General features: G+C 39.4%; 1 protein-coding gene across 2 annotated transcripts; it reads right to left on the bottom strand.

Moving 5' to 3' along the window:
- Positions 1-33,140: 33,140 nt before the first annotated feature.
- LOC126298376 (TAR DNA-binding protein 43-like) lies at positions 33,141-130,074 on the bottom strand. Of its 2 annotated transcripts, none has more exons than XM_049989684.1 (4): positions 129,660-130,074; positions 120,112-120,239; positions 66,864-67,004; positions 33,141-41,260 (listed from the first exon to the last, which is right to left on the bottom strand). In XM_049989684.1, the coding sequence occupies exons 1-4, from the start codon at positions 129,895-129,897 to the stop codon at positions 40,307-40,309; spliced, it is 1,461 nt and encodes a 486-aa protein (XP_049845641.1). In that variant the 5' UTR covers positions 129,898-130,074; the 3' UTR covers positions 33,141-40,306. The 2 variants fall into 2 exon arrangements, with proteins under 2 accessions (XP_049845641.1, XP_049845640.1); XM_049989683.1 differs by having other exon boundaries at positions 120,112-120,281; positions 129,660-130,071.
- Between the last annotated feature and the right edge of the window lie 14,105 nt (positions 130,075-144,179).

The following is a 144,179-nucleotide window of genomic DNA, read 5'->3' as shown; positions in this document are numbered from 1 at the left end:
AATCATTTGCATATCACAGCATCTTCTTCCTGTCAGTTAAATTTCGCTTCTGTAGCACGTCATCTTCGTGGTGTATCAATTTTAATGGCCAGTAGTGTATATACGTAAAAACGTAAATTAGTATAAACTACGACATGTACATACTTTATTCAACATGTATACGTCACTACAAATTCTCACGTTTAGGATATGAAATGTTCGAAATGCCTGCCATGATTAGCGACGATTTGGCGCAGACGGCCCGCATCTCGTGGTCGTGCGGTAGCTTTCTCGCTTCCCCCGCCCGGGTTCCCGGGTTCGATTCCTGGCGGGGTCAGGGATTTTCTCTGCCTCGTGATGGCTGGGTGTTGTGTGATGTCCTTAGGTTAGTTAGGTTTAAGTAGTTCCAATATTTTTTTTTTTTTTTTTTTTTTTTTTTTTTTTTTTTTTTTTTTTTTTTTTGCAGAGGCGAATAGCAAGGCTCTGCATGACCTGTTGAAGTGTCGGAACATCTGTGCTGTCGATGACCTCCTGAACGGCTGTTTCCAGCTCAGCAACGGTTTTGGGGTTATTGCTGTACACCTTGTCTTAAATATAGACACACAAAAAGGAGTCGCAGGAGTTCAGATTCGGAGAATAAGGCGGCCAGTCGAGGCCCATTCCAGTAGCCTCTGGGTACCCCAGAGCCAGAATGCGGCCCCAAAGTGCTCCTCCAGCACATAAAACACTCGTCTGCTTCGATGGGGTCGTGCTCCGTCTTGCATGAACTACATCTGATCGAAATCAGGGTCACTTCGGTTAATGGGGATGAAATCATCTTCCAAAACCTTCATGTACTGTTTGGTAGTCGCTGTGCCATCAAGGAATATAGCACTGATTATACCGTGACTGGACATTGTACACTACACAGTACCTGTTGAGGATAAAGAGACTTCTCGATCGCCAAATGCTGATTCTCAGTCCCCCAAATGGGCCAATTTTGCTTATTGGCGAACCTATCCAAATGAAAGTGGGCTTCGTTGTTAAACCATGTCCATTCTAATTTCCAGTGTGCCACGCAGCCAACCATTCAGTTTGAACGTCCTAACACAAACTGTTCAGACGTTATGACGATTTTATTTCATTAGTTCAATCATTGTCATCCTGTACATGTGCTGGTAGTTTATATCCACCAACATTTACCTTCTCTATATCTGTGACTATATGATGTTCAGACAGGCATAGTACATCTATTCCACCCTCAGTCTCTGAATCTGCTAAACAAACAAAAATATACTTTTTTAAATCCTCTAATATTCTGATACAATATACTAACATTATTTTTCACTGTACTTTTGTAAGTATCTTGTGATATACAAACGTTATTTTTCACTGTGTCTTTATGAGAATCTTGTGATATTTTAACATCTTTAGTACTTGCCTGTCTGAGCTTCTCATTAAGCTTACTTTCATTCAATACTGGATCATTGGACGCTGATCTTAGCCTAAACAAGAGGTACTCCCATGCGCTTTAGTGCCCTCACTTAAAGATTTTGCTATCATCGCAGACAGTTTACCCTTCCTTTTCCTACTGAGATGTAGGGCATGAATTGTGAACTCCCACCTACCAAATAGTATCAACAGCAACCAAACTATTGCCTGACAAAGTAGCCACGTGAAGCAGCTGATGTAACTTCATATCGACCCTCCTGACGGAGTTGTTCAGTTGGGGACAATCAAATGGCATGAAAGTAGGAATCAAGCCCAAGATTTGTTGGTTCGTTGCAGGTGCTGTTTTTACCAGGTCACACTCAATATTGGAGCCCTGACCCCTGTCAGTCCTTTTTCCTGCTCCACCCACTATCACAACAGGATCCTGCTTTGTAAAACCCTTGCAAGATATCCTAAATCTTCTATCACAAGGTTAAGATATATACTGGGCTTGAGAAAACGTGTTACTTGGTACCTGTCACCTAATTCTTGCTGCAAGCTGTGGCCCACACCTCTTCCATGGCAACTACCTAACTGAAGTTTCTTCCTCCTTTCTAGTTTTTTCAAACAGTCAGTTTCTTGGTGAAAGACCGTTGAGTTTTAACTACACTTACAACTACTTGAGCCTCTTCTTTAGTTAACTGAAGTAACAGCCCAAACCTATTGTCTGTGCCAATGATGAAACTGTTAAATATTCTTCTCATTCTGTGCCCATGTTCCTTGCTAACACTTCCCACCTGTCTTCACCTTCTACCCTCTTATCCCCATCAGTTCCTGCCTAGCACTGTCCAATTCAGCCTTAAGGTCTCTAATTTCCCTTCCTGTTCAGCTGTTTCTCTATCCCTTGACAATACTTTGCAATACGATAGGAGGCATCTATTTACTTTCCCAATTCCCATGCCACTACATCCACCACAAATGTAACCATCTGTCACAACAGATGCATAGAACACCAGAACTAACTTTCCTACAGCAGCTTCACTTCATGGTTGTTTAGACAATGACAGTAACATGCCATTAACTACAGATCACAAGAGTTATGTGGAACACTAATATATTTATATACTGTTAACATAGTAACGTTATGCACTTAACATTAAAATTCAAAACTTCTATACCCGAAAAATTAGGACTAAGATCGCGTATGAGCGATATGAACTTTCCGCGTTTTGAAAAGAAATAAAAGATAGAACATAAAACCTTTAATTCCCCGTGTAGACACGACACTACTAAATACACTCCTGGAAATTGAAATAAGAACACCGTGAATTCATTGTCCCAGGAAGGGGAAACTTTATTGACACATTCCTGGGGTCACATACATCACATGATCACACTGACAGAACCACAGGCACATAGACACAGGCAACAGAGCATGCACAATGTCGGCACTAGTACAGTGAAGGAGTATCTGAACAACAGAGGTACGAGAAATACAAAGCGATGATAACGTTTTTATGCAAATTTCAGGAGGAGATCACAACGAGATTTTAGATTTTCTGCCTGGGAATCTGCAGCGATAAGGTCGGCAACAAAATTTTGTTAGCTAGTAAGTGGCGACTTATATACTCCTTTGAATTATTTATTCCTCATTTCAAAACAAAGCATTTCAATCATATCAAATTTCTAACTTTTAATAAGGAAAAATTGTAATTTATTATTTTTCACTGTAGGAAATACCTAAGATTGTAATTATTATCATATTTTGTTCCTATACAATATTACAATTTGTATCTGTTTGCAGTTATAAGTACTGTTCTCATGTATAATCAACACTCATTCCATATCCATGCAATTCTCACGCATACTGGATCAATGGAACACGAACAAATAAGCAAAAATTAAAGTGATTATTCATGAAACTGAGAAATACTTAAGGGAGATTCTTAGTCTTTACGTGAACGTTAATTTACTTTCAATGCGCCATTTGTATTTAATCATGAAATATGATATGTATATTCGACAAATTTGGGAATATCATAGGCGCCAGAACCAACTAAAACGGCAGTTGTGTTTTTCAGTTTCGTATTATCTGCATCATCAGTGTGCTTCACTTCTATTTTTAGTGGAATGTTGAGGAACTACACATACCCCATCACTTCTTTTGCTCGCAGTCGGATGGTTGGATCCTCAGTTGTTCTTTGAAGTCACCACAGCACGAATATTTGCCCACAGTTTTCATACACATATTCAAATAATCTTCAGAAGCTGTGCTCCACCCAACTTTTTTCTTTGTGTGTAATCATCTATAGAGTTAAGCGTACATCCTTTGGAGTGAACAGACAAAACTGCACATAAATCGCTTTACAGCATAAACTCAACACATGACACAATCAAAGACACAAAGGCCCAGCTGCCTGTCGTCGGCTAAAAAGCTCAAAGATTCCCAACGATGGCGGATAGCAATGCGCATTATGTACAGCCTGGAAATTATGCGCATGTCCGAAGTTGAACACAGCAAAAGGCATCGTGTGGACGCACCTTGATAACATGGTCTTTTTCCAAGAAACACGTTGAAAAAAGTGAAACCCTCACGTTTATGTTAAGACAGGGAGTTGAAAATTCCCATACCTTCATCAACAAACGACCTCCCCCCCCCCAACCACCCATGAACCATGGACCTCGACGTTGGTGGGGAGGCTTGCATACCTCAGCAATACAGATGGCCATACTGTAGGTGCAACCACAACGGAGGGGTGTCTGTTGAAAGGGTAGACAAACGTATGGTTCCTGCAGAGGAGCAGCAGCCTTTTCAGTACTGCAGGGGCAACAGCCTGGATGATTGACTGATCTGGCCTTGTAACACTACCCAAAACGGCCTTGCTGTGCTGGTACTGCGAACGGCTGAAAGCAAGGGGAAACTACAGACATAATTTTTCCCGGAGGCATGCAGCTTTACTGTATGGATGAATGATGATGGCGTTCTCTTGGGTAAAATATTCTGGAGATAAAATTGTCCCCCATCTCCGGGTGGGGACTACTCAAGAGGACGTCGTTATCAGGAGAAAGAAAACTGGTGTCCTATGGATCGGAGTGTGGAATGTCACATCCCTTAATCTGGCAGGTAGATTAGAAAATTTAAAAAGGGAAATGGATAAGTTAAAGTTAGGTATAGTGGGAATTAGTGAAGTTCGGTGGCAGGAGGAACACGACTTTTGCTCAGGTGAATACAGGGTTATAAATACAAAATCAAATAGGGGTAATGCAGGAGTTGGTTTAATAATGAATAAAAAAATAGGAGTGTGGGTAAGCTACTACAAACAGCTTAGTGAACTCATTATTGTGGCCAAGATAGATACAAAGCCCATGCCTACCACAGTAGTACAAGTTCATATGCCAACTAGCTCTGCAGATGACGAAGAAATTGAAGAAATTTATGATGAGATAAAAGAAATTATTCAGATAGTGAAGGGAGACGAAAATTTAATAGTCATGGGTGCCTGGAATTCGGTAGTAGGAAAAGGGAGAGAAGGAAACGTAGTTGGGGAATATGGATTGGGGCTAAGAAATGAAAGAGGAAGCCGCCTGGTAGAATTTTTTACAAAGCATAACTTAATCATAGCTAACACTTGGCTTAAGAATCATAAAAGAAGGTTGTATACATGGAAGAAGCCTAGAGATACTGACAGGTTTCAGATAGATTATATAATGGTATGACAGAGATTTAGGAACCAAGTTTTAAATTGTAAGACATTTCCAGAGGCAGATGTAGTCTCTGACCACAATCTATTGGTTATGAACTGTAGATTAAAAATAAAGAAATTGCAAAAAGGTGGGAATTTAAGGAGATGGGACCTGGATAAACTGTCAGAACCAGAGGTTGTAACGAGTTTCAGGGAGAGGATTAGGGAACGACTGACACGAATGGGGGAAATAAATACAGTAGAAGAAGGATGGGTAGCTTTGAGGGATGAAGTAGTGAAGGCAGCAGAGGATCAAGTAGGTAAAAAGACGAGGGCTAATAGTAATCCTTGGGTGACAGACGAAATATTGAATTTAATTGATGAAAGGAGAAAATATAAAAATGTAGTAAATGAAGCAGCCAACAAGGAATACAAACGTCTCAAAAATGAGATCGACAGGAAGTGCAAAATGGCTAAGCAGAGATGGCTAGCGGACAAATGTAAGGATGTAGAGGCTTATCTCACTAGAGGTAAGATAGATACTACCTACAGGAAAATTAAAGAGGCCTTTGGAGAAAAGAGAACCATTTGTTTGAATATCAAGAGCTCAGATAGAAACCCAGTTCTAACCAAAGAAGGGAAAGCAGGAAGGTGGAAGTAGTATATAGAGGGTCTTTACAAGGGCGAGGTACTTGAGGACAATATTATGGAAATGGAAGAGGATGTAGATGAAGATGAAATGGGAGATATGATACTCCATGAAGAGTTTGACAGAGCACTGAAAGACTGAATTCGAAACAAGGCCCTGGGAGTAGACAACATTCCATTAGAACTATTGACAGCCTTGGGAGAGCCTGACCTGAGAAAACTCTACCACCTGGTGAGCAAAATGTATGAGACAGGCGAAATACCCTCAGCCTTCAAGAAGAACATAATAATTCCAGTCCCAAAGAAAGGTGTTGACAGATGTGAAAATTACTGAACTATCAGTTTAATAAGTCATGGCTGCAACATACTAACGCAGATTCTTTACAGACGAATGGAAAAACTGGTAGTAGCCGACCTCGGAGAAAATCGATTTGGATTCCATAGAAATATTGGAACACATGAGGCAATACTGACACTTGACTTATCCTAGAAGCTAGATTAAGAAAAGGCAAACCTATGATTCTAGCACTTATAGACTTAGAGAAAGCTTTTGAAAATGTTAACTGGAAGACTCTCTTTCAAATTCTGACGGTAGCAGGGGTAAAATACAGGGAGCGAAAGGCTATTTAAATTTGTACAGAAACCGGATGGCTGTTACAAGAGTCGGGGGACATGGAAGGGAAGCAGTGGTTGGGAAGGGAGTGAGACAGGATTGTGGCCTCTCCCAGACGTTATTCAATCTGATTATTGAGCAAGCAGTAAAGGAAACAAAAGAAAAATCAGGAGTGGGTATTAAAATCCGTGGAAAAGAAATGAAAACTTTGAGGTTCGCAGATCACATTGTAATTCTGTCAGAGACAGCAAAGGACTTGGAAGAGCATTGAACGGAATGGACAGTGTCTTGAAATAGGATATAAGATGAACATCAACAAAAGCAAAACGATGATAATGGAATGTAGTCGAGTTAATTCGGGTGATGCAGGGAATTAGATAAGGAAATGAGACACTTAAGTAGTAAAGGAGCTTTGCTATTCGGGGAGCAAAATAACTTATGATGGTCGAAGTAGAGAGGATATAAAATGTAGACCGGCAATGGCAAGGAAAGCGTTTCAGAAGAAGAGAAATTTGTTAACATCGAATATAGATTTAAGTGTCAGGAAGTCGTTTCTGAGAGTATTTGTATGGAGTGTAGCTATGTATGAACATAAAACATGGACGATAAATAGTTCGGACAGGAAGAGAATAGAAGCTTTCGAAATGTGGTGCTACAGAAGAATGCTGAAGATTAGATGGGTAGATCACATAACTAATGAGGAGATATTCAATAGAATTGCAGAGCAGAGGAGTTTGTGGCAAAACTTGAGTAGTTGAAGGGGTCGGTTGGTAGGACATGTTCTGAGGCATCAAGGGATCACCAATTTAGTATTGGAGGGCAGCGTGGAGGGTAAAAATCGGAGAGGGAGACCAAGAGATGAATACACTAAGCAGATTCAGATGGATGTAGGCTGCAGTACGTACTGGGAGATGATGCAGCTTCCCAGGATAGAGTAGTGTGGAGAGCTACATCAAACCAGTCTCAGGACTGAAGACCACAACAACAACAACGACAACAACAACAGCAAACGATAACCCATTGGATAGTCCTTTGATTCATTGAAACACGGTATTTGGCGTCATCTAAAAATAAGTAACTTGTCGCAATTGATACATTACATAACTGAAATAGTTTACTTGTCTTCATGAAATCCTTCTTCAGGACGCTTACACAGCTTCGGTTGTGTCAAATATTCTTTCACTCAATGCTTGTCTGGGCATTGCTGTCCGTGTATTCTAAATATTTGTAACTTCTTCCTGTTGTCAGGTATCGCAACGGCGCAATCGGCCGTTGAAGTGATGAAATTACTCTCCTCATAGACACATTTTGCCCTATTAAATAAGGAGTGAAGATAGTCAATAGAAATTTGTGTGTCTCCGTGTTCATTCGCAAATAATTTCGCCAGCCGCCAGGTTCGCCATGAAATTTGTGTAGTAAATTAAGGAGCCATTGTCTATGGTGGGCCAGTAGTAGATTGAAACACTGAGTCTTCTGTATGTACGAGATTTGCTGCAATTTATTGTAAGACGCATCAAATCAAATCAAATCAAATCAAATTTTATTATCACGTAACATGCCTTATACAATCAAGGATTGCGACATAGGTGACTTGTCAGTTTTTATACTACATACAGACTAATAAACTTAATTTTAGGTTATAATACATGTGTTGCTATACAGGTATTTTACACATTTGTCATAATAAAGTATTTTACACATTTGTCATAATACATATTGTGGTGATCTATACAATTATTTTTACATGGTTATCATTCAAGAATTCTTCTACCGTATAGTAGCATTTATTTTTTAGATATGTTTCCAAGTCTCCTTCAGTATACTTTAGAGGTGGGTCACATTTCCCCTTCCAGATAGTATTTGTAAATTTCATGCCCATATAATGTGGAGTTTTTTCATATAGTGTTAGTCTATGGGTAGGTAACATGTAACTTGCTCTATGCCTGGTCTCATACTGATGCAAGAAGCAGTTGCCTTCAAAAAGTTGTGGGTTTCTTTTTGTGAATATGAGAAGCTCATATATATATAAGCTAGGTATGGACATTAGATCTAGTTTCTCAAATATAGGTTTGCAGTGTTGTCTCCTTTTTGCTCCTACCAAGGCTCGGATTATCTTTTTTTGTAGCCTAAAGGCTTTGAGCAGATTTGTTTTCTCAGACCCCCAAAAAATTATACTATACCTTATGACTGATACAAAATATGCATAATATACAGTTTTCTTTACAGCTAAATCAGTAATGCTATATAGGACATTCATGGCATATACGAGACTGTTCAGTCGACTTAGTATGCTGTCTACATGGTAACCCCACAGCATATTCTTATTCACTAGTACCCCAAGGAATTTGACACAGTTTGCAGTGTCCAATTTTTTGTCTTTGTATGTTATTTCATTTATACATTGAGCCGATTGTTTTGTGGTGAAATGAACAATTTCTGTTTTTGTAAGATTTAATTTCAAGCTGTTATTTTTGACCCATTTCTCCACTTCCCCAAGTGTTTGCTCAATACGATGGATTAAGTCTTTATCAGTTTTGCAGCATACTATTGCTGTTGAGTCATCTGTGTAGAGGATGGTATCGGACTGAACCTGGCATGGCATATCATTAATATAATACAAAAATAGTAGAGGCCCTAATATAGAACCTTGCGGTACGCCTAACTGAGTGTGTTTCCAGCCAGAGACTAATTTTTTGTTACTGTTGTTTACAAGTACTCTTTGTTTCCTGTTTGCCAAGTATGACGACATCCAATTAAGAGATTTTCCTTGAAAACCATAGTTTGTCAGTTTTTGGAGAAGCAGGTCATGATTTACCGTATCAAAAGCTTTGGTAAGATCACAGAAGATGCCCGATACACACAGTCTATCGTCAAGACATCTGCTAACTTTTGTGACCAGTTCGTTTTTTGCCCGAGTTGTGCTGCAGCCTTTCCTGAAACCATACTGATTGCGTAAAATAATGCTGTGGGATGAATTGTAATTTTGCATCTGATAACATGCTGCTCTTTCAAATATTTTTGAAAAAAATGGTAATAGTGAGATAGGCCTATAGTTTCCCATTTCATCTTGTTTGCCTTTTTTATGAATTGGCCTTACTTCTGCATATTTTAATCGGTCTGGGAAACATCCTTCATCAAAAGACTGGTTGATTAAGAGGGAGAGTGGATGCGCGATACTATGACAGGCTATTTTTATTATTTTAGTGGGGACCTCATCCCAACCCACAGAGTTTAAATTTTTTAGGGACATTATGATTTTTATAACATCAGAGCTGGAAACATGGGAAAATTTAAAACCCGTGCAATTTTGCTCTGCAGCACTACCCTTTGTACTTGGTGGTGGATAATCACTAGTTTTATTACAATTTATGAAGAAGTCATTGAAGGATTCACAAATGGTACTGGGATCTGTAACAGCTCTACCATTTATCATTAGTTTTGAGGGGCATTTTTTCTCCATTTCATTGCCGACCTCACTTCTTATAACAGACCAAACAGCTTTTGATTTGTTTTTAGCATTTGAGATATAGCTATTATTTGCAATACGCTTTGCTAATTTAACTACTTTGTCAAATATTTTTTTGTATGTGCTTACGTATTTAAGAAATTCAGGACTTCGATTTACTTTTGCCTCCATATGCAGTTTCCTCTTTGTAGCACTAGACACTTTTATTCCTTTTGTTATCCATGATCTATTTTTAAGAGTCCTAGTCTGTACTGTTATAACAGGGAAACATTCATTGAATACACTCATGAATTCAGTTAAAAAGTTATTGTAGTTTTCATTTGTGGAAGTGTCTTTGCTGACTGACCACACAGTGGAGTTTAGTTTTTTAATAAATTCCTCTACATTTCCTTCACTAAAGCTCCTACATCTTTTTGTTGGGCAGGCTGGGTTTAGTTTTGATAGTAATACAAATAGTGCTGAATGGTCTGAGACTCCTAGATCTAGAATAAATTTTTCTTTTACACTGTAATTATAACTGCTAACAACATTATCTATACAAGTTGAAGAGGTTGCTGTAATTCTTGTGCATTGATCAAAATTTAGATTTAGCCCATATGTAGCTACCAGGTTCTTTAAATGTAAAGAAAATTTGTCATCAGTTCTTACGTCAATGTTGAAATCAGCACATATAACTATTTTCTTATGCATTTTTCCTGTTTTTAATTTATATAACAATGTCTCAAATTTTTCTAGGAATACAGAACTTATGTGGTACCCAGGGGTGCGATATATACTGATGATTAGCATGTTATACTCTCTAAGTTCAATGCAACAACTCTCAAATGTATGTTCTTCATTTAAATAGCTAAAATTCTGTCTTATTTCATAGCCTATTGTGGAATGCACTAGTATGCAAGAGCCACCATACCCATTAGTCCTACAGAAGTAGGTAGCTAGTTTGTAACCTGTAAGTTTATTGAGGAGTTTGATATTTTCAGGTTCAAGCCAATGCTCATTTAGACATATTACCTTTACAGATTGTTTCATACTTTCTAACAAAATTTCTATATCATAAAGCTTGCTGATCATTCCTTCAGATAGACCTCTAATGTTCAAATGCATAATGAAATTACTACTGCAAACATTACCAGCTAAAGCATCTTTAAAACTAACTTTTTTACTACGTAATGGCACTTCCACATGCGTTTTCAGTACTTGCACTGAGTTTTTAATGTTGGGCCAAAGTCGGTTGGAATTGGCCCATTTCGCTAGTTTCCCTGCATGCTATCATTTAGGGCGATAACGTGTTTGTTTTCACAACTCCTTTCGCGCAATATTTCATCAACAGCTTTGTTTATATCTGATGCGAGTCTCATCTTACCAGATCGATTTAGGTGCTGTCCATGCTTTGTGAAGTAAGTTTTTTCATATATGCTGACGTCAAGTAGTCTTACGTTTTTGAATTTCGAACAGAAGTGTTTTAATTTTTGATTTGTTCGCCGAATTTCACTGTTTACACACGACCAGTCGGCCAGGTCAAATCTCATGGGTACATTAGTTACTATTACATTTGTAGTTGACAGCAGTTGCAGGATAACGAGCAGTTTTTTTATATATCCACTGGCTTCGTTACAGTAAACGTCGTTCGATCCCGCTATGAGAACAACACAGTCACTTTTACTGGAACTGGCACATTCTGTTTCTACATTTCTAATCACGTTTCCAAACTTAGCCCCTGGCTTAACGATGGCAGACACTTTCACGATCTCTTTAGCACTGTTTGAGACATAGTTTGAGACATTACGTGCATGGCTGTCTCCGAATATTTTTACCTTGGCTCCATGTTGCATTCCTTTTTGTGTGGTAGTAGTATTGTTCTTGGCAGATTTCGTCTTTGTTTCTAAGCGTCCACTTTCACCCAGGTCCTCTTCTACTACTAATACACTGTTTTCTTCTGAAACGTCTCTTCCTGGATTTTTAGACACCGCACCTTCCTTGTTTACACGCGAGTTACAAGTTTCAGAACACTTACTTTTGTTTACTTTTGAACGACGAGTATTATTATTCGTCAAAATGTTGTATTTGTGTTCCAATGCAGCACATTTCACTTGTAAAGCTTCAAGATCACTTTGTAACACTCTAATTATTGCATCTTTGTCTCTAATAATGTCAATATACTTTTTCTCATACGTTTCCGTTACACATGCATCACACAACCATGAGTGGTCCACTTTTATCAGTTTTATGTTCATTTTGCAACAGTTTTCGTGAAACCACCACTTACAGCATTTGCATTGGATACCTTTCCTTACTTTTTTGTTGCACAGCCTACAATTATTACCACCTTTCACTTCATTATCATCACTTTTGTCGGAGCAATTTACACCTACTAGTCCGATCGGCGCCATCATTGTGTGTGTCTCGGACTTTAGTTTTCATAGTTGTGGTACAACGATATGAGCTGCAACACGAAATGTTTTTTGCGCAAAATACGTAGCGGAACATCAAAAAACATATGGTCCAGTGTCCACCATCGCAGAAGTCTGGCAAGCAACAGACTTTGGTTTGACAAACACAAGCGTAAATGGTCAAACTTGTTTGTGAAATGGAGTGTCCATACGAATTTCTCTCCTCACGGTCATCGTTTGACAAAGACGTCAAAGCAGCACGCTGCCAAATAATTTGCCAAACATCCTAAATTTGATGGTTTCTGGAGTCTTAATATAACATGAGACCTTCACAAAATTTATGTAGCTCTTCCCTCTAATTTTACACCATCGGAAACGGGAAAGAGGCTGAAAATTCTACTGATGCAAACATCAACATTGTGATTTATCAAAATGGTAATGTTTCATACCAGAAAATTTAACACACAAGACTGAGCCACTCCCATAAGTGCAGAGTCCCCAGTGTCATCTACTTAAGGTAACGCATAGTTTTGGTAAAAATAACAATATTTTTATACTGAGTAACATTAAAACAATGGTGAAATGATTGATTCTTGGGCTGTTATTAAACATGGCCAGAAAGCGTTATATGTGAAAACAATGCACAAGGAAAAGATGAAATTAAGTATACAGATAGTTATTTCCTTAGTCGTCCAGGGTAGAATTTCTTCCTGGAGAAGGATAAATGCTATCCTCATCACTTTTTTTTTTGGAAAAATCTTTTGTATACTCAAGCCGAATCACATGGGTGATTTTTCAGGTGCAAAAATAACTTACAAGAAAGTTGTCCAATTACATGTGTGATCTGTAGGTACCGCCTATGTGACAGCACTACACTATGTCCATCTTATGTGCTGCCCACACAACACTTTTAATACATTGAAGCCATCCCAAGCCAAGATTTCGAATTTCACTGACTTTCTCAATTCAGTAAAACATCCACCCACTAACTGATACACAGATACCTACATATTCTGGTTGTCCTATCAATGCTCACATCAAGTACCCTACAACATGTTTCTGCTTTGGTTGACCACCACTTACAACACTCTGTCCACACACTTTCCTTTATTACCTCACACATGATCACTTCATTAAATTTACAAATTAAGTAACTGCACAAATCACACACACTAGTGGTAAGAATTGAGGATCTACAAAATACAGAATCACAGCCCCTTATCACAAAGCTCTTACCTAAGTAAGTGTCAGTATTGAAAACCCTGCACTGCATGCACTATGACACATTTGATAAAGCACACACAAGTACCATAAGTGCAGGGTAATCTGAGGGCATACTTGTGACCTATCAATAGGTCTGCAACTGTTGTCCATGTTTTACATTTCTGGTATGTTACTATCACTAAGAATGAATGACCACTGTCATAGAATTCGCCAGAAAATCTGTATTCTTTGGCTGAGAATAGTATGGAACACATACATCTGGAATTCACATATTTATCCCGTGTCACTTTCTTTGTGATATTAATACTTTTTCAACTCCATAGATGAGATGCAACTCTGAAGTGTGCTAACTCTTGCCACCCAAGAGAGCTTTATCAACAAGAGCCATCCTTTCTTGCTTCTGTAAAACAAATGGTGGTATAAGGAAATGTATAGAACAGCTATTGACTGGCTGCACTGTAAAGAGGTAAGCATGAGGAAGGAAGACTTTCCTTCCTCGTCCTTACCTCTTTACAGTCCAATCTGTCAATAGATGTTCTACACTTTTCCTTTACCTCCATTTGTTTTTCAGGTTTTTTTTTCTGCCAGACCTTATATTATACTGCAAATTGTGGTCTGTGATCTACTGAGATCACTTTCATTTAACTATTGATTATTGGCCCCTCGTTATCACCATTTCTGAATTTTAATCCTTCCTATTATCAAGCTGTTACTTCCAACTACTTTGTCTCATCTTCTTTCGATTTTCATTCAATTTTTCTTTTCATCTGATGTCAGCAGTATACTTCTCTTTACCTTTCCTTGATATAGAAATTATTTAAAATTTTGATGTTTAATAATTCAATGTTCTTCAGTTTTTATGCATACAGCTTAACTGTAGTTGTTACAGTACTGGTAACTTCAAAACAAATATTCCATTAGTCTCTCAATTTTCTTCAATATAGGTTTCTCCCTCTTGATGGTTGGAGAATGATGAAGTTCTGGCGTATTTTCAAAAAAAGAAATCCAATAGCAGCATATACAGTATTTAAAAAATGTAAACTATCTAAATGGTACATATGGCAATCAGTTGGTGTCAAGTGTTGGATGTGAAACAGAAACATTTTCATTGTTATTAATACCTACTAACCCCCCCCCCCCTTCCCCACGAACCCTGGACCTTGCCGTTGGTGAGGAGGCTTGCGTGCCTCAGTGATACAGATAGCCGTACCATAGGTGCAACCATAACGGAGGGGTGTCTGTTAAGAGGCCAGACAAACGTGTGGTTCCTGAAGAGGGGCAGCAGCCTTATCAGTAGTTGCAGGGTCAACAGTCTGGATGATTGACTGAATTGGCCTTGTAACACTAACAAAAACGGCCTTGCTGTGCTGGTACTGCGAACGGCTGAAAGAAAGGGGAAACTACAGAAATAATTTTTCCTGAGGCCATGCAGCTTTACTGTATGGTTAAATGATGATGGTGTCCTCTTGGGTAAAATATTCTGGAGGTAAAATAGTCCCCCATTCGGATCTCCGCATGGGGACTACTCAAGAGGACGTCGTTATCAGGAGGAAGAAAACTGGCGTTCTACGGATCAGAGGGTGGAATGTCAGATCCCTTAATCGGGCAGGTAAGTTAGAATATTTAAGAAGGGAAATGCATAGGTTATAGTTAGATATAATGGGAATTAGTGAAGTTCAGTGCCAGGAGGAACAAGACTTTTGGTCAGGTGAATACAGGGTTATAAATACAAAATCAAATAGGGGTAATGCAGAAGTAGGTTTAATAATGAATAAAAAAAATAGGAGTGTGGGTAAGCTACTACAAACAGCATTATTGTGGCCAAGATAGACACGAAGCCCACACCTACTACAGTAGTACAAGTTTATATGCCAACTAGCTCTGCAAATGACGAAGAAATTGATGAAATATATGATGAGATAAAAAAAAATTATTCAGGTAGTGAAGGGAGATGAAAATTTAATAGTCACGCATGACTGGAATTCGAATATAGGAAATGGCAGAGAAGGAAACGCAGTAGGTGAATATGGATTGGGGCTAAGAAATGAAAGAGGAAGCCGCCTGGTAGAATTTTTTACAAAGCATAACTTAATCATAGCTAACACTTGGCTTAAGAATCATAAAAGATGGTTGTGTACATGGAAGAAGCCTAGAGATACTGACAGGTTTCAGATAGATTATATAATGGTAAGACAGAGATTTAGGAACCAAGTTTTAAATTGTAAGACATTTACAGAGGCACATGTAGTCTCTGACCACAATCTATTGGTTATGAACTGTAGATTAAAAATAAAGAAACTGCAAAAAGGTGGGAATTTAAGGAGATGGGACCTGGATAAACTGTCAGAACCAGAGGTTGTAACGAGTTTCAGGGAGAGGATTAGGGAACGACTGACACGAATGGGGGAAATAAATACAGTAGAAGAAGGATGGGTAGCTTTGAGGTATGAAGTAGTGAAGGCAGCAGAGGATCAAGTAGGTAAAAAGACGAGTGCTAATAGTAATCCTTGGGTGACAGAAGAAATATTGAATTTAATTGATGAAAGGAGAAAATATAAAAATGCAGTAAATGAAGCAGGCAACAAGGAATACAAACGTCTCAAAAATGAGATCGACAGGAAGTGCAAAATGGCTAAGCAGAGATGGCTAGCGGACAAATGTAAGGATGTAGAGGCTTATCTCACTAGAGGTAAGATAGATACTACCTACAGGAAAATTAAAGAGGCCTTTGGAGAAAAGAGAACCACTTGTATGAATATCAAGATCTCAGACAGAAACCCAGTTCTAAGCAAAGAAGGGAAAGCAGAAAGGTGGAAGGAGCATACAGAGAGTCTATACAAGGGTGATGTACTTGAGGACAATATTATGGAAATGGAAGAGGATGTAGATGAAGATGAAATGGGAGATACGATACTGCGTGAAGAGTTTGACAGAGTACTGAAAGACTTGGGTCGAAACAAGGCCCTGGGAGTAGACAACATTCCATTAGAACTACTGACAGCCTTGGGAGAGCCAGTCCTGAGAAAACTCTACCATCTGGTGAGCAAGATGTATGAAACAGGTGAAATACCCTCAGACTTCGAGAAGAATATAATGATTCCAATCCCAAAGAAAACAGGTGTTGACAGATGTGAAAATTACTGAACTATCAGTTTAATAAGTCATGGCTGCAAAATACTAACGCAAATTCTTTACAGACGAATGGAAAAACTGGTAGAAGCCGACCTCAGGGAAGATCAATTTGGATTCCATAGAAATATTGGAACACGTGAGGTAATACTGAACCAGTGACTTATCGTAAAAGACAGATTAAGGAGAGGCAAACCTATGTTTCTAGCATTTGTAGACTTAGAGAAAGCTTTTGAAAATGTTGACTGGAAGACTCTCTTTCAAATTCTGAATAAGAGTCGAGGGACATGGAAGGGAAGCAGTGGTTGGGAAGAGAGTGAGACAGGATTGTAGCCTTTCCCAGATGTTATTCAATCTGTATATTGAGCAAGCAGTAAAGGAAACAAAAGACAAATTCGGAGTAGGTATTAAAATCCATGGAGAAGAAATAAAAACTTTGAGGTTCGCCAATGACATTGTAATTCTGTCAGATACAGCAAGGGACTTAGAAGAGCAGTTGAATGGAATGGACAGTGTCTTGAGAGGAGTATATAAGATGAACATCAACAAAAGCAAAATGATGATAATGGAATGTAGTCGAATTAAGTCGGGTGATGCTGAGGGAATTAGATTAGGAAATGAGACACTTAAAGTAGTAAAAGAGTTTTGCTATTTGGAGAGCAAAATAACTGATGATGGTTGAAGTAGAGAGGATATAAAATGTAGACTGGCAATGGCAAGGAAAGCGTTTCTGAAGAAGAGAAATTTGTTAACATCGAGTATAGATTTAAATGTCAGGAAGTCTTTTCTGAAAGTATTTGTATGGAGTGTAGCCATGTATGGCAGTGAAACATGGACGATAAATAGTTTGGACAAGAAGAGAATAGAAGCTTTCGAAATGTGGTGCTACAGAAGAATGCTGAAGATTAGATGGGTAGATCGCATTACTAATGAGGAAGTATTGAATAGGATTGGGGAGAAGAGAAGTTTGTGGCACAACTTGACCAGAAGAAGGGATCGGTTGGTAGGACATGTTCTGAGGCATCAAGGGATCACCAATTTAGTATTGGAGGGCAGTGTGGAGGGTAAAAATCATAGAGGGAGACCAAGAGATGAATACACTAAGCAGATTCAGAAGGATGTAGGTTGCAGTAGGTACTGGGAAATGAAGAGGCTTGCACAGGATAGAGTAGCATGGAGAGCTGCTTCAAACCAGCCTCAGGACTGAAGACGACCACAACAACAATAACAACAACAACAACAACAACAACAACACCTCCTAAGGCTCAAGTGTGAATCAGTACTTCACATCTGGAGAACCTTTGTCTTCTCATGAAACTCAGATACCAAACAAATACTTTGTATGCTTAGTAACAATCACAAAATCAGAGAATGTTTATTCTGTTCAACCAGTGACTGAAGATATCCCACAGAATCCATTACTGAAAATTCGATTGATGACTGTCTTTAAGATCTTACTTGAGTATATCTGTGTCAGAAAAGATTGAAATTCATGTGTACAATTTTTCAACTCCGAAACGGAAGGTTCACTATTTGAATTTACTTTAACAGAAGTTTGTTAAGTTCTACATCTACATGACTACTGAGCAATTCACATGTAAGTGCCTGGCAGAGGTTTCATTGAACCACTTCTGCACTATTTCTCTACTGTGCTACTCTCTAACAGTGCACAGGAATAATGAACACATAAATCTTTCTGTGTGGACTCTGATTTCTCTTATTTTATTACAATAATCATTTCTCTCTATGTAGGTGGGCGTCAACAAAATGTTTACACATTCGGAAGAGTATGTTAGAGAGTGAAATTTTGTTAAAAGATGTAACCCCAATTAAAAACACCTTTGCTTTAATGACTCCCACTCTAAACTTGCACATCATATCATCTGGGACACTCTCTCGCCTATTTCATTATAATACTAACTTTTTTCATGTTCCCCTTCAGTCCTGTAAGGTAAGGCTCCCATACTGCACAGCAATATTCTAGCAGAGGACAGACAAGTATTGTGTATGAAGTCTCTTTATTAGACCTGTTGCATCTTCTAAGTGTTCTGCCAATAAAATGGTCTTTGGTTATCTTCAACATTATCTATGTCATAGTTTAAATTTAATTGTTTGTAACTATAATTTCTAAGTAATTGGTTGAAATGACTGCCTTTAGATTTGTATGATCTATTGTGTAATCAGAATTTAACAGGTTCTTCTTAGTACTCATGTGGATGACCTAGCACTTATCACTTCTGAGAATAAAGAGCCAGTTGTGTTTCACAAGGCCAATATTTTCTAAATCCATGCCAACTGTGTGTCAACAGATCTTTTGCTTGAAGTAGATCGTAATGTACAAACGTAGTATACATTACACAATACTGTTGCAAATCGACATTAGTAATACGGGTCTGTAATTTGTCCTCCTTCCTTTCTCGAATATTGGAATGACCTGTGCATCTTTTCAGTCTTTAGGTAGGGATCTTTCATCGGGCAAGCAGTTGTATATGACTGAGAAGTATGGAGCTACTCTGAAACTAAACTAGGTGATATGCAATATGGACTGGAGGAACTTGCTTTATTAAGTGATATGAGCTGCTTCGCCACACTGAGGATATCTGCTTCTAATTTTATATCTCATGAAATTTTATATCTCATGAAATTTTATATCTCATGTTAGCAGAAGTTATTGATTTGAATTCCGGAATATTTACTTTGTCTTCATTGGTGGCACTGTTATTGGGAACATTACCATCACTGTTCAGCAATGACAGTATTGATTGTGTCTTGCCGCAGGTATACTTCACATACAAACAGAATCTCCTTGGATTTTCTGCCAGATTTCGAGACAGAGTTTCATTTTGGAAACCATTCAAAGCATCTTACAACAAAGTTCACACTAAATTTTGAGCTTCTGCAGAACTTCACCTAACTTTAGTGTTTTGTGTTCTTTTAAGTTTGGCATGCTTTACTTTATTACTTCTGCAACAGTGTTCTGACATGTTTTGTGTGCCACAGGATTGCAGTTACATCTCTTATTAATTTATTTGGTATAAATCTCTCCATTGCTGTTTATACTATTTAAGCCACATCTGGTCTACACTTTGATACACTTCAGAAGAAATGGAGGCTATCTCTTACGAAGACATTAAGGAATTTTTATTTGCTCTTTTAAATAGATGTATTTCACATTTATTTGTGGTGAGTTTGGTTGTCACTGTATTCAGTCTGGCCACAGCTACCTTGTGGTCACTAATCCATGTATCCACCATAATGCTCCCTGTTTGCTTGGGATTATTTATTGCTAAGATATCAAGTATGTTTTTGAAACAATTTACACTTTGATTGGACTCATGAACTGGCAGTTGGTCAACTTATTTTCAGAGAAAGCATTTAGTATGATTTTGGATGGTGTTTCATGCCTACCTCCAGCTTAAAACATATATTTTCACCAACATATCATGTTTAGACTGAAATACACTCCTGGAAATGAAAAAAAGAACACATTGACACCGGTGTGTCAGACCCACCATACTTGCTCCGGACACTGCGAGAGAGCTGTACAAGCAATGATCACACGCACGGCACAGCGGACACACCAGGAACCGCGGTGTTGGCCGTCGAATGGCGCTAGCTGCGCAGCATTTGTGCACCGCCACCGTCAGTGTCAGCCAGTTTGCCGTGGCATACGGAGCTCCATCGCAATCTTTAACACTGGTAGCATGCCGCGACAGCGTGGACGTGAACCGTATGTTGAGGGAGGGCGTATAGTGGGCATGCGGGAGGCCGGGTGGACGTAGCGCCGAACTGCTCAACACGTGGGGTGTGAGTTCTCCACAGTACATCGATGTTATCGCCAGTGGTCGGCGGAAGGTGCACGTGCCCGTCGACCTGGGACCGGACCGCAGCAACGCATCTCCTACACTGGCCGTACACCTCTGGTGATCGTCGAGGGGACACTGAATAGTACACGGTACATCCAAACCGTCATCGAACCCATCGTTCTACCATTCCTAGACCGGCAAGGGAACTTGCTGTTCCAACAGGACAATGCACGTCCGCATGTATCCCGTGCCACCCAACGTGCTCTAGAAGGTGTAAGTCAACTACCCTGGCCAGCAAGATCTCCGGATCTGTCCCCCATTGAGCATGTTTGGGACTGGATGAAGCGTCGTCTCACGCGGTCTGCACGTCCAGCACGAACGCTGGTCCAACTGAGGCGCCAGGTGGAAATGGCATGGCAAGCCGTTCCACAGGACTACATCCAGCATCTCTACGAATTTGTGCTTCAGTGCTTTCTATTAGCATCTGTAGTTCTGATTCTTTCCCAACACAGCTATGAAAATTTACTACTATAATAGCTATTGTTTCTAGATCAACCCTTGTTCTGTTTGACATACACCCTCTCAGCCTGAAACCCTTTTGGTTCTTTCCTGAAATCCTCTAACCTAAAAACCCACCCAGTCAACTCCACACAGCCCCCTCTACCAATATAGCCACCTCCTATGTGTATATTATAATACATTATAATACAAGTCAAGGAACATGCAGCCTACATGATCACAAAATCATTTGAGCCTCTGATTCAGACCCTCCATTCAACTCTGCAGCAAAGGTCCACAATCAGTCCTGTCAGTGGTGCTATAGATAGTGAGCTCTGCCATCCTCTCACAAGCAAGATTGGCCCTCTTCACCAGTTTAGTTAGTTACCCAACACAAGAGAGAATCTCCTCCAGTCCAAAGTGGCACACATCATTAGTGCTGAAGTTCAATTCTAGCGGGTCAAAACATCATTAATGGTGATGAAATGTATCAGTACCAATTTGACTTACAAACGAACACTTGTGCCTTTGGATTTTGCATAATGATGGGGTGGAGCACACCCTCTACTCCAAGTAGATGCACTGCCAAATTTGCACTTTAAGGTAGGACAATAACAGCAGACTAGTATCATGGAATATCTCTTTCTAAGCTTTCCAAAAAGAAATGTCGGATGGGCCAGTAAGGGACCTTGAACAATGACTACAACATTACTGATCACAGAAGAGCCAAAACAAGGGGTTTAATTTAGGGCCTGCCTTCTGCAAACTGAACTACATCCACTTCACAACTTACAAATGGACATGTCATTTTCTCTCCCTGAAAGTCACACAAATCTTATGTTGAGTTCCTAAATGGGGGTGAAACTGCTCATGAAGCCATCCTCAATAATGTAGGTCAATGAAAAAGTGTTTTCACTACTTTTTGTTAGGTAATAGCTTAATCAAACAGTTTTTTGGACACAGAATTCATAACTGACTTGTCTTTTACCTGTCACACACAGGAATTATGTGTCTCCGGGCTTACATTACTTCCTTTCCATCTTCTTAAAGGATCTAATACAGATTTTTCTATGATTAAAACACTCTTGTTTCTCACTGACAATACTCTAATTTTAAAGGAAAAATATCAAGGTGGCTATTCACAATACGAATTTCGAGGATCAAACACTGATAACACCTTGAACCTTTCCAGCATGTTGGCTAGAACATAAACGTAATGTGCTTGTTTTTGTCGCATAAGAATTTCCTAGAATGATATGCAGTCCTCTCTCACTGTCATCTTTTTATTAAAAGTGGAACTCAAATATAAATTTTTGAATGCCAGGTCTAACAAACATACACATACACTTACTCGCAACTTTGCCTCTGATAGATAAGGCAACTTCTCGCAGAGATACTTGAAAACTTTTTCAGCTTGGGTAAGTCTTTCACAAACTGTTTCGTTAGGTTCAACTTAAGGTGTGGAGGTAAGAATAGAATTTCTCTTGGATCCATGAGGTTCTCACGCAACAAGAAGAGCCAAAGTACTGAAGTAGTATATGAAACATAATTGATTATAAATCTTTAATACTGCATTATTAAAAATATTACATGTTAACTGTAGAGAAAAAGGTGGGTGACACAGATCTTTGTAATTGTATTTAGCACACTAAAAATCACAAGAATAAACTACTTTCTTTACAAAAGTTTCTCCATTGTTGACATGTTTCATCTAACCCCAGGACACATATCTTGGATCCTTCTTTAGGTGGTTGAGGAGAATGCGCAATGCACACATGCATGAAACTTTAAGGGTAGGTAGAAAGAGAGAGAGAAAGAGAAATTGGCATTCTTGCTTCTTCAATATTTTGAGACAAATGTGGTTACACGGTGTAAACTTAAAGAAAAAGCACAAATACAAACAGAGAATGTGGTCTTTGATATAAAAGCTTATTAAAAACAGTATGCAATAAAAATAAAGCCTACATTAACAAATGGGAAAGTGTGGCTGACTGATCCCTCACAGAAAACATGGATGACCCACCTACCTGACAACATATTAAGATCATCATCTTAATAATTTAGAGTGTGCCACACATATAAGAAAATCTTAAAATTCATATAACCTTTATCTGTTAAAATAGAGGGCAGATCCACAAATATCTCCTCTCTGCCCTCCTGTCTGACTAGAAAATAAGATCACTTAAAATGTACTGAAATCTGTAGGCAAAAATACTGCTAATTGGACATTCTCCCCACAGGAGCAGGAAGCCATGTGCAATTGGACCATCATATTCATAGACAAATAAGAGAGTCATACAATTTATGTGGTTGGAAAGAGGTACTCTGAATCCAAGGAGCAGACTTAAGTGGCTGCAGCATATTGTATGTAACTTCCTGCCACTATTCTTCCAATCAATGTATGACTGTGCCTCACAAGAAAGAGCACAGCACAATGAGTCAGAGTATATTCTCTATGTGCTGTCTTAATGACTGCATCTACCAATTAATTTCCTTGTGTTCAGGTAAACATCCAAATGACCTTTGTAGGCACAGAAGGGTGTCCTGGAAAATCTGCACTAATTTATGCTCGCATTGTGTAGATTGAAGGACACTGACATTTTAGGGGTATGAAAAATTTCTCAGCACGAACATTACATCTGCTCACATGTAACTCTACACCAAATACTGTGTATTCATTTAAGAAACAGATCTTAGACACTCAGGTACAACCACAGAGAAGCCAAGAGTATCCCACTGCTTAAACTCATTTATGAATGCTGTCATAAAATTAGACATCTCTCCTTCAGTACAGCTGCTGCTATAAGAGGCAAACTGCATTTTCTGTAAATTCCCCTGATAGCTTCTGATGAGTTCATGGAGCGACTGACTTGATCCACAACACTCATGATGATCTCCCCTCACACTGCTTTTAGTTAGTTGAGCCTTTACCCACAAACCTAAAAGCCTGCATGGTTTTTTGCATGTGGTTGACATTTAAACCTTCATAGGGATGTGAATGATTCCATGGTAGTGTGGAAATGTGAGCCCTGCAATATGTTCAAAGTACATAAGAGTTTTTAAAGATACGTGTTTCCAAACAGCTTTATCTCGAGGGCAGCTAGCAATGTAGTCCCAAAACACATTAGGATTATGTAAGAGTCCTCAAAGAGAAGGAAAGGACAGGAGAGTAGGGTCATAAGATTTGCGATAGACTCCTTGTCTTCACTTTCATTTGGAGGAAAGTATAGGGAACCTACAGTAGCTATAGCAGGTACACTATAAAGAGGGACTACTTTTAAGTGGGGAGGCGAAAAAGTAAGGTGACAGATTCCCCCAATGAAGGTCACATCTTTGTCTTTAGTTCTCTATCCACTGAGGCCATTTTTTTCAGTGTGGTCTACAACCACTTTGCTTAGGGATGACAATATCTTTAAAATTTCTCTTGCTTTTATCTCCATGCTAAGAGACTGCTGGAGAAATATTCAAAGAATTTCACAAGTGAAGATGTGGCTTTTTTCCATGGTCTGCTGAACCACAACTGCCAAACATTGACTCCCCATTACATGCCACAATTGCATTATTATTCGAAAGTTAAACGAAAAGTAATGCCTCCACCTTCGTTAATTGGGTTTGGATGGGAATATTTTAATAAATCAAATGCAGAATAATCCTTGGAATGTGATCTTTAATGACCAATATTCACTTTTCCACATAATCACCAACAAATTGGATACATTTCTGCCAACGATGAACAAGTTTTCTGAAGCCGTCACAGTAGTAGTCCACACAGTGTTTCTGCAACCACAGTCTCTCAGTTCTCTCAAAGTCTTCATCAGAAGCATGATGATGTCCCAGCAGATCGCCTTTCATTATCAGGAACAGGTGGAAGTCAGATGGCGCTAAATCTGGACTGTACAGACTATGTCGTACGGTGGTGAGATTCAGTCTACTATGGTGGCACGTGAAGTCATTGTCATGCTTCAGGACATGTGACCCACACGTTCTTGTGAAATGCCAATTGTGCTTGTAATTTATCTCTGGGTGATAAGACGATCGTCCTGAATCAATCTGTCAACATTTTGCTTGTGAAACTCTGTGGTTGCTGTCACAGGACGTCCAACTCTTTCTTTGTCACGCAGGTCAAATGTTCCTGCCTCAACATCTTCAAACTTACTCACCCAATGCACAGTGCTCACATCAACACAATCACCATAAACTGCTTTCATTCTCTGATGAGTCTCCTTTGAGGTGACACTTCTGCTGTCACGAATTCAATGACTGCATGTTGCTTAAATCGCATTGACCGACCATCTGCGCAGAGTTACATACTTCCCACTGTAACAACACAACCGTTCAATGCTAAGGCTTCCCGCCAACTGGAACTGTAGAGAAGAGGCTACAGAACAAGCCAGTACCTGCAGCATACCAAGGCTGCCAACTGTTGAAGAGTTACAAAGGTGGAGACATTACTTTTCAGTCAACCCTCATAACTCAGGCACCTAAAATAGTGCAAGCAGTTTAATGTATATGAACTTTTAGATGGAGTAAGTCTGCGTCTTACATGCGCAACCAAATTGCCAGCAGCGCCGAGACACCTGCGGTTCCTTGTAGGCCTTGAAAACTGGCATTTTAGCCACACAGTGCGTTGTGTTCCTGCCTACCCCTGTGGTTGGTTGTGGCAATTCAATCTTGCATCTACCTCAGGATGGGAGTAAGCAGTTTGCCACGAGGCTGCTCTGCATTTGTGCTTGTTGTACATTTGTTGACCTTGAGCATTCTTTACATCATTTTATGAGATCTGTTCTTTTGTGAGGAAAAATGAGTTTCAGTTCGTAACTTTACTGAAACAAAAGATTGCTCTGAATTTCATTTACCTTAAAGTAATGGTTCCCAACCTTTCTGACACCATTACTTCTGAGTGCAGTGAGATATTTGTTGGTGTTCCTCTCCCCACATCATCTACATTAGCACCTAAGTAAACTTTAGAATTAAAAAGAATGCTTATTTTTAAAATACTAAAAGATAGATTATGTTAGTTTTGTGGGCATTACAATAAACTAATGATACAATTTGGTATTGCTTATTTAAAATAACCTTTGAGTTTTCAGTCCATTGGGAGTGCTATCTAAAACTCCTTCTCACAGATGTAGTGTAACTCTCCACAATGAGGATAGACATTTGTTACAAAACCTGCTTCCTTTGAACCAATTCTCTCCCTAGTGAGAACTGTTTCACCCACACACTGCACAAACATTTGAAATCAACCATGTGTGTACCAATTTACTTCCGTAAATCGCTTGATTGCTGGACTCTTTACACCAAACTTGCAGAAATTTGAAGACTTCAGGCAGGTAATACTTTTTGCCTGACCACCACCACCAATAATAATAATAATAATTGTTTTTCAAGGATTAGGTCTTTTGGCCTGTTCCACCTCAGAATTGTTCACACCATCTCTTTAGTGACATCCAACATTTTTCTTCCCATTTGGGTTACACTGCACTGCAGTCTTTAGTTATTCTATCATTAGACATATGTTTGACTTTTTTTTTCAGTTATATTTGTAAAGGGTTCAACATTTAGTCCTTGTGTAATATTGGTATTTCTTTTATGGTCCATGAATATCCTGCTACAAAGCTGAGAAACTTTGCCTCTGATGATTTGATTCATCATAATTAATCAGATGTTGGAGTCAAACATTTGCTACCATGCAGTGGCAAAGGCAATGCTATTACTTTGCAGTATTTAATTAATGTTTCCTTCGACACGTTATATTTTAATGTATGTTGTATAGTTCCACAGAATGTGTGAATCTGGTCAATTTTAAGTTAATCATCTGACTTGGGAAATTTAAAACTGCAACCTAAATATTCAGATTCCCTTATATGTTCAATTATTTGTCCATCTATAACAATTCTAGCTCTTATGGCTTCCAATCCTTGAAATGGCTTCCAATCCTTGAAATAAGACCCACGAATACTACTACTGCTACTAATAATAATTAAAATAGTAATAGGAATATGCTAATAATAATCATAACACAATGTAGCGCCAACAGCAGTGTAGAAGATATCACATTGTCATTGTTCTGTTGTGCTATCAATTGTTTACCTTTTGCAGAGTGAATAATGAAGCAATTTTTGGTTGATTGCAGGAACTACCTACATCTTGAGGAAGGCAATTTTATCAGACATTTATCCATAAGTGATGTATGTGTCTCAATTTTGCTGTCACAGGTGCATGGTACAAAGCATGTGTGTAGTTGGGCTACGTCAGGAAGGTGTTCATACCTTCTTTTCACAAGATGCAGCTTACTCCAAAATGCATCATGCTTTAATACTAGCACACTTAGGGGGAGGGGAATCACAACACCAAGGTGGAGTTGTGTGACATAAACAAAAGTTGCTAGGCATGTTTCTACATCTGAAAGACGTCTATAAAAATTTCATGCCAGTTGTATATGAGTGGCACTACTAGTGCCACTATGATGATACAAATCAGGTTTGCTTTAAATACGTGCTATAACGGTCACGTGTGTTAGTTACCTTTAAAATTGGGTGTGGTGAGTTGATGTTAGTCAATAATGCCTTTAAGATGACAATGACGCTGTTTGACCGAGGTCATGTACGAGGGTCAGTCAAAAAGTAATGCCTCCTATTTTTTTTTCTACGTTTAATTGTCAGGAAATTTAAATGCAATTACATAGGTTGAAAACCACAACATTGAGGATCATTTTGTCATTTTTCAATGTAATCCCCGCCCATCTCTACAGTTGTGGTCCATCTTTGAACAAGGGCATGTATCCCAGCACGGTAAAAATCACAGCTCTGCTTCCTAAGTCATTGACGCACGGATGTTTTGACGGCCTCCTCATCTTCAAAATGAATCCCACGATGAGCTTCTTTTAGTGGCCCGAACAGATGGAAGTCTGATGGTGCCAGGTCAGGGCTGTATGGGGGATGAGGCAAAACTTCCCATCCAATTTTGACAATCTCGTCAGAGGTGTGACGACTGGTGTGTGGTCTTGCATTGTCATGCAAAAGAAGAACATCTGCCATTGATTTTGTTGGGCGAACTCGCTGAAGACGTGCTTTAAGTTTTTTGAGGGTTGTGACGTATTGAACAGAATTTATTGTGCATCCCTGCTCCAAAAAATCAACCAGAATCACACCCTCTGTATCCCAGAAAACTGTTGCCATAACTTTCCCTGCCGATCGCACAGTTTTGAATTTTTTCTTCCTCGGCGAGCTGTGTGACGCCACTCCATTGACTGCCTCTTTGATTCGGGTTTTTCAGAAACTCATCTCCCTCCAAACGGAAGCGCTGCAAGTGTTGGGAGGCTATTGTTTTCCTTGCCTCTTTATTCTGATCGGTTAACATTCTTGGAACCCACCGTGCACAAACTTTTGAGTACCCCAATTGTTTAATAATCGTGATCACACTGCCTTTACTAAGAGAAATAATGCGACACACTTCATCTGCAGTCACCCGACGGTCACCATGAATGATGTCATCAACTTGCTGAATGTTGTGTGGAGTCACTGCACTCACCGGCCTGCCGCTCCGCTTTTCGTCAGTCAACGGTGTTTGCGCTTCAGCTTCCTTACAACGACGAACCCATCATCTAACAGTGCTGACATCCACTGTCACAACACCATACACCTTCTTCAGTCTTTCATGAGTGCGTATGGGCGTTTCACCTTCTGCATTCAAGAATTCAATCACACAACGCTGTCTCAAACGAACATCGATGTCGGCCATCTTACAAACTTCTGCTGTGATGCCACCTGTTGACACAGAAAGTTACTACTGCAGTGGATTGCAGAAGAAGGTTTGAGGAATGGCGCCAAATTCAAATTTTTCACTTAACTTAATTTTTTTAAGTAGAAAAAAAATGGGAGGCATTACTTTTTGACCGACCCTCGTAATAGGGCTATGAGAAGCTGGATGTTCCTTCAACGATATTGCAGAAAGACTTGGCAGAAATGTAGCCACCGTGCAAGATTGCTGGCACCAGTGGTCACAAGGAAGTACGGTTGCAAGAAGATTGGGCAACAGACTTCAGTGACGTCAAATGAGAGCTCTTTGGAGGGCAGGGTGGAATTCTGTTGTGTTTTCTGATGACAGTTGGTTCTCCTTCGGTGCCAGTGATGGTTGTGTGTTGGTTAGGAGGAGGCCAGTTGAGATTGCAACCAACCTGTCTGCATGCTAGACACACCGGACCTACACTTGGAGTTATGATCTGGGGTACAATTTCATATGACAGCAGGAGCACTCTCATGGTTATCCCATGCACCCTAACTGAAAAATTATATGTCAGTGTGCTGATTCGACCTGTCATGCTGCTGTTCATGCACAGCAGCTCAGGAGGTGTTTTACTACAGGATAAAACCTGCCCACATATCACAGTAGTAACCTAACTTTCTCTACAGAGTGTAAATGTGTTGCCGTGGCCTGATCAAACACCAGATTAGTCTCAAATTGAGCACATATGAGATGACAACTCCAGCGTCATCCACAGCCAGCATTAACTGTTCCCGTATTGACCAACCACGTGCAATGGGCATGGAATTCCAATCCACAGGCATGGAATTCCAATCCACAAACTGACATCTGGCACCTATACAACACAATACATGCATGTTTGCAATCAACGTTCTGGTGGTTACACTGGTTATTAATCTACCAGCATTTCACATTTGCAATAGATTATCTCACACTTACATTAAAACATGATCTTGCAGTGTTAATCACTTTCATATGTTTCCTAGACAAATGTATGTCCAAAATTTCACTACTCTACATTAATTATTTTTTGCTGTTACGATATTTTTCCAGGCATGTATCTGAAAAAATGTTCTTATTGATAACTTATGTAACCAGTATTTCAGTCTTACATGAAGTAGCGATAATAATAATGGTCCATTAAAAATAAGTTAGTTTCGTGATCTAAACACAATCAAAATAATTTGTTTTTACACCTCAGGCAGTAATTGCAAACAAGTCTTTTCTAAAGTGATAACTATGCCTTAACATCATATTTTCCTGTGTTAGATGTGGACTCAGTTCAGCACAAAACTCACTAAAATAAGAACCATTACAGGGTACAAGAGAGATTATAAAAAGGTCTACCATTATTTCTTATCAACTGTGAACAAACTGTATATTTAACACATTTTTAGCATTGGATGAATCCAATGCTTTGTTGACATCTGAATTTTTTTCAGTAATAACCTCTTAAGAATCAATTCTGAAACTGGCGTGGCTCACAGAAGCAAACAGCTCTTGCCTCTGAGATTCAGCATGGAGCTAGTGAGGCTTACTGAATGCCACAACTGTGGGCGAGCATTACTACTGCTGCCACCCTCCCTCCCCCCCCCCCCCCCCCCCCCCCCCGGCCACCCCTTCCAAACACACACATACACACAAACAAATAGTCACATACACACAAACAAATAGTTCAAATGTCTCTGAGCACTATGCGACTTAACTTCTGAGGTCATCAGTTGCCTAGAACTTAGAACTAATTAAACCTAACCAACCTAAGGATATCACACACATCCATGCCCGAGGCAGGATTCGAACCTGTGACCGGAGCGGTTGCAAGGCTCCAGACTGTAGCGCCTAGAACCACACGGACACTCCGGCCGCCACCCCCCCTCTCCCCCCCCCCCCCCCCCCCCGCCTCACACACACATTTAAAGCCAAAATTTAAGAACACAGCACAGCATTTAATGTATTTAGTTTCAATTGTTATATACTATTACTGTTCTCTCAATTGACCGAAGTCTGTAGAAAACAATATGGAGTTTATATGAGTGATCCCTGATGCTAAACACTATTTATTACCCAAACTAGTTTTAATGAAGTTGTGACATTATCAGCAGCCGGAAGAAATATAAGGTAATAGATGAACATTTATCTACAACTTATGTACATTAATGTGTTAACCAATGAAATACTCTGTGATACTAATGTCCGCATGAGCTCAAACTCAACAGGCAATCATATGAACATCAAACACAGAATCCCAAAATGTTAACAAATGTAACTCCACTGTAGTAAATAACCCATGGGTCTGACCATCTTGCCACATGTTGTAAAAACTCACACAATGCTAATATACTTTATCCCTGTGCAAGGAAGTACCTACAAAGTAGTTACCAAAGAAACAAATCAGTTATTTAACACATTTTATTCTGCTGATTACACTTTACTAAACATTCCACTACAGATGTAAATGCATAATTTTAAAGTTAATTAAGGTCAACTGTAGATGTTGGTCACAATAAGAGCCTGTGCTGCAGATGGCATTCTCTATTATCACACTATGTAACTAGCTATAAGTGGCAGTCAAATTAAAACAAGACAAGTGGAAAAAAAGTTAGTAAACTGTTTATTATTTCAAAAGGGTGAAATGTTAACACATTTACCCCACTGTGAGACAAGATGGTCACTGCCTTCTTGTAAAAATCTTTGCAGTTGCCTACTGAACAATTACTGCATCCATGTTTGCCCTTCCCCACATGTTCCCAAGATTTTTTTTGAGTGCACTGTAGAAGTTTAACTGGGAAGCCTTATACATCCTCCATACAGGCCCAATCCCTCGCCATTTGATTTCCATATTTTGGAGCATTGAAGGAAGACTTTTTTGGCTGATGACTTGCTTCAAAGAGGTGTGATTTTGTGGACAATCCTGTTTCCACATGCAGGCTCAAAAATTTTTCCATGAAGAAATTGACCATCTTGTCTCACAGTGGGATAAATGTATCATCAGTTACAGCAATTACTTTTGAAATAATAAACAGTTTACTTACTTTTCCCCCATCTGTCCTGGTTTCATTTGACTGTTCCTTATACTTGTTGAAAGATGAGGGACGAAGGGGGGGTGGGGGGTGGCAAAGGGGTCAAAACCATTCCATTCAGTAGAAAACTACTAAGAACACTGAAACTGAAGTTTATTTTATTGCATATTTTTCTGTATTTTCAACATTTCTCATGATTAAAATCCCACTAATGGTAAAACATCAAAAATTAATTTGGTAAACAATTTCCATCAAGGCAGACACAGGCACATTGTGCAGTGCCCTCAATGGATATCTGGCAGCGAAAATGCTTTGTGTTTGCTTCAGTTTAAAAATCAGAATCAATCCATCTTGGACTATTTCACTTGCAACTGTATAAATGATTTCACATACTGAAGAACACTTGACCAGTTTTAAGAAGTCTATTTTGTTACCATTGAGCTATCCTTGCAGTCTCTTGAAAATTAGAAACCATATTTTATCATCACTCTGTGTAAATGCATATTTCTGCTACATACTGCTAGAATTTAGCAAAGTAAATCACAGTATTTTATAAACCATTAATGACATTTGCAAAAGTTCTCTTAAGTTGTAATATGCAATTCCTAGATTCTGAGTTAAATCTGGACCTCCCATGGAAGAATGCAGTATCTTTTCAGTGAACAGTCTTATCACCATAATTACAAGCACATAAAATTTGGGGAAAATCCTTTGTTTTTATTATTAAAACATGCATGCATTTAGTATGGCAGATACCACCAAAATCTTAAATTTTACCTCATGACTGTTGAGTAACAGTCCATTAACAAAAATGAACTTTTCATTTTATAGCTTATAAACACTTTCCATGAAAAAGAGTAGATTGAACATATAGTGTAAAATGAAAAAACTACTGTATATTAGAATTTGCATGGGCAAATTATTGCCTAAAAATTTACAAAAGACCAATAGGGAAAAGTTCCATTTAACACGTCAACTCCCACAAGGCCACTGGCAGCCAAGACAGAAACTTATGCCCGACACTGTGGCTTGGCCTGGATGTGAAACATCCATAACTATGAGGGTGTCAGTCAATGTGTTAAATGAAATTTAAGTACCTAGATGAGGGGGAAAGAAAAAGGACATGAATCACCAGGAATATTACTGGAAGGACTTTAAAATAATTAAATGACACACAAATATGATACGGGGAAGTCATCGGGGAAAAATAAATAATAGAAAAAGTAAAGGTGATCACTCAAAATATAGTTTAGGCATTGAGTGGTCAGCCACACAATGCCTCAACTTGCTGAATGGTTGTCCTCACTCCTTCCATTACTTGATATATCATAAATGATACCATTTCATTTATGTTTACAAGGTATTTGATGTTCCCATGTGCAGCAACACACTTGCCAATATTCTGGGTAGCATAATCACAGTTACACCTACTGTAAAATATAATAAATATGAAAGCCTTATAGCTCAGGTGTTAGCCAACTTTGTGCCATATGCATCCACACCATAATGAATTGATACTTTATTTATTAGACGACTGCCAAACACTATATTTCAATCTCAAATGCACAAAATTTGCATTAGTAAAGCTTCAAATATCATTTTCTGCACAAAGTACCAAAATGACAAGGACTAAGTAAAAATAAATTTAATTAAGTTTTTTTGATTATTATTGAACTGATAAAGTGTTCTTTAATGAATAAAGAAAATGTTCCAGTTCACAACAGCCTTTAAAATCACCAGCACAACACGTAACTGAAGATGGAAAGGATAGGGAAACAACAACACATCATGAAGTTTTCATATAATTGTCATTCTTTTGTCTGTATAAACACACAATTTAAACTCACACCAAAAAAACAAAAAACACTCAAGATTTGCCTCTCTTTATAGCTTACGTACACACATTGCCAACAATGACATTAATTTATTTGTACCATATTTGCTTCCACAATATTTTCTATTAATAGCAAACAAAATGAGAATCCTGATTCAGAACTTTCCCAGAAGAACATAATTCTAAAAAGTGTTTTCAAAGTAACACTTTAATCCACATTACACAGTATTTTGTAATGACATTTTCACAAACTTAAAGGTAATCTAAAATCTGGTGCTAAGGAAGCTTTTCTCAACAATTCAGTTTTAGTAAAAACAGTTTTATATAATCCAATAAGAAGAAAACAACAACTTCACCACAATAGTGACTCTTCCTCTTTTCACACTATGTCTTCACAGTGCAATGGCCTTTTAAATTACTTGTATTACATAAATATACCACAAATCTGGTCTTCATTTACACAACAATTTTCTCGGCTCTGAACAGCCATTGTTAACAGAACAAAATAACTGAGCTACTCTGAATGCACTGGGCAGAGCGTGCAAACTAGTTTACACAGCAATTGCTACCATTCACAGCCTCCTTTAAATACAAATTACAGTACAGGGGCATATAATGTGTGGAACACTCATCATCTCTTTACAAGGACACCAGTTATGTAATGGCACTTCCTGTCCCATAATTATTTTGAACTGACTTCTGTTATTAGATTCAGCAAATATTTCATAATTTTATCTTCTACTCCATCCATTTCTGTTCAGAAAACTATTTTGTCATTAACAGATCCTATAAACAGACTATTAAGAGTAGTCACTCACCAAATTTTACTCATTATAAGCTACTGGTTAGTGCTTCTGTCTGCTCAAATGCACAGCATTTCAGGATTATAACTTCATACAACAAAAATTGTACTGAACTACAACAAGCGTAGTTGGTACACTGTTGAATTTAGCATAATATACTACTTCTCAGGAAATTTACTGATGAAATATGCCAGTAGCAAGATTTACAGAACATGAAGATAGTTTTCACAGTTCACACATTCTGGCACAAAACATGAGGTTGTGATTGTGTGAACTGTGAGGGTTAACAGAGTCTGAAGCATTAGATAGAAAATATATTCCTCAAGGAACATTTACAAACAGCATTTTTTGAACTGCGTAACTGGGAAACAACATTAATTTACCTCCACCTCATAAAAAAAAAAAGAAATCAACTATTCCATTTCCACAAATAAGTGATATAAAATGGAATAATGAAATATAAATACAGTTGAGCATTAAGTACAGGACATTACCTTGAGAAATTCAGCAATCCTGAGAATAACATAAAATCACTTCCTGCTTTTGCCTACATTGACTGACTGAATTACACAGTAAGTGATCTTTTTACAACTTTTTCCCACTGTAGCTCATTTGTGAAGACATATAAAAGTAGAGCAAAAGGTTAAGTGCCAACCAAAATCCAAGACCCAACAATTGCATGAAACAACTGACATTTTCAACTACAAAAAATTATCCATTCAGTTAAAAGGCAGATAGCGACAGCCATATCTAATAAAGTTGCACAAAAAGGGGAAAAAAACTAGGACAACTATGTATCCATTGTAAAAATTTACTAGTTTTTCACATAATAATAGAAAGTATTAGGACTGACAGGTTTCATAATAAAAATGGTGGCCTTTTTTCCCTTTAAAGTGTTCCACAAGCAAATAATAAGAGTTGCACAGTATTATACACAACCTTCTTGCTCCATACCACACTTAAATTACATTCCTTTATAAATACTGTCCACACTGAATTGCTCTCACTTAACATTTTTTTGTAACATTCTGAAGAAAATATAAGATCCATGCACTTTCAAACCAGTAACTATATATATCCATGCCATCAAAAAGTATTTGTCATATAAAAGAAACAATCATACTGTTCTCAATATGATACAACACTTTAACACTCAATAATAATATAATATATAGATTGTTTAGGAGATAAATAATTATCTTTAATATACAAGTACTGGTAAGCACTACTTTTTACATTGTTATAATAAAACTTCTTCATCAAACACACTCAAAACGACAAACAAGCATTCGACATGCAGACGGGTTCAAGTCATCACTCACTCGCTCTCTTTGAAGGTAAGGTCAGACAGCTTCGGTACTCTAATGTAATAAACAAAAAGAATATCCAATAACAGTATATGCTATGAACTTAACAAAATAGCAACACTGAAGAAAACTAAGGTGTTAGATTCAGCCCTTCATTATGATATCCTCCAGTTCCCCTGTCTACTAAATTACTGATGTAAAACTTCAGAAACAGTAAAGTAGTGCCTGGTATACTTAACAAGAAAAACAACATCCAGTGTTTACAGTATGAGGCCCATAGCTAAATAATTTACATTTGACGGATGAGGTGGGTGAAAAATGACATTTCTTCTCTTCAAACCCTTTTTTGTACAGGAAAGGCTGAATCAAACTAATTTCTTACGACAGAAGTTAGGTACGGTACAGTACAACAGAGTAGGCAGCTCCATATAGTGATGCTTAACATTCACACATTTTATCACAGCTTTATCAAATTGTGAGCCCTGTGTCTCAGACGACAGTTAAATGGAAGAATTTTAAATGATACAACATAAATACAAGTCCCACCCTAACTCATTCCTCACACTGAAAATTCCCATTTTTATGAGTAGATGCATGGTAACATTTGCCACAGCTGACAATAGTGGTTTTAATTCAACTTTCAAGTATTATTTCACCATTCACTGGCACACACAATTAAACAGATTTCTGGATCAATTTTATACAAGTAATTGGTCCAATCACTTTCAACTTTAGTCTGTCAAAACATATAAATTAAAATTACTACACATAGATATCTTTCTTTGTTCCCTGAGAGATTTATTTTTCATTCATCCATCTTCTAAACAATCTACAGGAAACATATTCTCTTTTTCACATCCACCAATGAATGTGACATCTCTTTGAGAGATAATTTCTGTTTTAGTGAACATAAGATCTGAAATATTCTCATCACCAAACCGTTTACTCATATCCACCGTGGCGTAACTATGTAAGAAACATTACTAAAGTTGGTGTCATTCATTCTATAAAAAGAGTAACCGAGAACATCAAAATATTGCTAAAATACTGTGTTTCCCTTCTGAAATTATAAAATATTAAAAACTGTATCAAATGCACACTGCATATCTTAATCTATAGACAATATAACAGTTCTCTCCAGTCTAGTAAATTCTCATCATTTACCTTTGTATCACATTAATTTGCACACTGTTTTAGTTATTTCTGGATTACAAATAAACACATCAATTAGTTTAACAATATAGTCTCCTTGAGCACAAAAACATTTTGCACATATAGCGATGCCTTTAAAAATAGTTTCTGTCAGCACACAATACATCATCCATAAGATAACAGCAAAAGATCAGCTTATTTTGTCAAGTTTTCCATTCTGAAACCAGATTTTTTTTTAACAGAAGAAAATAAAATAAAAGGAAATTAAATTCCTTCCTCGAACAAAATCATTCTCACAGTAGAAATACTTCTATTAAGTTCAAATAATGTTACTGTAATAATACAAATAATAATATTATTAATAGTAATAACAAAACACTGATAACTAGGCTGCTCTGCAGTCTTATATTTCTTTAACTGTCAAAAAACATATCACATTGAACTGCAAGTGAGTGATTCCTTTCTTCCCTGAGGCATGTTTAGTTTACACAGTGAAAAACAAATGGGAGAAAAACTGGCTGCAGATTGAGAAAGATAGGCACATTAGGCTACGAAGTGCAAGTACAACATTCTCCTACAGAATAAAACACTTTTTTGTGCACATTCTTAGGCACATCACTAAATCTGTCAAAGATACCAATTGTTAACACTTTCCAACTTTATGTAACAAATGTAACTATACAAGTACAATAAGGCAGTAAAACATGAAAGAATTTTGCATCCTTTCCTAGCAATCTTACATTGAAAGACCATATTCAGTTTACTTATATACAATCTCTCTTAATACAAAATAACCACAGCAATTATCACCAGTCACTGCACAGCACATAAAGTAGTTTAGAGAGGGGGGGGGGAGGGGGGAGGAGAGAGAGGAGGAGGATTGGGGAATGGGAACCACAACTAGAGAAAAGTCATGTCCATAATAGTATTGTCCTTCCTGTAAATATACACAACCTAAATTGTCGATGAATTTTCTGAACACCTAATTAATATCATCTTTACAGCAACCGTTATTGCCACATTAGACTCATAACACACTTGAGTTCATTCCCAATACTACAATACTATGAGGGAGAGGTCAATTAGGCAGACTGGAATTAACAGACAGACAATATTAAATGACCACAATATATGATTAACTGACCTAAACAAATTTCAGTCAAGCTAGTCGCAGGACTTACAACATGGTCAGAAGGAATGAGGGAGAGGCTGAGAGTGCTGGAGATGGGAGACTGGGGAGAGAGAGAGAGAGAGAGAGAGAGAGAGAGAGAGAGAGAGAGAGAGAGAGAGAGAGAGAGAGAGAGAGAGAGAGAGAGAGAGAGAGAGAGAGGGGGGGGGGGGGGGGGGGGGGGGAAGGGTTCTTTGATCTATGGAACATATGCTTCCAGTGTCCAGAATATATCCCTCTTCATATACATCCCTCACTTGTACTACCTGTCCGATAGACAGGGTGGTCAGAAAATGTCTGAAACGCTTGTAGTGATGTTGTAGGCAAAGTTGTACTGAAACATAAATGTTAGGGAAAAAATGTGATACGTTGTGCCGTTTCCGAGATATTTAGCATTGAAGTCAGCCAATCAGATCGTCGCGCACGTAAATTCAAGTTTCAGGTAACGAGACGAAGCACTTGTTGGGTAACACCGTCCCTGGCAGGCTGCTTGAATGTGAGCGCGTGATGCCCCGATTGGCTAAATTCTACACTAAATAACTCTTAAACGGCGCAACTTATCACATTTTTTCTCTTAACATTTATGTCTCAGTACAATCTGCCCTACAACATCATGACAAGCGTTTCAGACATTTTCTGACCACCCTGTATATGTAATTAAAGAGAGAGATATTACATACAGAGGAGGTAATGTTTTTTTTCCTCAGTTCATATTTTCTTTTCCAACATTCAAACAAAACAGTGCAACAGTATTTTTCATACTATTTCTACATTCTTCTCTCAGTTTGATAATTTTGCCTTGCTAACACTTTACACCCCACCCCCTTGCCCGCAGCATATAACTGAGCCACATTATGTTGCCAATGACAGACCTTATCATTAATTCCATTGGCCCAGCACACTACATGGCCATTTGCTTTCAAATGTCATACAAGTGTGAAAACAAATAATGGCCTATAATTTTTATTTTGTGCTTTGATTTTAAAACATGGCAACCGTAGACATTTTTGAGAGACTGTAATAAAGAGAAAGAAGAAACCGTAAGGCTAATGAACTGAAGTCTTTAACAAGAAGTAAACTGTAATTAGTAATCATATAAAATATCTATCGCGATATTTTTATAATGCTGTCATTTAATTATAAAAAATATATGAAAAGAAAACTTAATTTCCTCAATTTCTCGAGCAAAATGATCCATTTCTTGTTGACAATATTAGGAATACGTTGAAATATATACACTATCAATGGAGGTTCAGAGTGAAAGTCAACTACAGTTTACAAAATATTAGTAATTTACATAAAACAGTCTGCAAAATAATTACTACAACTTGATATCAACACACTTCTTACATGATGTCATTTTTAATCCCTCTGCCTTCATTTCTGATGAAATATCACAAATGACTACATTGGCTACAAGTAATTCTAAAAGACCATACTATGTATTTTAGTGACCAGAATTCTGGAAACAAAGTAACTAAGTGAAATGAGAAATAATTAGCTTGTTGAGATTTCTGTTACTCACAATACATCTCATGGGAACTCATTTTATCGTCAGATGTACATAAAAAGTCAGATGCAGAATTATTGTGCACGTTTTAGAAATAAGTTTACCAAAGGAGAAACAAAAATCTGACACAACACTGAACTTAACAAAACAAGAAACCCTCTGTGAAGCATGTACATATATAAACTATTCAGCTCAATTCACGATTATCTGATGCCAGTACTGAGATGAAGTAATGCATGAACAAAAGTTATCAAAATTTTAACAATTAAAACAAGGACTAACCTGATATCCATTACAAAATGGTAAGGTTCTACAAACAGAAAGAACAAAACTTTTCTGAGCACAGAAAGTTAAAAATTTTATAATTCTGCCAACACACTATTTCATAAACCCGTGTTCACTTCATACTACAAAGTATTAACAATGTCACACTGTGCTATGAGCTCCCTATCTTTACTGATGATGATGACAGTACAAAAATTTAAGGGAGAGGGAGAATATTTTTGGGATTCTGGACACTGAATACAAACACAATCATCTTACTTCAATTGCGCTGGATAAAGGACTTTTCTTTCAGAGCTCTGAGATGCACATTTAAATGTTGTATTTCACAAATATAGGTTTTCCTATGTTCAGTATCTATCTTAGTAACCAGAAATAACTGGCACGACTTCAGATGAAAAACCTAGGAAGCACAAGTCTAAAATTTCGCGGCAATTACAGAAGCACCAATGACCAAAGTGGGCAAGCACTTTTCAGATTGACATGACTTACCTTAAGAATATAAAATGATTCACATCAGTTAAGAAAGCATTTTGTAAATAAAGAAAGCATTGTCCTTGTGTTGGAAAGTGTTAAGGACCTGACAGCACATTTTTCTCCACTTTGCTTTTACCTGCCTATTCATATTTCAGGTAGCCTTCCTTGTTGCCTCTTTGAGGCCACGACCCAGGGGCTGGACCAGGCTGCTGGGGGGTACTCGTACCAGGAGCACTGCCAGTTTGACTGGCGTCGGTTCCCCCAGTGGGAGTACCTTGGCTCATCCAACTGAGAAAACTACCTCCAGCTTGCGCTCCTGCAGCAGGGGGTGCAGCTCCTTGCTGAGGTGCTGGGCCCGGCCCTGGTCCACCTGGTGCTCCAGCAAATCCCGGAGCTCCAGGCTGACCGAATGCTGCCGGACCCGGGCCTCCCTCTGCAGCACCCCCTGGCCCAGGTCCTGGAGCCTGGCCACCTTGTAAATTGCCTATGAGACCCCAGCCCGCCTGATTGAGAGCTGCAGCCACCAGTGCAGGATTGACAGTTACGGCTCCAAGGTTCAGTGCACCCATGCCTAGTGGATTGGCAACATTTTGACCAGCCCCACCTGCAGCTGGGCCACCGGCCTGTCCTGTAATACCCAACGCTTGGAGATTGGGCATGTCTAGAGCCCTGCCTCCTGGTCCTGGGCCAGCCCGGTTCCATCCGCCACCACCTGCACCACCTCCTCCCGGACCGCCAGGATGGTGATAGTGGTGCGCAGCTCCTGCCGCTCCCCCGAAAGGGCCTGCCAAGTTCTTCGGCTCCCGAGATCCGAGGCCTCTGCCCCCATAAGAGCGACCGTTTGGATCCGTTTTCGGTGCCGCATTGCTCACGTGTACCGAGACTCCTTTGATTATGTGGTCTTCACCACACAAGTTCTGAGCCACTTCTGGATCCAAGAAGGTGACGAAAGCAAATGCACGAAATGGTTTTGGGATGAAGACGTCAGTTACTTCCCCAAATTTGGAGAAATACTCACGCAAGTCATCTGACTGCATATCTTCAGTGCACCGTCCAACAAACACTTTACACGGAACTTGCTGAACCTGTCCCTCCTGTAACAAAAAAAGAATAGACTATGAGCATTTCCTGAAAGTTTCTAGATTTGTGTGTCCTAAAAATTATTTCCTCTATAAGACAATAAACGGTATCACAAACTCTATTTCTCAACAAACACATTTACATACCATGGAGAAATACGGAAAGGCTGACGCAGAATAGGAGGCGAACAAAAGAAAGGAAGAATGAGGACTGGGGTCTAACATCTTGCAAACAAGGTCATTGGTAGACAGAGCACACACAAGCTTGCATTAGTGAAGAATGGAGAAGGAAATCAAATGTGCTTTTCAGAGGAAACATGCTAGCATTTGCCTCAAATGATTTAGGGAAACCTGAATCAAGGTGGCTGGATCAAGATTTGAAATGCCATCCTTCCAAATGAGAGTCCAGCGTGTTAATGAAAGCACCAACTCACTCAGTGGGAGAGAAGAAATAAGGTACTGTGTTTTAATTTGATGTTTTTCCATAAATTCACAACCACACCGTGTTGTACTACCAAATAAATTACAATATGCATGTATATAAGCATAAATGCCCACACAATCAAGATGATGCGGAATTGGTGTGGAGGTCAAGATCAAAAATAGAATCACTTTAAACATATACAAAAGCTACTTCACATGTCCGTTTCCAGTTCACTACCACAAGCAGAAAAATATTATGGTATGGCCAGCCATCCAATGTAAAATGCTGCCATCAGTGATTATGTTAGGTTGGGTTAAAATTTTAAGTGTGCTGATGAGTATAAGATCCCCAATGAGATCAACAGAAGTAAAATCCGAGAAGCTTCAAATAATATTCATAACAATGAAAGCCTACTGTTTGTCCTTTGAATAGTTCCTGAATCTTGGGCAATGCCTTGACAATTTGAAAGTAAGTGCAAGGTCGTTAAACAGAAAACTATCTGCATATTCATCTATGAACAAAAAAATCCAGATTCTTCACCCACAAATGTGCTTCACACCTTACAACAATCATCAACAACTTGAAACATTGACATCACTCATCATGGATCCATAACCTTCTGTGCAGCTGAAGCCAAACATATGTACTCATAAAAGAATTTGAGTGACTCTTCAGCAACAACAACAATGTTCCTCACACTACACAATTTGTTTTTATTTTTTAAATTTTTTTCTAATTAAAAAAACATAGGAGGGGAGAGTGCCGTCAGTGAAGAGTGTGTCGGCAATAGTTTTCGTCAACAACAGGTTTACAGAAAGCACTTTTCAATATTGGGGTGAAAGATTTCAATTAAATACCATGGGGAATGAAAATATGATGAATACAGCATGACTGAGATGGAAACTAAGAAGGTAAAACAAGGACCAGACATGAAGAAAAAATTCCTGTGAATTTACAGTGCAACAAGCACAGTCTTTTTTGGAATGGATATCAGGTACTTAATTTTCTTGCACTGACTGTATAATTATTGGCAGAATGAATGAGAGAATAGTTATATTGAAAAAAAAAATTTGTATCATTTTGACCACTAAAAGGTATTCATGTTTGCTCCTAAGAAAGATGTGGGAGACATATGTCACTTTCTAGGAAGGAAGCTTGAGAGAACAGTAACACCTCTCACATAACGTAAATAAACAAGATGCAAGTGCAGCAAAGGGAGCTGCTATTTCTTTCACTTTTAAAATTAGTTTAATAGTAACAATGGACATATATGGTGTGTTACTGAGCTAACTCCCAAGCAATGTTTTAGTCAGAAGTTAAACACACAATTTTATCTTTTCTGATTATGGAAGCAAAGATGTCAACCTGGACATATAGGATAAGGGTCAAAGAAGGGTAAAAGCAAATTCATACTGTTCATTTTATAAAACAGTATGTTATACACAAAAGATAATTATCACTTCCAATGGCTGTTCATATCAGAATAGGGAAAAGGATTTAAAGAGTGATCTGGCTAACTTGAAACTGAAGCTGGAGGTAATTAGTGTCAACCCAACACTAGAATGTCTTTTCAGCCATTAACATAGCTGTCTGTGTTTTTCAATGCTCATTATTTCCACTTTAGTATTTTAGTACTTGATCCTAAGATACATGAGTCATCAGTAATATGGAGGAAAATCCCATGTCCAGTTTCTGTTCTTTCCATCCAGTCCTTTCACTCAAGTTTGACGTACACAATATACTTATCTTACACAGGCATGTTGAATCCAGCACAATAAATCTCGTGTAACTCAGGTATTGGCCTATAAAATTTGACAACTCAACCTAATGAAGGATAGTTTTATGAATGAGGAGCATACAGTGTTGTTGTAGGAAATAGGATTTTGGCATCAAATGAAAGCAACTCTACCTTTTTACGTAACTTTTGCACACTGTTACACTGGGAGGGGGAGAGAAAAAAAGGGTACTGTGACATGTGAACTGTGAATGACCAACATACATGTCTACAGTCCTGGCACATGTCGAAATACCTACATGGCAGTACTGTACCATGTCACTAGAGCAGCCAAAACAAAATGATGTAGCTTACTGATATAGTGGAAACAACCTATACCACTTTGTTTTAGTTCCTCTAGCCACATGCCACAGAGCTGTTACATGGCGATTTCAATGTATTCCAGCACTACAAATATAATAATTAAAATTTTTTATGATTTTTGTACAACTATCATCATTGTTTTAGTGTTTGTTTCCATGTACAGCTGCATAGTATCTTTCATTCTCTGGGATTCAGCAAGAAGTCTTACAGGAAGCATGCAACCATAGTATATAATTGAAATAGTACTGCACAAATGCTGAAAATGTCACTTAGTAAAACATCATCAGCTGATGCTACATCTGACAGTCATGTATGTAACGTACAACTTCAGTTCATCTCTACATCTTGATGTACCTGCTATCTGATGACAAGATATCCCAAAATACATAATATTAAAGTCAAAAATGGAAAATGCAGGATGGACTGTAACAATATCATGAGAGGGAAAGTTACTACTCACCATATAGTGGAGATGCTGAGTCGCAGGCAGGCACAACAAAAAGACTATTACAATTATAGCTTTCGGCCATTAAGGCCTTCATCAACTGTTGCCTGAGACTGTAGTCATGTGTGTAAGTTGCGTTTGTGTGAGTGTGCATGCATGTGCGTATGTGTGTCTATTGTTGACGAAGGCCTTAATGGCTGAAAGCTATAATTGTGAGATTCTTTCTGTTGTGCCTATCTGCGACACAGCATCTCTGCTATATGGTTAGTAGCAACTTTCCTTCTCATAATATTGTTAATGTTAAAGCCATTCATTCACTACTTAATGACATTTTACTAAGTGACCTATTCAGCATTTGTGCAGTACTATCATTAAACTGACTTCTTTACACAGCTACAACCAATATCTGTCACACTGTCATTCTTTCTACTACAGATATCATTTCTACTACAGATATCACCATTTCCTTTTCTTTCTTTCTTTCTTTCTTTCTTTCTTTCTTTTATGACTTTCTCAGACATGTAAATTTCATCAGTTAAAGCATCACTCTTTTGTATGCAAATTGTGCAGGATCTGAGGACACTTTATTCATTTTGTCCTCATAATATAACCTTCAGAAGTTGTGTAACAGCAGGCTGATAGCAGCTGTAGAACTTGAGTAGTACAGTGACATTGTGGCACATGGATGCTTTAAGATGGACTGATTCACAGACTTTTTTTAAAAAAAAAGTATAATTGAACAATGAAATGCTTTAGTATAGTGCATCAATTTCATATGTTCAAGAGTGTAGAGATATAAGAACAAGTTCATTGCTGTGGTAGGACAGAACTTTTTTTAATTAAAATGCAGTAAAAAGGTTTTAATTAGTGTAACAAGACTGAGCATTTAGTAAACAATACATTACAGTAATTGTCTGCCACCATAACAAAACCACTGGAGATGGCAACAAGAAGAACACACTTTGAAATTATTTTCAAATGTGAAAACTAAGAAAGTGATGGAAGACCAAAGACAACAGCAATGAGAAATTTGTATTAGCATCTTGGCTAAATAAAATTTGCAGATGACAGTTTTTAGTACAGAACACATCAACCAATCAAGGCAGACAGTTGTACAAACAAAAAATGTGGAAGTAATTATTTGAGAGAGTCACTGATTAGTTTGAAATAACTATGAAATATATATGGGTCAATGCAAAGGCAAACTTTGTTCATGGTAGCAACCTTACAGTAATTTACTTGAAAATAATCATATTTGTTAATCATATGTCAGTGCTTTATATATTCAAATGAACCTTAGTAATCTATAGAGTATAAATGGACTTTTACTTGCCCAGTCTATAAAATCAGAAATCACTGACTTTGCAAAATGTAAAAAATTATTCTGGTGCGCTCTCCAATGACAGCTATTGCAGATAACTATTTGGTTCTAAATAAAACACAGAACTGCACATCACTATTCCAAAGTTGGAGATTCTTAGCCACAAATAACTGGCAATGTAATGATAACAGCCACACAGACAAGTCAATAATTAGTTTAGTACATAATCCTGTTCAAGAGAGAGAATTCTGATTTGTCAAGCTTCACAATCATCAGCTATAACGAAACCTCTACTGGTTTGTCATCATTAATCTTCAGAATGCATGTCTTATCAGTCCATCCAAGCAAAAACTGAGATGCTATATGTGTGAGCATCAATACCTGTAGTTTTAAATGAACATGGTTTCAGCACGTCATATGGCTTTTCCTGCACTTATACTACATCAACGAGATAGTAGCGACAATCGTGCACTGCCAGTTTAATAACTTTATGCTCATTTTGATTCATGAACTCAGTTATTTCATTAGAACAGATCAAGTGTTTTAAGGCACTGACAAGCAGCAATTCCACTCTGGTTTATGACAATTTGGGGGCATACCATCGCTCAATAAGCAGTGTGATAATATTGGATTTCCTGGTATGCATAGTACAGGCTTTGTTAGTTTTCAATAAGTTCATACTGGCATTCTACATTACAGTAACTGAATCTGGAGGTGGCATAGCAATAACTGTTTTGTGAATGTGTGTTTGAAAATACTGTGCATTATTTTACAATGACTACTTTAGATTTTCAGCATTGATGCCTTTAATGGAAGCTTACTCATGGAATCAGTGCAGTAGCTGCTGATTGTGCATCAATGATAATAAGATAAGCTCCTTTACCTACTATAATTTTCAGACTACCACTCCTGTCACTAATTTTCTATCACACTGATGTTTCATGATCCTTGCTTACATATATTTTCTGAATGTGACTAATGTACAGTGTTCCACTGTTTCCTGTCCCAGATCTCTTTTATTCTTCTTTGCAGACACAATATCACTTCTCTTTCTAAGTAATTTCCTGCCATCAGTCATTTAATTAAGCCAGCAGCCCATATCCTTTAATATTTATAAATTTTATATTGATATGCATTAAAATTCACAGCTCTATTCATATGCAAAACTAAGTTTTCTGTAGTTGGCTATTGCCTTTTAGAATACACACTGAATATGTAGCCTTGTGAATCTTATATTGAGACTTTGACATTTTAGAGCAGTATGGACAAGACTTAAGAACTTGTGTTGACCCTTTTTGTAGATTCCATTTGTTCACCACCATCAGTATCTGAATCATCCGAGGACAACACAGCAGCAAGTTCCTTGTGAACCTCATCTGGAACACTGAGTACAGTTTTTGGCATTGTAAAAAACCCACAGTTTGTGGGATTTTTTAATTCAGTTTCATTGTCTTTATTAAGAGCACATAAGTCCTTTTAATGACGCAAATTGTTAAAAAAAAGTGCAGCTGCGCTTTTCCAAGAACTCAATCTATGAATCAAGGCATCATGATAGAAGGGAATCATTGAATCTGTTTCAACGTCAGAAGCAGAGTGTGGTTTCAGCAGTCTTCGTTGTTCATACTGGAATTGGGACAGTGATGTAAGCCCTTCTTCAGAATTAACTCTGAATAACCATTTGTGTAAGATGGTAAGCCAAGTCCAGTAGCAGATGCATACAAATGTCACAAGCAAAATAATTTAATGAGACACCTTGAAGCTGTCTTGTAAGAAAACATTTCTGCTTTTAGCGCATACTTGACAACTAAGTTGGCAACAAATGGCTCTATGTGTCTGTGGATTACAAAGTTGCAAATTTCTTGGTTGTATGATTAAATGATGATGGCGTCCTCTTGGGTAAAATATTCCAGATATAAAATAGTCCCCCATTCGGATCTCCGGGCGAAGACTACTCAAGAGGACGTCGTTATCAGGAGAAAGAATACTGGCGTTCTACTAATCGGAGTGTGGAATGTCAGATCTCTTAATCTGGCAGGTAGGTTAGAAAATTTAAAAAGGGAAATGTATAGGTTAAAGTTAGATATAGTGGGAATTAGTGAAGTTCGGTGGCAGGAGGAACAAGATATTTGGTCAGGTGACTACGGGGTTATAAACACAAAATCAAATAGGGGTAATGCAGGAGTAGGTTTAATAATGAATAGGAAAATAGGAGTGCGGGTAAGCTACTATAAACAACATAGTAAACGCATTATTGTGGCCAAGATAGATACGAAGCCCACACCTACTACAGTAGTACAAGTTTATATGCCAACTAGCTCTGCAGATGACGAAGAAATTGAAGAAATGTATGATCAAATAAAAGAAATTATTCAGATAGTGAAGGGTGACGAAAATTTAATAGTCATGGGTGACTGGAATTTGGTAGTAGGAAAAGGGAGAGAAGGAAACGTAGTAGGTGAATATGGACTGGGGCAAAGAAATGAAAGAGGAAGCCGCCTGGTAGAATTTTGCACAGAGCACAACTTAATCATAGCTAACACTTGGGTCAAGAATCATAAAAGAAGGCTGTATACATGGAAGAAGCGTAGAGATACTGACAGGTTTCAGATAGATTATATAATGGTAACACAGAGATTTAGGAACCAGGTTTTAAATTGTAAGACATTTCCAGGGGCAGATGTGGACTCTGACCACAATCTATTGGCTATGACCTGTAGATTAAAACTGAAGAAACTGCAAAAAGGTGGGAATTTAAGATGGGACCTGGATAAACTAAAAGAATCAGAGGTTGTACAGAGTTTCAGGGAGAGCATAAGGGAACAATTGACAGGAATGGGAGAAAGAAATGTGGTGGAAGAAGAATGGGTATCTTTGAGGGATGAAGTAGTGAAGGCAGCAGAGGATCAAGTAGGTAAAAAGACGAGGGTTAGTAGAAATCCTTGGCTAACAGAAGAAATATTGAATTTAATTGATGAAAGGAGAAAATATAAAAATTCAGTAAATGAAGCAGGCAAAAAGGAATACAGACGTCTCAAAAATGAGACCAACAGGAAGTGCAAAATGGCTAAGCAGGGATGGCTAGAGGACAAATGTAAGGATGTAGAGGCTTATCTCACTAGGGGTAAGGTAGATACTGCTTACAGGAAAATTAAAGAGACCATCGGAGATAAGAGAACCACTTGTATGAACATCAAGTGCTCAGATGGAAACCCAGTTCTAAGCAAAGAAGGGAAAGCAGAAAGGTGGAAGGAGTATATAGAGGGTGATGTACTTGAGGACAATATTATGAAAATGGAAGAGGATGTAGATGAAGATGAAATGGGAGATATGATACTGTGTGAAGAGTTTGACAGAGCACTGAAAGACCTGAGTCGAAACAAGGCCCCTGGAGTAGACAACATTCCATTGGAACGACTGACGGCCTTGGGAGAGCCAGTCCTGACAAATCTCTACCATCTGGTGAGCAAGATGTACGAGACAGGCGAAATACCCCCAGACTTCAAGAAGAATATAATAATTCCAATCCCAAAGAAAGCAGGTGTTGACAGATGTGAAAATTACCGAACTATCAGTTTAATAAGTCACAGCTGCAAAATGCTAACGCGAATTCTTTACAGAAGAATGGAAAAACTAGTAGAAGACGACCTCGGGGGAAGATCAGTTTGGATTCCGTAGAAATGTTGGAACACATAAGGCAATACTGTCCCTACGACTTACCTTAGAAGCTAGATTAAGGAAGGGCAAACCTACGTTTCTAGCATTTGTAGACTTAGAGAAAGCTTTTGACAATGTTGATTGGAATACTCTCTTTAAAATTCTGAAGGTAGCAGGGGTAAAATACAGGGAGCGAAAGGCTATTTACAATTTGTACAGGATCCAGATGGCAGTTATAAGAGTCGAGGGGCATGAAAGGGAAGCAGTGGTTGGGAAGGGAGTGAGACAGGGTTGTAGCCTCTCCCCGTTGTTATCTGTATATTGAGCAAGCAGTAAAGGAAACAAAAGAAAAATTCGGAATAGGTATTAAAATCCATGGAGAAGAAATAAAAACTTTGAGGTTCGCCAATGACATTGTAATTCTGTCAGAGACAGCAAAGGACTTGGAAGAGCAGTTGAATGGAATGGACAGTGTCTTGAAAGGAGGATATAAGATGAACATCAACAAAAGCAAAACGAGGATAGTGGAATGTAGTCGAATTAAGTCGGGTGATGCTGAGGGAATTAGATTAGGAAATGAGACACTTAAAGTAGTAAAGGAGTTCTGCTATTTGGGGAGCAAAATAACTGATGATGGTCGAAGTAGAGAGGATATAAAATGTAGACTGGCAATGGCAAGGAAAGTGTTTCTGAAGAAGAGAAATTTGTTATCATCGAGTATTGATTTAAGTGTCAGGAAGTCATTTCTGAAAGTATTTGTTTGGAGTGTAGCCATGTATGGAAGTGAAACGTGGACGATAAATAGTTTGGACAAGAAGAGAATAGAAGCTTTCGAAATGTGGTGCTACAGAAGAATGCTGAAGATTAGATGGGTATATCACATAACTAATGAGGAAGTATTGAACAGGACTGGGGAGAAGAGAAGTTTGTGGCACAACTTGTCCTACCAATCAATCCCTTCTTCTGGTCATGTTCTGAGGCATCAAGGGATCATCAATTTAGTATTGGAGGGCAGCGTGGAGGGTAAGAATCGTAGAGGAAGACCAAGAGATGACTACACTAAGCAGATTCAGAAGGATGTAGGTTGCAGTAGGTACTGGGAGATGAAGAAGCTTGCACAGGATAGAGTAGCATGGAGAGCTGCATCAAACCAGTCTCAGGACTGAAGAACGCAACAACAACAACAACAACACCATTTAAAAAAGGAAAACAGTTTATCACCCACCAATAGATAATTGTACAAAAGTACTCCTTCAAGCACTAGACATACCTACATGGTTGCTTCTTGATCAATACTAACCCATGCTGTATTTTAGCTATTGGTGGTACATCTACACTGTTGTGTCCAGGAAGATACCAACTTACCCATGTTGTGTTTTAATTGTTGGTGGCAGTCTGGTCGTTAGGGTTATAATTTTTTGTGGTTACCAACAACATTAAAACTTAAAACACAGGGCACATTAGCCTGTTCTTTCCAATGAAAGAATAATAAAGAAATTTATGTTGCGTTGCTAAATATCACCATTAAAAAGTACATGCAAATTTGACACACAACATTTCTGATAGTACGCTTACGTAACAACAACTTCTAGAATACTCACAAGTAACTGCTGCAGTTTGGTACAATTATTAACAAATTGTTTGTCCAAAACTCATTGTAGTCACAAAGTGAATGAGCAATTGTCACGAATGATTTTTCCCAACTTTGACTTAGCATGGCAAGAAAATGGTGAATGAAACAGCCTTGAAATTTTACGTGTGAAGAACACAAAACACTGTATCTATTCCAAATACAGTACACCGCTTATGCCACAACTAGTTGTGATTTTCAGCTGACTTCAACTTGGCCAAATCTGTCATAGACCTTGCATAATATTTTTTAGCCATTCTTGGCAATTTTTAGCTGTATGGGTATTAGGCTGTGGTCTAAGGCATGTTTCTGTGCCTAATGTTCAATCTCCCAATGCTGGAGATGTCCTCAATGGATACAAAGATTTTGATAGTTACCTTTTGAAACTGAACAATTTCATCAAGTCATCCACAGAAAGCCTCCTAAAACCTTGATTCTTTTTATTTTGAAATAGAATTTCATACATATTTGTTTTATTCTACAGGAAATACCTGCACAAAATTTCATTCAAATTGGAGATAGTCGCATGGGAACGATTTCTAAAATTGGTCACTTGATGTGGAATGATCCTACAGTTCTAGCTTGTTAGTGTAACATTTTGTGCTCTCTAGTCAGTCACCTGTAACAAATGCTACGAGAACAATATAGTCACCAACACACAAACACGAAAGTGAAAACTGCCACTGAATGTTCAAAGCACACTCAGTTACACATAAAAAAAAAAAAAAAAAAACAGAAGAAAAAGAGTAACGCTACTACCTGCAGCGTAACATAGTGTTCTCCCTCTTGCCAATGTGCATCTTCTCCACCCTGCAGCGTAACAACAGTATTTTCCCTCTTGCTAATGTCCATCTTCCCTGCCTTCTTAACTATACAGCACTCCTAGCACTCATGGATCCCTTAATGCTTCTGCATTTTCAGGATTTTCTCTATCTTCCATAATCACTGAAAGTTAATGCAGCTATTTCACATATTTCCATTTTTTTAAACAAATTGTTATTCATGATTCGCATGTCAAATGTCACCAACAACTATCTCTGGGCAGTGTTGCACTTACAGTTATTATCTGTTTCTACACTAGCCAAGTTGGGACACTGGAGTTCATACCCCTTGTGAAAATGGCTTGAGCAATGTAGACTTTGAAAAGTTCAGAACATAGCACTTACACAAATTCTTCAATTGAATCATGTTCTGAATACTTTTAATCTGACATCTACACCATTACTGTATTAAGTAATCCTTCTTTTCTGAGAGAGTTAACTGGCCACTTACAGCAAGTTTATTGAAGACAGAGCACCAGTTAAGAACACAAGAATGAACTGGGCATGGACTCATGGCTGCAATCAGTCTGGTGAAACTTCAGGCACAGGCAGAATTGAAGCTGTAAGAGCAGGTCGTGAGTCGTGCCTGGATAGCTCAATCTGTAACAACATTACCCGCAAAAGGCAAGGGTCCGAGTTGAATCACTGTCTGGGACACAGTTTTTATCTGGCAAAGTTTTATATGACACGACAGCAGAGAGAAAGATTAATTTTTGTATCAGTATATTAACCTGAAGTAATTTAGGGAAACTGCAGGAAAGTTAAATCCGGGAAGCCAACCGCTATTTTGAACCAATTCCTCATGTATCTTAACTGACATGTCACTTTGCACAATGTGGTGTCCTTGCATTAACTGGAAAAAGGAGTATCATTCTGATGCCAAAAGTTAGTGTAAAATTTAAGAAAGTGCTGTAATTAACAGTGGTTTGTGATTTACAGGAGCAATGTAGTTTTAACAAAGGGAGACATACATTTCTCCACTTTTTCTGATAATTACAGGAAGAAAATGTTGCTCTCTAGTTAACTAAAAGGTGATTTAAGGCAAGGTTTTTTTTTTTCCTAGATAAACCCATAAAAATACACCAATCCTATGAAATGCTGTCAAGAATGTAAGAGTAAAAACTGGCATTATAGGATTTTTCATTGTAGAATTACTCTTTGCAAAAATTTTCCAATAACTATGGCACCACAACTGTAACATGGAAAAACGTTTATTGTACATTAACAGACGGAATTATCTTTAAATGCACAACACTATATGATGCACATGATACCATCTAATACAGTAAATTTGCAAAAATCAAACCTCAATCTATTTAAACATTATGTTAACTTACTGTAAATAACTAAACTATTTTGGCCAACTTAGCGATATAATAAACAGAAAAGTTAGATGGATATTTTACAAGGACATGAACATAGTGAAAGTTATCAGTACTACTAAATGGGAGGAGAACTATAGTAAACCCCTATAACAGAGAAAGAGAGTGATTCTCTCTCTCTCTCTCTCTCTCTCTCTCTCTCTCTCTCTCTCTCTCTCTCTCTCTCCCCCCCCCCCCCCCCATCTCCCTCTCCCTCTCTCTCCATCCCCCTTTTCCCTCACATGTATACACAAAGGTATACATTGGGAGAGGTTACAGAGTACCACTTGGAGCAAATCAACTGCTTCCACAATATATTCAGAGGATGCTTGGACTTGTTCTCACAACAGTAATAATGCTTACATTAAGAAATGTTTCCCTGTATTCCTGAAGTTTTCAATCATTGCAATACCACTTCTATTCTATACATTATGTGGGGTATAATATGAGTAGGCTTATTGTACAGACCGTTTGTTGAAGATCTTCTGTGAAAAACCTTTGACAAAAGGTTTGCATGATAAGACTACTCATATTATACTCCACATACTGTGTAGAAATGGTACTACAATGATTCACAACTTCAAGAATACAAGGAAAAATTTAGTGGTTGGTTGGTTTGGGGGGAGGGGACCAAAAAAGTGAGATCATCAGTCCCATCTGATTAGGGAAGGAAGTCAACCATGCCCTTTCAAAGGATCCATCCCAGAATTCGCCTGAAGCAATTTAGGGAAATCATGGAAAATGTAAATCACGATGGCTGGGATGGGTTTGGACCATCGTCCTCCCGAACGAGAGCACAGTGTGCTATCCACTGAGCCACCTCACCCAGTGAAAAATTTATTAACATAAGCATTAAGATAATGTTTATTTACTACAATTGTGAAAACAAGCCCAAGCATATTCTGAAGATAATGTTTAAGCAACAAATTGGCTCCAAGCAGGACTATCTAACCATTCCCAATGCAGCTTCCCTGCACAAATGAGAAATGCTTCCAGTGACAGTCAATAAAAGCTGAGAGGTGCAGGTTAAAAAGAACGCAAAAAGTGCTGTTGCTACTGGTCCTACCACCTGGCCTGGAAATTCAACTGTCTGCAAGCTGACAACTTCTACAAGTATTTATGAATATAACTTGACAAGAATTTTTACGTGCCAACACATCACTGTTACATACAAACATCTCTATCTGGGAATAGCAACTATTTGGCATGAGGTATTAATAAAAGGAAATACACTGCGGTGACAAAAGTCATGGGATAGCAATATGCACATATACACATGGTGGTACTATCGCATACACAAGGTATAAAAGGGCTGTGTATTGGCGGAACTGTCATTTGTACTGAGGTGATTCATAAGAAAAGGTTTCCAACGTGACTATTGCCTCATGATGTGGGACATTCCAATTCAAAAATCATTAAGGAATTCAATGTTCCAAGATCCACAGTGTCAAAAATGTGAACAGAAATCAATGTGGGATGCACAACAAATGTATTCGTTGTTAATGGGCTATGGCAGCAGATCACCAACATGACTGCTATATTGCCTGCAGTGCCTCGCCTGGGCTCATGACCATATCAGCTTGAACCTAGACAACTGGAATACCATGGCCTGGTCAGATGAGGCCAGATTTCAGTTGGTAAGAGCTGATAGTAGGGTCCGAGTGTGCCGCAGACCCCACAAAGTCATGGACCCAGGTTGTCAACACGGTACTATACACGTTGGTGGTGGCTTCTTAATGGTGTGGGCTGTGTGAATGGAATGGACTGAATTCTTTGGTCCAATTGAACCAATCACTGACTGGAAATGGTTGTGTTCGACTACTTGGAGACTTAATGTTCCCAAACAATGATGGAACTTTTATGGATGACAATGCGCCACATCACCAGGCCACATCTGTTCATAATTGGTTTGAAGAATATTCTGGACAATTCGAGTGAATGATTTGGCCATCCCAGATCGCCCAACATGAATCCCATCAAACATTTATGGAATGTAATCCAGAGGTCAGTCCACGCACAAAATCCTGCACTGGCAACACTTCCACAACTATGGATGCCTACAAAGGCAGCATTACTCAATATTTCTACAGGTGACTTCCAACGACATGCTAAGGCAATGTTACATCTACATCTACATCTACATCTACTCTGTAATTCACACTTAAGTGCCAGCAGAGGGTTTATCGAACCATTTTACTACTACTTCTCTACCGTTCCACTCTCAAATGGTGCGTGGTAAAAAAGGAACACCTAAATCTTTCCGTTCGAGCTCTGATTTCTATTATTTTATTATGATGATCATTTCTCCCTACATAGGTGGGTGTCAACAAAATACACTACTGGCCATTAAAATTCCTACACAAAGAAGAAATGCAGATGATAAAAGGGTATTCATTGGACAAATATATTATACTAGAACTGACATGTGATTACATTGTCACGCAATTTGGGTGCATAGATCCTGAGAAATCTGTACCGAGAACAACCTCCTCTGGCCGTAACAACAACCTTGATACGCCTGGGCATTGAGTCAAACAGAGTGGTTGGTTGGTTGTTTGGGGAAGGAGACCAGACAGCGGGGTCATAGGTCTCATCGGATTAGGGAAGGATGGGGAAGGAAGTCGGCTGTGCCCTTTCAGAGGAACCACCCCGGCATTTGCCTGGAGTGATTTAGGGAAATCACGGAAAACCTAAATCAGGATGGCCGGTCACGGGATTGAACCGTCGTCCTTCCGAATGCGAGTCCAGTGTCTAACCACTGCGCCACCTCGCCTAACAGAGTGGATGGCATGTACAGGTACAGCTGCCCATGCAGCTTCAACACAATACCACAGTTCATCAAGAGTAGTGAATGGCATATTGTGACAAGCCAGCTGCTCGGCCACCATTGACCAGACTTTTTCCAATTGGTAAGAGATCTGGAAAATGTGCTGGCCAGGGCAGTAGTTGAACATTTTCTGTTTCCAGAAAGGCCATACAGGACCTGCAACATGTGGTCGTGCATTATCCTGCTGAAATGTAACGTCCACTGTTCAAAGTGCCGTCAATGTGAACAAGAGGTGACCGAGACGTGTAACCAATGGCACCCAATAGCATCACGCCGGGTGCTACGCCAGTATGGCGATGACTTATACACGCTTCCGATGTATATTCAACGCGATGTCACCAAACATGGATGAGACCATCAGGATGCCATAAACAGGGAATGGATTCATCAGAAAAAGTGACATTTTGCCTTTTGTGCACCCAGGTTCGTCGTTGAGTACACCATCGCAGGCGCTCCTGTCTGTGATGCAGCGTCAAGGGTAACCGCAGCCATGGTCTCCAAGCTGATAGACCACTCTGCTGCAAATGTCGTTGAACTGTTCGTGCAGATGATTGTTTCATTGCAAACGTCCTCATCTGTTGACTCGGGGATCGAGACGTAGCTACACGATCCATTATAGCCATGCAGATAAGATGCCTGTCATCTCGACTGCTAGTGATACGAGGCCGTTGGGATCCAGCAAGACATTCCTTATTACCCACCTGAACCAACCGATTCCATATTCTGCTAACAGTCATCGGATCTCATCCAACGCGAGCATCAATGTCGTGATACGATAAACCGCAACCGCGATGGGCTATAATCCGACCTATATCAAAGTCAGAAACATGATGGTACGCATTTCTCCTCCTTACACGAGGCAACACAACAACATTTCACCAGGCAACACCAGTCAACTGCTGTTTGTTTATGAGAAACTGGTTGGAAACTTTCCTCATGTCAACATGTTGTAGGTGTCGTCACCGGCGCCAACCTTGTGTGAATGCTCTGAAAAGCTAACCATTGGCATATCACAGCATCTTCTTCCTGTCGGTTAAATTTCGCGTCTGTAGCACGTCATGTTTGTGGTGTAGCAACTTTAATAGCCAGTAGTGTATTTTCGCATTCAGAAAAGAAAGTTAGTGACTGAAATTTCATAAATAGATCTCGCTGCAAAGAAAACTGCCTTTGTTTCAGTGACTGCCACCCCAACTCGTGTATCATATCAGTGACACTCTCACCCCTATTGCGCGATAATACGAAACGAGGCTGTCTCTTTAGTGGGTTTGTCGCATCTCCTAAGTGTTCTGCCAACAAAGCACAGTCTTTGTTTCACCTTCCCCATGATATTATCTATGTCATCTTTCCAATTTAAGTTGCTCGTAATTGTAATTCCTAGGTATTTAGTTGAATTGACAGCCCTTAGATTTGTGCAATTTATCATATACCCAAAATTTATCGGATTTATTTTAGTACCCATGTGGATGACCTTGCACTTTTCTTCGTTTAGTGCTAATTGCCCCTTTTCACACCATACAAAAATTCTCTCTAGATCATTTTGTAATAGGAATTGATCATCTGACGATTTTACTAGGTGGTAAATTACAGCGTCATCTGCAAACAATCTAAGAGAGCTGCTCAGATTATCACCTACATCATTTATGTAAATCAGAAACAGCAGTGGGCCTATGACACTACCTTGCAGAGCACCAGATATCACTTCTGTTTTACTCGATGATTTACCGTCTATCACTACGAACTGTGACCCCTCTGAGAGGAAATCACAAATCCAGTCACACAACTGAGACAATACACAACATGCACATAATTTGATTAATAGTTGCTTGTGAGGAACGGTATCAAAAGCCTTCTGGAAGTCCAGGAATATGGAATCGATCCGAGATCCCTTGTTGACAGCACTGATTACTTCATGGGAATAAAGAGCTAGCTGTGAAGCACAAGAATGAAATTGTCTGAATCCGTGTTGGTTCTGTATCAATAAGTCATTTTCTTCAAGTTTAGTCATAATGTTTGAGCACAGTATACGCTCCAAAATCCTACTGCAAATTCAGTGATATGGGTCTGTAAGTCAATGGATTACTCCTATTTCCTTTTTTTAATATTGATGTGACCTGTGCTACTTTCCAGTCTTTAGGAATAGACCTTTTGTCAAGTGAGAGGTTGTATATAATTGCTAAGAAAGGCACTATTGTGTCTGCATACTCTGAAAGGAACCTGACTGGTATACCATCTGGACCAGAAGACTTGCCTTTCTTAGGTGATTTGAGTTGTTTCGCAACACCTAAGATATCTACTTTTATGTCACGCATGCTAACAGCTGCTCTGGTTTTGAATTCTGGAATATTTACTTCGTCTTCTTTCATGAAGGAATTGCAGAAAACTTTATATACTAACTCCACTTTAGTGGTACCATTATCAGTAACATTTCCATCGCTATCGCTCAGTGATGCTATTGACTGTTTTTTGTCACTGGTGTGCTTTATATATGACCAGAATCTCTTTGGGTTTTCTACGATATCTTGAGGCAATATTTCATTGTGGAAACTATTAAAAGCATCTCACATTGACGTCCACACTAAATTTCGAGCTTCCGTAAAACTTAGCCAGTCTTGGGGATTGTGTGTTCTTCTGAATTTGGCACGCTTTTTTCGTTGCTTCTACAACAGTGTTCTGACGTGCTTTGTGTACCATGATGGATCAGTCCTGTCTCTTATTAACTTATGCAGTATGAATCTATCTATTGCTGTCGATACTGTATCTTTGAATTTGAGCCATATCTGGTCTACACTTACATAATTAGCTTGTAAGGAATGGAGACTCTCTCTTAGGAAGGCATCAAGCGAATTTTTATCTGCTGTTTTAAATAGATATATTTTACATTTATTTTTAGTAGTTTTGGTTGATATGGTTTTGAGACTCACTACCATGACCTTGTGTTCACTAAACCCTGTATCCATCATGACACTCTCTATTAGATGAGGATCATTTGTGGCTAAGATGTCAAGTGTGTTTCCACAACCATTTACAATTCGTGTGGGCTCATGAACTAATTGTTCAAAGTAATTCTCAGAGAAAGCATTTAGTACAATTTCAGAAGATGTTTACTGTCTACCACCAGCTTTGAACAAGTATTTTCACTAACAAATCGAGGGCAGATTGAAGTCTCCACCAATTATAACTGTATGAGTGGTGTACTTATTTGTAATGAGATTCAAGTTTTCTTTGAAGCGTTCAGCTATTATATCATCTGAGTCAGGGCGTCAGTAGAAGGAGCCAATTATTATTTTGGTACAGCTGTTGAGTATAACCTCTACCCATAGTAATTCGCAGGAACTATCTTTTTCAACCTTACTACAAGATAAACCACTACCAACAGACACAAACACCTTCTTGATTTAATATATCCTTTCTGAACACGGTTTACGCCTCTGTAAAAATTTCAGCCAAATTTATCTTTGGCTTTAGCTAGCTTTCTGTCCCTATAATGATTTCAGCTTCAGTGCTTTATATCAGCACTTGAAGCTCTGGTACTTTTCCAGCACAGCTACGACAATTTACAACTACAATATCGACTGTTGCTTGGTCGATTCTCATCATTTCTTTGCCCTGTAGCCTTTGAGATTGGAGCCCTTTTTGATCTTTCCCAAGACTGTATAACCTAAAAAAATGCCCAGTCCACGCCATATAGCCCCCGCTACCTGTGTAGCCACCTCCTGTGTGTAGGGGACACATGACTTGTTTAGCGGAACCCGAAACCCCACTATCCTATGGAGCAAGTCGAGGAATTTGCAGCCTACATGGTCGCAGAACCGCCAGAGCCTCTGATTCAGGCCCTCCACTCGGCTCTGTACCAAAGGTCCGCAATCAGTCATGTCGACGATGCTGCAGATGGTGAGCTATGCCTTCATCTCACTAGCACGACTGGCAGTCTTCACCAACTCAGATAGTCACCGGAAACCAGAGAGAATTACATTGAATTGCTGCATTATGCTGGGCAGAAGCATGTCCGATAGAACATTAGGAGGTATTCCATGACTTTTGTCACCTCAGTGTACATTTTAAATGACTGAAGAATGTAAAGTATTACCCATACCAAAAAAGAAGCCATTTGCCATGACAATTATCCCCCACCCTGTGGTGTGGGGTTCACATCTTAATTTAACTGTACCTGTTCAATATCAGAAATCTAAATTTCATCAGTTGTTTCGGATGATAGCAATTGCCAAGTTGTTTTTGAACTGCATAATATCATCACACCACTCTCTGCTCTAGCTTTTAAATGTGATTCAGACACATATATTAGTAACACTACCCAAGGGAATTAATGATTTCATTGTGATCACATAACTACTGTTAAACTTTACAATCATGTTTAAATTACATTTGATGACTAAAACTGTTACAAATAACTTTCATATAAATGTATACACTGACTAAAATAAAAATTACAACACCAAAAAGTAATTAATGCAGAGTAATAAAATTTTGGGAATACATTTGTTTAGGTAACATATTTAAGTGATTAACATTGCAAGATCACAGGTTAATGTAAGCATGAGATAAAATCCACTGCAAATGTGAAATGCTGGTACACTGATAACCACTGTAGCCACCAGAAAGTTGAATCAAGAATGCAAACACGCATGCTTTCTGTTGTACAACTGCTGGATGTCAGTTTGTTGAGTGGAGTTCCATCCCTATTGCACTTGGTTGTCCAGTATGGGGACAGTTAATGCTGGTTGTAGATGGCAACTGGAGTTTTTATTTGACATGTTGCATGTACTCAATTGGAGACTGACCTGGCGATCAAGCAGGCCAAGGTAACATGTCGACACACTGTAGAGCATGTAGGGTTATAACAACAATTTGTGGGTGAATGTTATCTTGTTGGTAAACATTCCATGGAATGCTGTTCATGAATGGCAGCATAACAGGTCGAATCACCACAATGACACATACTTTACTGTCAGGGTGCGTGGGATAACCAAGAGAGTGCTCCTGCTGTCATATGAAATCGCCCAACAGACCATAACTCCAGGTGTAAGTCCAGTGTATCTAGCACACAGACAGGTTGGTTGTGAGCTCAACTGGCCTCCAGTAACCAACACACGGCAATCGCTAGCACTGAGGGAGAACCAGTTGTAATCCGAAAACACAACAGAACTCCACCCTGCCCTCCAATGAGCTCTCGCTTGACATCACTTCAGTTGAAAATGGCAGTGGTACCATACACCCTCGTGGCCACCGCTGCCAGCAGTCATGCACACCGGCTACATTCCTGCCAAGTCTTTCTGCAATATCGCAGAAGGAACATACAGCTTCTCATAGCCCTATTACACGGACTCGTTAAAACTTGGTGAAGTGTTGATAATGGCGCCTTTGTCACCTTAAAGGCATTCTTGCCTAACATCAACTCACCATGTTCAATCTCAAAGGTAACTAACGTTCATGACCATTAGTGTGCATTTAAGGTAAACCTAATTTGCATCTTCACAGTTGTGTTACTTGCACCAATCTTAGTCAACAGGTGCAAAATTTGGAGAGACATCTTTCAGATGTAGAAAGAAGCCTACCAACATTCATTTATGTCGCATAACTCCTTCTTGGTGTTGCAATTTTTTTCTGTCAACATTATTCTACTGGCTTTGACACATTGCTATCACTTGTAGAAATAATATTAATTTAACCTTCTACAGAGACAATTCTCAAATTATGGGTTTGGTAACACTGTACTCTTTAGCTCATTGTCAGTTTTGCTACTTTTAAATGTTTCTTTCTGATATAATTTAAGAGTAGTTCCTTGATATGTTAGTGCTGGTACATAAGAGAAAATGATGACGTATTTTATGCCTAATTTTATGCAAGAGGAACATTTGTATGTAATGATGTAATTTGCTATGTGCAACAACCGTGGATGCTGGTTGGCTGGTTGATTTGAGGGAGGAGTGAAATCACTGGTCCCATCGGATAAGAGGAAGGTTGGCTAAGGGAATAGGCTGTGGCCTTTCAAAGGAACCATCCTGTCATTTGCCTGAAGCGATTTATGGAAATCATGGAAAACCTAAATCAGGATGGCCTGACATGGTTTGAACAGTCAACCTCCCGAATTTGAGTCCGGAGTGCTAACCACAGCATCACCTCGCTCGGTCATGGATGTTGATGGTCAGTTACAAAATGGCTGTTTTGATAAAATTGTAGCTGATGGCTTCACTGGGAATACTACAAAGGTGATGAAATGAAGTACTTATTGAGACTCCCCTTGTCATTGTAGATAAAGTCCAAAACACCAGAAAATTACTGAACAGGAGCAGAAGATTTATGTCCTTCGGGTAGAGCTAAAACATGAAAAATCTTAAAGCTAAAAGGCGGGAGAGAGAGGAGGAGTAGGAGGAGAGAAAGGGTCTTGGTAAAACACTGTAAGTAAGGCTGAATTTTTTTAGCAGTTTTTAAAGCCAGTTACTCAACAGATTTTACCTGTTGGCAGGATTAAGAGAAGGAAAAGCTTCATATAGATGTAGACGAACGTATAGTGTAAGAGAACAATCCTAGGAACCATAGATAAGTTCTGAGATAAACAGAATAGGAAAGATAGTTCAGCTGCTAGGAAGAAACACAATGGGTGCTGGGCAACAACTGAAGCAAAATTAGGTTCAGGATATCAGGTAACAAATAAGAGTTAGACTTAGCCAGGTAATAGAAAACTTAGGATAAATGTGTAAGGGTTTTAGCAAACACAATTGTCTGTTTATAGATGGAGGAGCTGGAAATAGCCGGCCTAAGGATGTAAAACACATTATTAGACATGAACTGTACAAAATAAGAGTAATTATCTTATGGGGCTTTGTGGTGCCATGACCAGTTTTGGGCTAACTCTACTGTAAAGTGAGTAAACACAAAGCTGGGCAAGCTCCTTGGGATGACTGAGTTCTCATATTGCTGTTTTTCCCTTCTTCTTTTTCAGTGGCTCCTATAGGAAGATGGCATCATACATGTGAATAAGATGGATGAAGACAAGTTAGCAGATCTACTGGCAGAAAACATAAGTGGGTTCCCAAGCACACAAAGTGGTATGTCTGTGGTTGTTTGGATCAGGCAAGACAACTTTTTTATATTAAACTCCAAACTTAGACAGACAGTGTTACAGGAAATTAACCCTTTCACTGCTATAGAAATGCTCTCTGGATTCTGTGCTGAGCACAGCTTTTTTGGTGGCTGTACTGCTCGCCAAATGTTGAAACCAGTGCTGGGAGATGGCATTCTGGCCGCAATGAAATACTTATCATCTTCTTTTAAGAAAACTGTTCGCTGAAAAAATTGATTTTTGCACTGCAAAATAGTTATCTTATTTTAAGACAACTATTCACTGAAAAAAATTGATTTTTACACATCTTACAGTCTGATACCATCACTTGATAAAGGACTGAATTTCTTTTTGTTATTCATCATAGTTATTGCACCACATCAAATTAAGTAAAACATTGCACGGTATTTTAAAGAGTTTGCAGAGGTGAAAATGTATTGTGTATGCATGACCTCTGCATATGGTCAAGTTTAGGTCATCCACTGCAAGTGTACGAAATGTACTATGATAGTGAATTTTTATTTAAAACTGATAGCAAAACAATATCTCATTTTATTCTTGAGTTATTGACATTTTCTGATGGATAGTTGGATACGCTCATTACTGTCTCTGTTAATAATTAGTTATGTGGTCATAATAATCATCATATTTCATGAACGGTTCAAGGTATCAAAACAAGTTTTTTTGCAAATGACAGCACACAACACGGTACAATAAATACTCAAAAACTTTTCGTTCACCAAGATATGGAAGTAACTCGTCCTCAGCAGTGACAGGTTGGTGGCTCAGGATGCCTACAGACATCAGTATCATAGTAGACATGCATATACATGTCCACAGCACCAGGGAACTGTGAAGCAGGAGGTGTATACGTGTCCACAGCAGCAAAAGAGTTAAACTGACAGAGACTGCCAACCGGTCATGTGAGAATAGAAGAAAAACTGGAAATCAACTTACTTAATCAGAATATTGGGGTATTTGCGGGGGGAGGGGAGTGGATGTTAAAAATATACAAATCTATACATGCTACTGTTACAGTATATACGTCCTCAATAAATAATTTTGAAATGTTCAGAATTTATCTTTTGCCTTATTACTCTTGTCTGTTGGACTGGAAGAAATAAGGGATTATTGATGTGTGATGATTTTAATGTAACTCCCGTAAAGGAATATGATGAAATGTGATGTAAAGTTACTATTAGGAACTTGCACTTCAGTATTAGTCATAAATTTCCCTATTCGATTTGCTCAAGCTGGCAGTATGTTCATAGATAACGTATTCATACAAAAAGCTGAAACTAAACAAACATGTGGTAAATGGGTTGCCAGATCATGACATTACATAACTTAAATGCAGGTTCAGTATAGAAATGCTCAAAAGAAAACAGTGAGCATAATTAATAATAAAACTATCAAAGTTTTCAACAAATGCTATAAAAAGTGTTGGCTGGGGTGAAATTCACAGTAAGTCTAATTTCAAAATTTTTAGTAAATTGGTATCCATTATCTGAAAGGAGTGTTTCCAAAAATACAGTTAAACACAATACTAGGAAGTCCACAAGGAAACACTGTCTCACTAGTAGTATCATAGGAACCTTAAAAAAAAGGGCATTTACAAACTAACCAGAAGGATCAAGTTTTATTCTGTAAACATTACTGTAACAACCTCAGTAACAGTGTTCCCAGATATGTGACAGCACTGTCATGTTTTACAGACCAATGTTTGGGCCACTTACATTAGTGGCCAAAAAATATGTCTGTAAAATGACATGACAACACTGTCACAAAATCAGAAAAGTTTTCCTGAAGAGGACACAGCTGTAGAAACCTACTCTCAGACAGTGCTGTAACATATTATGAAAAGTTGTAAAAATATCCAGTATGTGTACCTTGTCAGAAATTGGCAGCTCAAACAATAAAATCAAATCAATATGGAGTATTGTTAAATAAGAAACCAGGAAAGAAAGAAAAAAAAGACAACACTATTTCTGTTACAGTCAATGGGAACATTTTTTTTAAAAGCAAGACGACAGAAAACTGGGTCAAAAGGTTCAGAAGAGAAAGCAAAACAGTACACTGAATAATCAAGACAGAGAAAATTAAGTGAAATGAAAATTTTTCACACATCACCCATGAAAATAAAGAAAATCATAAAAAAATCCTCAGTTTAATAAGCCACTGCTGCAAAATACTAACATGAATTCTTTACAGACGAATGGAAAAACTGGTAGAAGCCAACCTCGGGGAAGATAAGTTTGGATTCCATAGAAATGTTGGAACACGTGAGGCAATACTGACCCTACGACTTACCTTAGAAGCTAGATTAAGGAAGGGCAAACCTACGTTTCTAGCATTTGTAGACATAGAGATAGCTTTTGACAATGTTGACTGGAATACTCTCTTTAAAATTCTGAAGGTAGCAGGGGTAAAATACAGGGAGCGAAAGGCTATTTACAATTTGTACAGGATCCAGATGGCAGTTATAAGAGTCGAGGGGCATGAAAGGGAAGCAGTGGTTGGGAAGGGAGTGAGACAGGGTTGTAACCTCTCCCAGATGTTATTCAATCTGTATATTGAGCAAGCAGTAAAGGAAACAAAAGAAAAATTTGGAGTAGGTATTAAAATCCACGGAGAAGAAATAAAAACTTTGAGGTCCGCCGATGACATTGTAATCTGTTAGAGACAGCAAAGGACCTGGAAGAGCAGCTGAACGGAATGGACAGTGTCTTGAAAGGACAATATAAGATGAACATCAACAAAAGCAAAAAGAGGATAATGGAATGTAATCAAATTAAATTAGGTGATGCTGCAGGAATTAGATTAGGAAATGGGACACAAAGTAGTAAAGAAGTTCTGCTATTTGGGGAGCAAAATAACTGATGATGGTTGAAGTAGAGAGGATATAAAATGTAGACTGGCAATGGCAAGGAAAATGTTTCTGAAGAAGAGAAATTTGTTAACATCCAGTATAGATATAAGTGGCAGGAAGTCGTTTCTGAAAGTATTTGTATGAAGTGTAGCCATGTATGGAAGTGAAACATGGACGATAAATAGTTTGGACAAGAAGAGAATAGAAGCTTTCGAAATGTGGTGCTACAGAAGAATGCTGAAGGTTAGATGGGTAGATCTAATGAGGGGGTATTGAATAGAACTGGAGAGAAGATAAATTTGTGGCACAAGTTTGCTAGAAGAAGGGATCGGTTGGTAGGTCATATTCTGAGGCATCAAGGAATCACCAATTTAGTATTGGAGGGCAGCATGGAGGGTAAACATTGTAGAGGGAGACCAAGAGATGAATACACTAAACAGATTCAGAAGGATGTAGGTTGCAGTAGGTACTGGGAGATGAAGAAGCTTGCACAACAACAACAACAACAAAGTCCTCAAAAACAGAAGTTTGTATAGAGTTGATGATATCCACAATAACACATGTAAAAGTAGTGACCCTAAAATATGTAATGTTCTTAATTACATGTGTCAAATTCATTAATTCAAGATATTTTCTGTACTCACATTAAAATATGCCATTTTTAGGCTTCCCTGTAAGAAAGGTGCCTCGACTGATATCAATTATTGCTGTTAACTTGTTTCATTCAAAATACACAGCCGAAACAGACTTTGAGAATATGCTGATGGAAATATAATTTCTGATAAACAGAAGAAGTGTTTGTAAATGTAGTTGTTTCTGCTTAACAAGTCATTTCACACCACAAACAAATTCCTGATTGAATTTAAGTAGTAAATTACAACTTACAATTGACCAACATGTAACCACACAGATGTACTTTTTTAACTGTGTATACAATATTGTTTATCATGAATATGATCTATGGAACATGGAAACAACTAACATACATTTAGTATGCATTCCTGACTAAATTATTCTCAGTGGGCCAATGTTTAAGTTATGACAGCATGCAAGTTTAGTGATGGATCAAAAGACTGTAATAGCATACCTTTGAATTTGGGATCTTCACATCACACCACCTCCCATCAATCATATGCCTCTGTGCTAAAACACGCATCTGTGAATCGTAGTTTCCAAAACGGATAAATCCAAAACCTTTTGACTGGCCAGATTTGGGATCTTTCTTCACCTATAAAAGTAAACAATTTGATTAACAGAAAGCAGTTTTTAAAGCCAAACACTCATGTAGTGCAGTTAAATACATTATCTTAAAATATGATGATAAACTACAGTCCTCACAACTAGCAGCATTCAGCAAGGAAAAACAGAATATACATGTCGGTCATTTCAAGAGCTGATACACTATCAGCAGATCTCAAATACATTGACATATGCATTGTTTCATGTAGTGCAATAAGTTCTTGATATAAATATGACTCAAATACAAATCATAATTTCTCTTGTAGCCAGAACCATGGATTTTGTTCTGGACAAAGTTATCTAAAAGTCTTGTATGTCCCACTTTAGCCAAAATGTTCACTTCTGCCCCACATTTTGCAGCAGTTACCTAATCCAAATTCAGTTATCTTCCATTGAATCATCCAAGGATGACTAAAACTATCATAACTATGAAGGATATCTGGTTGCTGGCATTTTGCACCAACAAATCTCTACTAACACATAAAACATGGTCAATATGCATGAGAATAGTGTGACAAGATATGACAAATGCCATGGCCCTGTGCAGAACAAAATGGAGGCTCTTCCAAACAGAATTAATCTTTTTTTTTTTTAAAAAAAAAAAGAAAGAAAGAAAGAAATTTACATTACATGAAATGAGTGTATCAATAGTGTGAGAATTTTTCAGATTTCCCAATGGTCACTGCATAAATAGTTGCTGGTTAAATGATTCCAAATACTACAGTGCAAAGCAACATGCTAAATACCACAGTTATAATATTTTTGATTACATCTGGTCAATAAGTAAAGGGACAATGTCCTAAAGTAAATTTATAACCAAAGTGGTAGTAATATAACCACATTTATTTCATTGTTCGCCCACTGCTTGAATACTGCTCAGCAGTGTGGGACCTGCACCAGATAGGGTTGATAGAAGAGAGAGAGAAGATCCAACGGAGAACAGCATGCTTTGTTACAGGATCATTTAGAAATCGCGAAAGCGTTACAGAGATGATAGATAAACTCCAGTGGAAGACTCTGCAGGAGAGACGCTCTGTAGCCCGGTACGGGCTTTTGTTAAAGTTTCGAGAACATACCTTCACCGAAGAGTCAAGCAGTATATTGCTCCCTCCTACGTATATCTCGCGAAGAGACCATGAGGATAAAATCAGAGAGATTAGAGTCCACACAGAAGCATACCGACAATCTTTCTTTCCACGTACAATACGAGACTGGAATAGAAGGGAGAACCGATAGAGGTACTCAGGGTACCCTCTGCCACACACCGTCTGGTGGCTTGCGGAGTATGGATGTAGATGTAGATCAGAAAGCAAAAGCCTCATTATAATACACCATTCAGAACTCTACAAATGCTTTGTGGACTGTAGCATACAGCAAATCCATGAAATATCTGTAACTGTTATACGCTTATCATACATGATCCTTAACAATACCCCTCATGTCCTTGTCATGGAACAAGATACTGGAACTCTTTGAAACATTACCTCATTTGTTCTGGAAGCTGTGCAGATTCTTTTCCTATTGTCCTATCAGGAAGTAAAGGCTATTGAAGTCCCGGTTCAAAAGGGAACACACAAATGACAATGCAAAAGTTGTCAGAGATTCTTGTGTCTGTAAAAAGATCAAGGCATGAAGCATACAACTACCACTATCGTACCTTAGCCAAAGATCTTGCTGAGACCTCAAGAAAATTCTGGTCCTATGTAAAATCACTAAGCTGTTCGAAGGCTTGTATCCAGTCACTCATTGACCAGTCAGAATTGTACGAACATACCATTGTTTGAACATCGTGCAGACTCCCATATGGAAGACACTGTGATAGACATCCCTGGCATAAAGAAGCAATTGAAAGAGTTGAAAACAAATAAGTTGCCAGATCCAGATGGAACCCCAATTAGGTTTTACAAGTACTCTGCAACATAGGCCCCTTAATTTGCTTGCACTTATCACAAATCTCTCGCCCAGCACAAAGTCCCAAATGAGTGGAAAAAAGTGCAGGTGATTCTTCCTGTCTATAAGAAGGGTAAAATTACTGATCCACAAAATTACAGACAAATATCCTTAACATTGGTTTGCTGCACAATTCTTAAACATATTCTCAGTTTGAATATAATAAATTTTCCAGAAACAGAAAAGCTTCTGTCCATAAATCAGCACGGTTTTAGAAAGCTTGCCTTTCTCTCAAATGATACCCTGTGAACTATAGTTGAAGGGCAACAGGTAGATTTCAATATGCCTAGATTTCCATAAAACGTTTGACATGGTGGCCCACTGCAGGCTGTTAACAAAGGCACAAGCATACGGAATAGGTTGCTACATATATTAGTGGTTTGAAGACTTCTCAAGTAATAGGATCCAGTACATTGTCCTCAGAGTGAGTGTTAATCAGAGACAATGGTAAGGTCAGGAGTGTGCAATGGAAGTATGATAGGATCGCGATTATTCTCAATATATGTAAATGATCTTATGGGCAAACTGTGGCTGTTTGTTGATGACGCTGTGGTGTACATGAAGTTGTCACCACTGAGTGACTGTAGGAGGAGATAAGATGACTTAGGCAAAATTTCTAGTTGGTGCAGTGAATGGCAGCTAGCTCTAAATGTAGAAAACCATAAGTTAATGCAGATGAGTACGAAAAACAATCCCATAACATTCGAATACAGCATTAACAGTGTGCTACTTGACACAGACAGGTTGTTAACTATCTAGGTGTAATGTTGCAGAGTGATATGAAATGCAATGAGCAAGTGAGGATTGCAGTGGGGAAGACGAATGGTCCACATCAGTTTATTGGGAGAGTTTTAGCAACGTGTGGTTCCCCTGTAAAGGAGACTGCATATAGAACAGTAGTGCAACCCATTATTGAGAACAACTCAAGTGTTTGGGATCCACTCTTCCGGTTAGATTAAAGGAAGATACTGAAGCAATTCAGAGACGGGGTGCTAGATTTGTACCAGTAAGTTCAATCAACATGCCTGTATTATGGAGATGCTTCACAAACACAAATGGATATCCCTGGAGGAAAAGCGACATTCTTTTTGAGAAAAGCTACTGAGAAAATTTAGAAAACCTGCAATTGAAGCTCACTGCATAACAATCCTACTGCCATCAATGTACATTTCACATAAGGACCATGAAGATAAGAGATGATAAACAAGGGTTCATATGGAAGCATGTAGACAGCCGTTCTTTCCTTGCTCTATCTGCGAGTGGAACAGGAAAGGAAATGACTAGTAGTGGTAAAGGGTAGCCTCCGTCTCGCACCGTAAAAGCTTGTGGGGTATTTATGTATATGTAGATCATGGACTATACCACATCAAACTTCACACCCGACAGTGCTAGAAACCCTATTATTTGGAGGTTTTATCACACTTTTTGTCATAGTGTATATCTACTACACTATAAATGTCTGAGAAAACTTGAACAAGAAAATAATTGACATAGCTGCCAGAACCAGTGAAGTAGCCTGTCAAGAGTCCCAATATCTTTCCCACCACAAGGAACTGAGGGCTACTGTTAAGCATCACATATGATACACATGCCATGAAAGTGTGCAAATGGAAGAAAGTTAGAGTAGTAATCACTGCTTCTGCTACGTAAAATTCTGCACAAAAGAGAGCATTACACAATTTTGTACTGTGACACTGAAGCAATACACACATATTTTAGATGTTCATAACATACACAGGGATATACTTCATCACATACATCAGAAATCAAGTAATTCAATCAGTTACTTTATTATTGTGGATTTTCCAGTGTGAGAAGCAAATGAAGAACACACTGGGAAAACAAGTTGGCAACTCAAGAGAAAAGTGAACAAATGACATATCATTAATCGTATCTGTCAAACAGCAGCCAAAAATTCTAATGAAGATGAACAATGAAAGAATCACCAATATTATGATCACAGATAAAACTCCAAAACATCTAGTTAAGAAGGCAAATGAAATCCTAAGGAATGTGCTCTATGAGCATTATATAATTAATTAACTCTGAATATAAAGGAAATAAAATGAATTTCAGTATAAACTGGAAAAACAATTGTGACTCTCTAAACATAAATGGTAACCTATAGATTATGTAGCAAACAAAGGGTTTTGCGGACAAATATTGATTGCTGATTGACATGGAATAAATACACAGTGATGCTGGAAAAGAGAATGTTTATGTGAATGTAGCCTCTCCTGGCAAATACTCCTGGTGAAAAGTTCTTTGTTTTCCAGCTGGGTGCCATACTCATGTCGAGTGTCACGCTCATCATCTTCTGGCAAAGAGTCAAGGTAAGCGGTTGCTGTAATATTTGTACTAGTGGAGAAACCCTCCAACTGGCCATGAGTGGTCCTGTACTGTCAAGCCGACAGGTGGGGAGGGGGGTGACGCTACAGTGATGAGGGTAACGGGTGCTCCATTCACATCTATGAGTGGGCATTCTAGCTTTGTCTTGCGAGTCGAGTCAGACGGTGGTGGTCACACTCTTGTCATATTGCTGCTAACGCTGGATTCCATGCTGCACTTAGTTTGTATCCTTTGTCTCTGTTGAAAAGATCATTGTGTCCCTGTATTTCAATGGATTCCTTTAACATACTGTCCTAATATCCAGTTGCTCGACAAAGCACTTTGATGACCTGAAAGTCAAAGGTGTGGTCTTCTATGATGCTATCACTGATTTTTCTGTCTTTCTCAGTCACACATGCCTGATATGCTCCTCACAGCTGTTTTGAAATGCAGCATTGCATTTGCTCAATGAACTGTTGATCTCATTTGTAGGCAATGCTGTACATTCCTTTTTTTGTGGGTCATTTGCAGAGCCAAGCCACTTTTTTGTCTTCGTTGGACAACAGTTTATATGTTGGATTTTTTGAGCAGCCTCACAATTTTGGTTCAGAGTAATCCAAGGAATGGAAGGAAAACAAGTCTCTTGTCATCGTTGTCTTCATCTTCTTATTCTTCTTCCCAATTTTCAGCATCTTGTCTCTTCTTGAATGCCCTACTAATCTGTGCTTCACAGTACCCATTTTTGCGGAATACTTCTCTCAGGTGGTGTGGCCCATCTCGAAGACTACCTTTAATGCAGACATCTTGTGCCCTACGTACCACGGTGGTCAGCACTGTCTGCTGTTGTGCTGGATGGTGGTAGCTCATTACATGCAGGTACAGGTCTGTGTGCCTTCTCCCTATATACTGAATGGACTAGTGTATCATTAACCATCTTCCTTATTGGTATGTCCAAGAAAGGGAAACAACTATTCTCCTCTATTTCCACAGTGAAAGTGATGTTTTGAGGCAGTCCAGAAACTCATCCACAGCCTGTCTGCCATGCTCCCATATCATCGACACAGCAGAAGAAGTGCTTGGATTTCTGGCGAGCAGTTTGAAGAGCCACCTCCTCAAAGTGTTCCATGTATTGGGTTGGGATCACTGGAGCCAGTGGTGATCCCATGGCCTCTCCATCCATCTGTTCATAAAACTCTCTGTTGAACTTTAAGTAGGTTGTCATCAACGCATGTTCGAAGAGTTTAATTATTTGTGGCTTGAAATATTGAGACAAGAATGAAAAAGGAGTCTTGCAGAGGTAGTTTCATGAATAGCAATGTAAAGTCAAAACTAACGAACAAGTCATGTCTTTGTAATCACATGTCTGTACATATTTTCACGAAATCAGCTGAGTTCTTTACTTGATGACTAGTGTCCCACAAGCAGTTTTAGAGGTGCCACCAGATATTTGACCTGTCTGTAATTGTGTGAATTTATGGTGTCAAGTAATGGCTGTAGAGGTGGCCTTTCCTTGTGGGCTTCCATCAATCAGTAAAGGCATAGTGTTTCTGGACCCTCTGGCTGATCTGGCTTCTTCAGTGGAGCCACGGTTTTCCTGGGCATCATCGAGATTAGATCCACTTTGATCTTCCTGTAGGTGGGGGACATTACGAGGGTGGTTTAATAAGACTGCTAAAAAACAAAAAAAAAAAATGTTTGTTTCATAAACAACTAATCTTACTTCTCTACAGTCTCCTTGGAGGGATATACACTTGATCCAGAGATACTCCAGCTTTTTCTTTCCATCGGAAAAATAGGTTCTGGCAAACTCTGCAAAATACTCATTAACTGCAACTATCACTTTCTCATTTGATGAAAATTTCTTCCCAGCAAGCCAAAGTTTAAAGTTCAGGAACAGGGAGAAGTAACTTGGGACTAAGTCTGGAAAACAGTTTGGATGAGGAACCAATTCAAAACCCAATTCATGCACTTTAATTGTTCTTGTCACTGATGTGTTGGATGGTGGCTTATCCTACTCAAAGATAATTTTTTTTTTTTGCATGCCAATCTTCGTCTTTTTTCAGCCAATTCAAGTTTCAAAAGCTCCAACAATGAAGTATAATAGGATCCAGTTATGGTTCCACTTTTTTCCAAATTAGCTATGAGGATATTCTTCAGGAATCTCAAAAAATGGTGGTCATCACCTTACTAGCTGACAAAATGGTCTTTGCCTTCTTTGGTGCACTTCCACCAGCCTTTGTCCACTGTTTTAACTGCCATTTAGACTCTTGGTGTGAAATGATGGCTCCAGGTTTCATCAACAGATCACAAATTGGCACAAAAAGTTTTGTGATTAAACATCGGAAGACAGTGTTGAAATGCTGTGCTGAATGCACTTTTGGTCAACTGTGAGCAATCGTGGCACCAACTCTGAACACAGTTTCTTCAAAGCCAACTCTCCGTGCAGGATATTATGTACTCACACAGCTGAGATGCCTACAATCTCAGCAATTTCATGAGTTTTTATTTGTCGGTCTTGCATTACCATATCATGGATTTTGCCAATGATTTCCTTTGTGATGACCTCAATTGGACAGCCAAAGCATGTTTCATCTTTGGTGCTTGTCTGACCACATTCCAAAAGTAAACAGTCTTCAATGACAGTGCAAAGTCCATGGGATCTTCATGCAATTCTGTTTTGACTTGTGTAGCAGTCCAACCCTTCAAATGAAAATGTTTAATAATAGCACAAAACTCAGTTTCCTCCCTTTCCAATCACAGTTGACACACACAAAAATTCAAACAGCTGTCAACAAATAACTGTACACTGTACATTCTTGAAATTCTTTATTCAATCCTTGAAACAATCCTGCAAAAGATGCAACAAAAATGTCCCATTATTTACCAGGCTTATCAAACCACCTTTGTGCTCATGGAGTAAAGGAAGCAGTCCAAGGTGTGTCAATGGAAGAAGCAGAGGAGATCCACATGAAACCTGCAGGGTCATCAACAACTCCTGACTTCCAGAAGCGAACATGACTGTGGCAGGACAGGAGGCTAGCAGGACAGAAGGCTATCCAATCACTGACAGAGGATGCTGACATTATGGTCCTTCCAGCAGGCAAAGGGGATGCTACAGTGCTGATATGCACCGATGACTACCATCATACAATTGTCTTACTCTACAGGACCCAGCCTACAGGAAGCTCAAGAAGGACCCAATCTCGAGGATGACCAAGAATCTGAGCCTCTGCTGAAGAATTCTAGATCTACCAGAGGCAGTGAAGAAACAGTTGTGTCCCAGTGTGCCAACAACTACCACACCTGTACAGACTGCCAAAAATCCTCAAGAAAAGGATGCCTCTGTAGCCAATATTCAACACTGTCAATTCATCAGTTCTCACAGTCACAGACTGGCCAAATACGTGGTGACACTGTAGTCATCATGTAAAGAACTCTGGCAATTTTGTGAAAGTACTTAAGGACATGCAATTATAAAGACAAGACCTGCTCCTAAGTTTAGATGTTACATCGCTATTTGTGAAAGTACATCTCCAAGCCTTCTTGATGCTGCTTTCTCAACATGTCAATCCACAAATAGTTAAATTCTTTGAACATGCCCTGATGACCACCTACTTCAAATGCAACTAAGAGTTTTGTGAACACATGGACTTTTGTGATATGGAAGCATGGGAGACAGGCACTGGACAAGTTTCTGAACCACCTTAACAGCATCTACCAAGACATTGCTTTCACTATGGAAATAGAGGAGAATAGTTGTTTCCCTTTCATGGAAATACTAATACGCAAGAATGTGGATGGTACACTAGGCCATTCAGTATATAGGAAGAAGGCACACACAGACCTGTACCTGCATGCCACGAGCTACCATCATCCAGCACAACAGCAGACAAAGCTGACAACCCTTGTACATAGGGCACAAGTCACCTGCAACAAAGACATCCTCCAAGATAAGCTATAACACCTGAGAGAAGTATTCCATGAAAATGGGTACAGTGTGACACAAATTAGCAGGGCATTCAAGAAGAGAGAAGATACTGAAAACCAGGGAGAAGAAGAAGGCAAGCAAACTCCCTTTCCTTTCATATCACGGACCACTTTTAGACAAAACTGCGATGCTACTTGAAAAAATCCAACATATAAACCATTTTCTGACCGTGCCAAAGACGAAAAGAGTGGCTTAGCTCTGTGAAAGACCCACTAAAAAGGAATGTGTCAGGAAAATACAATATGGCCTGCAAATGTGGCCATACATTGGGCAAACACAGTGCTGTATTTTGAAACAGCTGTGAGGAGCACATTAGGTATATACGACTGAGACATTAAAAAAAAATCAGCGATAGCAGAGCATAGCTTCAAAGAACCTTTGAATTTTACAACACCAAGGTTCTCTGTCAAGCAATCAGCTACTTGGACAGCATAATAAAGGCATCCAATGAAATACAGGGACACAGCAATATTGTCAACAAAGACGAAGGACAGCAACTGAAGGCAGCAGGGAATGTGGCATTATCAGCAATACAACAATACCATGAGAGTGCGATCAGCAGTGTCCAACTCACAAGACACAGTCAGAATGCCCACACAGAGATGTGGATGGAACATCCACTACCCCCACCACTGCACCTCATCCCCCTCCCGGTCCACCAGCTGGAAAGTACGTGGCCACCTGTTGCCAAGTGGAGAGGGGTACTCCACTAGTATAAATATTACAGCCTCCATATATCTTTACAATTTGCCAGAAGATGACAAGTATGGCACTCGTTGAAATGTTGCTGTGTTTTAACATTGCTATCTGGCTAGAAACATGAGAGCTTTTCACAGAGGTCATCAGCATGTTATGCCCTTAGGGGCCTACCATCAGCGTTTAACAGCCTGTGTCTTACGCTGACTTATTGTTCCTATGTATACTTAATTCCCGAATTATGAAATGAGGATCAAATGCACAAAACATGAAAAAAATTTCAAACTGCAGAAAATGGCTGTAAGGATAACAACTAAAATAGTAGTTCAAGGCAACATAAAGGGGGAAAAATGGGTATCCGCACCAGGAGAATTCACCTACCAAGCTTTGTGCACATTATGAAAAACAACTGTACATATGTGACAAAAAGGCCTATCTATATGATTGTGGGATAGGTGTTAGCTTGTACTGACATTTACCAACAAAAAACAAACAAAATGCATTCTCTATCAGGGATTAAAATTGTATAATGATTTGGCCAAAGAGACAAAAGAGAGGACAGAAATACATTTAGTAATATTATATATATATATATATATATATATATATATATATATATATATATATATATATATATATATATATATATATGAAAGCAGTCAAACTGTCTGTATTAAATAATGCATAAAGGTTACTCAGTGAACTGAGAGTAGTGGTTAATAATAATAATAATAATAATAATAATAATAATAATAATAATAATAATAATAATTTCTAGAACATAGTACTAATGACTTGCCACTTTTATGAGTTCAACATCTCACTCATAATGAGGCGACGTGGCTACAGCTTTTCGGACATGCAGAAGGGAAGACGTGGAGATGTAATAGGGGTGTGACAGCATGCTCATGGTTCAGAAGTCACCTGTGAGTGTGTGAGAGTTGTGTACACTCAAAATCATGAGTGTGAAAAGACCAGGTAAATCACGGTCACCTTCAGCTCGTCTACCTAATTTATTGGTGGATGCAGCAGGAAGTAAAAGAAGGCTAGAAACATCAAATTCTGAACTCATAGTACAGCAACACGAAAAAATATAACCTTCGGTCTGCATCAAAAGGTACAAGTTCAGTAGAGCCAGATGTGTGAGAAACTGTTGAAATACGTAATTTTTAACAATGATTTACTGCTACCCTGGAGGTATATAGACAAACTGTCAGAACTGACAATGAAACTGCAACTTGAGAAATAATTTTCAAGAAAAATATGTTTTGAGGAACAAAGCTAAAGTTTAGAATAAAACAAGTAGAAGAAAAAGAAATTAAGATGTTTTGAGTGAAGAATATGATAAAGTGCTGAAATTCAAGGGGAAAAAAAGTAATCAGTGCTTACTGCTCTCACTCAAGTATGATGTAAGTGTAAATGAGTGACAAAATCTTGGGCCAAGAGTCTTTAACAGAAGTTCCAAAATTATAGTTCGAAGGAGTCTTAGTTCACACTTATACGGAATGACACACTTCATATTTCTGCTATAGTCTTTGTATGCCATAGTCACTATAACTCCAATAATAAACTCAAACAATAAGCATCCAGTTCTGACTCCTGATCAAATTACTGGGGAGTTATGTACTTGTGCAGGTGCGCGGTGGCACGTGCGCGCGCACACGCGCACGCACAGAGACTACAAAACTACATAATTTTAGACCAACCGTCCCTCAAATATCAAAACAGATTAGTACATACCTGGGTATTTCTAAAACACTTCCTAACTGTTTGTAAATCAAAAATAATTTACCTAATACAGTCTAATAAAATATCTCCTACAACAGACCTACAAATCAATATTCTCAAAAACTTGCTAACTGGAACTAAGTAGTTATGCTACGCAACAGTATTTTCCATTCATTCCTCAACTCTGTATGGAAAGTCCTCAGAGTTGACATACTTCTTGTGTACACTAGGTAAGTACTATCATTCATGAGACGCCAGGCTATAAGTTAAAACAAAGTGTACAGGAAAAACTACTCAAAAAGTAATCACTGTACTAAATTTCACTCAGTATATATACACAAATTATTAACATAGCAATTTTTGGCGCTAACTCATTTCCAACTTAGTGTCTATGCAGTACCACACATTTCTCCCTTCCTCATCCTGTACTGCCTAGTCACCTGCCTGCACCAGCAGTACAGTACCAAAGATACAGAAGAGTTTTTAAACTCCTTCTACAACACTCTGGCACTTGAGAGCAAAACAGTGAATTTGAAATTTAAAGTAAAATTTACTTACTTCACTGTACTTGTTTCTTTGTTTGGGAATTCACCTATAATGCTCTCTCTTTTCCTGCAATAGTACATAAATGTAAAGCAACATTGTGCTCAGTAATTTACTACTATCTATTCATATACAGGGTGACTATAAGTAAAGTTCCAGTTTCAAAATGCTGTAAAAGAAAAAAAAAATTGCTCCTCAGAACAGCATTAAATTTGAAAAAAACATTATCAAAGAAGGGAAGACATCATGTAAAAAAAAAAAAAAAAAAAAAAAGATTAATGAATATTTTGCCACTAGATGGTGCTGTAAGCATCACAACATCAATGTGTTTGGCTATAAATGACAGATGAATCACAATATGATGGCTACGGTGTGCACTGCACATTTAATTAACTGCTGCAATGTGCATGACCTCACACATTTGGTATTCAACAGTTGTGGCACTGTTAGTTAGGTAAGCCCATCCACCACGGCAAGGTCGTACCACATCGGATGGGAAAAATTGGCTTTTAATTGTTCTGAGACCAAAAAACTGCATAAAAAGCAACAGTGACAACCATTTTTAATTGTCCTGAAGAAAAAAAGCATAAAAAGCAACAGTGAAACTGATTTTCAATTGTTGTGGGACTGGCAGAAGACTTGTTCAATATGCTGTACACTGTTTTTTGTCACAAGTTGAAACAGCATCTTCCACAACAGATTGGAGTGTCTCTTGACCTGTGCAAATGACTCTCAAAGCATTTACCAGTGACAATACAGGTAACAGGACACATCTCCATGAAAAAAAATATGGCACTATGACAAATGATGCCACCAACCCACACCACACAATGAAGTGGTAGCATATGATGTCCAAGTCAATTTTCCATTGCCCATATTCTGCAATTCTTTATATTGACATGTCCTTGAGATGGGAATGGGCTTCATCTGTCCACAGATGTTCCATGGCCATCCACTGTGTGCTTCCACCTGTGCAAGTAATTCTAGAGCAAACTTTTGTCTTACTGGCAGGTCAGCATGAATTAACTCCAGGAGACAGGTAATTCTGTATGGATAGCGATGCAGGATTTTACATAGAATATTATGCACTGTGTTCAGAAGCACGTCCAAAGTTCAGGCAATGCCCTGTGTACTGCATACTTGCATATCCCTTCTGTACTACAGTGGCCGCATCATCTACCAATGTTGGATCAATGTTTTCCATGCTCTGCCACATTGCACATCAAAAAACCCTGCCTTTTCGAATCTCATAATCATTTTCTCCAGACCCTAGGCAGACATCAAACCAATGACTTTCCTCACACTGTGGAGTGTGTGGAGCTTCTGCAGAGCTTTAGCAACAGCACACAAACCTGCATTGAGACAGTCATTCCAAGGGTTTGATGCAAAATGAAGAACAGTGTACCTTGCTTCTTTTATTTTGCGCATTCTGCTGCTTGCAGTGCCCTGTAGTGGTAAAATTTTTGTTAAACTTTTTTTTCATAATGTTCCCCACTCTTCAAATTTGACATCATTCTGATTAGCAGTTCTCTTTTTACAGTGTTTTGGAACTGGAACTTTACTTAAAATTACCTAGTAATTGTACTTAAGGCTCTCAAAAAGGAAAGGCCACTAAATAATTAACTATAGTTAAATGTTTACATACTAATTATTGAGACAAGTTTCTAAAGCTTCAGTGTCTGCCCAAATTGACATATACAAAAAGATATACTAGGATATTAAGATAGTAGCAGAAATCTTTAGCTCAGAAGCTGGTAACATGTTTTAAAAAAATGCAGCAATGTAGCAGCAGTAGTTGCTGGTGCTACTGCTGCCGATCATGACAATTATAGATATCTTTTGGACGTGACGCAAAGATATAGCATATCCTTTAATGTCACAAGATGAGTTGCTCAAAAAGGAAGAAAACTTAAAATGCTCTATTGCCTCCCCCCCCCCCCCCCCCCCCCCGCACACACACATTAAAATCAATTATCTTTTTTATCTGAAACTTATTATGCAAATACGAAATTCAGTATATAAGGACCTACAACATGGCTGTAGGATTGTTCCTGACTAAAATAGGACGTACTAACCACTCCTTTAATAAATAAAAAAAAATAAAAAAAACACTAACTCTTCCAAGCATAGGTTGGAGACTGGTCAATGCAACAAATTTTAGTAGCTTTAACATTTTCGCATCTTCAGGTAATACAGACACTATGTCTGCATTAAATGTTATTGCAGATCAGCAATAAACTTTACTTCTGCGCTCTTGTCCAAGTACAAAATTTTCCACTACAATACAACACACACTGAAATTTACATCACAGGCACCACATACTAGGCAATTGTCCCAACAGTGTGTGAAGACACACATAAAAGGAAAAAAATGCTCATGTGAGGGGTTAGAGTAACTTCGTTCCACCAACGATATAAGGTGTAAGATAGCCATATAGATGATCTCACTGACCACAGCTTATGGTTCCTTACAACCAGCCCCTTTTCCAATACTGCGAGGCTCTGTGACTGAATACTGCCTGCAGCAGTTTACTACATTGTTACCATTTTTTCCAGACTCCTATATGCTGTAGTTAGCTGTACAACAATACATTGACCACCTACCTAATTAATTGCCAGTATGTCCACCTTTGGCATGGATAACAGTGGTGACGCACCATGGCATGGAAGCAATGAGGCCTTGATACATCGCTGAAGGGAGCTGTCACCATTCACCATATCTGCGCGCGCGCACATGCGCACACATGCATGCATGCACACACACACACACACACACACACACACACACACACACACACACACACACAGAGTCACCACATTCTATCACATCCCAGGTGTGTTCAATCGGGTTCAGATCTTGTTGTTCAGATCTGGCAAGCCAGCACATCAATTGCAACTCGCCACAGTGTATGTCAAACCATCCCATCACACTCCTGGCCTTGTGACATGGCGCATTATCGTGTTGAAACATGCTACTGCCGTCGGGAAACATGATCGTTGTCATGAACAGGTGTATATGGTCTGCAACCAGTGTAAAGTACTCCTTGGTCATCATGATGCCTTGCGCGAGCTCCACTGGACCTATGGATGCTCATGTGATTGTTCCTCAGAGCATAATGGAGCTGCCATCTCGCAGTCCAGTTCTCAAAGAGCTGTTCCCCTGGAAAACAATGAATTGGCACCCTCCCATGTGCATGACGAGGAAGCTATTGGGATTTGTTAGATCATGTGATGCACTGTCACTGCGCCAACATCCGGTGCCTATGGTCACGTGCCCATTTCAGTCATAGTCGCCGATGTGATGTTAACACTGGCACATGCACGGGTCATTGGCTGCAGAGGCCCATCATTAGGTGTGTTCAGTGCACTGTCTGTTCAGACACACTTTTACTCTGCCTAGCATTAAAGTCAGAAGTTAGTTCTGCCACAGTTCACCGCCTGTCCTGTTTCAACCAGCTTGCCCAGCCTATGACGTCTGTAATGAGGGGTAGCTACCTAACCACACAATGTCTGGATGTGTTTTCACATTGGTTTTGCCATATGTTGCAGACACTCACCACTTCTCATTAAGACCTAACAAGTTGGGCAGTTTCCAAAATGCTTGTGCTGAGCCTCCGGGCCATCAGAATCTACCCTCCGTCAAACTCAGATCATGTGCCTTCCCCATTCGACACACAGACAAAACAATCACTGATACTACATACACGTTGCCCATGTCTGACTAGCAACTGTTCCTCGCCAGGTGATGCTGCTATTGCCTGCATCAGTTTATACTGATATTAGGTTGTTGGTCATAACATTCTGGGTGATCAGTGTTCATGTCTCAAACTTTCATTACATGGTAAGTGTGTTCTGTACATATTGGATCATTCTGTCTACCAGGTTTTCTGCTTTAATGCCTATAGGATATTAAAGAACTCAGAGAAGCTACTTCAGTGATGCCTCAGTTGATTTAGTGCCTTCAATACTGCATACAGTTTAGTGATACAGTGTACAAATTCCTTACGAATGCTAAGTCTCAAGACATGGTCAGGGAAAACAATCTAAATGCCAATGAAATCTCTTTAACATCATTCGTTAGCAGGCACTAAAATCCAGGTGATAATCTAAATTATGTAATAAGCAGTGGCACGAGAACACACATATAGAAATGTATTGAAATTTACGTGCTTTCAGAGTCAGTGGTTTCTTCTTCGGGTTGAAAGGGAACGAAGAAGGGTAAAGAAAATGAGAAAGTCGTCCAGAACCACGGATCAGGGGATACTTACCAGATGGGATGAGAAGGAAAGACTGACTGTTGGAGACTGCACCGGACAAGAATTGAAAATCAGAGAGATTACAGGTGAAAAACAGGGTAATATGCATGACAGAGATCACCGACTAAACACCATGCACAAGTTGATAAGAACAGAAAGTTAACTGCATTGTATGTGGTAGAGGTGAGGGGAGGAGAGGGGAATGGACAGATCAGAAAATAGAAAGACATAGAAAACTAAAAGGGAGTGAAGAAAGCAATAGTTACTGAGAAGAAATGTTGAGATGGAAGAAATTAATGTTAATTGAGGCCAGTTGGGTGACAAGAACCAAGGACATGTCATAATGCTAGTTCCCACCTGCGGAGTTCTGAGAAACTAATGTCTGGGGGAAAGAGTCCAGATGGCACATGTAGTGAAGCAGGCAAGCTCTGCAACAGGATACTGTGTGTTGTCTGTATATACCTTCTGCCTATACCATTCATCCTAAATGATAACTTGGCATTAATCATCCCAGTGTAAAAGGCCGAACAGTGTTTATGTAATAGCTGGTATGCGATGTGTCATTTCACAGGTGGCTCTCCCTTTTATAGTATATGTTTTCATAGTTACACGGCTGGTATAGGTAGTGGTAGAAGGGTGCACACTGCAAGTCATACAATGGGGATGTTAACAGGGGTAGAAGACATAGGGTAGGGAAATCGGTGCAGAAGGAGCACAGGGTCTGACTTGGATACTGTGGAGACTGGGAGAACAAATAAAAGCTATTCTAGGTGTGTTGGGCAAAATGTCGCAAAGAATGGACCTCATTTCAGGACATGATTTTAGGAAGTCAATAGCCTTGTCAAAGAAGCTGATTAACATATTCAAGATCCAGTTAATAGTGAGTGACAAGAGGTGTACTCATAAGTAGTCTTTTTGGTGGGACCAGCAGTACCAGAACTGTATTTGATGGCCTGGGAATCCTGCTTTTGAACTAGGCTGGTGGGGTAATTACGTCCAGTGAAGACTGAGGTGAGAATAGTGGTGTACTGCTATAAAGAGTCTGCATCTGCACAAATATGTTTGCCTCGAATTCCAAGGGTTTATGGGAGGAAATGTTTGACATGGAAAGGATGGTAACCATCAAAATGTAAGTACTGCTGTTTGTTATTAGGTTTAATATGAATGGAAGTGTGTAGCTGACCCTTGGTGAGGATGAAGTCAACATCAAGGAAAGTGGCAGGGAATTTGGAAAAGGACTATGTGAAATTTAATTGGGAGAAAGTATTTACAGATTCTAAGAATTCTAACAGGTCGCTCTCCATGAGTTTATATGCCAAGATGTCACAGTGTATCTAAACCAAAGCAGGGGCTAAAGGCTTACAGATGGCAGAAAAGTCCCCCCTCCAAGAGACCCATGAAAAAAGGTCGGCATAGGAGGAGCCATCCTGGTTCCCATGGTCATGCCCCTTATGCATTTGTATTTCTGCACCTCAGAGGTTAAGTAGTTGTTGGTACATATAAAGTTTATTAAGTTGAGCAGAAAGGATGTCATAGGTCTGGAATCAGGTAGGCGCTGATTCAAGATATGTTCAGCAGCAGACAGATCACCTTCCTCCACAAAACACTCCCATGTACAGAACACTTTATGTGCTGTGTATACAACTTCATGTGGAGCAATTGGTCTCTTTTAGCATCTAGATTATAGACTCTGCACCATTACTGTGTTTTATGAGGATATTATAATGGAGTTGGACAAAAATATAAAAACACTGCAAGAAATGCATGCTTGAACATAAATGAAGATGCTAGTCAAGCCTGCACGTCCCACTGTTTTATTTGACCACAAATGGCAGCTGCACAATGTCCTCAATATGTTGCAAGTGTCAGTCGTAGTCAGAACAGTGCCCATGCAGTTGTAAATGCATTATGTCAGAGCTACACTAGGTGTTCAAAAGTATCCGGACACCTGGCTGAAAATGACTTACAAGTTTATGGCACCCTCCATCAGTAATGCTGAAATTCAATATGGTGTTGGCCCACCCTTATCCTTGATGACAGTTCCCACTCTCACAGGCATACATTCAATGAGGTACTGGAAGGTTCCTTGGGGAATGGCACCCCATTCTTCACGGAGTACTGCACCAAGGAGAGGTATCAATGTCGGTTGGTGAGGCCTGGCACGAAGTCGATGTTCAAAAACATCCCAAAGGTGTTCTATAGGATTCAGGTCAGGTCTTTGTGCAGGCCAGTTCATTGTTGTGTAATCACTCCGCCACAGGCTGTGCATTATGAATAGGTGCTCGATCATGTTGAAAGATGCAATTGCCATCACTGAATTGCTCTTCAACAGTGAGAAGCAAGAAGGTGGTTAAAACATCAATGTAGGCCTGTCCTGTAATAGTGCCACACAAAACAACAACAGGTACAAGCCCCCTCTGTGAAAAACACAACCACACCATAACACCACTATCTCCGAATTTTACTGTTGGCACAACACACGCAGGCAAATGACATTCACCGGGCATTCGCCATACCCACACCCTGCCTTCGGATCACCACATTGTGTACTGTGACTCGTCACTCCACACAACATTTTTCCACTGTTCAATCGTCCAATGTTTACGTTCTTACACCAAGCAAGGCTTCTTTTGGCATTTACCGGTGTGATGTGTGGCTTAAGAGCAGCTGCTCGACCATGAAATCCAAGTTTCCTCTCCTCCTGCACAACAGTCATAGTACTTGGAGTGGATCCTGATACAGTTTGGAATTCCTGTGTGATGGTCTGGATACACGTATGCCTATTACACATTATGACCCTCTTCCACTGTCAGTGGTCTATGTCAGTCAACAGACGAGGTCAGCCTGTACGCTTTTGTGCTGTACGTGTCCCTTCACATTTTCACTTCACTATCACATCAGAAACAGTGGCCCCAGGGATGTTTAGGAGTGTGGAAATCTTGCATACAGACATATGACAAGTGACACCCAATCACCTGGCCACATTCGAAGTCTGTGAGTTCCACAGAGTGCCCCATTCTGCTCTCTCATGATGTCTAATGACTACCGAGGTCACTGACATGCAGTACCTGGCAGCACAATGCAATTAATATGAAAAACATGTGTTTTGAGGGGTGTCTGGATACTTTTGATCACATAGTGCAAGTGAATTTAAACTTGGGAAAATTGTTGGTGCTTGTATGGTGGATGCTTCCACAAACAAGGCAGCTGAATTGTTTGGTGTTAAAAGAGGCACCACTAAGTCACAATGGGGATAAAAGTATGTGTTGAGTGACCATAACAGAGAGTCAATGAAGAAGATTGTGATGAAAAATAAAGAGGGCGGCATCTGCAAAAGTCACTGCAGAACTGAATGTTACACTTGTAAATCCTATCAGCACCAAAACAACATGAAGGAAGTACCACAAGCAGATAATTGCAGAGTGATCTGGAATTCTAGAACCACTCTTCAGTGATGCAAATATCTGCAAAAGGAAAACATGGTGCCAAAGCCATAAAACTTGAATTATGGAGCAATGGAAGAATGTCATTTGGTCGGATAAGTCTCGTTGCACATTGTTTCCAACTTCATGCCAACTTTACATCCCAACAGTGAAACATGCTGGGGGCTTGGTAATTTGGCAGCCGTATCATGGTATTCCCTTGCCCCATTAGTACTCTGCAAGGTCACATTACTGCAAAGGATTATGATACAATTTTGGCTGACCAGGGCCATCCCATGGTACAACAGTAATATTGTGGTCCAAGATGTCAGCGCCCCTGTTCACACGCATCATACAGCACTGGTGTTGTGAGCATGAGGATGAATTGTCACATCTCCTCTGGCCAATACAGTCACCAGTTATCAAAATTATTGAGCCTTTGTAGTCTAATTTGGAGAGAAGGGTGCATGACTGCCATACATCTTCATCATCGTTACCTGAACTCGCCACTATGTTGCAGAATGGTATAAGATTTCTTGAAAACCATACATGACCGGTATTTATCCATTCCAAGATGACTAGAAGCTATTTTGAAACAACAGTTTTCCTACACCATATTAGTTAAGAAAATGTGTTGTGTTTTTGGTTTTTCCACATTTTTCTAATTCCAAGTGGTAAACTACACCTTCCAAAAGCCATATAAAATACAAAATATTGACTTAATAAAGCTACATATTGGTGCCGAATCTTCTGCCAGTCTTCATATGTGTACACCTAAAGATAAAAATGTGGCACCAAATTACAGATGTCTCGCAGTTTGTCCAAAATTTCATGGAACAATATTATAGCTGTTGTTGTGTCACGGTCTTCATTTTAAAGACTTGTTTTGGTAAAGGTCTTTATGTGGGTCCATCGTGTAAAAGCTTCTTCACCTCTAAATAACTTTTGCAACCTACATCCATTTGAATCTGCTTAGCAGCATCCATGCCTACAATTTTTATCCCCCCCACGGTTCTCTCCATTACCAAATTCAAAATTCCTTAATGTTGTCATATCAAACAATCTACTCTAAGTTAAGTTGTGTCATAAATTTCTTCTTTCCACAAATCTGATTCTTCCTCATTTGCTTTTCAATCTGCCCATCTAATTGTCAATATTCTTCTGTAGTATCATATTTCAAAAACTTATATTATCTTCCTGGTTGAAGTATTTACTGTTCACATTTCATTTCAGTACAAGGCCACATTCCAGACAATCACCTTCAGAAATATACTTCCTAACACTTGAATTTATACTGGGTGTTAACAAATTCCTCTTTTACAGAATTTCTTTCCTTGCTATAGCCAGTCTATATTTTATATCATGTCTACTTAAGCCATCAAAAGTTATTTTACAACCCAAATAACCAAACTCATCTACAACTTTTAGTGTCTCATTTCTTAATCTAATTCCCTCAGCATCGCCTGATTTCATACAGCTACATTCCAGTATCCTTGTTTAAGTTTTGTTAATGTTTTTCTAATAACCTCTTTTCAAGACACTATCCAACTGCTCTTCTAAGTCCTTTGCCATCTTCGACAGAACTTCAATATCACTGACAAACATCACAGTTTGGTCAACATACAAAGTGAATACTTTTACTTTCCATATTTCAAGATATCGATTAAAGCTGCAATTATACAGGAATCAGGTAATTATCCTGTCACCCAATTAAATTAAAAAGGATGAGGAGTACATGAAATATACTTCAACACTTTAATTGTGACCAGTGATTTGTCAAAAGCTACAGACAATATTGAAGGCAGCTGCCAGATGAACAAGGGAGTGTTCTATGCTCTGTTAGTGGTGGAACCAAAGTTCCAAAGCCCATTCTCAGTGGCCACTTGTGAGACAACTTAATGGTGGCAGTAACTGGTGAAATGTCCAACACTCTTTGGGCTATGTCTCTCAAGTTGGTCAGTAGACTTCCTTCCTGCACTGCATCTGGGTACATCGCACCTTCCCATGAAATTAACCTAATTGTTTGCTATACCACTTCCCTATTGGCGGAAGAATTTATGATATACAGGAACGGTTTTACTCAGTATCTACGTATTCTCCTAAATAATTCTGCAGTATTATATTCTTAACAGTCAATGGCCATTGCCATGGTGGATACACCAGTTTCCATCAGATCACCGAAATTAAGTACCATTGGGTGTGGTTGGCACTTAGATGGGTGACCATCTGGACTGCCATGCACTGTTGACCTACAGGGTTGCCCTCAGCCTCATGATGCACAATTGAGGAGCTACTACCTGGTCTGTATTCACATGCTAGGGGGAGGGTCACTCCACTGAACTGTGCAGGTGTGAGCAGGAGTACATATCAAGAGTGGAGAATGATTCCATAGCAGTTCTGAAAGTGTGTGCAGTGCCTAAAGTTCAGTCGAGTATGTTGTAATAATATGAATCTCTCAAAAAGTCAACCCATGGGGTAGGTGGTCACTCGGTCCAGTTACTTATTGTTGTGTACTGAAAATAACATAGAAGGAATGATAGGGGGAGCTGCGCTACGACTTCAACAAGAAGCTCATGGTCTAAAATTTTATGAGGGTGTAGATGTGAGGATCATATAATTACCTTAGAATACACACGAAGTGATACATCAACTACTTGCAAGCAGATGATAAGGGGGAGAGGCAAGGAGTTGTATACATAACTTATAAACTCTCCACACTGAGATTGTCCTTCATGAAATTCTCTTCCTGTAACAATACATGCCTCCTAGAGACATATGGGATGGAGAGTCATCCTTGTTAAAACAGCTGTATGAGACCAGCTATGCCTACTGCACTGCCCATACCACTGCAAGCGTTTGCTATGGAATGTCTGTGGGGCTTAGATTCTCAACAACATAGTAGTTGATTCAAGCACAGTCCCACAGACCGAAACTATAATAATAATCTAGATGATGGCAACAAATGACTAGCAGTACTAACTAATCTACAACTCTGAAAGATCCAAATCTAAAGTCAGCTGTTACTGTGTAATCACCCTGAGGTATTCTGTACCTTGTCCAACAATGGAGGAACATGAAACTTACAGAATGCTGTAGATACAGTGAACAACTCTCTGTCCATGCATGGTTTTAATCAGTTCTGGATAATTTTTAAAAGAACCTTATTAACCCATGGTGTCAAAGATACTGTTCTGCAATTTTAACACTTTTTGTGTTCTCTTTCTTCAGAACTGGTAGGTAAATGGTTCTTTCCCAACCTGTTTGTCATATACATGTAAACCAAATTATTTGTTGCAATGATATTTTTAATTCAATTGCTTTATTTCCCACATTTTGAATGGCTATATTTAAGGGCCATAAAACACTGATGCTCTTCTTCCAGCAATTTCTTTTAGGGCCCATTTAACCTCCTTAGACACAAGAAACATCTCAATATTCCCAACAACTTATAGACTAGTGTGCGCAAATTGCACCACTACGAAGAACAATTAAAAAAACTAGTTTTGCCAAACACAACTAATCATTATACAAACATCTAATTAGCTGTTTTAAAGTAACTTTCAAATTAAAATCAGTATTTTGTGAAAACGTGAAAGCTACAATAAGAGCTTTAAAACCTTCTACATTACTACCTCAAACCAAAAAACACTCTTCAGAAATGCACTAGGTCAAGGGGAAAAATGTATCTGCTTTGTTCAGATGGAAACTAAAATATTACATATTATTGGGAATTTTACACTGGGAATGCCACACTAGAGTGTATCTAAAGCATCCTTCTCAGTTATTTCCATCTACCTTCTAACTTTTCTTCAAGGCTGAGAAACTACAGTTTTACTATGAGAGATCAATTTCTTTTAACTTTTGTTTCAACACTGTTGATGCACTGCCATGAAGTAACAGAAAATTACAAACTGTAATCATTGCAGCTCCGAACACATATCAGAAATGCAAATTTATAAGTAGTATTCAGCATTCAGATCAAATACTTCATTATTTTCATGGCTAAATTTTATATGTATAATGTCTAGTACTTTGTCATCTCTATAAATTCAATGAACAAACTAACAGAACTAAAAAGGGTGTGAATAGATGGGGCACATGAATATGAGATAAAGTATGTCAATTTTGTGAACCAATGTGGACTATTAAACTTATTCATTAATTGGCCTCATGGTAAAGTGAGTTTGGAGCTCAGCATTTTGAAGTATCACACTTTGGAAACCTGTTTTGCAAGTCAATTCCTTATTTGTGGAACACAGATGATTGATTTACAAAGGTAGTAACCAATGTCTAGTCACATTAACTTTTTTTACTTCTGTACTGTGGCATTGAACTATAATATCAGCAGTTTTACAATGAATAGTGTACTGTAATAGCAACATCAGCCTTTCTATGAAACACATAAACAAGTATTACGTTTTCTCAAAGCTGACTGGCTAAAGAAATATTTGGGAATTGAGTAATCCATACAGCATGTTCTGTACATGTTGCGTTACAACACAACTGAAACTTCTGATTCGTAGAACACAAGATTCACACTGATAGTAAGTGACTCCCTCCTACTGCCTTCCATCATGGATGGTAACTGAGAATGCAAGCGGAATATTGACACTCACCACAGTGTCATTTAATGTGCATAGTCATCACTGTAGTTCACATTAAAGTGACACTCATCTGAAAATACTGTGTGTGGTCAATCCGTATGACACAGTCTGAAATTGTGCAACCATTGCAGCCTAGGACACTGGTGGATGAAAGTCAAAGAAACCTCCTGTAAAGAAATGCTCAAATGCAACCCTCTTCATGGTAGACACTTTTAAGCTGTGTAATAACACAATTTTGTACCTGCATTAGCACTCCTATGTTGTGTCAACGCACAAAACGAAATTGCAGTTGTGGGTTACAGTGCAGGTGAAGATTATGTCTTTTGTTTCCTCACATTTCTGCTGTTACCAACACAAGGGCAGTGTTATGTCCTGCACAAGCAATAGTTTCCCAGTACAAACAGCATTTGCTTGTGCCTGCTACATGACCCCAGTCAAGCACTTTAGTCTGCTTACAGAGAATACTCTTATACTGAAGAAGACACAGTGAAGCTGGCAGGGCAACTCACTGTTTTCTGACAATAATACATTAGCAGCATGGTTCTTTAACAACCCTTCATTACTGATTACATTTCTTATTCGAATGTCCTATCGTGCTTTGCAATTTCAGTAAGTGTGTTTCCCTTCTAGTGGTTTATGGGACTAAATTTTAGGAAATTCTACCAATATGGAATCAAAATAACTGTTCAAGCAAAGTGTATGACGACACAGCGAGAAAACTAATCACAAAGAATAATTTTGATATTTGGTTATCAATAAACTTAACAATGTTTTAATGTCACACAATAAATTCAAAAGTAACACCCAGAAAGAGGAGCCCACAAGAATTCGTAAGAAAATACAAGCTTAAAAATTTCAGGCAGGATTATTGATTTTCAATGTGCAGTAAATGAAGTAAATCAAAATTACCATTAGAAACAATTTTTTTATTGTATTTACTAACTGCTGTAGAGTTTATAAAAGGCACACATTAAAGCAACAGATACCATGAGGTCCAAACTTACAAGTCGCATAAAAATGATTACTTTCTACTCATTAAGATGGAAAAATCTATTAGCATTACTGACTGCAGCCTTTCGAAATGAGAAAATTAATTTATCCTCTACAATGATAAAAATGAAAAATTTTTCTTATAATGAAACTTCTCACCTATGTAAAATATGTATTTCTGATAAGTCTGAATCACAAAAGAAAAAGAATACTAAAAAAGGCGCACTCTCGGGAAAAATCGCCCGCATTCTGAAGAAACACCGGGTCGGAACTGTGTTTTGTCCTCCGAATAAAACTCGTGCACTGGTGGGGAGCACCAAAGATGACCTCGGTTTTAGGAAGGCCGGCGTGTACCAGATTCCGTGTCAATGTGGCAAGTCGTATATTGGTCAGACGATGCGTACCGTCGAGGATCGATGCCGTGAACACCAGAGGCACACTCGACTGATGTATCCGAGCAAGTCGGCGGTCGCTGAACATTGTTTGTCGGAAAATCACGCTATGGAGTATGACCGCATGAGGATTCTGGTACAGATGTCGAGATACTGGGACAGCGTTGTTAGAGAGGCCATTGAAATTCGCACCAATGACAACCTCATAAACCGTGACTGTGGCTATAATCTTAGCAAGGCTTGGGAACCAGCGATTGGGTTAATCAAGAGTAAATCGAGCAAAAGCATAGTTGTGACGACCACGGCGGACAGAGCCATCACACCGACGTCATCTCAGATGCCGTCGCAATCTGTTCCACCGCGCTACCGTGGCGCGGGGCGCGGACGGCGGAGGGAGTGCGCCGCGGGCAGAGGGTATTTAAATCGGCCGCCGCCGCGACTGAACCCAGTTCCCCCTGAGCAGCCATAGCGTACGGATCTCCGTGACGGCGCGTTCACAGGAGCTCAGTCCGTCAGTTCACCTGATGATGGCGACATGTTTGATCGCCGAAATATTGTACCCGTTGGACACTATAGACCGGCAGTACACCCATGGATATTTTGATTATCAAATACGCTGGGAGAAACTCAAGAATCACTAAAAAAGTTGTTGTAAATTTACTACATACATAAAACTCTCTTGGGGATCATTCCCTCTTTTCTGGTCTGATAATACAGTTGGCAATAACGCACTACGTATTTAAAAAACTTATTGTAAATGAGAAATGATACAAGGCTGTAGTATTTACCATGAGCATAGTAAATGAATAGGCTTAATAACTCACTCAGGTTCACAAAATCCACAAACTTTGATTCATCTGCATACCTCCTTAACTCCACACATAATTTTCAGTTCTGTTCATCAGGAGGCTAACATCCACCTGCTTCAAATGTATCCAGTGAGCATACACTTCCCGTATTTTTTTTTTTTTTTTCACGATACCAATCCATACTATTGCATATTTACTTATGTGTTAAAGCATTCGTTTACACTGGACAAAACTGTTATAATGTAGAAGCCACAAATCAGATTCTCACATAATCTCTATGTCACAAGTAGTTTTCTGCCAGTGTAATACATCGCCGGAAAGAAATTGGGAGTCAGTCTAACATTCCCCCAAAATGTAATGACAAGCTTCTTGACAACATATCAATTAGACCAATATATCACTCCAAATAGTGAGTTCAGTCAATGTGTCACTCATACCTACAGCCTTGGAAGCTAATACTATGCACACTGAACAAACCCATATTTTACTTAAATATGGATGTCAAAAAAGTTGCAACAAAACTATGGTCGCAGAAGAAGCTGAGTAGTACCGTGAGGAGGCTCACGAGTTCAATACTCACTCTTAACTGTACCATTTTAATTTCTATATTCGGCTCGAGTACATTCTAGAAGTATCCACAAATGTCAAGAATCAATGTACTGGAATGTTCTGTAGCTGTATATATATTGTATGTGTTCTGGCTGGAGGCAGTTTGCTCTGTGCTCCTGTTATGTGCAAGTGCTGAATAAACCTTGACATTAGTGTTCGTCATTCCTCTAATTACACCTTCTTCTATGTGACATTATTCTGGTGGAGGCGCTGGGTATTGGAACTTGTGATAGTGCACATTATCGACGACACAGTGGCTCCCATCAGGCCACGACAGAGCTGCTGTTTACGTGGCGAGAAACCCGAGTTCGAGCCATATTCAACAGATCACAATCTACCAGAGACAGAAGAAGAAGGCGATGTCACGATGACAACAACTGTGTGCCACCACATGAGACATCCTTCGAGGTTGTCTGGTAACGATGGCCAAGACCCAAACAAGTGGCTGAAGGTATATGAGCGTATAGCCAAATTTAACAAATGGGATGACACCGTGTGTTTTGCTAACGTATTTTTCTACTTGGAGGGCACTGCAAAACAATGGTATGAAAACAACGAGGAGAAGTTCACAAGCTCGGAAGTATTCCAGGCGGAACTGCGCAAGTATTTCAGCAACAAACAATGACAGAAATGCAAGGCTGAAGATTAAGTGTAGGGCACAGCGTCCAGGAGAACCTACAGCTTCCTACATGCAAGACATCTTGGAGCTGTGTAAAATAGTGGATCCTAGAATGGAGGAGGAAGATAAGGTTCCACATTTCATGAAAAGTGTTGCTGAAGACATGTATCAAGTCCTACTCCTGAAGGAAGTTTCGACAGCAGATGACTTCATAAAATGGTGCCAGTATATCGAGACAATGCATCAAAAGAGAATTACACGCAAGACGTTTGAACGGCTTCCAAACGTCATATTGATATGTCCGTGATGGAGGAAGCAACTGATTTCACAAGTGTTCTTCGTCAGATAGTGAGAGAGGAAGTTCAGAAGGCTCTTGGATTGTCTGGTGAGCAAAAAATCCGAGATGCTTCAAGGTCATAAGGGAGGAAGTGGTACACACATTGAAGCCAAATCTCTCGTCCTTCATTTCCCTTTAAAACGGTGTTCGAGACCAAAGCGGAGAGACATTTGATGAGCATATAAAAAGACTGAGGGTGGTTCTTATAACGGAATTTCCTATTACTAAAAGTATTAGAGATGTGAGAAACCTCCTTGGATTATGTTCGTATTACCGTTGTTTTATGAAAGACTTTTGTATCAAAGCCAGGCCACTCCAAGAGTTGTTAAAAAGCTGATGCTAAATTGATCTGGGGTGATGCTCAACAAGATTCTTTCATTGTGCTGTGAAAAACTCTGACAACTGACCCTGTACTTGGTCTGTATGATGAGGGAGAACCTACAGAACTACACACAGATGCAAGTGGGTATGGGCTCGGTGCTGTTCTGGTGCAAATTTCAGATGGAAAAGAGAGGTAGTTGCACTCGTGGTACAAGAAAGATCGGGAGAATGAGGACAGCCAAATGTTAGTAGAGATTGGTACTGCTGTAAAAAGAGCAATGCGCAAAGCATTCAACCACTACCACTGTCATACCTTAACAAAAGATCTTGCTGAAAACCCAAGGAAATTCTGGTCTTACTTAAAATCGGTAGGTGGGTCAAAGGCTTCCATCCAGTCACTCACTGATCAGAGTGGCCTGGCAACAGAAGACAGCAAAACAAAAGCTGAAATTTTTAATTTAGCATTTGAGAAATCTTTCACACAGAGGGATCATACAAACATACCGCCGTTTGAGTCTCGTACAGATTCCCGTGTGGAGGACATAGTGATAGACATCCATGGGGTTGTGAAGCAGCTGAATGGGTTGAAAATAAATAAATCGCCAGGTCCTGATGGGATTCCAATTCGGTTTTACAGAGAGTACTCTACTGCATTGGCTCCTTACTTAGCTTGCATTTATTGCGAATCTCTTGCCCAATATAAAGCTCCGAGCAACTGGAAAAAAGCGATGCCATATTCCTTGACTTCCGGAAAGCGTTTGACTCGGTGCCCCACTGCAGACTCCTAACTAAGGTACAAGCATATGGAATTGGTTCCCAAGTAAGTGAGTGGCTCAAAGACTTCTTAAGTAATAGAACCCAGTACGTTGTCCTCGATGCTGAGGATTCATCGGAGGTGAGAGTATCATCTGGAGTGCCCCAGGGAAGTGTGGTAGGTCCGCTGTTGTTTTCTATCTACATAAATGATCTTTTGGATAGGGTGGATAGCAATGTGCGGCTGTTTGCTGATTATGCTGTGGTGTACGGGAAGGTGTCATCGTTGAGTGACTGTAGGAGGATACAAGATGACTTGGACAGGATTTGTGATTGGTGTAAAGAATGGCAGCTAACTCTAAATATAGATAAATTTAAATTAATGCAAATGAATAGGAAAAAGAATCCTGTAATGTTTGAATACTCCATTAGTAGTGTAGCACTTGACACAGTCACGTCGATTAAATATTTGGGCGTCACATTGCACAGCGATATGAAGTGGGACAAGCATGTAATGGCAGTTGTGAGGAAGGCGGATAGTCGACTTCGGTTCACTGGTAAAGTTTTGGGAGGATGTGGTTCAACTGTAAAGGAGACCACTTATAAAACACTAATACGACCTATTCTTTAGTACTGCTCGAGCGTTTGGGATCACCTTCAGGTCGGATTGAGGGAGGACATAGAAGCAATTCAGAGGCAGGCTGCTAGATTTGTTACTGGTAGGCTTGATCATCACGCGAGTGTTACAGAAATGCTTCAGGAACTCGGGTGGGAGACTCTAGAGTAAAGGAGGCATTCTTTTCATGAATCGCTACTGAGGAAATGTAGAGAACCATCATTTGAGGCTGACTGCGGTACAATTTTACTGCCGTCAACTTACATTTCGCGGAAGACCACAAAAATGAGATAAGAGAGATTAGGGCTTGTACAGAGGCATATAGGCAGTCATTTTTCCCTTGTTCTGTTTGGGAGTGGAACAGGGAGAGAGAATGCTATTTGTGGTACGAGGTACCCTCCACCATGCACCATATGGTGGGTTGCGGAGTATGGACATAGATGTAGAATGTTATAGCCTATGCTTCTAGGACACTTACAAAAGCCAAGAGAAAGTACTCAACTACAAAAAGAGACTGTCTTGCCATGTGTGAATTTCGAAAGTATCTCTATGGAAGGTCATTCACAGCTGTAACAGACAATTATTAACTTTGTTGGTTGACAGGTCTTAAGGATCTAACAGGACGACTCGCCAGGTGGGCACTACGTCTTCAAGAGTATGACATTATCATAGTGTGCAAATGTGGAAGCAACACCAAGTTGCCGACTGTCTCTCAAGAAACCGCCTGCAAGACCATCAAGACTTTGATGAAGATAGTGACTGTCTCGCTGCACCCCAGGATCTCTCTGCTGAGCAAAAGTAGGACGCCAAGATATCTCTAATTATGCTTGCCTCAAATCAGTCAGAGGATGTGAAAGGCCAATTTAAGGTAGATAATGGATTACTTTGCAAAAAAATTTTGATCTATTTGGAAAGAAGTGGCTACCAGTGATTCCTAAACAGATGTGCTTAGATGTTCTACAGAAATTCCATGACATACCTGAAGCCGGACATTTACAATTTATTACGACCTACGATAGACTGCAAGAGATCTTTCTGGCCAGGTTTATTTAGGAGTGTCCATCACTACGTGTCACACTGTAGAACTGTGTGTCGTCCTGTAGAGAGTGCCAGAGGAGAAAGGCAGTTCCTCAGAAACCACCTGACCGACTCATACCAATTCCACAACGCAAAACGCCTTTCCAGTGTGTTGGGATTGACCTCCTTGGATGATTTCCAATGTCTGCTAGTTGCAATAGATGGATTATTGTTTGCACTGATTATCTAACATGCTATGCCATTACAAAAGTTGTGAAAAAGGCCGAAGCATCCGATGTAGCCAATTTCATCGTGGAAGACACTGTATTAAAACAAGGTGCCCCAAGATTGTTAATTACGGATCAAGGGAAAGTTTTTCCATCGAATCTTGTGACAGAAATAAACCGTCAGTGCAACATTACTCATCAAATGACGAACAGGCTTACTGAATGCCTTAATAAGACCTTGGTCAACATGCTATCAATGTTTGTCAATGTTGGGCAGAGCAACTGGGATGAGGTGCCACCTTTCTTGACATTTGCATACAACACTGCCAAACAAGACACCACAGTATTTAAGCCATTTTTCCTGATGCATGAATTTGAGGTGACGACAATGGACACTGTGTTGCCCTTACACCCTGATGATGTGGACGACGACTACATCGGCCAGGTGTTAACCGGAGCTGAAGAATCTCGGCAGTTAGCTCGACTCCGCACACTGCAGGCTCAAGAATCGCAGAAGGTATGACGCAAGCCACTGCCCTGTTGTCTACCAGACTGGTGACCTCATCTGCATCTTCACTCCCATTTGGAAGGCTGGTCTCTCTGAGAAGTTCCTGAGGCGCTATTTTTGAACTTATAAGGTTGCAAGACAGTTGTCTGATGTTACTTATGAAGTAGAAGATTTTGACCTCGACAAAAGACGACGAAAGATCAGAGATACAGCACATGTCCTTCGAATGGAGCCCTACAAAGATCCTGCCCCCCAGGGTAAATTCGAAGCTCCAGCGAAAGGTGACGAAGAGTGTAGCGGCAAAAGTAGTTCTAAGAAGATCACCTCCAGAGCGCGCATAACTCATCGGGAGTCAGAGTATGCAGGATCGATGACTCATTCCCAGACTAGGAGGACGTAACACCGAGATGTTGTTCTCTTAAGGAGGGAGCAATGTCATAGAAGAAGCTGAGTAGTACCGTGGTTATGATACTAAATTGTTGAATGGAGGGTCGTGAGTTCAATACTCACCTGGACTGTAGCATTTTAATTTCTATATTTAGTTTGAGTACATTCTAGAAGTATCCACAAATGTCAAGAATCAGTGTAATAGAATGTTCTGTGGCTGTATATATACTGTATGTGTTCTGGCGGGAAGCAGTTTGCTCCACACTTCTGTATGCGCAAGTGCTGAATAAACCTTCGTTAAGTGAAGTTAGTGTTCATCATTCCTCCAATTACATCTTCTTCTAAGTGTCAATATTACACACAGATAACAATGTCACATTCAGTTAAGATATAGTCTGTGACAAGAGAACAATGGTATGTAAAAACTGAAACAAATTCTATTTGTTTTTTAAATACAGGATTCAGTAAAAAGAAAAAGAAAATCATACAGTGTTGACGGTTTTTCTGTTGTGTGCTATAGTAGGTTATTGCAGTTGTTGTTGTTGTTGTTGTTGTTGTTGTTGTTGTGGTCTTCAGTCCTGAGACTGGTTTGATGCAGCTCTCCACGCTACTCTACCCTGTGCAAGCTTCTTCATCTCCCAGTGCCTACTGCAACCTACATCTTTCTGAATCTGCTTAGTGTATTCATCTCTTGGTCTCCCTCTATGATTGTTACCCTCCATGCTGCCCTCCAATACTAAATTGGTGATCCCTTAATGCCTCAGAACATGTCCTACCAACTGATCCCTTCTTCTAGTCAAGTTGTGCCACAAGCTCCTCTTCTCCCCAATCCTATTCAGTACCTCTACATTCGTTATGTGATGTACCCATCTAATCTTCAGCATTCTTCTGTAGCACCACATTTCGAAAGCTTCTATTCTTTTCTTGTCCAAACTATTTATCGTCCATGTTTCACATCCATACATGGCTCCACTCCATACAAATACTTTCATTAATGACTTTCTGACACTTAAATCTATACTCGATGTTAACAAATTTCTCTTCTTCAGAAACGCTTTCCTTGCCATTGCCAGTGTACATTTTATATCGTCTCTACTTCGACCATCATCAGTTATTTTGCTCCCAAAATAGCAGAACTTCTTTACTACTTTAAGTGTCCCATTTGCTAATCTAATTCCTGCAGCACCACCCAACTTAATTCGACTACATATCATTATCCTCTTTTTGGTTTTGTTGATGTTCATCTTATACTGTCCTTTTAAGACACTGTGCATTCCGTTCAGCTGCTCTTCCAGGTCCTTTGCTGTCTCTAACAGATTACAATGTCATCGGCGGACCTCAAAGTTTTTATTTCTTCTCCGTGGATTTTAAATCCTACTCCAAATTTTTCTTTTATTTCCTTTACTGCTTCCTCAATATACTGATTGAATAACATCGGAGGAGGCTACAACCCTGTCTCACTCCCTTCCTAACCACTGCTTCCCTTTCATGTCCTTCGACTCTTGTAACAGCCATCTGGTTTCTGTACAAATTGTAAATAGCCTTTCGCTCCCTGTATTTTACTCCTGCCACCTTCAGAATTTGAAAGGGAGTATTCCATTCAATGTTGTCAAAAGCTTTCTCTAAGCCTACAAATGCTAGAAACGTAGGTATGCCATTTCTTAATCTAGCTTCTAAAATAAGTCATAGGGTCAGTATTGCCTCACGTGTCACCATATTTCTACGGAATCCAAACTGATCTTCCCCCGAGGTCGGCTTCTACTAGCTTTTCCATTCGTCTGTAAAGAATTCGCGTTAGCATTTTGCAGCTGTGACTTATTAAACTGATAGTTCAGTAATTTTCACATCTGTCAACACCTGCTTTCTTTGGGATTGGAATTATTATATTCTTCTTGAAGTCTGGGGGTATTTCGCCTGTCTCATACATTTTGCTCACCAGATGGTAGAGTTTTGTGAGGACTGGCTCTCCCAAGGCTGTCAGTAGTTCTAATGGAATGTTGTCTACTCCCGGGGCCTTGTTTCGACTCAGGTCTTTCAGTGCTCTGTCAAACTCTTCACACAGTATCATATCTCCCATTTCATCTTCATCTACCTCCTCTTCCGTTTCCGTAATATTGTCCTAAAGTACATCGCCCTTGTATAGACCCTCTATATACTCATTCCACCTTTCTGCTTTCCCATCTTTGCTTAGAACTGGGTTTCCATCTGAGCACTTGATGTTCATACAAGTGGTTCTCTTATCTCCGAAGGTCTCTTTAATTTTCCTGTAGGCAGTATCTATCTTACCTCTAGTGAGATAAACCTCTATATCCTTACATTTGTCCTCTAGCAATGCCTGCTTAGCCATTTTGCACTTCCTGTTGGTCTCATTTTTGAGACGTTTGTATTCCTTTTTGCCTGCTTCATTTACTGAATTTTTATATTTTCTCCTTTCATCAATTAAATTCAATATTTCTTCTGTTACCCAAGGATTTCTACTAGCCCTCGTCTCTTTACCTACTTGATCCTCTGCTGCCTTCACTACTTCATCCCTCAAAGCTACCCATCCTTCTTCTACTGTATTTATTTCCCCCATTCGTGTCAGTCGTTCCCTAATGCTCTCCCTGAAACTCGTTACAACCTCTGGTTCTTTCAGTTTATCCAGGTCCCATCTCCTTAAATTCCCAGCTTTTTGCTGTTTCTTTATTTTTAATCTGCAGTTCATAACCAATAGATTGTGGTCAGAGACTACATCTGCCCCTGGAAATGGTTCCTAAATCTCTGTCTTACCATTATATAATCTATCTGAAACCTGTCAGTATCTCTAGGCTTCTTCCATGTATACAATCTTCTTTTATGATTCTTAAGCCAAGTGTTAGCTATGATTAAGTTATGCTCTGTAAAAAATTCTACCAGGCGGCTTCCTTTTTCATTTCTTACCCCCAATCCATATTCCCCAACTACGTTTCCTTCTCTTCCTTTTCCTACTACCGAATTCCAGTCACCCATGACTATTAAATTTTCGTCTCCCTTCACTATCTGAATAATTTCTTTTATCTCATCATACATTTCATCAATTTCTTCGTCATCTGCAGAGCTAGTTGGCATATAAACTTGTACTACTGTGGTAGGTGTGGGCTTTGTATCTATCTTGGCCACAATAATGAGTTCACTAAGCTGTTTGTAGTAGCTTACCCACACTCCTATTTTTTTATTTATTCATTATTAAACCTACTCCTGCATTACCCCTATTTGATTTTGTATTTATAACCCTGTATTCACCTGACCAAAAGTCTTGTTCCTCCTGCCGCCGAACTTCACTAATTCCCACTATATCTAACTTTAACCTATCCATTTCCCTTTTTAAATTTTCTAACCTACCTGCCAGATTAAGGGATCTGACATTCCACGCTCAGATCCGTAGGACACCAGTTGTCTTTCTCCTGATAACAACATCCTCTTGAGTAGTCCCCGCCGGAGATTATGAATGGGGGGCAATTTTACCTCCGGAATATTTTACCCAAGAGGACGCCATCATCATTTATCCATACAGTAAAGATGCATGCCACCGGGAAAAAATATGTCTGTAGTTTCCCCTTGCTTTCAGCCGTTTGCAGTACCAACACAGCAAGGCCGTTTTGGTTAGTGTTACAAGGCCAGATCAGTCAATCATCCAGGCTGTTGCCCCTGCAATACTGAAAAGGTTGCTGCCCCTCTGCAGGGGCCTTTCAACAGACACCCCTCCGTTGTGGTTGCACCTACAGTATGGCCATCTATATTGCTGAGGTACGCAAGCCTCCCCACCAACATCAAAGTCCATGGTTCATGGGTGGTTGGGGGGGGGTCGTTTGTTGGTGAAGGTATGGGAATTTTCAACTCCCTGTCTTAACATCAACGTGAGGGTTTCACTTTTTTCAACGTGTTTCTCGGAAATAGACCATGTTCTCAAGGTGCGTCCACACGATGCCTTTTGCTGTGTTCAACTTCGGACATGTGCATAATTTCCAGGCTGTACATAATGCGCATTGCTATCCGCCATCGTTGGGAATCTTTGAGCTTTTTAGCCGAAGACAGGCAGCTGGGCCTTTGTGTCTTTGATTGTGTCATGTGTTGAGTTTATGCTCACTCCAAAGGATGTACGCTTAACTCTATAGACGATTACACACAAAGAAAAAAGTTGGGTGGAGCACAGATTCTGAAGATTATTTGAATATGTGTATGAAAACTGTGGGCAAATATTCGTGCTGTGGCGACTTAAAAGTACAACTGAGGATCCAACCATCCAATTGCGAGCAAAAGAAGTGATGGGGTATGTGTAGTTCCTCAACATTCCACTAAAAATAGAAGTGAAGCACACTGATGATGCAGAAAATACGAAACTGAAAAACACAACTGCCGTTTTAGTTGGTTCTGGCGTCTATGATATTCCCAAATTTGTCGAATATACATATCATATTTCATGATTAAATACAAATGGTGCATTGAAAGTAAATTAACGTTCACGTAAAGACTAAGAATCTCCCTTAAGTATTTCCCAGTTTCATGAATAATCACTTTAATTTTTGCTTATTTGTTCGTGTTCCGTTGATCCAGTATGCGTGAGAATTGCATGGATATGGAATGAGTGTTGATTATACATGACAACAGTACTTATAACTGCAAACAGATACAAATTGTAATATTGTATAGGAACAAAATATGATAATAATTACAATCTTAGGCATTTCCTACAGTGAAAAATAATAAATTACAATTTTTCCTTATTAAAAGTTAGAAATTTGATATGATTGAAATGCTTTGTTTTGAAATGAGGAATAAATAATTCAAAGGAGTATATAAGTCGCCACTTACTAGCTAACAAAATTTTGTTGCCGACCTTATCGCTGCAGATTCCCAGGCAGAAAATCTAAAATCTCGTTGTGATCTCCTCCGGAAATTTGCATAAAAACGTTATCATCGCTTTGTATTTCTCGTACCTCTGTTGTTCAGATACTCCTTCACCTACAATGGTTTTTATGGTTTCTTTATATGTCGCCTTTTCATCACAATGACGCAACACAAGCTCCCTAGCAAAGAAGGGGATTCATAGCAGACTATTTGCGCAATGAGGCAACGTGTGGGCACGAGAAAGCCCATGGCTTCATGCATTCTTTCCAGAAATGTTTGTGCATACTCTTTTATTCCCGTGCGTCTGCGACTGCGCGCAGCAAAAGAGGCATCATGTTGACACACCATAAGGGCCGGTTTCCTCGTACTTTACTAGACGTAGGTTTTCAAACAAATTTAAGACGCCTGTGCAAATATTAAGTAATGAGTTTAGATTGTTTTCGTTACACATATACATATTTAGTAGTGTCGTATCTACACGGGGAATTAAAGGTTTTAGGTTCTATCTTATTTTTTTCAAAACGCGGAAAGTCCATATCGTTCATACTATTAGCCCTCGTCTTTTTACCTACTTGATCCTCTGCTGCATTCACTACTTCATCCCTCAAAGCTACCCATTCTTCTTCTACTGTATTTATTTCCCCCATTATTGTCAATTGTTCCCTTATGCTCTCCCTGAAACTCTGTACAACCTCTGGCTTAGTCAGTTTATCCAGGTCCCATCTCCTTAAATTCCCACCTTTTTTGCAGTTTCTTCAGTTTTAATCTACAGTTCATAACCAATAGATTGTGGTCAGAGTCCACATCTGCCCCTGGAAATGTCTTACAATTTAAAACCTGATTCCTAAATCTCTGTCTTACCATTATATAATCTATCTGATACCTGTCAGTATCTCCAGGCTTCTTCCATGTATACAACTTTCTTTGATGAGTCTTGAACCAAGTGTTAGCTATGATTAAGTTGTGCTCTGTGCAAAATTCTACCAGGCAGCTTCCTCTTTCATTTCTTACCCCCAATCCATATTCCTTCTCTCCCTTTTCCACATGTTTGTCTGGCCTCTCAACAGATACCCCTCCATTGTGGTTGCACCTACGGTACGTCTATCTGTATCGCTGAGGCACGCAAGCCTCCCCACCAACGGCAATGTCTATGGTTCACGGGAGGGATTATTGCAGTAATGAATGTATATCTTGGGCTACACTGCACATCAATCTACTACTGCAACTGCATTCTCATGGTGAGATTCATTAGCATTACTAACTCACAAGCAAATTGCAGCTCTCCCAATCCAACCTCACCCTCAAGGTAGACTACGGGTAAGTCAGTCAGTGCATGTAGTTTTCTTCCGCTCATATTCTTTGGCTTCATCAACTCACAATGAAACTGTCACATTCCAGCCCAACCTTGGCCTTGGGCTATGTTGCAAGTCAGTCTGTCAGCACATCTAATTATTTTGAATCACCAAAAAAATACAAAAATCAGTAACCAGCCTTAATCCTTTGATTACTGTGGATGAGTTAACTCATCATGCAGCGCCGATCCCCAGGTGCTGAGGACTTGTTAATCGTACTGAGCAACAGGTACCTCCATACTCTGCACGTGTTAACTTTGGGTTCTTCTGTTCTACGAGAGAATGTCATGTTACCATGACCGGAGGGAGTGGACATACAGTTTCAACAGCACTTGGCTCACAAGCTACCTAAGAAACATTCAGGACAGTACCAGGAGGCCAGCACAGGTAAGACAGCAGACAGGAAGCAGTCACAGAAAGAAGGACTTAGACTCTAATGACACTGCACTCAGCGCGGCCTGTACCAAGCACCTCTGAAGCAGCAAAGGGCTAAAATTGGTAATAGCCAGATAATTAAAAGTGATTCTGGTGCTCTCCATATTGAAAACAAATGTAATCAATTCATATACTCTGATGAAAGAAGTAACTGATTCAGTGAGTCTCAATGGCTACCATATAATATCACCTGATTGGTTATGACCGACACAAATGAACTGCTAACATCAGCATACAACGCCAGAGTCAACAACAATGTAAGTTCACTGTAGAGAAAGGTTTCCTTTTGAAAAGCTAATGTGAAAATGGGAGAAGCAAATGGTTTGGAAAGTTGGCAAATAAGGATCAGGTGTGTTCATTAACACATTAATATTTGCTTGAATCTCTCTCTCTCTCTCTCTCACACACACACACACACACACACACACACACACACACACACACACACACACACACACACACCCCAACTATGATATTAATTATTTGTTTAACGAACCAGTTTTCATCTGTTATGCTATCATCTGGTACAAAAGATAACTATGTGGTGCAGTGAAATTTTACTCGATCAAAGATTTTAAACAAGTGCATCTACAGAATATCTCCAATTTCAGATATTAAATATGTTAATGTTAGAAGAAGGAATAAAACAAGAGGTATTATTTCAGTGTAAATGCAATGTAAGATTATTTAACCAAGATAAAATATGCGACACATTAACTAATGAACTATAGACAAATTACAACAGTTGTTCACAGAATAAAATAACAGTACAATAAACTTTGGTGACACATCTTTGAATATCTCACCAAAGTTTGTTATTCAATTACATTCTTCTATGAAGAACTGTTGTAGTTTGTCTATAGTTTATTATTTAATTTATCACATATTTTATCTTAGTTAAATAATCTTACATTGCATTTACACTGAAATAACACCTCTTGTTTTATTCCTAATTCTAATTCTAATATTAACCCCCCCCCCCCCCCATGAACCATGGACCTTGCCGCTGGTGGGGAGGCTTGCGTGCCTCAGCGATACAGATAGCCCTACCATAGGTACAACCACAACGGAGGGGTATCTGTTGAGAGGCCAGACAAACATGTGGTTCCTGAAGAGGGGCAGCAGCCTTTTCAGTAGTTGCAGTCTGGCCTTGTAACAATAACCAAAACAGCCTTGCTGTGCTGGAACTGCGATCGGCAGAAAGCAAGGGGAAACTACAGCCGTAATTTTTCCCGAAGGCATGCAGCCTTACTGTATGATTAAATGATGATGGCATCCTCTTGGGTAAAATATTCCGGAGGTAAAATAGTCCCCCATACGGATCTCCGGGCGGGGACTACTCAAGAGGATGTCGTTATCAGGAGAAAGAAAACTGGCGTTCTACGAATCTGAGCGTGGAATGTCAGATCCCTTAATCGGGCAGGTAGGTTAGAAAATTTAAAAAGGGAAATGGATAGGTTAAAGTTAGATATAGTGGGAATTAGTGAAGTTCGGTGGCAGGAGGAACAAGACTTCTGGTCAGGTGACTACAGGGTTATAAACACAAAATCAAATAGGGGTAATGCAGGAGCAGGTTTAATAATGAATAGGAAAATAGGAGTGCGGGTAAGCTACTACAAACAACATAGTAAACGCATTATTGTGGCCAAGATAGATACGAAGCCCACACCTACTACAGTAGTACAAGTTTATATGCCAACTAGCTCTGCAGATGACGAAGAAATTGATGAAATGTATGATGAGATAAAAGAAATTATTCAGATAGTGAAGGGTGACGAAAATTTAATAGTCATGGGTGACTGGAATTCGGTAGTAGGAAAAGGGAGAGAAGGAAACGTAGTAGGTGAATATGGACTGGGGCAAAGAAATGAAAGAGGAAGCCGCCTGGTAGAATTTTGCACAGAGCACAACTTAATCAAAGGTAACACTTGGTTCAAGAATCATAAAAGAAGGCTGTATACGTGGAAGAACCCTGGAGATACTGACAGGTTTCAGATAGATTATATAATGGTAAGACAGAGATTTAGGAACCAGGTTTTAAATTGTAAGACATTTCCAGGGGCATATGTGGACTCTGACCACAATCTGTTGGTTATGACCTGTAGATTAAAACTGAAGAAACTGCAAAAAGGTGGGAATTTAAGGAGATGGGACCTGGATAAACTAAAAGAACCAGAGGTTGTACGGAGTTTCAAGGAGAGCATAAGGGAGCAATTGACAGGAATGGGGGAAAGAAATACAATAGAAGAAGAATGGGTAGCTTTGAGGGATGAAGTAGTGAAAGCAGCAGAGGATCAAGTATGTAAAAAGATGAAGGCTAGTAGAAATCCTTGATGAAAGGAGAAAATATAAAAATGCAGTAAATGAAGCAGGCAAAAAGGAATACAGACGTCTCAAAAATGAGATCAACAGGAAGTGCAAAATGGCTAAGCAGGGATGGCTAGAGGAAAAATGTAAGGATGTAGAGGCTTATCTCACTAGGGGTAAGATAGAGACTGCCTACAGGAAAATTAAAGAGACCTTTGGAGAAAAGAGGGCCACTTGTATGAATATTAAGAGCTCAGATGGAAACCCAGTTCTAACCAAAGATGGGAAAGCAGAAAGGTGGAATGAGTATATAGAGGGTCTATACAAGGGCGATGTACTTTAGGACAATATTACGGAAACGGAAGAGGAGGTAGATGAAGATGAAATGGGAGATATGATACTGTGTGAAGAGTTTGACAGAGCACTGAAAGACCTGAGTCGAAACAAGGCCCCTGGAGTAGACAACATTCCATTGGAACTACTGACGGCCTTGGGAGAGCCAGTCCTGACAAAACTCTACCATCTGGTGAGCAAGATGTATGAGACAGGCGAAATACCCTCAGACTTCAAGAAGAATATAATAATTCCAATCCCAAAGAAAGCAGGTGTTGACAGATGTGAAAATTACCGAACTATCAGTTTAATAAGTCACAGCTGCAAAATACTAACGCGAGTTCTTTACAAACGAATAGAAAAACTAGTAGAAGCCGACCTCGGTGAAGATTAGTTTGGATTCCGTAGAAATGTTGGAACACGTGAGGCAATACTGACCCTATGACTTATCTTAGAAGCTAGATTAAGGAAGGGCAAACCTACGTTTCTAGCATTTGTAGACTTAGAGAAAGCTTTTGACAATGTTGATTGGAATACTCTCTTTAAAATTCTGCAGGTGGCAGGGGTAAAATACTGGGAGCAAAAGGCTATTTACAATTTGTACAGAAACCAGATGGCAGTTATAAAGAGTCGAGGGACATGAAAGGGTAGCAGTGGTGGGGAAGGGAGTGAGACAGGGCTGTAGTCTATCCCCGATGTTATTCAATCTGTATATTGAGCAAGCAGTGAAGGAAACAAAAGAAAAATTCGGAGTAGGTATTAATGTCCATGGAGAAGAAATAAAAACTTTGAGGTTCGCCGATGACATCATAATTCTGTCAGAGACAGCAAAGGACTTGGAAGAGCAGTTGAATGGAATGGATACTGTCTTGAAAGGAGGATATAAGATGACCATCAACAAAAGCAAAACGAGGATAATGGAATGTAGTTGAATTAAGTCGGGTGATGCTGAGGGAATTAGATTAGGAAGTGAGACACTTAAAGTAGTAAAGGAGTTCTGCTATTTGGGGAGCAAAATAACTGATGATGGTCGAACTAGAGAGGATATAAAATGTAGACTGGCAATGGCAAGAAAAGCGTTTCTGAAGAAGAGAAGTTTGTTAACATCGAGTATAGATTTAAGTGTCAGGAAGTCATTTCTGAAAGTATTTGTATGGAGTGTAGCCATGTATGGAAGTGAATCATGGACGATAAATAGTTTGGACAAGAAGAGAATAGAATCTTTCGAAATGTGGTGCTACAGAAGAATGCTGAATATTAGATGGGTAGATCACATAACTAATGAGGAAGTATTGAATCGGATTGGGGAGAAGAGAAGTTTGTGGCACAACTTGACCAGAAGACGGGATCGGTTGGTAGGACATGTTCTGAGGCATCAAGGGATCACCAATTTAGTATTGGAGGGCAGCGTGGAGGGTAAAAATCGTAGAGGGAGACCAAGAGATGACTACACTAAGCAGATTCAGAAGGATGTAGGTTGCAGTAGGTACTGGGAGATGAAGAAGCTTGCACTGGATAGAGTAGCATGGAAAGCTGCATCAAACCAGTTTCAGGATTGAAGACCACAACAACAACAATATTAACTTTTTCATCTCTAAAAATGGAGATATTCTGTAGATCCACTAGTTTAAAATCCTTGATGTAACTAAATTCACCACACCACATACTTATCTTGTACCTGATGATGGTACAATGGCTAAAAATCGGTTTGTTAAACAAATAATAAAATTGTTGTGCGCATTTCATTCCTGTATAAAATATTCGAGCAAGAAAGAACTGACAAAACAGTCAGTCAATGCATGTTCCCATTCCTTAACTAATGCCCTAATGGTTGTTTCAAATATTAATTGCCAGAACTTTGACAATCATAGTATGTGAATGTATGGCTCTTTATCAATCCATTACCTAACTTACATGTGGACCAAATACAATCAAATACTTTTAACTGATTTTCAGCAGTTAAACACAAATCAGCAACAACCTTAAGCCATTTAACATGCCATGCACTTTTATATGGAAATCTTAGTGGTATCAAAACAAAATAATAAGTGAAAGCCAAAATAGTAAATTTGGATTTCAGTGTTGCAGTTTTGGAAGAAGAATGCACTGCAGTTCCTACTTTCAAGCATTGCATGGTTGCAAATGTAACAGATATAGAGGAACGTTATTGCAAAACTGTAAAAAAGTCACTAATTTGAGGGAAAACCATTGTACCCACTAGATTTCATATCACTTATGTGAAGGAACTGAGCCCCCTTGCAGCAGCAACTTCTCATAGATTTCTGGAGCAATGGAGCTTCCATGCAACTGGAAAGAGACAAAGGTCATTGTTTTGAAGGGCCAGAGGATAAATGCACAGAACTACACACCTAAATGTATGGTACACGAGTTTATACTTGGCTGCAACGTGTCAAACAATTCCTGTGTCAGAATCAACACAAATACCACAAGTGTCATATGTACTACACCCAGCTCTCTCTTCTCATTCGTGAGATCTGTAAACAACCCCCCCCCCCCCTCCAAATCTTTGTATCTTTCAAGCTATCATGCCACATGTTAAACTCAGTGAACTGAAGCTGTAATGAGCAGATCCAAACATAACTCTGCATATTATTCTAAAAGTCATATCAGTTGTGTTACAGAGGTATGACAGTACTGCTGCTTTTCAGAACAGATATAAAACACAGGGCAAATAAATTTTAGCCCTCTGAAGCTGTTTGCAGACAACAAGCAGTATACAACGTGGCCACATCAACAGAAAACTGTTTTGGATTGCAAGAAGATCTGCAGGTGTTCAACACTATGTAATGGGTGGTTGTTGACCCTTAACATAAAGAAATATAATGTAAGGTGCATAAATAGGCCAAAGTATACACATGTTTAATTATACAACTGCTAAACATTCTAACTACTAACTACTGTCAAACATCAAGAGAGACCACATCCAGACTGATTTAAAAAGGAAGCATCACATAACCCTTGATGCAAGCAAGGCATATGCCACACAGCTTCCTTGCAAAGAAGCTTCAATCATTCACAGAAGAGAAAGACACTTACAAAGCACTCATCTAACAAAATCCTGTGAATTATTCATTAGTCTGGGATCCTTCCCAAGTTGGAATAGTGGGGCAACAAAAATTTCAGAGAAGAGCTGCACGATTCATAATGAGTTTGTTTAATTAGTGTGGCGGAGGCTACAGGAAACATGTTGCAAACCTCAAAAAGGTTTAATCTATTCTAAGAGCAGACATTTGAAGATGAATCAAGAAAGCTGTTATTGTCTCCCACACTCATTTCACATAACTGCCAAGATGGTAAAATTGTAGCATCACTGTCTTACACAGAGGCATACTGACAGGCACATACTTCGCACAGCATCTGTGAACATAACAGAAGTAAGTAAATTGATACTGTTTATAATGAACACTGCACTACCCAGTAGACGATGAGTTGCAAAGCACATGTGCAGATGAAACTGGAAACTAACAACAGAACAGCTTTTATAAGTATATTTTGAAAATAAGCTGTGTAAAGACAAATGGAATTTTCAAAAGGGTAACTCAAACACCTTCTTACAGTATTCATAGTGTAAATCACGGTCATGTCTAGGGTGTTCCAAGAGGAATGGTTAGTATTCAGGAACATGACAGGAACTATCATTCTAATGAAGAAAAGACTACAAATCATGGCCTCTAAAGTGCATATTTCAAGAGCTATGAGAACTTATACAGTAAAAGAGGTGTTTTACAGTATGAAGGAAAATGAGTGCGTATATCTAAGATCTCTGATAAGTGACATATGAAAGTGTGATAACAAAATAAAATAATGTATCATCCTTGGCAGAGCCACAATGGTTACACACATTAAAATCTGGCAGAAATGAGTAATATTCAAGACAACAAAGATTTGCTCAAGGAATCAATGGTGTTCTGTACACTCTTGTATGGCTGCAAGACCTGGACTGTGAAAGATAGTAACAAGAGCTGAATTCACGCCTTTGAGATGTGGTGCTGGCATAAGATGTTACACATATCATGGACATGAAGAAGAACCACATTTCCACTATAGAGGAATTTAACATCACAAGAAATTTATCTTCCTGTGTCAGTCACAGATACTTCCAGTTACTTGGGCACATTTTGAAACAAGAATGAAATAATTTAGAAAAGATCGACATGTATGATGAAACTGAAGGCAGAAGACCATTAGGAAGAGCAGTGATAGTTGATTTAAGTGAGGAAGATTACCAGTTATCTCTTCACATTACATTAAGAAGAGCAGTGGATGGAGAATGGAGACATCACAAGTAGAAGAATCAGTAACTTAAGAAATGAGGTCACGACACTCTGCAATGGGTAAATGGACTAATGTTGATGATTGAAGCCATATTATACAGTACCAAAAACACTACGATTTGTGAACATGAATTTTGCATTTGATAATAATCACATATTAAATTTTAAGTTATTAAATTTCACTTCCAGGGAATGTTTACCACCAAACATACTTTGCCGTAAACCATTAACTAGCCAGTTTGTTTATCAAAAATGTGTTGTGACTTTAGGACTCCATAGCTTGTTTCACAACACAACTCAAATATGTGGATGTGTAAACTAGGTTTTCTACTGCTTACAAAATAAATCTTTTCTAGTTCTGTGAGGTTATCCTCTGCAGCAATAGATTTGGATGATTATGTTCTGCAAACTGAAGAGTTTGATATTATCATTTGCTTTTTACTTTGTGTAATTTTGTCTGAAAACTGATAAACCACTGTGAAACACATGGCAGAAGGTACCTCCTACTTTTCAGTAGCAGTGTCCTATTTAATATAAAACTGCATCAGTTATTTATGCCCAAGACAAGCTGATGATGAATAAGAAGAACATCATCAAATGGGAGAGATACTGCAAGTAGATGCTTTGAGCACAGAATACAAATCATAGAGACATTTCAACACAATGACAAAATGTCACTATGACAACACTGCAAAAAATGCAGCAAATGAACAGAGGAGTACAATTGTGAAAAAGAGATTGTATAGTGTTACTTATTTTGACTTTGAAAAAATTTCCACATGGTATTGTGTATGTAACAGTTTGCAAGAACTTTAATTTTTAGTTCAATATGAGGATCGATTGAAAAAGTGTACATCTATAATTAGTGGGATGCACAGTGACTTGAACACAGCATTTTTGTACACTCTTCTTGAGACAACCCAAGTTAGAGATTGTAAAGCACCAAGTAATATGCTCAGTCCAAGTCTCATTTTATGAATAAGTTGTTATTGCTTGTTCGACACTGTTTACAATATCTCCGCATGCTAACAAGTTTTTCAAATCTTCTGACACTATCATTGTACCTCATCTACATTATTTAAGGAAGTTTAGTTGAATAAAAAATGTGAACTCAAGTAATCCTCACTTTTTTACAATGTGAAGTAAGTCTCAAGTTTGCAACAATACAAACTATTTGTGACAGTGCTAGTCGGGATTCACATTAAGCCTTGTGCAGATTACAAAGGAGGAAATATTGCTTACAGCTTATGGATACAGCTGATACAGGGATGAATCGCCAAGTGTGTCTAAAAGTCAACTCACTAACAGAAACACACACACACACACACACACACACACACATATGGATAGATTGTTTTTATTTCAAAAATGATTAATATATATTGCCGGTTAGGAAAATAAATCAGAAAACTTGTTTAATGTGTTAAGAACATTAGTGGTGTTGGTAGACACAGCTGGATTTAAGATTCTTTCACTTGTTACACATATTAGTGCTATCAACAGGAAATCTATCACACATTTTACAGAGACATGTCAAATTTCCTAGACAGTAATCAACAATTGTTCTTTCTGCACTACAGTGTATGTACATAAGAGCATAAGAAACAACTGGATAAAGCTGAAGAAACATAGGCAGACGCTTTGTCATTTAGATTATCCTGGTACTGCAGATTCTGCACATTTTGTTGCAGTTTGGGAAATATATGCTATAGAGAACCCAATATTGATGCAATATCTGTATGGGATCCCAGTAACTCACTGGTCTTTACCTTCAAAAAGACAAAATGTTGAACTCATTATCTGAGTGTTCAGTAAATATGTGGAATATAGTTTGGCGGTGTTGGGGTTGCTTCATAATGTAGCTAACTAGGAGGGTACAATCGATTTTTAAATAAAATCGAGAGTTGATGGAGCACAGTCAATTTGAAAACACTAGTGAAGTTAATTTAACACAAAGAAGCCTTTGACCAACAAAGCACAAAACATACAGTACAATTACCTAAATACATTTATTAGGTGGCAAGACAAATGGAGAAGTTTAAACTTACTGAATGATATGCAGCATTTTCACTAACTATTCATAGATTAGTGCACGTAACTAAAGACTGAGGCAGGGGATTGAACATGGCGCACATCCTGATGAGCAAGTTTCAAACTGATTCAGTCTTGGCAAAATTTGTTTTTTTACAAGCAATAACCAGAATGTCAGTACCATATCTCACTTAGGCAGAGACGTATCAGAAACAAAGTGAAGACTCGATGAAAATCTTAAAATAAAATGTTCATCCACAACAAAAGCGATGAGTGTGGCAACTGGGATGGATGAACTGTAACCCTAACCCCCCCCCCCCCCCCCCCCAAAAAAAAAACACTGATACCTAATGAAGATAGTAAGGTAATGCCTAAGTAGAACAGACAAAACCCTTTAATCCTCCAGTGATTTGGTATCAATGTTGATCACCATCCACAACAACATGGAAGTATTTACAAGTAGGTAACTGTGATGGTTTAACAAACATTTAACATGCTCTGGAGAACCTGGTGTTCTACAATTGTATTGATATGACTGAGAATAACTTACAAACAGCAGTAACATCTTCCAACAAATGAAACAGGTGTAAATGTTAGCAGAGACAGTTGCTAAATGGTATGAGGTAATTGTATTTCTTCACTTGCTCACAAGCAATAAGGTAAGAAAGATCACGTAGCTTAGCCCTGTCTACTCTCATTTCACAATATTTATTTTTCAAACTTTTAATCATTTATAACTAAATTAATTCTGAGAGTGTACTTAATCACTGACGCCCCGCATTAACTAACACGTGAGGTACTGTAATGTCTATTAGTCTGTACTTTGCCACCACCACCACCAAAGCAAAATTTCTGAAATTTATAAAGAAAGTGCACTAAAACAATAACCACATTTGTGACATAGGAAAAAATGGAAATAAAGTGTAACTGCAAAAGAATGAAATACCACATATCTAGTGTATTTTGAATGTGGTTAATGCAAAAACCCAAGTAGCCACAGTACATTGTTATTGCTTACAATGTACCAACCAGTGTTCAAAATTGGTTCCTTGGCTGTAGCTTTAGTACATGAAGATGGACAGCATTTTACAATATGATCTTTTTACTGAGGAACAAAATTTTTCTCAGCTGAAATTAGTGTATTAAAGACGAGATTCCTGTGTGTGATTGACTGCAGTAACAAAATTGTTTTATTATTTACTCCACATGAACAGCAATCCACTAAAACTAAGGACATTAATAACATCACAGCTGCTTTACTGTAATGTATATCAGAATGCTACACTTCACTCATTCTGTGCTTTAGTCATTTCTGCAAAGATTTTTAAAATACTCTGTTAACTGTAGCTTCTCTTGCAACTGCAGAATAAATAACATGTGAGAACAGTGGTAACATTGAAGTTACATGCATAGGAGAAATAATTTCATAAGTGGGGTTCTCAGTCACTTTTCTTGGGCCATCTAATGATGTGAGTAATTTTTCTTGTGGATCATTAATAATAATAATAATATCATCATCATAAATACACGAATCTGACAATGTTGCTGAGCACAGCCATGTTCAAAACATTAACATGAATTTGAGCTTCAACTTTGATCTTATTAAGTTGATTTACAATTTTTTTTATTTAGAAGCTTTGCTGGTCATAAGCAAGAATGCTAAAAATGATACAGTAATCACAGCTATCAGTGTAAATGACAGTACTTCTTCACACTCACTGCTGCAGGATGGTGCTAATTGTTCACCAGAAAATTCAGAAAAAATACTCTAAGATGACAGAAGCAAGGATGTTAAAAGCAGAGATCAAGAATTTTATGGTGACCTATGTACTGACACAAAAAGGAAATCTAAAGCCTGTATTGAAGATTGGAAGAAAAGCACCAATATAATACTGAGAATGTATGGCCAACGTATTTTAGACCTAACAAAAAATTCAAAGTGGAAAATTACTCAAAATACTTCAAAGAGAGGCACAAAAATTATGTCCTACGTGTACTTCAAAGACGTGTCAATTATCTGTTCAAATGAAATGTTATCAATTTTCTACTGGTGGTAGAAAGGCAATATTTAACACATTCTGGGAAACTATGTCATGGGATCAGATGAAGATGTATGTAATCAGTCTTGTGGACATAATTCCAACCAAATGTCTAGGGAAGTTTACTGGCAAATCCAGGAGAAAAGCACAATGATTTATCATTTGAGGAATGATAGAAAACAAAGTATGCAAAAAGATTTTTCTCAATACTCTTCGGATTAAGGAATGAACTTTTCTATACTGACTCAATGATTCCACACATGGGCCCTGATTCAGAATCATCATAAAACAAATAAAGAAAAAAGATGAAAGAACATCCATAAAAGAATTCCTGGACTGTTTTGTGAAATTCCCATTGCACTACTGCAGGAAACCCTCCTCCAAGCTGTACATCAAGCCTGTTCTACAATGCAAACAACATTTGTATGGATTCTAAAAGGAAAAATGTAATACAGAGAAGGTACCACCATTAAGTTGGGCCACCTTTAACTTGATTTTTGAAGAGGGTAACCTTACCTTATTTTCCTCCATGAAAGACCTGTGTGACTTGTGACAGGCTCAGAAACTTGACTGAAGACATGCGGGAGTAACACGCAGAATGGAGAGAGCAGGTAAGGCTTTCAGAAAGATGCCCAGCAGAAGCCCTGCTCAGTGTACACCATGGACTTACACACCGTGAAAGTAGCTTTATTTCTACAGGCAACTGCAATTCATCATAAAACAAATTTGGCTGGCCATAACTTAGAAAGCCTTGAAGCAGTATGTTACTGGTTCCACGAAACACAAGGTGAATTCGTTGCATCAAGTTTTGCCTCATGTGTCATGGGCACTCCAAAACTATAAGGAGGACCCCATCCAATTCATTTTGTATACTGGCAGCTCCACATATCAGAACAGAAATGTAACATTATCAAATGCTCTTTTAAGACTAGCAACTGATACAGGAGCATTGATTATGCAAAATTTTTTGGAGAAATGTCGTACTCAGATGGAACATGGTCCAGATCACAGTTCCATTGTGCGCAAGCTTAAAGGATATGAAGTTACACTTCCTCGCTAATGCGCTATGATATATAAAGAGGTCTGAAAAAAAGCCATGGCCTTATGAAGTTCATTACCTATGTCACTTCTTTTTCACAATTTATGCAGAGAAAAGTTTGTGGCTGTGTGACTCAGGCATGGGAAGTTGTAAAAAACGAACCTACAGTTATAGACCTGATGGCGATACAGTACCTCTAAATGGTATTATTTGCTACAAGGGCATTTTCAACAAAGTGTGGCAAGAAATATCAAGGAGTCTGAGAAAAAATTCTTAGAAAAGTCCACTTGCCAAAACTACACAAAACAAGACTGAAAAATCAAGAATTTCAAATGGGATCATTTACAACCAGAATTCCATTGTTCCTAAGGACTGCCACTGCTATTACGACATCCCTTATGAATGGTCATTATCTTGGAAGTTATTGATTCAGGAATAACATTGCAGTGTAGTTTATTATTGCTGCCTGAATAACATTTGGCAGCTCTTTCCTTTAAGAAAAGAAGTTATACTATCAGAATTATGTGAAGAGCATGTGTATTTGAAGTTGTTTCCGTGAAGCCTCTCAATTTAAAAAAAAAAATTTACAAAATGATAGTGTTATTAGCTTTTTCAGCCCCAATAAACAACATAAAAGTGGCAAGTCACATAGGAGACTTGATAAAAATACTGGGTAACATACCCTACCACAAACACACAGACAGTTCTTCCACATAACTGTTGTTGTTAAGCTTACTAAAGAGTACTTTCTTTGGTTCACTTTTTGATTTGATGTGAAACTTTTTAATATGATCTGAAATTTCATTGTAGTCCTACAATGCAAATTTAGCGTCTCTATGAAATGCATCAGGTATTCTACACAGTTACTTGTATCTACTGTAAAGTATGTGTTTTGCTACTTAATGGAGCAATGTTTCTTCACTGACAACATATCTAATATCTGTTTCTCTTACTAACAAAACTATCAAAAGGGTTTCTGTAAAAAACTTAATACCTCATACTGACAGAGTATTCATAGAAACGTGTAGCAAAACACACACTGTTAGACACTGGGCTCCTCACAACACCACTGATACCATCTAGATACAAGATGCCTCTTAAAGAGCCCAGTGAAAAGACTAATACCCAAATGCCAATATGCACTTAAAAAAACACCGAAGTACATGCAGAAACATGTTCCAAAGTGTCACATAACTGACGATATATCTAACACCTGTTTCTTTTATCAACAAAACTATCAAAAAGGTTTCTGTAAAAATTAAGTGACATATACACGGTTCAATCACAACATTATGACCATCAACCTACTATCAATATGAACCCATGTAGACGACAGCAGCATCACCTGGCAGAGAATGACTGGAAGTCACATACATGGACAGAGTAAGTAGTATCAGTGAATATGCTGTCCATGTGTAGAATGAGGAAGGTGTACTATCTATCTGAGTTTGACTGTGGGCAGATTGTGTTGGCCCAGAGACCTACATTATCATTTCGGAAACTGTATGACTTGTCGGGTGTCCAAGGAGTGCTCTGGTGAGTGTCTTCAACACGTGGTGAAACCACACCCAGGAGTTGTGCGATTGGGGAGCCACCCCTCATTAGAGATGACAGACACTGTAGGCTGGGCGGACTGACAAAACAGGGCAGGCAATAAACTGTGGTGGAACTAACATCAGAGTTTAATGCTCGGCAGAGTACAAGTGTGTCTCAACACACAGTGCAGCAAACACTCCTAACAACGGGCCTCCGCAGCTTACGACCTGTGCGTGTTCCAATGTTAAAACCATGATATCAGCAACTGCAAATGAAATGGGCACGTAACCATAGGCACTGGATGTCAGTGCAATACCAGAGCACTGCATGGTCTGATGAATCCCAATATGATCTTCTTCATGCCAATGGGAGAGCACTAATCCATCATCTTCCAGGGGAACAGCTCCTCGACACCTGTACTGCGGGATGCAGACAAGCTGGTGGTGGCTCTATTATGCCCTGTGGAACATTCATGTGGGCATCCAAAGACGTAGTGGAGCTCATGCAAGGCACCATCACAGCCTAGGAGTATCGTACACTGGTTGAAGACCACATACACCCCTTCATGACTATCATGTTTCCTGGCGGCAGTGGCATTTTTGAACAAGACAATGTGACATACCACAACACCGGGAGTGTGATGGAGTTTGAGTAACACAGGGGCAATTTACAATTGATGTGCTGGCCCTCCATCTTTCCAGATCTGAACCCGATCGGGCACATCTGGGATGTGACTGAACTTTGCGTCAGAGCTCATTGCCCTCCTCCTTGGAATTTACAGGAATTCGAGAGAGAGAGAGAGAGAGAGAGAGAGAGAGAGAGAGAGAGAGAGAGAGTGTGTGTGTGTGTGTGTGTGTGTGTGTGTGTGTGTGTGTGTGTGTGTGTGTGTGTTTGCGCGCGTATAAGCCTGCAGATGTGGTACCTACTCCCTCCAGCGACCTACCAAGGCCTCAATGCTTCCATGCCATAATGTGTCATCACTGTTATCATACCAAAGGTGGACATACCGACTATTAGGTAGGTGGTCATAATGTTCTGACTGATCAGTGTATTGACAAGAGTATTCATACAATCCTGTCACAAACATATACTGTAACATGACTATGAACACCTGGCTCCTTGCATCACCACTGATACTATGGAGATAAAAGATGCCTTCTAAGAGTTCAGTGAAAGGAATAATATCTAAATGCCAATGTGTGCTAAAAAAAACATACAAGCGCCTGGAGCAACATGTTCTGAAGTGTCACATAATGCTAAAGACCTGAGCTGAAGCAGGTTTATTTGCTTCAGCCATTACATGAAGTGATAATTAACATAAACTTCTGCACTATTTCATTCGAACTAATGCGATACACATACTGTAGCATTTGTCCAGAGGGAGCAGGGGATTTAACTGTATGGAAATGTTTGTCAGGCTATGACCCAAGGTCTTCTCCAATTTTACAGGTGAAGCACATGTTAATGTTGAAAGGATAACAACACAGATGATGTCAAAAAGTGAACTTCACATTCACTCCAACAGTGGCAACAGTAGGACATACAATGTGTGGCTTCTGCCTGATTACTTCAGAGGTAATTACTTACCATTCTTCAACTCTATAGATCTTTAAAATAGTTACAGTGAATATACTTTTTACCACACTTCATAGCTGCTTTAAATGAGAACATCTAATGGCTGTTATCAGTATTGCCAATCTGACAAATGAAGCTTTATCATCATTCACCTAGACTTTAAAAATAAATCAAAAGCTATAACTCACCTGTGCCATAAGTACTTCGCCAAAGGATTCAAAATATTCTCGCAACTGCTGTTCGGTCGTCTTCCAAGGCAATCCGAGCACTATGAGATCCGAACACTTTAATTTTGTCTCCATTCTTTTTGTTTTTGCTGTAGAATTTTCCAAATGATCATCAGATTTTCTCTTGTTTTCTGCAATTCCACAAAATTTCTTTGACAAAGGAAATTTGGAAAATTGCCAAATAATTGAAAGTTCCCAAAAAGCTACCGTGAGAAACCAGGTTTATCACTGGACCAAAGAGCAACACCTGAGTAACAGGATGTTTTTGATTCTATGCAATAATTCCAAATGTTAAGAATCATTAAATTACAAAACTGTGACTAGTAAGTGGGCCCATTTGATTATGATGTGACAAAGTTGCTGTACAACTTGTTTCAATACAGCATCCCCAACAAAGCGGTTTGTTGTAATTTGTCTCTTGGATTAAAAGTGCTTCACCTACATGTGTGCTTCAAGGTTTTGGAAAAGGACATCTCCTATTTAGCCTGTCCTAACATACAGCCTGAGGTGAATTGTTGTGACATGGAACATGACAGAATAAAATAATTAATTTGTGCAATGCTATTCAGCTGAAAGGCAGCATCTATTAGAATTCATTTCATGGGCCACAAAACTTAATAGCCCAAATAAAATAAATTAGACAATGACAAATTACATCTAGGTCATCATTTATGCCTCTCACCTGTTAAAAAGTGTTGTTACTAGTTCCCCTGTTAGTTAAATTCCCAATGAAAACTAACATATGAAAGGTCAAGCAAAATTTTACCACACTTTGAAGGGAAGAATGGTATAGAAACTACTGTGTATGTATATTCTCAATACTTTGACAAGAAGTGATTATTTGGGAGGGATATGAATCTGACCACTCAAGCTTTAGCTGTTTTCCAAATAAAAACTACTATTAACAGTTTGTCAGCCTACACATGTATATCACAGTAACACCTCTTTCAATGAACTGTTTGAAGTTCTCAATTACTGTGTAACAGTATGGGATAACAATGAAATATCTACATTGCTATAAGTGACTATCTCCTGGAAAGCATACCACGAATCATTCAGCATGATTTTACAGAAAAAGTATAAAACCTCAAGTGTGAGTGAGAAACATTGTTTTTAGATTTCAGCTCTCTCTGTTCAAGGTAACTTTGAATCACATGGTGGAAGCAATCACAGCACTCCCTAGGTCCGATAAAGTTTTCGAAAACAAAGCTACAGGAGGTAACGTGAAAACAAAACACCACCATAAGTTCGCAATGTTATACTTACATAAGTAGTTTAATGCAAAATGATTTGGGAGTGTCCTACTGCTGGAATATAATGTTAAATAGCAAATACTTAGCATACTACCAGTGGATTTAATCTGTATGATAAATAGGTTTGGTTGGTTTGTTTGGGGAAGGAGACCAGACAGCGTGGTCATCGGTCTCATCGGATTAAGGAAGGAAGTCAGCCGTGCCCTTGGAAAGGAACCATCCCAGCATTTGCCTGGAGCGATTTAGGGAAATCATGGAAAACCTAAATCAGGATGGCCGGACGCGGGATTGAACTGTCATCCTCCCGAATGCAAGTCCAGTGTGTAGCCACTGCGCCACCCCGCTCGGTGTATGTTAAATATCTGGATGCATACGAATGTTGTCTGTTGGCTGGTGGGCTGTCACAATCCACCAGTAAGGAATCTCCAGTTTACTACCTATGTCTCTAAGCAGTGCAGCTGATACAATAGATGGAAAAGTTTATTTTCCAGATTTGTAACTTTTCACATATGGTGCTGACATTCCTGATGATACTCAGGCAATTTATAATGAATACTTCGCTTCCCATCTCGAGTCCAGTAGTGATAAAAATTATATTGACTGTAAGCCACCAAAAAATGTAAACATAATAAGCAATATGCTTCTGCTGATTTCACTACTTGATTCATCACCTGTAACTTAGCCTTTTTAATTTTTTATCGTCACTCATGTATACGGGAAGTGTAAAGTTCAATTCTTATTGCATTAAATACTATGTCATTTTCAATGGTACATAAGCATAACCAGAAGCCGATGGAGTTGGCAAGACACACTTCACTCCGAAATAACAGTAACGTGCCTCAGTCATCTCCAGAAAAGTTTGTACAGCAGTCTTAGTCTCGTTGTGGCTGTAAGCAGATGTGTAGTGGGATCAAAAATTTTTCATGGTAAGTTCAGGCACCTGTTTGAGGCTATGTGATAAATGGTAATAGAGTCTGTGATGCTAAAAGGAGCAGTCAAACGAAAATGAGGCAGAAGAAAAAGAAGTAAAGTAAACTGTTTATTATTTCAAAACTAATTGCCGTAACTGTTAACACGTTTACTCCACTGTGAGACAAAGCAATCAATGCCTTCATGTAAAAATGTTTGTGGCTGTGATTGTATCCTGGTGCATCTTCGAAGCAAATCAATGGCCGCAAATGTTTTTCTTCAAGCTACCCAAAAATATGGAATACGTGGAGAGGGATTGGGTATAAGCTCATATGTTCTCTAGCTTGTTTTCACTATGCTGCAGAAGATTCACTGGGAATATCTTACACTTCTTCCATGCGTTCCCCACCTCTCCCCATGTGATTTCAATATTTTTTATGCCCTGTAGAAAGACATTCATGGTTGTCAATTTGCTTCAGACAAAGAATGCATGCCTGGGTACAGTCATGATTCCATAGTCACCCCAAACATTTTTCCATGAAGGCACTGAACACCTTCTCTCATGGTGGGATAAATTTATTAACAGTTACAGTGATTACTTCTGAAACAATAACATGTACTTATTTTTTTCCATCTATTTTGTTTTCATTTGACTATCCGTTATACCTACTTGTGTGGTCATGGGATACCACAAATTCAATATAAAATATTGTCAGACCCCCATCTTGAGGGAAGGTTTATTGTAATTAACAAAATTATAATATTTTTTTGTGATATGGGTAGGACAGAACTGATGTAACAGACAGTAATGTATTAAATTTGCTGAAGCGCATAGAGGATGCACTAGTGGGTCTGGTGTTTGAAATTTGATGGTAATAACAACTAAATAAAGTAAGGATTGTATTTATTATTTACAAATATTTGCAGGATACTATGCTGCATAACTTGGAGAGTTGTAAATGTGAAATAGAGTTGAGAAACAACCAACTCCCCATAAGTTTTCCTTTGTCACTTTTCCTGCTTTCCATGGGGACATATTTGTAGTTTTCTAATAAAAAACTGAAATGTCATATGAAAATTATTAACTAACTACTCAGTTTATTACTATACATGATGAAGCAGCTAAATTTCCTTTAATATTTTCTGTGTTGTATCCAAGTTTGTACTTCAGTTTCCTGTCGCTCACTCTTATAACTCTGGAAGGGGGTGGGGGGGAGAGGGAGTTTAGTAAATTCACTTTTAAAGTTACAGACCTATAGTTTTCAAGAAACTTATGTTAATTTCGCCTCTTATAAGAATAGCTCATAAAAGAAAAAAAAAAATGCTGAACATTAACAATGTAGTGTAAACCATAATAATGGTTATCACATTACAATGATGTCTGTCAGCCACCAATAAAATTGGTGATAGCAATAATAGTCACCAGTTGGTAGCATGTGGATGGCAGTAGGGATAGATGGGAGGTTTTGTCCTACAGAAACCCTTGAATGAGCTTGAGCCTTTGGAGTCACAGGTGACACTCCTCTAGCACAAAAGAAAATTGAGGAAACTACTGAAAGATAGGACGTGGGCATTATCTCACATGTCTGGGTCAAATGAACTATCAATACCAGATGTCAGGTTCATCCCGTGATGTTATATACTGTGGCATGTAACATCACATGCAGCCAAACAGAAAGAGAACACAATAGTAACAATATGTTATTTTGCATCAATATTATTTTTCGCAATGTGGGCTGAGGTGACAGACTAATCTGTAATGTAGCCCGAGGTCTAGACCCCGACTGAAAGATGACTTCATGTTTTTGAGTTGATGAAGTCAATGAATGTGAATATGAAATCTTAGCTGTGTTGTCATTCTTACCTATAGTGTACACTGCACTCTACATTAGGTTGAAGGGCGACTGTGTCGTGTGTTGGCAAAAATAATGTATATGAACCTGAAATATTAATTGTAGTGTCATTCTTTTCTGTAGCATATTCTGAGGTCTAGGTTAGGTTGAATTGTGACAATTTAGTTGACAATTGGTGAAACGGTGTCTAAGGCTTCAATTATTCCACCTCTTCCTTCCCTTTTCATTCTACAATGTTTGCTCTCTTTACCTGAAGCGTGTGTGTGCGCGCGCACACGCACAAAGTGCACATGCCATTCACATTGCAAGCCAGGTAGTATTTCTCAAAGTGTGAAGTTCAATAACAATGGCAATATTTTATTGTATTGAGTGTTTTTTTAGAAAAATGGCTGAATCCAACGTCTGTCACAGCCTACATACAGAGCAATAACAAAGAAGGAAAGTTAAGAGTTTACCAGTTAGTTGACATTGGGACATTAGAGGTAGAGCACTAGCTCAGATGGCAGAGGGATATGTGAAACAATCATGGAATCTCGAACCAACTTTCCAAGCATTTGTCTACTGTGACTTATGAGAGTTAATGTATACCATAATCGGTATGACCATAGCCATTGTCTAGCTGCTGAATGTATATGTGTGTGTGTGTGTGTGTGTGTGTGTGTGTGTGTGTGTGTGTGTGTGTGTGTGTGTTTTTTTAAAAAAAGCCCAGGTGCACTAAATAGGCCACAGTGCGAATGTTATTGGTAATATGACCACGTAATAAGATGCACCCAATGTAATAAAGCAATGTAGAAAGTTTGAATTCCTCTAAGCTTAACAAGCTGAGTTGGAAGTGGAGTGGAAACAGACTTAGTCTATATTTTCATGGACAGAAAGCAGTTTGAAACTCATTTTTACAAAGTGACAAATGATACTAATGCATGCCCTATGCTTCCTCACACGACACATGCAGTAACTGGGGAAAAATCATCTTTAGTGGTAATGAATTACTTACATTATAGTATGTGATACTCCAATCAAGGCTAACTGGTTAGAGGGATATCTGGTGAATAGCATCATCACTGAAATCTGCTGGTGTGAGTGTTAATAGGTACGTTATTTCTTGTGAAAAGGGATGAAGGGTCTTTACATGCCAATATAATTGCAGGATATTAGAATATCTACTGAATTAAAACTGCAAATGTCATTATGAAAGAACTTTAAGGTATACCATGTGGCATTTAAGGTGATAACACCACAACAAAAAAATACTCTAGTGATGTGACTTGCTTCGTGAGAATCTTGATTTGGACCTAACCATACATTCACCGGATGTTTTGGGTAGCAGCATGATACTAGACTGTGGATACTCAACATATATGCCTGCCAATATTGGAGCTCTCCTTGGAGAATGGACTCACAACCCCCTAAGAACATATCTCCCGGGGAGGATTTGGGGGGGGGGGGGGGGGTGAGTATGTGAGTATATCTGCCAGAACAGAGGCTAAGTACTAGGCAACAACTGGACAGCACTTCAAGCAGTGAATAAAAGTGATTGTCCTCAGCAAGAATAAGGTATCGCACCCAGTTAGCAACTGCATGTATCATGAATATTATTTTGATGTATGGCATCATTTGGTTTATAAAAAGTAAGCACTCTCTCACAGAAACGTGACAGGAAAGAAATGCAGAGGAATAAATAGAAAGAAGTAATCATTCAGAGGTAAATTTCCTGGAAAAAAGTACAAAAAAGGGGGCATAAAAATGACAATACAGAAAAGGCTAAAGCAACATCTGTGTTGTTACTCTTAGCTAGTTAGCTAATCAACTTGCAATTTTTCTGAAAATATTATTTATTTCCACTATACTACCAAACTACTCTCTTACTCTTCAAATTTTAATGAGAAAATTATAACCGATGCCTGCACAAACAACTACACTGCACAAAAGAATTAGGGGAACACGTGTCAACATCAGGCATGTTAAATCTCTTTTATACAGACCATATCTGTCATTTTATTGCATAGCTTGATATATTCACTTTCCATGTATGCAACAATTTAAGTCATTCCCCACTTTATCAACTGTGTCAGGCATTACAGGATCAGGTGACCCCTCAGGAGGAAGTGAGCACTGGTGGCCCAGTGTTCTCTAGTGAAGTACACATACGGCAATTATTTACTAACATTGTATTCAACAAAGCACATGCAATGCAACATCTTAATACAGTACAAGTTTCAAGGGCAATCTGTTTGATCCAAGAAGCATATACTTTCTGTCATGTTGCTGCAGATGTAAATGTCTGTCCGACTGTAACCCATAGGTTGTGGACACAATACAGGGAGGCAGATCAGTACACAAGGCAAAAAGAACAAGGTTGCTGATGTGTGACAATCCCATGTGAAGAGCAATACCTGAGCATCTCTGCATTGCGGCATCATACTGCTACCACCAGAGCCCTGCAAGACAACCTCAGACGGACAACTGCAGATGCTGTTTCCAGTTAGATCATTTGGAACAGGTTGCAAAAAGGGACCTTATGACATAGGTGTGCTGTTTGAGAATTCGCTTCATAAGTCAACATCTCACAGCTCGCCTTCAGGTCTGATGCTACCACATCAAATGGCAACTTTGTTATTGGCAAAACATGTTATTCACAGATAAGTTGGTATTTCCTCTGATGCAATGTGTTGGCTATGTTCACACGGAGAAATGTATTTTGAGTAGTACTCGCCAATTATTGTCCAGGAAATCAACAGATCTGGCAAAGGTCCTGTGTTGATGTGGGGAGGCATCAGTGTTGACAGCTGTACAGATATTGTTGTCTGTGGTCACCTTCCCACCAGGTGGAACATTGAACACATCCTGTTGGCAATTGCGTACGGTGGTGGCCCTGCATTCCTCCTCCTACACAATAATGCCAAGGCCCACGTGGTGGCGTCACCATGCATGTCTTGTGAAACCTGGACACTGAATTAATGGTGCGCCCAATTGTGAGTTCCAACCTAAACCCTGTTGCACATGGGTGGAACAAGCACCACACACGTTAGTGATTGACTTGTTCCACCACAGACTCTCCAAGATCCATCAAGGGTTCTCACTGAAGAATGGAAAAGGATACTGCAGGGTGACTTCCGTAGACTTATGCGGAGCATGCCATGTAGGTGTCAAGAACTAATAAATGCTCATGGAGGGCACATCCCATGTTACTGAAACTTTCAAAGTCCAACAAACAGTGCCCAAAGTGATGGGATGAACGTTTGTTTCCACTTTTGACACCTCTCTGACATTTCAGTCCTTGTTATGTAAATGAACAAGGACATTGTGTTGTTTTGTCATGTACTTAATTTTTGAAAGATAAGGATATAATTTGGTAACATACTCAGTCCTCAATTATGGTTCAATGGTGTACGGCAGATGCCCAATGTCCTGTTCCCCCTATTTCTTTTGAGCAGTGTATTACAGCACCTCAGCTATTATTCAATCATTGTTATTGCTTCTCCTTCTAACACTTCCCTTAATCTGCAAGGATTGGTTAATCCATCAATTCCCCCGAAATTAATTCTTACGCCATAAGTTGGAAATAAAGTATTTACTTTCACTTCCCTCAACCCTGCTCCATTTCTCTCTCTTTCTTCGACCCCTTTACAACAAGTAAAACATTTGCTGTATACAAGTGTTTAATTTATTTCTTTATTTGGAAAACAGCATTTTTGCAATGGTCAATATTGATGATAAATTCTGTTCATTCATAAATTACTCAAATGTCAATATGTGTAAGCCTATTGGGATAATAAGCTTGCAATAAGCTTGTGGATTTCAAACTAGGTATCTGGATTCATTTGTTAGTTTACAATGCCAATGTGTTATGATTACACATCTATGACAACGTATTGGTGACCTACTTCCAACAGTGGATTAACAGACTGAAAAGATATCAATCAGACCTGGCAAATGTAGCTGTTTCTCTATGGGAAATTATATTACAAAATACTGAATTTATAATATGTGACAAGCTAGTAATCTTACCATCACAGTGTTGTAAGAAAACTGACCCTTTAGACATGAGAAAATTCTCAGTTATACTTTTGTCATTTCAACTTTGGATGTTCTATGCAGTATTAGTTATTTCCCCTCTTTTAAATACGAACAAAGGCAATTTTCCATAGACTTATTCAAAGAAAAACATATCTATTACAAAAATCTGCTTCGTTAATACACACAAAAACACATTTAAATATACCCTAAATGTGTGCCGATATACAACAGTTGTTTATTTATACACACACATACTATAATTTATATGAGAGTTTTAATATATGGAGCAGTTGGTCCATAATTATTTTAAATCACATTGTTGAAATTCTTGAAGTTAATTTATAATGTATACTGAAAGATAACATTTTACAACTCTACATGCCCTTTTTTTTATCAGTCACCAAAGAAAGATCCTGAGTGGCTCAACTGAATAATGCTGGTTAACACCATTACAACTATTATAATCTAGGATCGAACAAATAACATTTAATGCAAGATCAGAAATTTGTGAGAGAATTATTTTTACTTTACACAGAATGCTTATATGATCAATTGAAAGTGTACTCTTCTGTAATATAACTTTCAAACATGCATTAACCTGACTGCAGCACGAATGCGAATTTACAAGGTACAGAATCAGTAATATTGTTGTATTGTTACAAGCAGATCCACAGAAATCAACAACAACAAAAACTAAACAAAACAACATAGTTGGCAAATACATCTTTACAGTACTACAGCAATCAACCTAACGTAATCACGCCGTAACAACTCGTAATTTTTGCGAAGAATAACAAATTATAACGAATTAAATTCAATATGGCATTCATTGGATACCTTCACATCATAAGACCACAAGTTTCAAAAGGATGTCACAAAGTCCGTCATCAGATCGAGAAGTACATAAGGCATGAAAGATTAATGGAAAATGTAACGTCACGTCACTTTATGTTCGTCAGTTGCACTCTGCAAAAATGTTACACAGTCAAATAAGTCTACACTCTGAATACATATACCTCTGCGTTGTGCGGTATTGGTACCAGCTCCGTCAGCTGAACAACTTGTTTTCTGCAGTTTGAAAATAAAGACCCTGAACAGCGGGACAGTGGTTGGAAACTCGAATGGCAACTTCGAAGGTAAGACTATTTGTTTACACAACTTGAACCGTACTAAAATAAAGTAGGCAACAAACAGAAAAAATGTTTTCGGTTGTTAACAAGTGACATGGGGGCAGGCAGTTGTAAACTAAGCAGTTTAAATGATTCCACGTCAAACACATCAACATACAGTGGATTTGTTTGTTTGTAAATATCCTTGATAACAAACTATGACACTGACAAAAACAAATCCAAACATAATTAAAAACATTCTTCCTCATGACGTTACTCTAGCTAAATGACCAGAACCTGCGCAGTCTCGCCAAGAATGAGAGAAAGTACTGTTTGTACACACTCTAGCCAATACTTCATATACTAACCTTTAGGAAACACGCAGTAATACACTCCTGTTCCCCAGCCATTCTCTGGAGGGTGTAACCTTCCTTCTACGAGTCGAACGCCTCTCATTGTCCTGGATTCTGGATTCCGATACTTGAGACCGCAGGTACCAGGGAACTGAGCTGCTAGCGTTGAAAGTAATAATGTACTATCATCTTCGGTAGGGAGTTCTATGGGTTCTTCTCCTTCATCCTCTGCGACCTGTAAGTACGCGCTCATTATTCACTTTTATGTCAGTTTTACACTTTATCACAACACAACTCAGGCGCAGAACAGCGTCGTTTAATCGTGGAGTAGTTTAACATAAGCATCTTAGGGTGCCTTCAGAAATGATGCACAAAGATCTTCAACACAGTATGGAATGTAGGACTCAAGCACTGCCAGCAATCACACAACTTCTATTTCTACACAGTCTTTGCGAAAACAACCTTTGGTAAACAATCGACATTAACCCTTATGAACGGCAAGATGTATGAGTTTGAATGCGCAGTTTGTTATTTATAAAAGTAATACCTTAGAGTCTTGAGACCATAAATATATATACAATGCTAGCAACAGCACCTAGTATTGCTAGTCTACAACAAAACTCCTTGTTAGTAGCGTCATCATCAAAATATCCCTAAGAATTGTCAGTACTGATACATGAAAGATATCTGTATAAGATTCACAACGTAAATGGAGCGCTAAAAATGTATAAAGGTTATGATAATTGTTATACAGCCAACGTACAATCAGAAATCAAATGATAAATATATAGCGTTATTTCAGTATTGATTTTGTAATTCATCCCTGCATGTTTCAAAATATAATTTGCTACTGCTTATTGGGTCTATATCCCACAATATCATAGTGCTCCGAATCGAACTAACTTTTTCATTGGGTCCGAAAAAACCTGAAAACCTAATTTTTAATAAGGTATGGTAGAGCAGCATTATTAACCAGTGTCAGCAACACTGACCTCTATAAGGCTGCATACAATTTACTGAACAGTACCATTGTGTTTGTCCTCTGTGTCATGTAATCATTATGACTGGTTATACAACGCAGTTTTCTGTGCATTTTTAAATTTGCTTATACTGGGTGAGTCACCTAACGTTACCGCTGGATATATTTCCTAAACCACATCAAATACTGACGAACCGATTCCACAGACCGAACGTAAGGAGAGGGGCTAGTGTAATTGTTTAATACAAACCATACAAAAATACACGGAAGTATGTTTTTTAACACAAACCTACGTTTTTTTAATGGAACCACGTTAGTTTTGTTAGCACATCTGAACATATAAACAAATACGTAATCAGTGCCGTTTTTTGCATTGTAAAATGCTAATTACATCCGGAGATATTGTAACCTGAAGTTGACGCTTGAAACATTGTCCTCACTTCATTGCAGGGGCCCAAACAGCTGCAACATACATCGCGTTTCTACAGAATGATCTGCCAACGTTGTTCGAAAATGTCCCACTGGAAACGCGTCGACGTATGTGGTATCAGCATGATGGTACACCTGCACATTCCGCAATTAACACTAGGCTGACCCTTGACAGGATGTTCGACGGGCGTTTCATAGGGCGTGGAGGACGCATAAATTGGCCAGCCCGTTCTCCTGATCTTACACCTCTGGACTTCTTTTTGTGGGGTATGTTAAAGGAGAATGTGTACCGTGATGTGCCTACAACCCCAGAGGATATGAAACAACGTATTGTGGCAGCCTGCGGCGACATTACACCAGATGTACTGCGGCGTGTACGACATTCATTACGCCAGAGATTGCAATTGTGTGCAGCAAATGATGGTCACCTCATTGAACATCTATTGGCCTGACATGTCGGGACACACTCTATTCTACTCCGTAATTGAAAACGGAAACCACGTGTGTACGTGTACCTCACCCCTCATGGTAATGTACATGTGCGTCAGTGAAAAAGACAAATAAAAAGGTGTTAGCATGTGGACGTAATGTGCTGTTCCAGTCTCTTCTGTACCTAAGGACCATCACCGTTCCCTTTGGATCACTACGTAATTCGGTGCTCTCCGATACACATGATCGAACTGCGGAGGAGTGGTACTCAAATGTCAACTTTAGGTTACAATATCTCCGGATGTAATTAACATTTTACAATGCAACAACCGACACTGATTACGTATTTCTTTATATGTTCAGATGTGTTGACAAAACTAACAGGGTTCCATTTAAAAACACGTAGGTTTGTGTTAAAAACAAACTTCCGTGCATTTTTTTATGGTTTGTATTAACCAATTACACTAGCCCCTCTCCTCACGTTCGGTCTGTGGAATCGATTCGTCAGTATTTGATGTGGTTTACGAAATATATCCAGCGGTAATGTTAGGTGACTCATCCTGTATTACATGCCTACCAATAGATCGGGTGTCCAAATGTAATGTTTTATTTGTTCAACACTAAAATTCGAAGTATAGTTGTTCAGAAGATAGGGTTAAGCAAGAATATTTCAGAGTTCCGAGTAGTGCACACCTATCGGTTATCAGCGGTACTAACGTAGGTGGCGAAAGGTAAAAAAGGCTCCGCCGGTACAAACGGGGTTGCAGGTGGGGGGGGTCTCATAAAAGTCCAGACACTTACGTTTAGGGAAGCCAAATCTCGGTGCCTATCGGAAGCTCTCGACTGTCCTCAGATCTGCAAATCATAAGGCTTTCTGGTGACAATCAGCGAAAGCTTACAGTAGTCTGCTTTGTACTATTCGCGTGTTTTGGTTATAATGCATTTGTTAAAGTTAATAAAGCGCTCATTTGAAATATGTAAAAATAGAGTTGAAATTTGTGCTCCGCAACATGTGGCAGTAATGAATGCCTACATCGCCAAATTGACCAGGATACAGCCATGATCAGCAAAAATTCTGTAAAAATTAAACTTCTTACAACAATGCGGTGTCGGATCTAACACGTCTTGTTTGTTTTCGTTTGTCGAGGAAATAGCGCTAATGTGTGTTATAAACCATATGCAAACCAAATTAATTTGATTTATAAGGGGAAAAACAGTTTTTTTTTAGCTAAGTGACGTATACGATACGGCCTTTTGGCATTTGTTCTGACAGTTAACAATACTCACAGATGGCCGTCACTTTTTTCTTTATTTTAGGAGAATGAAAATCAGCTGAGGAGGTAAGGAATACAGCTTCCTAATAATCCTGAAAATCCTTACTACAGATTACATTTCGACATCCTTCTCTGTGACTTATAATCACGAACGCCTTAAACCGAGCTGTTCCAGAAAATTATGGAAAAAACTATGTTGCCACAACGTTCTTCTACTCTCAAACCAAATATTAGGTTTCTCATATGTGGAATTTGTACCAAATTTAATCAAAATCGAAACTAATGAAATAATAAATTTATTAATAATCGTTATTATTTTAAAATAAACAATATTATTCATTTGATGAGGCATAGCCTATGTAGGTTTACAAATCGTAACAAAGAAACAAACTATCGCTAGCTTTGTTATGATTCTCACCATAAAAATGTGTTTTGACGATTTTCTATACTTCTGTAACTAATTGTCATTAGCAGCGATAATATTCATTTGCTTTTTACTTATCATTAAAAACACTAATGGCAATCAGGCAGCAAAAACAGTTTGTATTCTAAACTCTCACTGTTGTACAGTGCTAAAGTAGTGTTAATAATCGTTAATCCTGAATTCCTGCAACAAAGTTCGCACTTTACTGGCAAATTTCTTCATTCGAAACGCCTTTAACTAGAAAATTTCCTAGGTCACTTCTACTGAGACTATGCACTATAAAACAGTTTGTCCAATTTTCAAAATATTTCAACACAGACAAGTAAAAATACATATAGTACAGATCTTGCTCTAATAATAAACTCATTAAGCTAACTAACTTACATCACAATGTCAGTCAACTGTTTGTGACTGTCGATACCAGCGCAATACATTAATAAATACTTCTGCAACTCCATGAGTGTGAAATATACTTACAATAGTTTTTGTGTTATTGGCAGATTCAATCCACTGAAAGGAATGTTACATAATAATGCAAAGCTACTCGTAAACTACTTTAGTCAGAAACGAACTTTTCTAGAGAACTACATGAAGTTCTGCTCCTTAAAGATAAAATTCAGCTTCAGGTTAATCAAGGAAACTAGCGACAATGACGTTTGTGCTGCCATCAGCGATAAACACCGGATTCATTCCAATTTGTCTGCGTAGTCCTCTGTAATCAGAAATGTACAGTATTAGTCGTTTGAGATAACAAGAACTGGAACACTTTTCTCATGAAAAATTACACGTTGTTCAGAGAGAACTTACGTATGTTTTTATAAAGTGTTCACCATAAGAATAAACCTGATTTAAACATTACACTATGTATTCTTCGCGTTTACTTGAATTGTATTGGATTTCGTTTCACGTGCAGCGGAAGCCAAGCTGTATTCAGTCCAGTCAAGAACGATCATAACGATACGTTTTATGCTGTGTTACATGCACATAAGCTGAGCGATAATGCAGGAAAACAGCTTTACCTGCGCATTTAACTTTGACAGCACTGGGCAGCCAGTTGCAGTTCAGACATAAAAAGAGATGAGCAGAGAAACAGCTTAAAAAATGTTCGAATGGGTGTGACATCTTATGGGACTTAACTGCTAAGGTCATCAGTCCCTAAGTTTACACACTACTTAACCTAAATTATCCTCAGGACAAACACACACACCCATGTCCGAGGGAGGACTCGAACCTCCGCCAGGATTGGCCGCACAGTCCATGACTGCAGCGCCTCAAACTCCTTTTTTTAAAAATAAAAACATTTATTTAAAAAAACAATGTTACACATTCCAAATACATACTAAGTTATACATACATAAAGTTGTTTAAACAAAATGGTTTGATCATTTCAGTTATGCTGACATTAAGGAAAGGCAAGACGAGAAATCCCGAAGATTGGCTAAAATTTACAGACGCGCGAAATTTGGCACGGACTTCAATGCGAGATGTCTTTAATAGGTTCCACAACGAAACATTGTCTCGAAATTTGGTAGAAAATCCGAAGAAATTCTGGTCGTATGTAAAGTACACAAGCGGCAAGACGCTGTCAATACCTTCGCTGCGCAGTGCCGATGGTACTGTTACCGACGACTGTGCCGCTAAAGCGGAATCATTGAACGCAGTTTTCCGAAATTCCTTTGCCAGGGAAGACGAATGGAACATTCCAGAATTTGAAATACGAACAGCTGCTAGCATGAGTTTCTTAGAAGTAGATACCTTAGGGGTTGCGAAGCAACTCAAAGCACTTGATACGGGCAAGTCTTCAAGTCCAGATTGTATACCGATTAGGTTCCTTTCAGATTACGCTGATACAATAGCTCCCTACCTAGCAATCTTATACAACCGCTCGCTCACCGATAGATCTGTACCTACAGATTGGAAAATTGCGCAGGTCGCACCAGTGTTTAAAGAAGGGTAGTAGGAGTAATCCATCGAACTACAGACCTATATCATTGACGTCGGTTTGCAGAAGGGTTTTGGAGCATATACTGTATTCAAGCATTATGAATCACCTCGAAGGGAACGATCTAGTGATACGTAATCAGCATGGTTTCAGAAAACATCGTTCTTGTGCAACGCAGCTAGCTCTTTATTCGCACGAAGAAATGGCCGCTATCGACAGGGGATCTCAGGTTGATTCCGTATTTCTGGATTTCCAGAAAGCTTTTGACACCGTTCCTCACAAGCGACTTCTAATCAAGCTGCGGGCCTATGGGGTATCGTCTCACTTGTGCGACTGGATTCGTGATTTCCTGTGAGGAAGGTCGCAGTTCGTAGTAATAGACAGCAAATCATCGAGTAAAACTGAAGTGATATCAGGTGTTCTCCAGGGAAGCGTCCTGGGACCTCTGCTGTTCCTGATCTATATAAATGACCTGGGTGACAATCTGAGCAGTTCTCTTAGGTTGTTAGCAGGTGATGCTGTAATTTACCGTCTAGTAAGGTCATCCGAAGACCAGTATCAGTTGCAAAGCGATTTAGAAAAGATTGCTATATGGTGTGGCAGGTGGTTGTTGACGCTAAATAACGAAAAGTGTGAGGTGATCCACATGAGTTCCAAAAGAAATCCGTTGGAATTCGATTACTCGATAAATAGTACAATTCTCAAGGCTGTCAATTCAACTAAGTAACTGGTTGTAAAAATTACGAACAACTTCAGTTGGAAAGACCACATAGATAATATTTTGAGGAAGGCGAGCCAAAGTTGCGTTTCATGGCAGGACACTTAGAAGATGCAACAAGTCTACCAAAGAGACAGCTTACACTACACTCGTTCGTCCTGTGTTAGAATATTGCTGCGCAGTGTGGGATCCTCACCAGGTGGGATTGACGGAGGACATCGAAAGGGTGCAAAAATGGCAGCTCGTTTTGTATTATCACGTAATAGGGGAGAGAGTGGGGTAGGTATGATACGAGAGTTGGGATGGAAGTCATTAAAGCAAAGACGTTTTTCGTCGCGACGAGATCTATTTACGAAATTTCAGTCACCAACTTTCTCTTCCTAGTGCGAAAATGTTTTGTTGAGCCCGACCTACATAGGTAGGAATGATCATCAAAATAAAATAAGAGAAATCAGAGCTCGAACAGAAAGGTTTAGGTGTTCGTCTTTCCCGCGCGCTGTTCGGGAGTGGAATGGTAGGGAGATAGTATGATTGTGGTTCGATGAACCCTCTGCCAAGCACTTAAATGTGAATTTCAGAGTAATCATGTAGATGTAGATGTAGTGAAAAGGTCAGTCAAAACATTTAACCAAGCTTGTAATGTATGTATAATGAAATATCTCTTGAAACTTTTTAAATGATTAAGTTTTCGTTGTTTTAACAATAAGATGTCTTTCCAAATTTCAGAACTAAGAAAGTATACGATCTCTATAACAAACAACATCATGCAGAACCAGTGATCAGCTGCGACAGAAATATGACGCGCTAAAGAAAGAGACCAGAAATTATTATGGTGCATTGAGGCAGCATAGGCACCAGACTGGCGGTGGGCCTTTTGTCGAACATAAATTTGTAATTATGTATACAAAAATACACAATTTAATTAAACTTTCTTCAGATGGCCACACTAGTCATTTTGATTCTGATGCAACGTTTCTAGGTAAGAATATTCCGTCCAATATGGTAGATGATGAATTTCTCATAGGCAACTAATGTAGTAACTATACTCCTGGAAATGGAAAAAAGAACACATTGACACCGGTGTGTCAGACCCACCATACTTGCTCCGGACACTGCGAGAGGGCTGTACAAGCAATCTACATCTACATCTACATGACTACTCTGCAATTCACATTTAAGTGCTTGGCAGAGGGTTCATCGAACCACAATCATACTATCTCTCTACTATTCCACTCCCGAACAGCGAGCGGGAAAAACGAACACCTAAACCTTTCTGTTCGAGCTCTGATTTCTCTTATTTTATTTTGATGATCATTCCTACCTATGTAGGTTGGGCTCAACAAAATATTTTCGCATTCGGAAGAGAAAGTTGGTGACTGAAATTTCGTAAAAAGCTCTCGCCGCGACGAAAAACGTCTATGCTGTAATGACTTCCATCCCAACTCGTGTATCATATCTGCCACACTCTCTCCCCTATAACGCGATAATACAAAACGAGCTGCCCTTCTTTGCACCCTCTCGATGTCCTCCGTCAATCCCACCTGGTAAGGATCCCACACCGCGCAGCAATATTCTAACAGAGGACGAACGAGTGTAGTGTAAGCTGTCTCTTTAGTGGACTTGTTGCATCTTCTAAGTGTCCTGCCAATGAAACGCAACCTTTGGCTCGCCTTCCCGACAATATTATCTATGTGGTCCTTCCAACTGAAGTTGTTTGTAATTTTAACACCCAAGTACTTAGTTGAATTGACAGCCTTGAGAATTGTACTATTTATCGAGTAATCGAATTCCAACGGATTTCTTTTGGAACTCATGTGGATCATCTCACACTTTTCGTTATTTAGCGTCAACTGCCACCTGACACACCATACAGCAATCTTTTCTAAATCGCTTTGCAGCTGATACTGGTCTTCGGATGACCTTACTAGACGGTAAATTACAGCATCATCTGCGAACAGTCTAAGAGAACTGCTCAGATTGTCACCCAGGTCATTTATATAGATCAGGAACAGTAGAGGTCCCAGGACGCTTCCCTGGGGAACACCTGATATCACTTCAGTTTTACTCGATGATTTGCCGTCTATTACTACGAACTGCGACCTTCCTGACAGGAAATCACGAATCCAGTCGCACAACTGAGACGATACCCCATAGCTCCGCAGCTTGATTAGAAGTCGCTTGTGAGGAACGGTGTCAAAAGCTTTCCGGAAATCTAGAAATACGGAATCAACTTGAGATCCCCTGTCGATAGCGGCCATTACTTCGTGCGAATAAAGAGCTAGCTGCGTTGCACAAGAGCGATGTTTTCTGAAGCCATGCTGATTACGTGTCAATAGATCGTTCCCTTCGAGGTGATTCATAATGTTTGAATACAGTATATGCTCCAAAACCCTACTGCAAACCGACGTCAATGATATAGGTCTGTAGTTAAATGGATTACTCCTACTACCCTTCTTGAACACTGGTGCGACCTGCGCAATTTTCCAATCTGTAGGTACAGATCTATCGGTAAGCGAGCGGTTGTATATGAGTGCTAAGTAGGGAGCTATAGTATCAGCGTAATCTGAAAGGAACCTAATCGGTATACAATCTGGACCTGAAGACTTGCCCGTATCAAGCGATTTGAGTTGCTTCGCAACCCCTAAGGTATCTACTTCTAAGAAACTCATGCTAGCAGATGTTCGTGTTTCAAATTCTGGAATATTCCATTCGTCTTCCCTGGTGAAGGAATTTCGGAAAACTGCGTTCAATAACTCCGCTTTAGCGGCGCAGTCGTCGATAACAGTACCATCGGCACTGCGCAGCGAAGGTATTGACTGCGTCTTGCCGCTTGTGTACTTTACATACGACCAGAATTTCTTCGGATTTTCTACCAAATTTCGAGACAATGTTTCGTTGTGGAACCTATTAAAGGCATCTCGCATCGAAGTACGTGCCAAATTTCGCGCGTCTGTAAATTTTAGCCCATCTTCAGGATTTCGCGTTCTTCTGAACTTCGCATGCTTTTTCCGTTGCCTCTGCAACAGCGTTCGGACCTTTTTTGTGTACCACGGGGGATCCGTTCCATCTCTTACCAATTTATGAGGTATGAATATCTCAATTGCTGTTGCTACTATATCTTTGAATTTGAGCCACATCTCGTCTACATTCGCATAGTCAGTTCGGAAGGAATGGAAATTGTCTTTTAGGAAGGCTTCTAGTGGTACTTTATCCGCTTTTTTAAATAAAATTATTTTGCGTTTGTTTCTGATGGATTTGGAAGAAATGGTATTGAGCCTAGCTACAATGACCTTGTGATCACTAATCCCTGTATCAGTCATGATGCTCTCTATCAGCTCTGGATTGTTGGTGGCCAAGAGGTCAAGTGTGTTTTCGCAACCATTTACAATTCGCGTGGGTTCGTGGACTAACTGCTCTAAATAATTTTCGGAGAATGCATTTAGGACAATCTCGGAAGACGTTTTGTGCCTACCACCGGTTTTGAACAAGTATTTTTGCCAACATACCGAGGGTAGGTTGAAGTCCCCACCAACTATAACCGTATGAGTGGGGTATTTATTTGTTACGAGACTCAAACTTTCTCTGAACTGTTCCGCAACTGTATCATCGGAGTCTGGGGGTCGGTAGAAGGAGCCAATTATTAACTTAATTCGGCTGTTAAGTATAACCTCCACCCACACCAATTCGCACAGAGTATCCACTTCGACTTCACTACAAGATAAACCACTACTGACAGACACCAACACTCCACCACCAATTCTGCCTAATCTATCTTTCCTGAACACCGTCTGAGACTTCGTAAAAATTTCTGCAGAACTTATTTCAGGCTTTAGCCAGCTTTCTGTACCTATAACGATATCAGCTTCTGTGCTTTCTATTAGCGCTTGAAGCTCAGGGACTTTTCCAGCGCAACTACAACAATTTACAACTATAATTCCGACTGTTCCTTGATCCAAGCACGTCCTGTAATTGCCAAGCACCCTTTGACATTGCAGCCCATCCCGCACTTTCCCGAGGCCTTCTAACCTAAAAAAACCGCCCAGTCCACGCCACACAGCCTCCGCTACCCGTGTAGCCGCCAGCTGAGTGTAGTGAACTCCTGACCTATTCAGCGGAACCCGAAACCCCACCACCCTATGGCGCAAGTCAAGGAATCTGCAGCCAATACGGTCGCAAAACCGTCTGAGCCTCTGATTCAGACCCTCCACCCGGCTCTGCACCAAAGGTCCGCAGTCGGTTCTGTCAACGATGCTGCAGATGGTGAGCTCTGCCTTCATCTCGTAAGCAAGACCGGCAGCCTTCACCAAATCAGATAGCCGCTGGAATCCAGAGAGAATTTCCTCAGATCCAAAGCGACACACGTCATTAGTGCCGACATGTGCCACCACCTGCAGCTGGCTGCACCCTGTGCTCTTCATGGCATCCGGAAGGACCCTTTCGACATCAGGAATGACTCCTCCCGGAATGCACACGGAGTGCACACTGGATTTCTTCCCCTCCTTAGCCGCCATATCCCTAAGGGGCCCCATTACGCGCCTAACATTGGAGCTCCCAACTACCAGTAAGCCCAACCTCTGCGATTGCCCGGACCTTGAAGGCTGAGAATGATCCTCTGAAACAGGGCAGGCAGCTGCATCTGGCTCAGCCAGAGACAGTGCCTGAAACCGGTTTGTCAGACGCACCGGGGAGGCTTTCTGGTCAGCTTCCGGGGACGCCTTTCGCTGCCTGCCACGCCTTGGAACGACCTCCCAATCAACCACAGGCGAGGGCTCAGCCCCACTGCGGGCAGCAACCGGGGCAACCACAGCGGCAGACCGATCTGGGGACAGACGGATCACACGCACGGCACAGCGGACACACCAGGAACCGCAGTGTTGGCCGTCGAATGGCGTTAGCTGCGCAGCATTTGTGCACCGCCGCCGTCAGTGTCAGCCAGTTTGCCGTGGCATACGGAGCTCCATCGCAGTCTTTAACACTGGTAGCATGCCGCGACAGCGTGGACGTGAACCGTATGTGCAGTTGACGGACTTTGAGCGAGGGCGTATAGTGGGCATGTGGGAGGCCGGATGGACGTACCGCCGAATTGCTCAACACGTGGGGCGTGAGGTCTCCACAGTACATCGATGTTGTCGCCAGTGGTCGGCGGAAGGTGCACGTGCCCGTCGACCTGGGACCGGACCGCAGCGACGCACGGATGCACGCCAAGACTGTAGGATCCTACGCAGTGCCGTAGGGGACCGCACCGCCACTTCCCAGCAAATTAGGGACACTGTTGCTCCTGGGGTTTCGGCGAGGACCATTCGCAACCGTCTCCATGAAGCTGGGCTACGGTCCCGCACACCGTTTGGCCGTCTTCCGCTCACGCCCCAACATCGTGCAGCCCGCCTCCAGTGGTGTCGCGATAGGCGTGAATGGAGGGACGAATGGAGACGTGTCGTCTTCAGCGATGAGAGTCGCTTCTGACTTGGTGCCAATGATGGTCGTATGCGTGTTTGGCGCCGTGCAGGTGAGCGCCACAATCAGGACTGCATACGACCGAGGCACACAGGGCCAACACTCGGCATCATGGTGTGGGGAGCGATCTCCTACACAGGCCGTACACCTCTGGTGATCGTCGAGGGGACACTGAATAGTGCACGGTACATCCAAACCGTCATCGAACCCATCGTTCTACCATTCCTAGACCGGCAAGGGAACTTGCTGTTCCAACAGGACAATGCATGTCCGCATGTATCCCATGCCACCCAACGTGCTCTTGAAGGTGTAAGTCAACTACCCTGGCCAGCAAGATCTCCGGATCTGTCCCCCATTGAGCGTGTTTGGGACTGGATGAAGCGTCGTATCACGCGGTCTGCACGTCCAGCACGAACGCCGGGTCCAACTGAGGCGCCAGGTGGAAATGGCATGGCAAGCCGTTCCACAGGACTACATCCAGCATCTCTACGATCGTCTCCATGGGAGGATAGCAGCCTGCATTGCTGCGAAATGTGGATATACACTGTACTAGTGCCGACATTGTGCATGCTCTGTTGCCTGTGTCTATGTGCCTGTGGTTCTGTCAGTGTGATCATGTGATGTATCTGACCCCAGGAATGTGTCAATAAAGTTTCCCCTTCCTGGGACAATGAATTCTCGGTGTTCTTATTTCAATTTCCAGGAGTGTATTTTGAAAGGCAAGCAGCTTTTTGAGATAATGAACGTCATGTCATGTTTTCAGAGACTGCAACAACCAGCGACAACACAGGCGTCACGGAGTTCAAAATTGACATCTGGAAGTCATATAAATATATACAGATAAACTGAAGGAGAGGTCGATGTGTTTTCAGATAGGCTGGTGTGGATAATACTAATGTTGAGGAACACAACAGCTATGTTCCATAGTTTCCTGATAATCTTACAAAGAGTTCACAAACTTCAGTGAAGAAAGGTGGGATACAATGTAGTTGCTCTGAAGCAAAAATGGGCCTCTCATCCAAATATATGCACTAAAGGCTGAAGTTGTTCTTATTAACTTATAAAGGTAACTGTCGACAGCTGTTATGTATTTGAAACAATCCATTTTTTTGCCATCATCTGCACATTGTAACTTTATTCTCTACCAGTTCCGGTTTTTCAACCATCATCAAGGAAGAAAAGTAATACACACGGATGGTTCAAAAATACATTGTGTAATTACTATGGTATTATTATAAAATCTGCAGTGGTCAAACAGCTGATCATCAAGAGTAACAAGCACTTGTTTTGTAAATTAAACTGCCTTTTGCTGCTGCAGCAAAAGGCAGTTTAATTTACAAAACAAGTATTTATATGCTTGCTGCGGAAGATGGCCACGCAAACAAACTTGTTAGTAACAAGCACTGCAGATTTTATAACAATACAGTAATTACACAATGTATTTAAAAAAATAAATTTGTTCTGAGACTGCTGTGGTGTTTACAAAAAGGATCATTTCCAATAGAAAACATTGTGTATCAATATTGACGTCATGTGTCTGAAATTGTTTGGGGATGGAGACCAGACAGTGAGGTCATCGGTCTCATCGGATTAGGTAAGGATGGGCAAGGAAGTCGGCCGTGCCCTTTCAAAGGAACCATCCTGGCATTTGCCTGGAACGATTTAGGGAAATCACGGAATACCTAAATCAGGATGGCCGGACGCGGGGTTGAACCGTCGTCCTCCCGAATGCGCGTCCAGTGTCTAACCACTGCGCCACCTCGCTCGGTCTGAAATTGGGACACTACTGTTTTATCAAAGCGTTTTGAAACATGAGAATTCACGTTTTTGTTAAAACTGCCATAAAAATAGTACCCATAACTGATGTGGATTTTCGATTTCGTTAAGTCTATTATGGGACTGTCTTCTAAATAAAACGAGTCAATCCCTTCTACTACTGCAACAACTGTAACACGCGCCAGAAACGCAAGACTATTTTGGCACAAATCGTCGTATTTTAATGTGCCTAATTTACAGAAATAACACAACGGAATTCACGAAGTAAGGAAAGGAACTACATTTTACACAATTTAACACTATTATCTTAGAAAACAGAGAAATAGTTTCTCCTGTCCACCCTATGTTCCAGTTTCTGATGTACAAGATTGAAAAGACGAAGCACGGCTTCCTTTGACAAGCGAAATCTGCATATAACTTCTGAGTCGTCGAATTCGTCAAAATAATCCGGGCGGCGTCTCACTTTCTACTCCTTCCTCATTTTTATGAACACTTCAGCCAAAAACTCGCGACCGCTGTCTGAATCTATGGTTATTCCTGCCATCTTTAAAACTCATTCCGTGGTTAAGCTCGCAAACCGGCCAGAAATCACCGGCTCAGCTATCCCCGAGTTTATTCTCCGATTAGGCGTTATCCCGGGTTCGTACAACGCGTTTCTCGCGCTATTCCGAGGTTAGAGCTTAACCGGCTGCTAACTGGGCGTTGTACAACCGGCCCTTAGTGCTACAGACCCAAGGCCAGCCGAGTGCAACCGACCCGCTCACCCGATCGGCACCTAGATTTGCTGCCCCTAGACGCAAATCCAGACGGCGTAGAAGATCCCAAACAGCTCACAGCGCTGTTGCCAGCTTTCAACTGCAAAGCACTAACGGCCGCAGGCGAAAACAGAGCCATCTGCAGAGCTACGACAAGACTGAGGCGTTGCCATAGAGACGTTTACAGAATCCACTTACGTTTTTGGTTGAGGCATGCCCACGAAGCTGCCGCTCCATGGTCACTGTAACTATCAGGGCTCAACTTACGCCGACTCAACTGTAGCGGATCCGGTTAACAGGCGAATTAGTTGCAGCTTCCGACAAGTGTGCTCAATCCTGGAATGAATAGCGATAT

Source organism: Schistocerca gregaria, chromosome X, assembly GCF_023897955.1.
Source record: "Schistocerca gregaria isolate iqSchGreg1 chromosome X, iqSchGreg1.2, whole genome shotgun sequence".
NCBI classification, from domain to species: Eukaryota; Metazoa; Arthropoda; class Insecta; order Orthoptera; family Acrididae; genus Schistocerca; species Schistocerca gregaria.
This window is presented reverse-complemented; position numbering and strand designations above follow the sequence as displayed.

Coding starts and splice junctions, on each gene's coding strand:
- LOC126298376 (XM_049989683.1), bottom strand. CDS start 129,897: ATGAGCGCGTACTTACAGGTCGCAGAGGATGAAGGAGAAGAACCCATA. Junction 67,005..120,111: donor GCGAAGTACTTATGGCACAG/GTGAGTTATAGC, acceptor TTACTTTTATAG/GTGAAGAAAGATCCCAAATC. Junction 41,261..66,863: donor TGAAGATCCCAAATTCAAAG/GTATGCTATTAC, acceptor TTTTTGTTACAG/GAGGGACAGGTTCAGCAAGT.